The sequence below is a fragment of the Neopelma chrysocephalum genome, unplaced genomic scaffold (assembly GCF_003984885.1).
Source record: "Neopelma chrysocephalum unplaced genomic scaffold, ASM398488v2 Primary Assembly neopelma1_72, whole genome shotgun sequence".
Classification (NCBI taxonomy): domain Eukaryota; kingdom Metazoa; phylum Chordata; class Aves; order Passeriformes; family Pipridae; genus Neopelma; species Neopelma chrysocephalum.
In genome coordinates this window covers 6,687,377-6,831,555 of record NW_020897732.1, presented here as the reverse complement: position 1 = coordinate 6,831,555, position 144,179 = coordinate 6,687,377, and the positions used below count along the sequence as shown (strand labels likewise).

Sequence of the window (144,179 nt, the reverse complement as noted above, 5' to 3'; positions counted from 1 at the left end):
AAAGAATAGGCTTGTAGTTGATTAAAGCCGCTGGGGAAGCTCTGGTTACATGTCCCTCACTCACTGTGCCTGACTTGGGATCAGTCTGGTTCAAGAGCTGAGCAGCCACAGCTGCAGCTGGAGACGGGTGCCTTGAAGTGACAAGTGTTATAATCTGACATCTCACACTGAGTTCCCAAAATTCATAGACATTTGCTACCTTAGTCTCACCGTGCATTTGTAAGATGGTGATAAGTAAACCTACAAGGAGCTGGAAAGACCCATGAACCTTTGTGAAATTCTGGGGCTGCAGCGAGTAGTGCCATAGTAATGCCAGCGCAGAAGTTACAGTGTTGTCCTCAGAGCTGGGTGTGAAGGGCTCGCAGCACACTCAGTGTAGAGCTGTGAGGTGAACCACCAGTGGAAAAAAAAAGCACTGACTACTTGCTGTCTCATCAACAGTGAAGGGTTTGCATCATCCATAGAGCAGATATAGGGAACAGTTTGTGTGAAATAAGCAACTTCTCTTAATGTGATTAAAGGTATCATGTCATTCAACACATAATCAAAGGAGATTAAAGCTCTGCACATCTTCATTTTGATACCACTTGACTTTTGAGTGCCCGACTTTTCAGTTTTAATAATGTTCTTATACCATTTTATGAGTCACATGGAATCATAAAATCTTTAAGGTTGGAAAAGACCTCCAGGATGTTGAATCCAACAGTTAACCCAGCACCACCGTGTTCACCACTAAACCATATCCCCAAGTAACGTACACACACATCTTTTCAACGTTTCCAGGGATAGTGATTTCCTCACTTCCCTGGGCAGCCTGTTCCAATGCTTGACCACACTTTCAGTGAGAAAATGGTTCCTAATATCCAATCTAAACCTCTCCTGGCACAGCTTGAGGCCATTTCCTCTCATCCTGAAAACATACAAGGCAGGATCTGGTTTCACAAAGTGCAAAGTGCGGATTCTTGGATTTTCCAGCCCCTTGCTGGGGTGGTGAGAGGAAGTGTGGGACAGGAAACAGTGAAGAAGCCACCTGTATTCCTCTCCATTATTGTCTTCAGCATTTCTCTCTCACTTTGGCTGCTATTGCTGAAGATATAATGTGCTTTTGGGGTAAGCTCAGCTGCTCCCTATGTTCTATCTGGGAAACATTGTCCTGCCTACTGTAAAACTCAGAAACAAACCTGGTGATGACCTATAAGTTAGAATATTTGCTACAGTTGTTGTGTGACTATAAACTTGGAGTATCATTGAGAATATATTCATTCTAGTATGCTGGGAGGAAATCTAGAATTGAACAGTATGTTTTATAGCAACTCAGAATGGAGCAAGAGCACCTGAGCTCAGATCCTTTTCACTCCAGTTTTATAGCTTAATACTTATTGACATGGGTTATTTTGAGTAGCAAAATGATAAATAAAACACAAATTAAGTACATAATTTCTAGTATAAAAAATTAGAAAGTGTTGCTCAAGGCATTTTGATATCTTAGAGTACAAGACTCCTTGGACTATTGCCTATAATGTGTTTCTTTTAGAGGAAGGTCACTGACGGTATGGCTGTGATCAGAGAAAAAAAGAGGGAAAGTTCATGGTAATGACAGCTGGGGAGTGGAACATCCTTTGGACTACACTGAAATTACATTATGTGTCTCTGCAAGTACAAGATTATGTTGAGAACAGTCATGGGTTTTGGTGAAACTATTAAAAGTTGAATAATAGAGGAGAGAGGATGCTCTTTTCATGTTCTGAATCACTACTTTAAAAGCCTTCCCGTTGCTCTTTGTTGTAGTTCAGAGTGTTCCAACTGAGCCTCAAAGACCAAACAAAAACACCTACTTTACTTCTCAAGGGAATCTCCCTCCTAGGCTGAGCATTTCCCATGAACTTTTCTGCTCTGTATAACAGAGCTTCTACTGTACATGACTAAGTGGCTTGAGTCACACAGAATTATTATGCAGAAGTGTATAAAATGTGGACACTGCGCTCAGTAAAGCCAAGGAGTGGCTGCCAGCTTGGAAAGGGCAGGCCATGACTGAAAACTCTTCCTGTTTAAAAATTCATATCTCCTTATGCCATCTTAACCCACAGGCAGCCTCTCTAGTGTGAGACAGTTACGATGAGGTTGGAAGCCACTTACCCAGTAAATGATTTAAAAAAAAAAGGAAGAGGGGTAAAGCAAAGATCTGTGCTGGGGTCCCACGCAGTGAATGAAGGGATGAGGGGGCTGTGCAGCAGCAGCCACACAGAGGTGGCCTAGAGAGGACCAGGGAGGGCAGTCAGAGCTGGGGCTGTCAAGGAGAGCTCCTGCCCTCACAGGTCCTCTGTGCCCCTCCCTAGGAACTGCCTAGAGCCCGGGCATGGCCTGGGGCCCACTGTGCTTGAAAGAAATCCACTGGCAGGGGCAGAAACTCCACCTTGTGAAAAAGGAATTTCTCCAGATGATCATAAGACAGATGAACAAGGTTCTTGCTGTGAGGTGTGTGATGGGGTATTTAGTATTCTATCATTTAATCTCCTATACTGCAAATGAAAAAAAGGAATATCATGGTGAAAAAGTGGTAAAGACATAAAATTTTACTGGCAAGAATTATATTAAGCACAGCCAGAAAAAAATTACTAGGACAAAAATAACTGGCATTTTCTTTCATTAGCAGATGAATAAAATTAGAGATAAAAGAGCTGTCCTAAACTGGAACTGCAACAGGAAGGTTGAGAGCCAAAAGGACGAAGATGGTCTTCACAATAGGTTTGTGAAAAAAGAATTCTTTGCTTCCCCCTCTAAAAAATTAAAACTGTTTCCATATATTTTTTTTCCCCCAAAGTCAATGTATTTCCAGAGCCAAAAGCATCACACCTGTTCAGATGTGCTAATTGCACAGGAGAGTCTCTCAGATAGCACAGAGTGCTTTCTAATATTAGATCACGCTGAAACAGGCCTGCTTTTAGCCATTCAATCAATGCATCATGATCCACTGATAAATTAAAAACTGCAAGCCAGATTCCCTGATCTCTATGTGCTGCTCAGGTAATTTAAGGCCCTATGATCTCAACTGGGAAGATAAGAATCCCCCAGAGGCTGGCTGACCTGTGATGGATGTCTCCCGAGCCAAATACTGCTGTCGATTCCAGCGTAGATCCAATCACGGACTCGGGAAGCTGTAATCAGATCCCTTGATAAGTTCTCTCATTTTCTTGCACCAAACAGTTCTCAATTTCATTGCACATCCTTCTTTTTCACTCTTAGAATAACCTTAACTTTTTAAGTTCTGACAGCAGCAGACATCTGAAAAAGGGAAAAAAATCCTATAAACACTGGCAGTTGGTAAACCCACCTTTAACTTCTTTAATTTAAAAACCACATTCTTGGGACACAGAGTGCACCACACAGTGCACATCTCAGACATGTTTGCTACTGTCCTTGAGTTTGAATACAGGCTGTTGTGGTCACTGCTGCATTCCCCAGCAGCTCCTGCACACAAGGCAGACTCTGCTGAGCCCAGTGATCAGCTCAGGCACTTGAGAGAACCGTCCTGCAGGTGAAGAGAGCAGTCCATGAGAGGGGATCTGGGGACAGAAGATGAGAGAAAGGTAACCATTTTTGTCAGGAAGGATGCTGGTTCCTTTTAATAAAGGACTGCTTTTAAATAAAAGACGAGCCTTAGAACTTCCCTTTGTGCAGAACTGAGAAAATACTGAGTAAAAGCCTTTTCTTTATGCCATGTATTAGTAGTGTCCAGCCATAGAGAACACTGTAAGAAAGGAATCAGCATTTGCCACTGTGATCAGGAAAATGAGCTGACTCAGTCAAAGGAGCTTTTCCTTCAATGGAGCTGTGGGAGGACTTCACTCACACAGTCATTAAATAGCCCAGAGCAGGAACTAGAGTCACCTGGGGTTTGGTTTTGTTTGGTTATGTTTTTAAGTACTCTTCTAGACTGGCCTAATTGAATTCGTAGGCTCTTAGAGATGCTGTATTTTTCCTTCAGATGCTGTTCTGTGAAAATAAAGTTGCTAATACTTGCCTATTTTTAATAATCATTGCAAGATTTCAGAAAAGTCAGTGCATGAAGCATAAATTTCTTGCCATGAAGCTGGTGCTGTGGTACCATTTTGGGACATGGGTAAGTAAGGATGGCTACAGTAGGAAAAAAAAAGGAAAAAAAGCCAAATCAATATTCTTTATTCAGAGGAAAGTTGAGCTAACACAAACAGTTTATCTAAGGGTTTAATTATTGCCCCTAAAGGCAGGAAGCACATGTCATTACACATGGTAAACAACTCAAGAAGAGGCTGGGCTGGTTCTACCCTATATATCCTTTGATGTGGGCATATGGCCACACAGGATTCACGTACCTTCCAGCAAGAACTGCTAAGATGTACCTGCTTAAAATGTAAAGCAAAGCATCTGCTACTGCAGCATAATAAAAATGTATTAACCCAAGACAAGGATTTATTATAGGTGTAAGATGGGTAAGGAACTAACTGAATGGAAGAGGGAACTAGATTAGGCTGAAAAGGAATTACTAATGATGTTTTGGAACAGCACCTTATTTAATATTTTCATTAAAGACAGCACAAAACATAAGCAAAGAACAAGGTAATCCTCTGGTTAAAAACAATGACACGGGAGAAACAGGCCAGCAACAGTTTCTACTTCCTAGAGCCATGAGCAGTAAGGAAATGACGGTAACAGAATTCCTCCTGCCACACTGTTTTCAAAAAATGCTGACTGATAAAACAGAGAGTGGATTTCCACTGCTAAGGTTTCCTCAGTGCTAGTGCACATCATTTCTGCAGATTTTCCAGAACTGTGATGTGGAACTGGACAGACAAATGACTTGCTTTGATTAGAGAAGGCCAAGAACACATCTATGCTGAACACCCTAACCCAGTGAAAAAACCTTAGTGATTGCTGAGTAAACAAAAGCTAAAACTCCATCACTGTTTGACACCTGGGAACTGTGCATAGGGTCGCGCTCAGACAAGCAGCCACACAGCTACACAGAGTTCTTATCTGAAGCAGATTAGGCAAGACCTGTCCCTATCTGCAAAGGCTTAATGAACCTGAAGGACTGCTGTCCACCTATGGGAAGTTCTGCAGCTGTTCCTGAAGCTGCCCTTGGCCAGCTACTCGTCAAGATGCCACTACTGAGCCAAGCTCTTCTCTCCAGAATGGGCAGCTGCCACGACAGGTGCTCCTGGCACAGGCACTGCTGGACACTGTTGGTTGGTCCTGGTTCCCACAACACTGGAGTAGACCAGCCAATATGAGAAGGTTGCTGGTGTGTCTGGTGATTTCACATCACAGTCATTATCAGAAGCATTTTCAAAGTAAGGTGAAAGATTTTGGCAAAATTAGTCTCTCCGATTTCCTTCTGTAAGTCAGAAGACCTCAAAGCACTTGAGAGCAGCAGCACACGGGAGTTTAAATGCAAAGTGAGTTGCAGCTCTCATGGAGTAAACAGCAGGTGCAAGGTGTATATTTTTTCATTTCCTTGGCAAATCTGAAAGTTTGTGTGCTTGGATACATACCTGAAGACACTTACTTGCTAAGAAAGAAGCTTGAGAGTTTCTCCTGGTTTTTCCTTAGCTCACAAGTTGAAGCTGTGATAGATGGCAGATGCTGGGCTTTGTTTCCCAGCCAGACAACAGAGCAAATTAACATTGTCATCAAAAAGAAAATGGGCCCAAGTCCTTACAGATAATGTTGATTTCTGCAAATAATTTAAAGCTGTTCCTTTCTTCAGCATCATTTATACCGAATGTATATGCACAAAGGGGAGAGCTACAGATCCACCATTTATGGGTACAACTGTGACTAGAACATTTATTCTTCAGGTGGCTCCTTGTTACCAGTGAGTGCCAATGCCAGTTGCTCAAAGGAGTACCTTAGAATGGTGTTTTCTTGCCCATTTTTCAAGTAATTTTATTAATCTAAGTCAGGTTCAACTTCTTGAAAAAGCTGAAGAGATCTCAAGAGTCTGTTTTAAGATTATGGGCAGTTTTCAGACGTACAGTTAGGATTGTGTGGTTGAATGCCAAGGTTATCCCATAACAAAACCCAAAGAATAACACCTCTTCCCCAATAGCACTTCTGATTAACAAGATGAAACAAATCTGTTTTACAGGTTTACAAAAAATAACTTAGCTTAAGAAACATCCTATTTATTTATATCTTCCAAGCAGAAGGAAAATGTAAAGATTTAAAATTTTGCAAGATTAAACTCTGCAATGAGAACAGCAAGTAAAACCTTGAACTGCTGTGATATTCTTGTGAAATTTGCCACAAAGGCCTAACGAGAAAGCCCTGACAGACCTTGGCTCAAGGAATTCCAAGAATATAATTATCTGTGTTGCAGAAAGCCAATGTTTTTCCTTGTCAGAGCAGTTATAGTAGAGCTGGACTAGAAATTGAGCTGAAATCTGTACACCAGCTGCATGACTAAAAGAAAATTATTTCAACACTCTTGAGAACCACTTGAGTACCAGCCTCCAGGAGGACAAAGGCTCATCTTTAAATTTTCTTACCCTTCCTAGCAGTATCACCCCTGAGTTATTCAGAAGAAATCTGCATATTTCTGATGTTGATGGAATGACCTTTATTTCTTTCAGATGCAGGGATATTACATCTGTACATGAATTCCATGAAAACTGAAAAAGCAAAATTATACACTGAGGAAAAACAAGGCAGTAATTTTGGATTCTTTTCTCATCTAATAATATAAGCAAATACTGAGAGACTGAGAAGCAGAAAAAAAGGAACTTATTTACATATTCATTAAGTAATTTGTATAATCAGAAGATTTAAAAGGTCATTACCGGAACACCTGCCTGTTAACAGATGTAGAAGAATGAAGGCCAAAGAACACAGTTTTTATAAAGATGTTGATAGATAAACAGTTGGCAGAACTGCAGCTTCCTGCTGGGGCAGGAATAGTCCTTTTGGTCAGGCCACTGTTGGGGATGAGGTAAATCTGGAACCCGTGAATCCATGCATATACTGACTGTCCTGTTGCAAAGCTTGACTGTTGTTTATTAAGAATCTTATTGCTTTTAAATATCAACATTCCAGCTAAATCAGCTTTTATCCAATAAGGAATTCTTATGCACCAAGGGGAAGTAAGGCATCCTGACGTAAAGCAGGATGAAGGTAATTCATTGCACTTGATAGAGCAGATCCTTGAAAAAAATCTTACACTCTCTTACCAGAGGAAGAAAACCAGCTCAGCAGATGCCTGTTTAGACAGACGGGGGTACAGTTCTGTGCACTGATCTTAATCAAGAGTCAGGAACCTGTCTTAATTTGGCCAAACTGGTTAACTCCTGTTTCAGTGCCACTCAGTAATGTTGGAGACCTCAATATCCATTTGCACAGATCCACACTGAGAACCACTTCACTTCATTGTAGGTAACCAAGTGTTACATGCCCAGGTCTAAGCTGGTCACCAAATGCTATTTCAATCTGTGGCTGAATTGTTTTCTGGAGATTCCTATTAAATCTCCTTCTAAAACAGACAAAACTACGGCATGAGGAGCTGTGCTGGTTCTGGCTGAGATAAATTTCTTCATGGTAGCTGCTATGGGGCTGTGTTTTGGATTTGTGCTGGAAACAGTACTGATAATCCAGGGATGTGTTAGACATTGCTGAGCAGGGCTTATACAGCACCACGGCTTTCTCTGCTGCTTACACCGCCCCAAGGAGCCTGGGGGTGCACAAGGAGTTGGAAGGGGGCAGAACTGGGACAACTGACTCCAATTGACCCAAGGGATGTCCCACACCATGTGACATCATGGTCACTGAAGGAGAAATTGCAGGGGAGCTGCTGCTTAGGGACTGGTTGGGTGGTTTTATTTCCCTTTTTTCCTCTCTTTTCCTTAAAATTTAAAAAAAATACTGTTATTTTTTTTCTTAATAATTAAACTGTTTTTATCTCAACCCATGAGTTTCTTTCTGACTTTTATCCTGCCGCCATCCCAGGAGGGGTGGTGGCAGCAAGGGAGCAGCTGTGTGGTGCCTGGCTTCTGGCTGGGGTTGAACCACCCCATGAGCTCAGACAGGTTATTTACATGTATCTCTGTTAAGGCAAAATAATATTGTGCAATCGGCATTCGGTCTTAGGAGAGCATCTGGTTGCATGAAGGAAATTAAATAACTGGCTTAGATGTCTGCATTAGCTGCATCATTAATATTAATTTATAAAAATAGCTATAATTTATAAAAATAGTTAAATATAAAGCAATTTATATATTAGTCAAGTCTATGTTTAATAGCATAGTGGGCATTTCCCCTCCACTGTACCGGGCACTGAATCACACAAATATTCAAGTTAGGAGGAAGCTCAGGAGAGAATCTGGTCCAATCCCCAGCTAAAGCAGGGCTAATTTCAAAGCTATGACAGAGAATCATAGAATCACTTAAGTTAGAAAAGACCTCTCAGATCATTCAGTCCAACCCATGACCCAAAACCACCTTGTCAAATAGACCATGGTACTAAGTGCCACATCCTGTATTTTCTTAAACACCTCCAGGGACGGTGACTCCACCACCTCCCTGGGCAGCAAATTCCAATGCCCAATCACTCTTTCTGTAAAGAAATTCCTCCTAATGTCCAACCTAACTATCACCTGACACATTTTAAGACTGTGTCCTCTTGTCCTACTGCTGGTTGCCTTGGAGAAGAGACCAACACCCACCTGGCTACAACCTCCTTTCAGGTAGTTGTAGAGAGTGATGAGGTCTCCCCTGAGCCTCCTCTTCTCCAGGTTGAGCTCCCCCAGCTCCCTCAGCTGCTCCTCATAGGACTTGTGCTCGAGTCCCTTCACCAGCCTTGTTGCTCTTCCCTGGACCTGCTCCAGCACCTCAATGTCCTTCCTGAACTGAGGGGCCCAGAACTGGATGCAGCACTCGAGGTGTGGCCTCACCAGTGTTGAGTACAGGAAAATAATCACTTTCCTGGACCTGTTGGCCACACTGTTCCTGATCCAGGCCAGGATGCCATTGGCCTTCTTGGCCACCTGGGCACACTGCTGGCTCATGATCAGCTGCTGTCAGTCAGCACCCCAGTTCCTTTTCTGCCTGGCTGCTCTGCAGTCACTCTGTGCCCAACCTGTAGCGCTCCATGGGGTTGTGTGGCCACAATGCACAGCCAGAGCCCCCCTTGTCCTTCAAGTTCTGCACTTCTCCAAGGATGAATACCCCCATAGATGGGTATTCCATAGGCTTTCTGAGTAACCTGTTCCAGTTCCATTTCCTGTTTCAATTCACTCTCATAATGATTGTTTTTTACATCCAACAAGAAATTCTCTTGCTGCAAGTTGGTTCAGTTGCCTCATATTCTCTTCATGTGCACCTCTGGGAAAAGTCTTTTCTTAGTCTTCATCCAGGCAGGTGCAGACATGAGCTGCCCTTTCCCCTGTGCCTACACTGGTGTGCAGGATCAGCCCCTTGTGGGTAGAAGAGCACATGTCTTGGCTGAACGTCACGAGACTGGTCGATCCTTAGCCCAGCTCGTCAGGATCCCACTGAACGGAACAACTCAGCCCCTGGGAATCAGCCACTGCTCCCAAGCTGGTGTCATCTGCCAACAGCCCAAGGTTGCAGTTCATCCCATTGCCCAAGCTCTTCATGGAAGTGTTAAGTAGCAGTGGCACCAGTGTCTGCCTTGAGGAATGCCACAGCAACAGCCTTTCAAATCTCACTCCAGGCTGTGTTATCGTTCAAGTCCATTGGTCCAGCACGTTGTCCACCCATCTTCTATGTCTACACATCCATCCCATCTTTCTCCAATTTGGCTGTAAGGATACTATATAAGATTGCGTAAAAGTCTTTGCTAAAGACATGAAACATGACATTCTCTGCTCTCTCTTCTTCCACAAAAGGGAGGGAAATCTGGTTGGTTAGCCAGAATAGCTATTCCCAATCACCATTTTGTCCCACGCATGTCTTGAAATAAAATTAATCTCCAAAACCTCTAGGAGTATGCTCTGCAGTCTTCCCAGGGACTGAGGTGGTACCTCAGTCTCAGAATATCTATGATACAATTAATTTTGTTTTTCAAAAACAAAGATACAAAAACATTGATTTTATATTCCTCCCACAAAGACACTTTTATACAGAATAACTTCTTTGTAGCTTTTGAGCAATTTTTACTATTTCATAATATTTATACACATCTTTATACACATTCCTTGCTTTAAATGTACAGCATAGCAGAAAATAAACTTTACTTATTCATAATTTTACAAGTTAATATTTTTTAAAAAGCAATACGTCTTCCTTCCTTTAATTTGCATGACAAAAGCTTTGGTGTGGACAAGGATTTAAAAATTCATCCAAAATTTTCAGAGATGATTCACACAGGAATCTGAAATGGTATAAAAAAAATGCATAACAGGATTAGAAATGCTAAATGCCAAATCAATCCTCAACTATTTGATTCTCAGAGTACATCTACTGCATGATTTCTTTGACCAGTTAGTCCATATTAGTTTAAATATTAAAAATGCCTTTACAAATTACTTTTGAAATAGCTGGATTCTTTTTCTTTCAACTTTTCCATTTTTCTGCTGATCATCTCTGTCTATAGTGCAACACCAACAGCCCAGTTTAAATTACTATGTCAATTCAAGCACATTTTCTAATATTTCATCATCTATTTAAAGGATCCACTCATTTTCTTCACAGCATTGTTACTTTTTTTCAAACACAGTGAAATCCTTTACTGACCACTTCTCACTCTTTTACTTTCTTCCTTTCATTCTTGAGTCTTTGTCTTTTTTCTCCACACCTGGTCAACTTTTTTCCAAGCCTGAGCTTTCTCTTATCCTTATTAGCAACTGCTTCCCTCAGATGCCTCCACACCCCTCTTAGTCCCTTTCTGACTCTTTTGTCTCACATCATTTTCTAAACCATCCCCAAGGTCAGCTTTTTTCTGGCATTCCCTGACATGTCACTCACCCATCGCCACAGTTGCGTTCTCACGCAACATCTTCTAACACTGCTCTAAAATACCCTCAAAAGACAAAATTTGGCACTTTGGTCTTCTGTCAAAACGTTATTTCACTGTTAATAACCCTAAACATGATCCATCGTGGGTTTTTCTGTAAAAGATTCTGTCACTTGGATTTCTCAAGCATTTATTTCTCCATGTTTTCATCATATTCCTGGACTGATGTCCCAAATAAGCCAAGTTAGTCAGTCGTTAACCATGACAAGTCAGGGCATTCAGCACCAGACACAGACCTGACATGCAGGAGGCAGCTCTGCATTTCCACAGCAGACTATTGGCTGTCAGGGCTCCCCAAATTCCCAGAGCTGTTAAGTGCTCCTCTCTATTGTGCTACAGTGCTTAAGCCATGATGAAACTCCATGTGAAAGGAAACCAATTTACAATGTACTATAAAGATAGGATAATTAGTTAAGTTCTGTGGGTTTAGACATAATACTACTTTGTATAAATTTCATTTTGTTACAATTTAAGGCTAATAAAGCAATATATTGGTACTGTGGAACTATGTATCCCTGGCACATTGGACCACGAGCCATCCTTTGGGATAACTGTGCACCTCCCCAGACAGAAAAGTTTAAGGCACTTTTACCAGGTACCTTTCCAGGGAACTTTTAGGTGGGTGGCAGAGAAATCATACCCAGAGTTATATAGCAAAACAATTCAAGAGTCATTATTTACAGATGCAACGGGAGCACAATTAAGAATTTGGGAGCTAACTAAATTCTAATGCTAAAGAAATATCCTTCAGCACAGCCATTAGATAATTCTAATTCTAATACCCATATATCAAAATGCTAATTAATGTAAATACACAGTATTAAGTAAAAGTTATTATCCTAGCACGTTTGGTTTTATAGAGCATGGGACATTTTTCTCTTGCCTCCAAATGACTGCATTGACAGCTGTATCTGCATTTTTTTGCTAGGCATAAGTAGTTGCATTTTATAAACTAAACTAATGTGTGTGCCATTACTCTTGAGGAAACTCTCTCAATGTTCAATATGTCGTCCAGGATTTTTAAATGCACTGAACAGCATTTTTAAAATAATAGACCCACTGGGCCATCTGAAACCACTAACTCAGCTGAAGAGGGAAGACTAAATTACAATGAAAACTTTTGCTTCCAAATTAGTGCAACAATTCCTTGTATAAGGGCAGCACTTTAATTACTAAACCAGGCAGGTTTTTTTTACTTTTTTCTCTCATTGCTAATATGTAATAGATTACTTCTAAGTCTAAATTTAAGATGCTGGCACAGAATGCCAAGTCTCCTGGGAAATTAAAGAATGTCACCACTTCCTGGTATACCTGGGTATTAAATAAAATAATCCCTCAAGGAGTTATTATGAGATAATGCATTCAGAAGCAAAAAATAATAATAGTATTAAGTACGAGTTAAAACCCAGTAATGTATTTTAGCACACAGCAGTGCAGCACTGTGTGTTAGAAGACTGTCTTCAAATTAATGACCAGAGATCTAGCTTGCAGCATACCATAACTAAAATTCTGGTGTTTGTTAAGTGGAGTAGGATGATAAAATAGTTTACAAACAACAGGGCACATTTCAGACTCTGTATAATCACATTTTAGTTGTACATTAGCACATGAGTAGCAGAGCACTACAAATGGCATGTCAGAAGCCACCAGAGGCCCAGCCTGGTCTGACATTCCATGTAGCTGAGAAACTGCAAACACACTTTAATTCATCATGCAAAACCTAATCACTGCAAAACTTCCTCCAAACCTCTTTCCAGCATGAATTATTTTACCCTTCTGGAGAGACAAAATCCACAACAAGCCTGGACAAATAAGAATCCTCCCAAATTCTACAAAGCTGTGTGATAGCTTCTGAACTTTGTCATCATATTGAAATTCTGATTCTTGTTAAAAAGTCTTCCCATTATCATGCTCATGTTCCTAACCTCTGAATTTTGTCTGCAACTATCTCTGGGTTTATATTACACAAAGGTAGCCAGTCATATATCAGGAAATTAAAACACTGTGTAGCATCTTATGCTCTTCATCTGCCCCAACATCTATGTTGATTTGTCCCTGTTCACTGGGCAGAGATGATCACATAGCTTCATAAAGCAATTATCTGTGTTCTCACTTTAATTTATAGTCAGTAGTGCTCTCAAGTGGCAGCAATTATTCATTTTAATGTGCCTATTTATTTAATCATGTTAAGATTCACTTTAATTTCTCAGCATTTTCTACTGTCTTGATTACAAGAAGCCCAAACTGAATCATGATACCCTGCTGCTCAGCTTTCTTTTCCAGATAATTATTATTATTTTTAAAAATATTCAACTAGGGCACTTGGCAATCCAACATTAAATGATTTCATTGGGAAGAAAACTGAGTTCTGTTTATTTGTGTTTGGTTTTGTTTCTAAGCTAGCCCTAACCAAAGGACATTTGTTCACAGCCAAGCAACTCTTTCAGCTTTCTTGTAGGCCTCTTTGAGGCAGTGGAACAGACCCCAGAGCTCTATCCTCTAGATGGAGTCACAGCTCAGCCACCAAAGGCCTATGCCAAGTCACTAAAATGCCAGAGAACAAATGTGCCTCAGGCCAGGGACCCATCAGAAGAGAGCACTGGGGAAGTGTGCTCAGGTTGGGATGGCTGTGTAAGAAACTGCTGAGTAAATGAAGCTTTTTGGCTTGTTTGGGGTTTTTTTGGTTTTGTTTTTTTTATTATAAAGTCTATCTAGTCTATATCCATTGTTTGACAGAATATTAAGGATCATCAATTTGAAGAACGAAAGACTACAAGGACCTCTGCATGTTTAGGCCACTGTGGTGCAGTACAAACCTTCTCAGAAATTTTGGATGAATGCCCATAACCACAGTCTGTTTTCTTCACATTCTCTGTTTGTGCTTATAATGTCTCTTTTTGCATGCTTTTTAATTCCATGGGCAGCTCAATAGCTAGGCAGAAATCAAACGGCCACAAATTTCAAGACTTAAGCAAGTTTGGAACACTTAAGGCTAAAGCATTTGTCATGATTATCTGTCTTGGGCAGGTCTGAGTTAAATGATTGCAAATACAACATAGCCAATCACTTTCAAAAAACCTATCACAAGAGATACACCAGGGGTGACACTGAAATACCCCCCAAAAAAGAGCAAAATAAAATCACCTGTGGAAAGGTCTCAAAATCACTGTTATATTTAGTTCAGTTTTTACCATCTGCATAGCTTTGGATTCGCAAGCCTAATGCCAAAGTGTGGGAGAAAAATCCTCTAGAAATAAGAAATCGTAACCAGACTATTTGCTCTGTTCTGCACCTGCTGTAACAGACCTGAATTTCAGAACCGAACCCTGCAATATACAGGATCGAGTCATAACACATTCCAACTAAATGAACAAAACCCAAGCCAAACACGTAAAGGTTGCAATCACAGCGGATGCAAGGGCAGGATATTTCACACTGTGCTGGCCTCAATACCCCACCATTCTTCCCCCCACTGTTTGAAACCTCGCAATCAATCATTCAGAAGGTTCCAGCGGAGTTATGGAAGTACAGAACAGAGCCAATTATGGCAGGGAGGGGAGGGCAGAGGTTGGTGTTGGTCTCCCAGAGCACAGTTACCTCTCAGTGCTGCTGGATCCCTCGGTGGCCTCGTTGCACACCATCAGCTTCCCTCGAACGGCAGGGGCAACATCCTTTAGAAGGGCAGGTCTGTGCTTACCTATTTGAAATGAGATTATGTTGATTCCAAAAATAACAATTTATCAAAAAAACCCCCCAAAAAACCAACAGCCCCACCCCTGTATATTTTAATAGAATATTTTTAACATAAAAGATTGTTTAATGAAAGATTAGATATTAAATTAGATTCTCGCTGTCCTGTGCATTTCAGCAAATGAGGATAAAAAGATGAACCCGATGAGTCTGCAGACAGTTGTAAATATAATTTACAAGCGATACAATCTTAAATCCTGCGAGAACTCAGCTTTCAAAATGTAACATATAAAAAAGACAAAAATGCTTTGACTGACCTTTAATTGTCATCACAATGCTGACAGCAGCTGTTAGACTAAAAATCCCTTTAATTTCTTCAGAAAGAATGCATTCCATTAATTCATTTAAAAATGACCTAAGGAAAAAAAAGCACGAAAATATGTTATAATCCAAGTCTGTTTCAAAATAGAACTGAACAGAAAATGTTTGTAATTATGCTCCCCTGCCACCAGCACTTCAAAGATACCATGCGGGACAAAGCAGTGGTGGTGGGATAACTGAGAATATCAGAGTTAGCAGAATGGTGAATTACTTGAGAAGAAAATAAAAAAGTTTGTAAACAGAAAGTAGCTGTTAAGAGAAATGAAGAGCTCATGGTACATTTCAGGAAAGTCAAACCATGAAAAAACTACTAGTATGCTGAAATTTATCTCACATAATTGGTACTGAAATTTCTAATTTGATTTAAACCAAAGTTTAAAAAAATATGTTCTATGACTCCAATGGTTTGTTAGTAACTACTCATGCTGAATTAACACTTTGACTTAAAATGTATTAAAATAGATGGATTTCCAATTACAATCCAGTGCAGATCATTTATAACTAAATATAGCCCTGAAACACTTCCAAACAACATTTTAGTTATTGAAAGTATGGACAGAGTAACAGAACCATGACAACTGTTCATTTGAAAATCTGAAATAAATACGTATCTCAATATGTATCTTAAGAGACTCACTTTTAGCAAGACATGAAAGTATTACCAGCAAACTCTAGTGGTATTTTGGGACATACGTCAAGCTAAGAAAAATGAAACAAGGGAGTCACAGAAGGGGTCTAGCAGCCAAATTAATCTGCAATATGGAATGAGAATGCAAACCCTAATTCATCGTGTTTATGGTAAAAATAACAAATTTAACTCAAAAGCAATTCTCAAAACCAGAGAAAAATAGAAGAACAAGAGGGATAAAGCAGGAGATGGGCAAGATCTGTAATCCTCATACTCTTCAGAGCACGAAGTCAAATGCTCTGTGAAGAATTAAAGGGGAAACTGAGAGCAGTAATGTTGTGATAACTTTCCCTAATATATTTCAAAATAACTTCAGCAATATTATTATCTGTTACCAAAACGGAACACCTTAAATAGTCAGCTCTGACTTCAATTGTTCTTCAGGTTTATAGTGTGCTAAGATATCAAAATGAAGTATGCAGGTAAGAACCAATGCAGTAAATAAGCTTTGCAGAAGCTCAAATATTGCTTCTAAGAGCTGAAAAAGATGAGAATTCTTTAGGTTCAGAAATAACCATTATGAAGTTGCTCATGTATTGCATCAGTTTTATTATATCATTGTGGACCAATCTGACCAAACACTGAATCCATTTCATATTGCTTTTAAATTGCAACTGATAGTCCTTGGATCAGAGCTCTGACTCCTTTGTTATCTCTGTTTTGGTCACTAAGCACACTCTGCAGCTCCATGAAGGAACACTGTAATTTCATTAACCTGTAATAAGACTCACTGCAGCTGGCTTTCCCCACCTCCCTCTGAAAAAGGGTCACATGAGCCTGCAGGTAAAGATAAAATACAACAGAACAATAAGCTCTTTAAAAATACATATAAGCAACAGAGGTAAGTAATTGGTTCCTACACAGATAGTTCCCTGGAAAGGACACTCACACAATTGGCCAGATATTGCCAAGACTCTCGGTATTATCCCTGCTATGGGGACTGAAATTCAAGGATAGAGACTGACTGATTAGTACTGAAGATACAACAGATGCTGCAGAACCCAGAGCAGGTGTGCTCACAGAACACTGAAGCTCACAGAACACTGAAGCTCACATCAGATTTCGAAACGTCAAAGGCTTTCCCGCTGACATAAGGATTTCTGAGATATTGATTAATTTACTATTGGACTCTGATTATGGCCTATCAATACACATTTGTAAAAGAATACAGTCTTAAAAGTAGTCTCAATTCTGAGGCACCAGTAGAAACAGATGGAAATTATCTCCTAACTTAGATCCTCTTTGCATCAAAAAGATAAATACTAGTAGATGCATGTTTTCCAAAGTACTCATAGAAACAATTCGGTCCAAACTTGCAGTTTTCTACATCAAGGATGGACAAGAATCTCTTTGACCACTACAAGAAAAATTTCAGAAGAATTAACTGATTTTCTGCATCTCTTTTGAAAAGAGGTGTGTAAAATAATTTTTTCACTAAAAGAGAACACCTTGATGGGCAGCTGCTGCCTCACGGAAGAACAAGATTTGGATAACTAGCTGGACTGTTGCTGGACTCTCTGGAGTCTTTTGTTTTGCAAAATCAACTAGAACTAGAGAAGGACTGAGAAGGAAAAAAACACCTTATGACAGAAGAAAGGGATATTCACTGCCTCTCAGATTAGGAAGTTAAGACAAGGAATTAGTTGTGGTAAATCAGGGAGAAAGAAAGGACTTCTAAGCCCCTTTATCATTTAAAATAACTCTAGTGTATATAGTCATGTAAATAAAAACTGAATATGAACAAACTAAGCAAAATGAAATTCCCTTGTGACAGTTTTAGAACATATTCAGGGTCCCACTAAATATAGCAATTAAAAAACCCAATAGTTAAGTTTAGCCTTATTTTTGGAGGCTTTTAGGACTCAAGATACTTTATTTTGAATGTTGTGACTTTAATACATATCACCTCATTGCAGATGTTCAATTAAAGGATTAATTCTATTTCTGGCAAATATTTTATCTCATCTAAATACCTCTGTACTGTGGGGACTAATGTTTATAAGTATCTTATGAAAGAAGCAAAACACGATGTACAATGAAAGAACTCATTAGGATAAACAATCTCGTAAATAAGAAGTACTCTTGGTTAAAAAAACCCAGCAATCAATACCTACAGGCAATATGTCAAGAGAAAGGGATTATGAAGTAGTCCAGGTAACATTAATAAGCAACTAGTTCTTCAAAATTTATAAATTAAAACTTTATTGACAACCTATAAACTGCTCTACCTTAGCAACAATCTTGGACAAATTAATATAAAAACATTTACCTGACAACATTAACTGACTTCATAATTATGGCCATTAAACTGCTTGAAAGAGGGGGAAGTTCTGAAACAGTCTTTGGTATAATGACATCTTTTTCACTGGAAGCCTAAAAAGAAAAAAATCAGCAACTGTTGCAGATCAAGAAATATATGTATGCAGAAAACACTGAAGCAAGCCTGTATTTCAATAATTACATTAACCAAGACCTATTCTGAAATAATTAGAACATTCACAAATGTTCTTTGAATAGCTTTAGTCCAACTGTGTTGTGTCCAAATAAACAAAACTTATTTAAATTAAAAAGAGTAAAACTAAACAACATAAACAGTATTTGTACCAAGGCAAATATTCTCTACAGTTTTTCTGACTAGAAGTTGCATTTAACTACACAGGCACAGCCTATTAAACACAGCTGAGTACCTTCTGTGGCTCCAAGCTAAAGTGTGCATACCTGATTTCTAAAAATAACTTTGGTGACAGTGATTTCCTGAATCCCTGCTCTTTTTGGTATCAAGTTCTGAATAGCATGGTAAATATTTAGTTAGAACTGAATTTTGATTTTCTATTACAATAACCTGAGGGCAGGGAAAACCTCAGCCCAGATGAATGACTGGAATGAACACTCATAATTTATGAGTGTGAATCTCCAGTATCATTCAAGCCCCTAAATGTTTACTCTGCATCATCTGTAAAGAGCACTTGTCATCCCACAGCCCCCCAGCTGATACATCCATGTTTGCAGTTAACATTTAACATCTGCTATTGTCTCAGCTCCTCATGGAACACAGAACCTTGGAAGCAGCTCTGTTGTACTTGGTACTTTCCGGCAACTGTTTCTTGCTCTATTTGTGACACATCCAGCAACCACAGCAAAAGCACAGCCTCTGCTAAAGAGCCTCTGCTCTTCCTTCTTAGTTCTCAAAGCCTCCAATCTCACTAATTGTATTTGCTCATAACACTTCATGTATTAGGAAATGCATTGGGAATGTCCCCCTTCTCCTTCAAGGACAGTAACGGTTCCTTGGACTTTCAGAACATAAAACAACTTCTATCTGTATATTCTTTTCAGAATTAGAGATTCTTTCTTTACTTTCTAAAGAAACTCAGATACTTGGAAATCATCTAGACAAAATGAAAGGAATCAAAAAAAAGGATGCAGTATGAGAAGTGTCTCTATATTGGAGCACAGAATACAGAAGTGATCAGTGCCAAGCAGGACATCAGCCTGCTTTGGAACAGGATTACTGAACCTTAGGAGACTGTTCCAAGGAACTAGAATCTGTCAGAGACCAGTGGCTCACTTCCGAAGTCCCCTAATGCTGGGTGAGATGAAGTGAGGTACGTTTAGAACCACCTGTCCTCTTCCTCCTTTCCCTGAGCTCTTATTGCTGAGTACAGCATTGCATGGTGTGAAATAAGCCTTTGATCAGTTCAGGCCAACTGCCTCGGCTGTGTCCCCTCTCAGCCTCTTGCCCATCCTCAGCCCGCTTGCTTTTTTTTGTAAGGTGGGGGTGAAGGGAACAGAGAAACCTTGACACTTGTCAAACACTGTTCAGCAACAGCCCAGACTAACTGTGTGTTCTCAACAGTGTTTTAGCCACAAATGCAAACCACAACACCACAGGGATTGCTGGGAGGAAAGTTGACTCCTTCCCAGCCAGACTCAGCACAAAAACACATAGAAGGAATATCTCAAAACGCCTGTTGTTAATGTCCAACACTGCCCAGTTTCTAAAGTCTTCTGTCAGAGGCAAATAGTGAACAAGGTATCAGGACAACTCTGTTCTTATACAGCTGTAGTCATAAATGTGAGGGATGAACTGTAATATGAAATTATGGCAAATAAAATTTCCTGTTTGCTCCATGCCAACACACACAAATCATCATCTGCAGTACAAAGATCAACCTTCTAGATATAGCTCTGTTGTTCCAACATAATGTTCAAAAAGCAGTAAGTATAAAATAAGAAAATTAAAAATAGTCAGGATTAACTTTACCATCTGTAGCACACAATTTATGTCTGCTACTACTGCAGCCAGGAGAGTGGAGAGTACACCCTGGTGCACTGCTGGGAATGATGAATGCCAGCACTGCAGTGCGTGAATGAATTCTCCAAGAGGCATCTGAATAGAGTGAATCAACTAAAACCAAAAAGAAAAACAAATCTTTTTTCAGATTGCTTGAGTATAACTGAAATATTTCAGCAAGCTTCTCTGTAAAGGGGTACAGACCACACCTTGAAAGTTTCTGAGATCTTCTAGTCACTTGGGATCAGAGGTAGAATCAACAATGTTTGGGAAGTCTACTCATAATTTGAGTATGAGAGAGAAATGAACAAAACAATGGATGTAGCAAAAAGGAACTGAATGATTTTCAGAAGTCATGAAAAGCAGATCATCAAATTTTCCAGAGTGATCTATTTACTCTCTGTTGTAAAAAAAAAAAGGTAACTTTTCTGTGAAGATGTGAGATTTTGAAGCCTTTTAGGGCATCATACATATTTTGAACTTGATATCATTCAGGCTGAAAGAAAGAAATATAATAACTGCCAAGATCATAACATATACATAAACAAATTCTTTGTTCTGGATTGAGAAAGTTCATTTAATTGCAGATAAGACTAACAGCCTAGAAGGGTTAGCACAGTCCGGGATAATTTGCAACAGAACACACTGTTCTTCAGTCACGATAAAACCAAAATGGATTCAAAAACCCTAGTAAAAGGAAAACTTATAAAATTTAACTAAAAATTTAATCACATATCTACTCAAACAGTAGGTAACAGTGAGGCAACAGCCTCAAAGTGCCTAAGTATAACACATTTGTATAAAAAGTATGGATTCATCTACATATTAAGTAGCAATTTCAACTGTAATATGATACCTGAATCCCTTCTTCCTGCTGTTTCTTGAGTCTATGTGCCACACATTCCAACACTTTTTGCAAGACGTTTTGTACAGTGTGAAAAAGATTTGCCACTTCATCTGTCTCAGTATTCTGAGTTAAAGAAGCTTCAACAATTTCTTTTAGAGCACACAGTAATACTGGAGCACAAAAGCCACCTCTCTCTAGAGAAAGACATAAATACCACAATTGTAATGCAATATTCTTCAGGTACAAGCTTAAAATGAAACTCAGTTATATACAACAGTGATAGTTTACAAATGTAGACAATATATTTAATTTCTGAGCATCCTTAGCTGAAATTTTCATACAGTACAATTAATATTTTAAGTATGAATCCAGTGTTCCCTCCAATCATTGAAGGTTAGGGATTAAAACTGCTAATATAAGTCAGCTAAGTATAAATGAAGATGTTGATATTAGTACAAAATATGGTACCTGTCTGTATAATTGGAAGAGCCATATCTAGAACATGTGCTTGAAACGTGAGATTTCCAAGGCCAACCATTATGACATCTTTACATACCGTCAGGTAGGCCTAGAAGAGAGATGCAAAATCATATGAAACCCAAAATTTATATAAAGTAACCATTCAGTACAACCTAAAAATAATAAAAACACAAACTCTTAGCCAAGTTTCCTTGAAAGCTGGTTTATCTACCTGGAGTTACTCTGTTCCCACCTGTTGAAAAGCAGGAATTCCAGCCAGTTCTCCAAATGTTTCCATTGCCCTTTCCTCCAGTAATCAGTCTCTCAAAAGGCAGTAAATCCTCTATCTTTTTTACTCAGGCTCAGATCAGAGACATTGATACTTAACATTTACTGAGGCAGAATGTGACATCCCCACCTGTCCTGAATAGCAAAAGCCAGAACAGAAAAAGAGCTTTTCCCTATAGACACACAGATGTTACATTGTCAAGAGACTATGATACGAATGTACAGACAGAGTAGAGAACTTTTAACCAGTCTGTGTACGTGTGAGCTGAGCTGTTCAAGGACACTGACAGTGACTAAAGTTAGCCAAACTTTCATCAAAATCTGAAAGAACCCATAGCTCAATGCTAAAATCCACCTTGGATTAAGTGGTATGTGGGAGGAATGTAACAGAAAACAATTGAAAACTAGCTAAACCCCCCATATTATATCATCAAATGCTTTCTGTGAGGGGCAAATGAAGATCAGGGGTAAGGGACACTGGAAGTGATGACACTGGGGTTTGAGTCAGAGATTCCATCAGCCCCACAGTCAACACATCAGCAAATCAGTGGCCTAAAGAAAACAGCCCCTCAGTGAATCCCTGCCCAGAGCACTAAGTGCTAAACTGAGTAACAAACCAAGCAGATAAGGAGGGAGAAATGGGAAAGAATGGGATGCCCCACAGGGAAAGTCAGAGAGAAATGTAGGTGCAAAAAGAAGAGACACTCTGGTCCTCTCACATATACAACAGTATTAAAGAAGGAACTGTAATTATTGTATGCTACATGGATTTTTTGAGAAAAACTAAGTCTGCTTCTAATGCCAGCATTGCTACTAAGTATACACTCCAAACAATTAGAAAGCACAATCAATATCTCATTCTAATAAAAAACAGTACACAAGGTCAGAAGCAAATAGGAGCTGCTTAACAAGCACGTGGCTTATTACAGGAGATGCAAGAGGCCTGGATTCTCTTCTTGACTTCCAGACAAGTCACATCAGTCCTTATAACTCAGTTTCTCCTCTGCAAATAATAACAAACTAAAATCTACTAGTAAAGATGGTTTTGTTTCATTGTTGGCTAGCCAAGCAATATATCAGATGGGTCTACCAGTGACCATCAGCCTTTCTTTTTGCTTATCAATAAAGTTTTGGTTTTGTTTTTTATTCAAATCTAGGGAATTGATCATAAACATTCTGGTAATGCTGGTAAAGATTCCCTATTTTTTGTCTTGCCTTTCTATAAGGTTGAGTTCTGTGTCTCCAAACTTTTGAAAGCACTAGAATGAAGTATACTGAATTCCTCAGATTATAATTTTAATTATTTCATTTGGGAAAGCAGAAAGGAAAGAAAGGAAGGAGGAAAGCAAGGAAGTAAACATAGATTCATAGCACAGTTAAAGTTGGAAAAGATCTTTATGGGGTATGAGAGACTGAAGACAAGAATTACTTGTTAGAAACCTAAAATTTGGGATGTTCAGGTTAAAGCACATGATGTGCTAGAAATTTCTTGAGTGGGCATTTACAGAAGTGTAAAACATCAGACTTGTTCCATCCTCACTTCAACAGATATGATGAGAATATATACTATGCACTGGGAGATGAAAAAAAATCTAGGTAAGAACAAGGTATTGTTGATACCAGCTACTTGATTTAATTGCTAGGATATGCAAAATTATGTATTTATAAAATATAAAGGTTATAACTCAAAGTGATTTAAAGAAAAAAAGGTGTGTGATTTTAAGCACAAAGGAAATAGCAAAAGCAGAAAACTGTAACCTCAGAACAATTAGGATTGTGTTTCATTAGCTCTTTCACTTGCTGGGCTCCACAAATGCCAGTGCCCTGTGTGTCAGCACACCAATTGCTACACTTGTGGCTTTTCAGATTGGCAGCCGTTTGATTTATATTATAAGAATCCTCTAACCTGGATAATTAATTCAGAAACACTACTGTGTTTTGAAATACCATCCTCTTGATCACTTGATAGTATAAAAGGTACAACTTGACTTTCTATCCAAGCACCTGTCTCCTTCAAAAGTGAGAGGCAATCTCCTTCTCCAGAAAACTGGAAAGAAAAAGAAAAAAGGTTTACCAATTCTTTCCAGTTATTTTGGAATTTCCAGCTTATTCTGAAAGCTACAACCATACCTTGTGCTGAAGATGAATACTCAATCTGCAAAAGAGGCTGAAGGCTCTTAGACTAGTTGCTTGATTCCAGCTACCAGAATCTGCATTAGTTCCTTTAAGGATTGAGCCAAGAACCCTCTGAAATATAAAGGTTTGCATTTATATTTTTCAGAAAATTCTTTCAAATGTTTCTTTTCTCAACAGCTTTAAACAATAAAAAAAAAACCAAACAAGAAAATAATAAGAACAAGAAATCACCAACCCCAAAAAAGCAACAAGCATACTTTCAATTATTCCACTTGGCAATGCCATAACTGATTTTCAGACTATTTCTTATACGTCTATTCCAAAAGTCAGGTCCCTTAAAAACACTCATCACTAGATCACAAAAGTGTTGAGACACCTAAAACTGACAAGCTGGTTAAAATCTGCCATCTATACACAATCCTTAGCTATTATACTTCTAGTATTGCAGGAAAACCTTTTTACAGAGGGAGAGGGGATCATGAATGTTATTTATTTATTCTTGTATGTCTTTAATTTGACTCAGGCAATATATGACATTCAGCATTCTTTTATAAGTACTGCTTATAGTCAGGAGAATACTACCTTTGCAGCACTGAGGATTTTCAAAAGTTTCTTCAGTTTCTTTTTATGAACAGAAAGGAGGCAATCACGATTGGTAGGATGAGTCAATAAATAGTCAATGTAATCAATTGCCAGTTCTGGCTTTGATTCCTGGGGTACGTGGATCTGCACTCGGCGTCCAGATGTTTTAACGTTCTAAATAAGAAAGAAGCACAAAACCAGTGCAATACTGTTAGTATTTTTACAACAGATAGTTGTTAGTATTTTGTTTATATTTATTTATTTACTTATTAAAGTTAGTACTTTACAACAAATTTCAAAGCAGAGTAACATTTATAATGTCTCATTCTATTAAAAATAAATATGCATGACGCCTTTATGTAATCTTGCAATTCCTGAATTCTTTGACATATGCATATGCACACCTTTCTTGGGGTCAGTGTGTCAGACAACCAATCACAGGCTAATTCCATAATATGCCCCACTTGACCCCAGCGACACATGCAGTCAATCAGGGTAGAATATTTGCTTTGGTCAGCTCCACTGTTAATATTTCTGAGTCTGGAAATCACACCACGGCTTAAAAGAAAACAAACAAAAAGAGATGCGTTAGTTTTACATCCATAAGTGCAGAAAAATCCAAAGAAAATCAATTAGTGTAATACAAAAAAAAAAGATTCACCAATGGCTCAGACATACCTGCACATCACAAATTTTGCTAACTTATCGCACTTTTTTAGTGGATTAATTTATCCAAATGGGCACTTAATACATCAGGTTGTGAAACATTAGGAAACACAGTCAACAAGAAATTTCTTGTAATTCATATTTTGTATTTCAAAATAGTACCTGAATGTAGGAACAGCAGCAGTGGGCATAAAGGATGCCAGAATAACCAATGGAGTCATGCAACGCTCATCCTAGGATAAAAAAAAGTACACTGTATGATGTACATGTCCAGGTACACACATGCACACAAAACTAAACAGAGTACTGAAAAAGTATGATTACATTTTCTCAAATTAAGGATTTCCCTTTTTTCATTATAAATGGAATTGAAAGAAGCTCATAACAACATGTGGGTTGCAATCGAAAGGTGTGATTCCTATTCTCAGGTCAATTAACAATTATCTTATCATTCAGCTTTTTGAAAAACTGCCAGAATAACTACCATGAATAATTATGGCTCTGCCAGATTCATAACCATTGCAAAAGAACTACCAACTCTACCTTACTTTTTTTTTCCAGCAATGACTAATGTTTAGTTGCCCAACCATGACACCACCTAACTCCTCTCAAGGAACCAGTGCCTTAAAATGAATATTCATTCATATGGCAAATTTTTTAAAAAGACTCTTTCCTTTAGAGTCTCTATACAACAATGGTATTGTTAAATGCACTATTATTCATTACAACATGTCATAACTCATAGTCTAGGCCATGACATAATCTCACTCAGGTTATACAGAAACCAATCTATGTTAAAGACTCTTCAAAAATTGTGTATCTGTATGTCCCAGCTTCATGAAAACAGTCAAATGAAATTATTACCTACTTACACATTCCAAGTTCTAAAACCTTCTCAAAACTCATGTTTTCAGAAAAAACATTTAAAATGTAGCTTTTTCAGGAAAGAGACAGACTGCTTCAGTCTGTAGTTCTTTTAGAAACTAAGCCTCTGATGAGAGGTCCTTTTAGATCCAAGCTGCTTACTCACTCTAACAATATCAAAGAGGTTGCTTGCTACAGCTGGATATCTTGCTGTTCACTAGAGCCTCTCTCTCAGGAGGGATGTTACATCCTCTACCAAAAAAAGGTTTGGCATGTCTGTGACAACTTCCAAATGCTTTCAGGGTAGAGAGCATTTGGTATATCTGTGCTGCAGAATATGATGTAGCAATTAACTGCTTTTCACTCCCTGATTATCTAATGCAAAGTTGAAGTATAACAGCAAACATTACGCAGTATATTCAGCACAAAAGCCACCAACTAAAAACCAGACATCCAGCAGGTAATTCTTCCAAGGACATTCCAGGTGCAGCAGACACTATTGGCCACTCTCAAAAGACAGTATCCTCCTCAAGAAAACAGTTAAATAGAGCAAGGAGACTGAAAATTTGAAAATGACTGATTTTAAATATTTGCCTATATCAAACCCAAACAATAAATAAGTGCATCTAATAAGATTGTTAGAGAGTAGATTCAAATTAGCAGAAACCACAGAACCATAGAATGGTTTGGGTTGGAAGGGACCTTAAAGATCACCTAGTTCCAAACCCCCAGCCATGGGCAGGGACACCTTCCACTAGACCAGGCTGCTCAAAGCCCCATCCAGCCTGGCCTTGGACACCACCAGGGATGGGGCATCCACAACTTCTCTGGGCAATGTGTGCAAATGTCTCACCATCCTCACAGCAAAAAATTTCTTCCAATATTTAATCTAAACCTATTCTCCTTCAGTTTAAAGCCATTCTCCCCTGTCCTGTCACTACGTTCTGTTGTACATCTCCATCTTTCTTGCAGGCTCCCTTCAGGTACTGGAAGGCCACAATTAGATCACCCTAAAGCCTCTCCTCCAGGCTGAATAATCCCGATTCTCTCAGCCTTTTCTCCGAGGAGAGGTGTTCCATCCCTCTCATCATCTTGGTGGCCTCCTCTGGACTCGCTCCAACAGCTCACTATCATTCCTGTGCTGAGGCCCCCAGGGCTGGAGGCAGCACCAGGTGGGGTCTCACCAGAGCAGAGCAGAGGGACAGAATCCCCTCCCTTGACCTGCTGCCCACACTGCTTTGGATGCAGCCCAGGACACAATTGGCTTTCTGGGCTGTGAGTGCACATTGCTGGGTCATGTCCAGTGAAAAAGGAGCCTCAGCTGCTTCAGGTGTCTGTTCCAGCAGCTGGGACAACAAACAGTGGTGGAAGAGTTTGGGGGGCAGTGGGCAGAAAAACACGTGGACTCTCACATACACTATTTATACTGCAATGGTACATCTTCATTTACTGTTTTCCAAAAGTTCTAAAACCATTCAAAAGAATAGAATCCAAGGAAAATCTTAGAAGGAGAGCAATTTATTGCATAAGTATTTCTGAGCTGACTATTTAGATAATGGCTCAGCAGTCAGACATTGCAAATGGAGAATAGCTTGTACCCATTAGTAGAATTCCAAGAAACTTGCTATTGTTTATGGTTTATAGCAACAATGAAAAAGAATACTTCATCCTATAAAAGTAGATAAAAGATATAAAACATGAAAGCATCTGAAGAACATACTAAGAAAATGCAAGAAAACCTGGTCTTTCTTTACCTTAAATACTTTAAAATATTCAGGAAGTACAGAAGCAAATTTCCTGATAGCATAATCTTTGACCTCTTCATTGTGTTCTAGTGCTTTGTAGATACTTTTCCAGAGAACTACAATAATCTCCAACAAACTTGCCATGCTGGCCACATCATTTATGGACAGCACATTATCCAACACCTGAAATACAAATACTTAGATGATATTACCTATTATATTCTTAAATATAAATTGAAGTTAAAATAAGGTTTCAAAAAAGCCCTGAAAATCCTTCTATTCATTTTACAAAGGTATTGTGGTTGCTGTAGAACATGAACTCCACAATTCAGTCTTACTCTCTCTAACTTCACATATCTTGCAATGATGATTTTTTGAATAATTTAATTGCAAAATCAAACCAATTTATAATTAGTACTGGAATTAGGGTGCTTCATATTCCTTCTGTTTTATCCTATCTACTTCACCAAACTTCTGCTGTTGCAGGACATGAAAACATGATAATGGCAGTTCTCCCCTTCTAATTCCACAGACGCCTGAGGGCTATCCCTTAGATTTCTGTCATATCATTAACTGCCTATGTCTCAGCTGAAGCACCATAGAAAAAAAAGTTACTAGAACTTAGCATAAAGTGGACTTTCTTACACTTGTGTTCTCCTTTTCGCTTTCATCATCATCATCCTCACCACTATCACACAGACTCTCCTTTGCTTTCTGGATGCAGGCGTTCAAGCAGCGCCGAATAGTGAGGATCAATTTAGCTACATTTAAATAGAATAAGAATAAATTAGAAATGCACTATTTTTAACAACGTTGCTAATAAATGCTTCTAATTATAAAGCCGGAAAGCCAGTATGTAAAAGCAGGCAGCAGAACCAGAAATAACTAGGAAAAAAAGGAGAAAAATTCCTTGTAAAAGAAATGGGAAAATGTGAACATGTTTTACATCCTCAAGAAGAAATGGCAACATTATCATCAGGTTCTTTAATTTTACTGGTTAAAAAATATACTGAAAAAAAAAAAACAAACAAAACCAACCACCACCTTATCAAATTTGGATCAGAGGAAGCTCCCACAACTCCTACGTTCATCTGGAATAGCTGTTAATTTAATGACCTACATTCAAGAACACATCCCATCCTATGGCAATTCCCATTATTTGGAAAACATGTAGTAGCCCAATCATTGCCCTCCTGAACGAGGAGCTCAGCTCTAAATAAAGTGCAAGTTTCTCCCCGAGTGCCCACTCTGGTGAAAGTACAAGCAGCTGATTTCATAATCCTGTGATTTCTAACTCCCCTACCAAGGTGATCAGTCAGGAGGACACGGTTTGGGCATTGCACCCAATCACTCCACGCTGACTACTTGGTTTTTATCAGGACTCCTCTGAAACAGCATTTTCCTGATTTTACTTGGTTCAACAGCACTTTTCTGAAAAGGAGCAACATTCTGTGCAGTGCATGCCCTTGTCCCTGAAACTTTCTGAAGCTTTTAATCAAAAGGAGGGCTTTTCAGATTTTCTCCAAGCAACTTGAAAATACTAATCCACAAATCCCAGATAATCAGATTACCAGACATAAATATTTTTCAGCTTCTGTAGAATCTTTCACATGAAGATCTCAAATCATTTAGGGCACAGGGGTATTTTGTTACATTATTTCTACATGAGAAATAGATATCAACTGAGAGAGTTTTAAGCTACATGTGAGGAGAATGGGGAACACAGGGACCTGGTTGGAGTGTACAGTACTGCACCTAAGAGCAGAAATGAAAAGCTTTAAAAACTCATAAGGTTTTGTACTTTACCTATATTGGTGGGGGCAGTGTATTCATAAGCATATTGATAGAACTTTCTGGCTGCTGCTGGATTCATCTGGATCAGAGTGACACAGCGCTCACACCACACGTCCTCGGGTTGGTTAGTGGGGAAGAAGGAGTTGAACAGGAGGTTCACTATGCGCCGGGACACGGGCCGTGAATCCACCTCAAGGCGAGTCAGAATATCCTCCATAGGACAGATATTCCAGAACTTTTTGAAGGAGAAAAAGGTATTAAAGGAGTTAAAAAAGACAGAGGAAAAAACAATCACCTTCATTAAGTGTTTTCCTCGTCAATAGTCTCAACAAATATGAGTAGCATTTACCAGGAAAGCATGAGCAGTTTTTGTTTTTACCAATCACCAGCATGTTCTGGGGTCCCATTCTGCTGCAGCAATGCTACTTTGCAGTTCTGATGCACCTCCAAATCTCCTGGTATCTCTGACATACTGATAAAATTCTGGGTCAAGCAATTCCAGCTCAATACACCTGCAATGCTAATGCAATTCCATACATATAGGGAAGAATTATTCACTCTACAAAGACATCACCACAAGATACAATTATTTGTCATAATGTGACATGTTAAATATTCTCATTATAGGACCAAGCAGGACCAAACTACCTACCAGGATTGTATACACCCTAAAAACCTGAAGAGAGCAAAAGCCTTTGCAAATCCATCCCAAACCACAAGTGCATCCCATCCTTAGCAGAGCTCTAGTTTATTTGTACACAGAAATCAAAGGCTGTGAAATCACAAAGGAATACACAGCTTGTTATGCCATCAGTTACACTACTCACACCTGCAATTTTTTTAAAAGATCCTGAATTAATTATTCTGTGCATTTCAGATTAAAACAAAAAACAAAACAAAAAAAAAAAAGAAAAGTTTCTTGGCATTGAAAAAAAATATTTTATTCTTAGGAGAAATATTTGCAGCAGCTAATTACCCCATGAGTTCAAACTATGGGCATCCCTACTAGAACTGTCATAAGAAGAAGGCCCTTGTAATAAGTATTAAAGTGATCCCAGGACTTACCAGAGATACATATTACAGTTTTTAAATAAATAGGAATTTACTAAAAAGCATTTAACACTATGATTTTTTTTCTTTTATGTAAATCTGATCCTTCCTTCCTCAAAAAAATCCCTGAAGCTGAGGATTATCTTTTTTCCTCTGTCTTTAACAGTAGCAAATTCAGAATAAATCAAAGCCAAAAAGATAATTTGTTTGAACTTTCAGACTGAATGACAAATAACTTTAAAACAATAACTTTTTTTATACATTTAACAGCAGCATGAATACTTTGTTTTTTCAGAGACTGTACCCAAAGTAACAACATTAAATAATCAATATAAAGCATTGTTGATATTCAATACAAGTTAAAACAAGCTTGACTATATTTTACTATACAGATAACCGATACTAAGGGATCAAGTCATGAGTGCAGGTGCCAGTCCTTCAAACAAATCACACTGCTATATCATATCTTAGGAAGAGTTAAAACTCAGCACCAGAAGAAGTGCTGAGTACCTGTGAGGTTACAGAGTGATGTAGAAATGAACATTAAAAGAATCACAATAAGATTATAAGACATTAGGGGATTATGCCAGCTGAGTATTTTTAAAATAATAAATAATAACACAAGAATACAATAGAAATCATGATTAAGATTTCAGAGTCCAACACTTTCAGAATAGGTTCTGTGATCTTTTGTTTCTTCTGATTGAGTAAACCAAGCCATACATGTCCCAACACACAGGTCAGCAGAGCGCTCGGGATACCACGAGTATTAAGAGTATTACTATAGCAAAGCATGTATTTCTTTCCCTTTAGGAATACTGCAGTAGTCTCAAAATGTACTTCTTTTTTGTTTTAAATAAATGCCTTGATTTTATCTCCTTGCTACTTATCAAGCATCACATATCCCACCTTAGCAGCCTTGGTAGCCTTAATTTTCAGCAGCATGTCGACATAAGCCACTCGCACTTTCTCTGAGTTGTCACGAAGGCTGTGTTTGGTCGCTGGCAGGAGCTGTTCCAGTAATGGATGGCTTAGGTTGTTGTCCAAAATTATTGGTAGGCACTAAAAAAAAACCAAAACCAGAAAGAATAGGTTTGAAAAAATATCTAGGCAAAAATTGTTGAACTGGACCATGACACTTCTAACGTTAAATGAAGCAGGGACAGACACTGCACTTGCATATTTTTCTCACAATACTCTTTAGCAAAAATTGCTTTTTAAATTTCCAGTGAACTGTTCAGTGAACTCATTTCAGCTGAAGGAGCTTTAGATTTTCACTGGGGCCACGGTCTTGCCTTCTACCTGAGAGTACACTGTCAAGTGTTTTTTGTGGTAGCAATACCAGCTCCCTAAACTGTGCTGATTTCAAATTAAAAATACATATTATTTCTCCAATTTATTTTTAAATCAGCACTCTGCTTGTCCAGTATAGCCCCCCCCATGAGGCTGTAGAGGAGCAAGTGAGGATTAGCATTAAGATTGCTCCAGTTTAAGGCTGAACTGATACAGACACAAAACCTTCAAGTGAAAATACTGCTCAGGGAGTTCATTTTTCCGTCCAAGCTTTCAGTTATTTATCACATGTCAGAAAGATGTAGATGAACTAATTCTAACATACTGAGCAATGCATAGGAGGAGGCATTACCAGAGAAACAGTGTGGAATTATATCCATCCAAAGCTCGGAAACACAAAGTGGGATACAAAATCCTAACTGTGCACATCTTGGGACATGCTAAGACCAGTGACATGGAGACATCCTGGAACCTGCCTGCAGATGTTGTCAAGTCTAAGCATCATTTCTAATAGCTAAAATAACTGAATTATCAGGTCCAAACAACGTGTGTAAGACTGGAAATGCAAAGTAGCTGAGAGTCAGAAAGCCCATCAGTTACTATTTTAAAAGGCATTTGTGTATTCCAAATGCGTGGCTTTTATAAAGCATGTAATACTTCCAGGTTTTAAGAATTTTATTGCCTAAGTTATTTTGCAGGACAAGTTATTCCTTGCCTTAAATGATACTAGAAACCTGTGCTTCAAGTAAAACATAAAAATGATCAAAATTATTTTTAATTTAGAAAAGTCACTTACTTTAAATACAGAGCATCGAACATCAGCAGATGATACATCACACGCCAGCTCCCCAGTTATCTTTTTTAAAAGATCAGCAACAATTACTGAAGGAATCATCTCCCAGTATCTGGATGTTATCTGAGTAACTCCAAGTATCCCTGTAGAGCGGACAACTGGATGAGGATCTTCTAAGAGACTCTAAAACAAACAGAAGAATAATGTGAGTATATGCATTATTGTGACCATATTGCTGTTTGACATGAACCTATCATAAACAAAAAGCATTCCATTACCTTTTAATCATTATGCAAATTGTCAGACAATAAAAGAACTGTAATATTTAGTCCTTCAAGGCATTTTATTATGAAGTAAACTAAGCAACTTAAATCTAATGCAAAATTAATACACGTATTGGTCAACTTTTTAGATTGGACTTTAGAAATTTATTTTTTTTATAGATCATATTAAGTCTTACATTTGTGATATAATTAAGAATATTTAGACTTTTACTAATATGAGTTTACACTGATCACTGCTCCTATGCAGCAACATAAAAACTTTGAAATCCATTCAATTATCAGGCATTTACTCAGGACTCCTAAAATATTTTTTTAATTAAAATACTATGCCCATTCTCACCCATCTAGACTGGTAAGGCACTTTTTAGGTTCTTATCTCTATTATACTTAATTTCAGAAGCATTTAGAAATACAGTACTCAACTTTCATTGAACGTTTCCATATTAACTGTAAAGCTCTCTTTACCAATCCTTGGTCTAGTCTTTCAAAAGCATCTCTTATTCAAAGATTAATAACAAACCCAAATATTTCCTTTTCAGACTTGAAAATGGTGTGTGTCATCTGCTATGACCATACTATGGAAATTTAAAATATTAGTTAATTTTTGCATTTTCTGCAACAAAGACCTGCATTTCCCTCCAAATACTATCCAGAAGTTCCATAAGTTTTAATTGCATCAACAACTTATTTTTGAGTTAACTTTGATGAAAGTTTAATTTTTAACATTTTAGTTTCGTTAAAACTTACAAAAAGCTCTTCAAACTGTTTCTGAATTTCATTGTCCATCTCTTCAGCACCAAAACTGGGATCTCGAAGAGGAAAAGCATCAACAAACAAAAATGCTGCATTTGTTCGAACTTCTGATTTTCTGGCCTGTTACAATGGAGGAAAAAATATTTTTTCAATAAGGACAGACTGTTAATATCCAGAGGCATATCCTGTCAAATACTGCTCTCCCAACACTTTCAGCAAGTTAGTGTTTTTAACTAAGTAGATGGAAGAGAAGAATTTATAAATGCATGGGAGAACTTATGATCACATATGAGTTTTAATGTTTTACTTTACACTTCTACCCGTTCAGTAACACCTGAGTTATTGTTACAATCAGCTTTCAAAGAATATCGACTTCAATGACCCTGAAGAGTCACAGTCAGAGCCCTTCTGCTTTCTGTAATGCTGAATAAATTAAAAGCAATTGGGATTTCTCTTGGTTGCCTTAAAGCTCCTCTTCAGGGCAGAAGAATCTTGAATTCAAGCAGATTAAATTTCAGAATTAATTACCTTGCCTGTGAAGAGACAGGTGATTTAATTGAAAAGCTCAAGCCTATTTCTTCTACAAAACAGTATTTAGTAACCAAGCATCAGAAAACCTGGAGAGCAACTTATCCAGCATAAACATATTCATTTTTGCATCTGTGCACAGAAGGAATAGGATCATGTTCTGAGCTCCAGGCAGCTCATCAAAAACCAAAAATCTATGGCAAGCCTCACAACCCTCAGACATTATCCCATTTGTAACAGTTTTTAGTGTATTCCAACATACATTTCATTGGTTGCAGAGTCCCAAATGCAAAGAAAAATGAAAAAGGTGGATATTTAGACACTCATTCAGTGAAAGATAACTGACCTTGTGGACTCTTAAAGGACAGAAAAAGAGCAGGCAATGAAACAATGATGAAATTCAAGGCATCTCGGGGAGAAACCTGAAATCTAACCATAAAACTACACTTTATTTATCAGAGATAGCAGTGCAATGATTAAAAGCCTCTGCCAACTTCTCTTGGAAAGAAGAGGGAAGGAAGAAATTTGTTCAGATTTTGGGTCTAAATTAAAAAAAAAAGAAATATATGTATGAGACTATATATATAGTTAATAAAACAAGTAAAGTAAGCTTAATTCTAACAGCAAGACAAGAGACAGTTCAGGGAACCTCCTGACTATTCTAATAATCCAATTTTCTTCTTCCCTTGTCATAAGGAACGTTCAGATCAAAGGCAGGGAAAAGAAACATGATGATAACCCTGTAATATTTAGAGTTAAATAAATTAATGACAAACAAAAACAGAAAGACACAACAGAAATTAGTAAAAATTATTTAATTTACAGTCTATTTTGTATTTCTCTCCTGGACCAATCCTGATATGGTGGATCACATCTCTGGGTAGAGCCAGAACATTCCAAATTCTTCTAGTCAACAAAATTATTAGCAATTCTAAATTGAATCCTACAGAGGCAAAAAAGCCATATACATGCATTCTTTAGCTAGGGACTTTATTTATCATGGATAATGCAAACACTTTAAAGGTGGAAAGATCATAATTCTTAATTCTATCCTATAAAGCTGTAGAAAATCCTTTAACTTTGAGTTTGTCTATATTTAAGAATTAACATATAAGAAGCTAATATGTGAATTCAGGGTGAAATAGCTCTTCTGCACTAATATTGCATGCGAAAATTAATTCAAATGTGTTTTTGTGCAATAACCTAGACCTTGTCTACCATGGCCATTCCAGAAAGTTAATTTCCATAAACTTTCTAAGTGCATTACACTGAATTCCATTAAGCTCACTTTAATTCTGAACTGCATACCCACAGTTCAAATTCCTGCCTTTAATTAATTGGAATTTATCCCAAATGTATTTGCATATTCAAGCTTGTAGAAGAGTAAATGTCTTCACAGAGGTAGAACCTAAGACTTTAAATTCATATCCTGTTTTAAACCACAATGACTTTTCCATGCAACAGCCTGCAGTTATTTAAATGACTAAACTTCTTTATCTTTATGCTTGTACTATTCTGAGGAACTTTCAGAACCTTTTTGAACAATACTTTAATTTTTTCCTTCATTTAATTTTCAGAGCTTTCTTTTAAATTTCATCTGGTCTTACAGATCCTAAAATTCACTTCCAATTATTTAAAGTACTGTTTCCCCAGTATATATTAGTTTAAAAGCGTGGGATGTTAAAAAAAAAAAGACAACCAAACACACCACTTTAAAGGACTCACTTCCTTCAACAGCTTGAATTCCTGGAGGAGTGGTTCTTGACTTTTTGAGCTTGATAAGAAATAGCTTAATCACTACTTATCTCACACTAAATATCCATATTTTTATATCCATATAGCTTCTTATACTAATAACCAATTACTGCACAACTATCTCTGTTATGTTTGCATGACACCTACTTTTCATAATAAAGATGTGAAAAATATGAAGAAGTTACATATGGGATTATAAAAATTTCAAGTTGCATAAAGGCTTATAAAAATAAGTGTAGGTAGGAGCCCCAACAGAAGCTTGTGTGAACCAAGTATTTGCAAAACAAGCCATTTAGGAAGAAACAGAGAACTCTGCATTACAAATGTACATTCTCAGCTTAAAGATTCCAGAGATGAAATAAGTAGTTTCAACACAAACAGTTCTGGAATTTGTTATATTCTTACAACTGAAGTATTTTTGCTTTCTGCAAGAAGGAGGGGCAGCATGTCCTTTGTTTCATAACCAGTGTTCTAGAACAAGATTTGTTCTTCACTATATTAAATTAGGGACTTGGCTAAAATAGGAGCATCAAACTGGTTACCTAAAATTAAGCTGACATTTCAAGCTTTGCAGTAGAATCCATAAGGATTCAGTAAGGACACTTATAAGCTTCCCTTAAACTACTGGTGATTCTGAGTCACAGCAACAGTTACTGCAAAACACCAAACACTCCAGCAGTACTGTATGATTTGTTCTAGCAATGGAACCATCAGTGATGTGAAAATTAAGAATAGCAGCTGTCAAAAATTTCAACCACTTCTGGAATCAGTGAAATTCTCCCACTGTCTTGCTGCAAATCAATAATTAACCCTTTTTCCCCTCGAGACATACCTTTCTGTTACATTTGTCCAAATAAATCTATGCAGATTTAGTAAGGTTTGACAGAATGTTCCTCCAAAATACTGCAATCTTATATTTGAGTTCTGGGCTTTGGAAAGTGACCACTTACCTCCATTTCCAGGTGGCAACTCCCCTAAGAATGGAATACTGTTTTGCTAACTACTCTGAAATTGGTTCTGAGACATTAGTCAAGAATTTTGCCATCCTATCCAAGATCATTTAAACCCCCTATTCTTTTTAGGGACAAAAAAAAGTAGAAATTAAGGAAGCCATGCTTTGGAGGTATTATTCTCTTGCAGTAGGAACATACATGTTTCATCCAGAAGGTTCCTTGTTTATATTAATTCTAAAAGGATGGAATCCAACCCTTAATGTAATACCAACCAAGATACTGGGCTAGTGATGACTCTGTTCATCTTCCCACCTCTATCACGAGGTTCTTTACAAACCAAACAGCTCTCAACTCCTTCCCAGACCTCATAAAATCCATTTTAAACAACTTTTTAAGTTGCTATTAAATACTTTCAACTCTAAGAATTTCGAACACTTCTCCCATGGCTACAGAAGATGCTGTATGACCAACCAGCAAATGAAACTGTAAATGTTTAACAGCACTTGACTGGGCTGTAATAAATGGTATGTGTGTGCTCTCACAATCAGGGATTTCATAACCTCAGACAAAATAAAAGCTATTCACAAAGAAAGAAGCTTGGTTCATCTTAATCACAGAGTGGAACCGAGTGGGCAAACTGCAGTAGGTCCTTCTTAGTCTGTGCATGCAATAAAGACACACACATACTGTAGAAGTAGAATAAATTTCATTCTGAACACGTGATTAAAAGCATATCCATGGCATGAATGTCTGTACATACAATCAAAATGAAATAAAAGTTTTTCTAAAATAACACCCTAATAAATTCATTGAGTTGTACTCTAAGGCTGCTAAGTAACCAGAGGGTGAGAAGGAATCCCCCTCTGAACATTTTTGGCTTTGATCAATAGAGCACCAGTAATTCCCCAAAGAACTCAGAAAACAGAATACAATATCACACAAAATTTCCAAATTGAGAAGATGTAATCCTGGAAAGCACTCTAGGTACCTGTGAACAAAACTGAATCATAGAAGTATGAACAAATCAGAATATTGTTGTGCATACTCTGCTTAATTACAACTTGCAAAGGTACTCAGCTACATCTGAGACGTTAAACACTGATTTTTGGTTTCTGTAGCCATTTCATTTTAAAAGCAACTAATAAAAACAGAAGATGTGGGAGGGACCCAAAATTTAGCAGTTGGAGAAAAACAATACTATTTTCTGAAAAGGATAATTACCTTCAGTGCTCTCCAAAGGATAGGCTGATACAATCTATAGAGCATTTCTTCTACTCCTTGACGAACTCTACTTTGTTTATGAAAATAACTCAGCATCTAAAGAAAAACAAACAAACAAACCAGTCCCCAAACCCATTTTAACAGTATTTTCTACATTCAAGAAGTGATAAGGAGTTGTCTCATTTCAAAATTTATGTCAGACCAAAGAGTTTTCGTAATATGGAAAACGATAAAATTAGACATATTAATTGACCCTATATTTTAATAAAGTCTCAAAAATAATAAAACTAAATAGATCCAATAAATATCAAATTTTATAACTTTATAGATCTACAAATAAGAAAAAGTAGTGGCTAGAGAGTTTCACAGAAACAACTCATATTTTGTTACTGTAAAAAAGTGTTTTTAAAGTAACTGTCAGAAACACTTTGAAACCATGACATTATCAACTACAGATAAATAAGTCTTTTCTCTTTTAAGAACGAAGGAAGTGTTTGGTAAGTGGAGTTATTCAAATACAAATCTACAAATGTAATACATTTTTAGTGCATTGATGAAAACCAAGTATTAGCACTCCTTGGGACTCAAAATTGTTCCTAGTTGGCTAAAGATCCTTTTATTTTTGTATCTAAATCATGGAGAAAAGAAAAAGAAAGTGGAAGACAGAGCAGAATATGAGAAAGAACATCAAGTAACTCAATATGAAGTAATTCTTCCACCCAAAACACTGGTCAGTTTGAAAAGAAGTTGACCCTCTAGTGGCCAGTAACTCAAGTATTCACAGCTACAGCTGGATGGGGAAGCCTGGGAATAACATCCACAGAAAGGACACTCTAGGGAAAAAACAGCTTTTCTCTAGGTTTTGAATACACTGGAGTAAAGACATGCTAAATTTACAAGAGACTATGTAGCTCTTGTTTCTACATGATAATAAGGGATCTAACCCAGGACTAATGGCAAATCAATGCTGCTTTGTAATAGATTTCATCACAACAGGTGAGTATCAAATATTTGCAAGACAGACATTTGTGTTACAGCCAGAACTTTGAATTCAGAAGGGAGAGTTATCTATGCTGCACTCCCCTTCTTCACCTTTCCTCCAAGAAAACAGGTAGCCCAAGCTTTGCTCAAGTGAGTGACTGTGGTTGGTTACTCTCCCAGCTGTTACAGGAACTTCTGGATTCTAAAGGACCAATTTAAGTCAAATTCCTGCCTACAGAAAAAGAAAAGATCATTCAAATTTACTCTGAGGCCCACTCTCCTTGCAACCCAAAGACAGATTTGTTCACTGTCCTCTTTCAAGATCAGAAGCTTCTCAGCCTGAAGCACATGAAATGCCCCGTCAAAAGTACATTCCACCCATAGGAATCACAGGACAAGGAAATCCTATAGATATGAAAAAACAAAACAGAACAACCCCCCCAAAAACCAAACCAAACCAAACCAAAAAGCCAATATAGTACTGTATTGCACATACTATACACTCTAATATCTCTGTATTTTGAGAAAAGCACAGGAGGTGAAGGGGCATAGATCAAATACAAATGCCTTGTCTCAAAAAGCTTTGGGCACTTCTCATTCTGCTTCAAATGTTTTTGCTCATGAATAAAAGCCACAGACAGACAACTAGAACCTCTAACTGAATCAAAGCCTGTCCCTATAAACATATACAAAACCCCCCTTATATAATAAAAAGAAAAAAAGCAAGTTTCATTTCAGATCCATCTACTAAACTTGCCTCAAGAAGGTTATGACTTTCGTCCCTGTGATCTATGGAAAGGTCAGTTCTCCAGCTGAAGACAGCTCAGACAACAGACAGCAAAAATTATTTCTGGCACTCTGGAAAATCCCCTTATATTTCTACTTTTGAGCATCAAAGACAAATCTGGTGCAAAACTATAAGTAGGTTCCACCTCTAATTTGTTCTAACACTGTTTCTCAGAACATGCTATTTTTTGTGTATTTGTTGTGCATTGGCCAGTCACCAGCTAACCACCTACAGCCATTCACTCACTCCCTGCCCCGTGGGGTGGGAAGAGAATTGGGAGAGAAAAGCAAGAAGATCATGGGTCAAGACAAAGCAGTTTAATAAATGAAGGAAAGGGGACCAAAAAAATTCCCCAAAAATGATGCAAGTACTATCACTCACCACCTCCCACAAGCAGATCAATATTCAGCCAGTCTCCAAGCAAGTACTACCTCCCCAAAATCCACTTTTCCTGTTTTCATTGCTGAGCATGATGGTTATATGCCATGTAATATCCTTTTGGTCAATTTAGATCAGCTGTCTCAGCTGTGACCCTCCCAACTTCTTCCTCATCCCCAGCCTACTCCCTAGGGAAACAGGGGAGAAGAGAAAGCCTTGGCACCACGTGAGCACTGCTCTGCTTGACAGGAACTTACCTCTCTAACTTTAGAATGAACAGAAGAACTTCTGGGAAGATGAATTCCATGATGCATGAAATCCTGGATGCAGTTATGTTCCAGCACCTATAGTAAGAACACATACATGCTACTGTTAACACAATAAAACAATAACAAGTACTGTAGCTGTGCAGCAACTATATTATTCTCTAAAACAAGCAACTGACAATAGTCTTTGATGTTATTTCTTACTTGGCTTTCTGTTTGGCCCAAATTTTTCCATGCTGCAGGCCTGTCTTCTTAAACTGATTTTCAAAATTTCAGAATATACAACTAATCCAATTCTTAGAGCCTTACTTACCCCACATGGTAAGTAAGAAGTTTTTGGTATCTGAAATTTTGCTCTAGAATTGTTGTGATGCTGTAATTATGCTTTTGTTCATCTCCACGGAAATCCACAAAAACTAGATAAATACTTGAGCTATCAACTATACAGACTTGTACATACTGAATAAAAGCTTCCATAACTCAGATAACTAGTGTGTCTATGAAAAACACGGGGTATGTGCAGAGCTGTGTAAACAATACTTCAGCTGCAGAATTACAGGTGTTTAAATGCAGCCAAGCTGATCACAATGAGCAAATATTCAAAGCATGACAAGCTGTTGCCCCTTGACAATGCTGAAGATGCCTTTTCCTTGGGGAAATAATTCCTTAAGATTTGTTTAGGAACCTTCATGAGGTTGAAAAGTCATGGATGTTCCCCACCTTGAAATTCAAAATTGTCCAAATGAAATTTCAAGCACAGTGTTACCTCTATGAATTCTCCTGATACCTTCTTCCAGGACCTGAAGTAAACTTCTGCAATGTATTCCACCAAGGATCTGTATTAACACATGGGAAACACTTTCAAGCAAGCATCCCAACCATATCTATGTACCATTCATAAAGTTTTTTTATAAGTACTGAGAGTATTCTTAATTCTGTGCATCAACATTATTGAGATGAAATTACCTTTTCAAGTCTACACGGCTAATTACAAAGGAACTGTTAATTAATGAAGCCAAGCACTATTACATAACACAGGAAATATCTCTTATGAGGGGAGAGTCAAAACATTTGCACAGATATTTTATCATTTATCTCACAATGAAAGCCTCAAATTCTTTATACAGATGTACAGGTATATATTATTCTAACTGAAAGCATTAGAAAGCCTCTGATTTTAATATGAATAGTTAATTCTGTAATATTTCACAGAATAATAAAAGAAAAAATATCCATTTTTCAGTTAAGTTCTCGGGCTATGACTGATCTTGAAAGTCACCTCATATGAGAACATCTGTATCCAGAATCCTACAAAGTTAAATCAGAGGTTGCTCATAGGAAAAAACAGAAACCCCCTACAAAAGAAGAAATGGTCCTGGGATGCTCAGACAAGCACTGCAAGTAACTCAGTCCAATTTCTATCAGTCATTTGCTTTAGCTAATGTCAAATAAGCATTTTACAATACCTATAACCCTACACCTAGGCAGGTCAGAGAACTATTAAATGAAGTTGCTGAAACCCTATGGCAGTTATAGTCAGCAGATTTGAGGGTTTCTGGGTTCTGATATATTTATCAATACACTGTGTGTTTTTACAGTGAGACAAATAAGATTTTAGCTGAGCTCTTAACAATCATTAAGTACTGTAAATGTGATGCATACCTTGGAAAGAACTGTAATTGGTTTTTAACAGTTCCATGTATCATCCTAATGAAGTTTATATTCCAGCTGAACAAAAAACTCAGGAATCTTCTTCCCTGTGTGGAGAGAAAAAGAGGAAAAAGAGGAAAAAACAAAGAGAAGTCAAACCTAGGAGGAATTCCCACTTTAAGAGATACCTCAAAAATCAGTAAATGCAGAGCTTAAAGATCAAAAGAAATTACATCTTTAATTTTAGAAGTGTAGCTGAGATGGAAAAAATTAAAGTTTCTTAATTTTTACACAGAATTCAAGCATTACTTTTACTGTAGAGAAAACACAAAACAAATGGACACGTGGATGACACATCTGCCTGCACTTTCTCAATGTCCATTCTCCTTTGGTGTGACTTCCATTAGTATTCCATAATGATAAGGGACCGTGCAACTCAGGACCCTCATATGGGCCAGAACTCCAGAGCTCTGTCAGGTGCAGTATCATTCCAGGATGACACTGAAATGATGGTGAAGGCACAAATAAAACACCACAACAACTCTACCAGCACCGGATATGGAAACGTTTTGAACAAAGCCACAGGGAACAGCTAGGCCACTGAGGACAATAAATGTTCTGATTAGCAAGGACAGTTCCTTTGTTATTGCACAAAAGGTAATATTGCAAACCTCCTGGAGTTGCTTTCATTCATGAAAACAGAAACACTTTTTTTCTCAAATTAGTTTCGTTCACTTTAGCAAGTCAGAAACAATGACAACAATCTGACAAGCAAAGGCAGTGAAAGGCTATGGATGAAGGAAACAAGCCATTGCTTTTCCAGAACCAGCAAGATCTCCCCATGGAATTGGAGCCTTACAAAGTATCTGTACAGGCAGCCCCACTCCTGGTTCATCTTACAGATGAAGTGAAGGCATCCAGCTCCTGAGACTTTAAAATGCTTGATCACACATGAGGGTGAGTCAGCCAGCTGTAAGGGTCCTTTGTACCTGTCAGCTTTCTAGCCAAAAATAAACTAGGAAAATTAATAAGGAAGTGCAACAGTAAAGAGCAGATTGGCAGAAGTGCAAAAGGGTCACTGAACAAACAATTAACAGGAGTTCAGAGGCACTTCCAGTGAGAGCTGGACCAACAGTTGTATTCACACCTATGACAAAATTGAGAAGATAGAATGCCAGTCACACTTTGAGTTGGAATATCCCAGAGTAGGGGAGAGGGAAGGAAGCATATAGCTGGAAACTGCCCTTTAGTGGAATTGATAGTTTAAATGCCTTTGGATCAAGAAGTAATTCAGAAGATCATAAAAATCAAGACCTAAAGGCTAAATACAATATCAAGATCCTTGTCTACAGGTCTGATGGAATCCTTCCTGTTGTCGATGAGAGTTGCTTCTATTTAGGAAAAAAACACAACTTACTATTTCCTGGTGGTCTAATATATATAGAGTCCCAGTGGGAATGTCACACATCAACATCCCTGACAAACCAGTAGGTCAAGAGAGTCTTGGTCTACAGCTTCTGCCTCAATGAGGCAAACATGAGGACAACCTCAAACTCATCTCATCTTCTACAATCCCAGCAGCAAGAAAGATAATGAAAAGCCACCAAGTAGCTTTCAACCAACTCTTTTTTGCCTTAGATTTCAAAAGACTGAGCCTGATCCTGAAAATTATGGTAAGTGCCTCTAATTTAATGTGCTGCTTGTGATCAATGGATCTGAAATCATCACTGGGATCAACATTCACAGTATCACGAGAGGCAAACTGGTGATAGGTGAGCAAGACTGTGAACTTGTCACCTTTGGGGTTAAGACATGATCAGAGTGCTGGTGACTGGTGCTGCTGTGCTTGTGGACACTGTACATGTGCCTTAGTCTGTTGCACACACACATGGAAGGGGAGCAAGGAAGGAGAGAGTACAACAGACCCACCTCTCAAAGACAGTAACATGCTCTGCAGGGCTCCCAGCTGTTTGATAGGAAACCCCATGTGAACAAGAACATTTGCTTACATCACAGAGGATCACTCCACTAATGCAGACTGATAAGCCTCTGAGAAACATTACTCTGTGTTGAATAGCACAGCCTGGGAAGGCAGGAACACTGAACTCCTTGATCTTGCAACAAGGTATAACTGTGCAATTCTGTATCAGTTTAATCTGATTTAGAACCAAGGTGTTTGGAACATTCCTGACCCTTCCCTTCAGTCTTGCATATGATCAACCAGTCCAGACAGTTAATCTGTTTGAAAAATAATCTTACCATGAAAAAACAGTTACCTCCTTCAATCAACCCATGACATAGCTGCTTGAGCATTCATATCATGGAAAGGAAAATAGGAATGCTCAAAGCCACCAACTTTTTGGCAGGTATCTAAAACCTGCACTATCAAACATCTCATCTCATTCAATTGCTTCCCTCAATTTTAAAATGCCATATCCCCACACTGCCACAATCATGCAGCAATCTTGGAGTTTATTTTATGACAAAAGTTAGTATATTCCATGAAATGGAAGATATATATTTTATACATGCAAGGAGGAGTTAGAACTTCAGAGACAATGCCAGGTGGTCTGGTCACCTAACCAGAAAAAAGGCTTGGTGTGGCACAAGCACAATCTAAAAACTCCAAAACAGCAATTGCTCACTGAGACAAATGTATGCAGTCAAGTAAAATAATTCTCATTTTGCTGTAAAGTTCGGTTCTTTTTATGCTACTTTCAAAACAGACTCTGGCAATGCAATCTTCTAAATGGAATCATTTAGAAGGAAAATTATTTTGCTACAGTTATCTGTCTCCAATAAAAGAAAAAACTGCTATAAAAGAAGAGAATTATACCAGGGAATGATTTTAAATACTAAGGGACATGCACTGAAAGCAAAGCACTTGGTTCTTATTACCTCAAGATAGAAGAACCAGGCTGAGGATTTAGACATATATTTTCACACTTTAGTGTGGAATAGAAATAAAGGTTTTTCCAAATGAAACAGAATATCACCCATTTATAGCCTGGAGTCAGAGCTGATTTGCCTCATGTTGCTACCTACTGTACTGTAAAAAAAGACTTAATGCAAAACTATTAAAAGCCACCAAATCTCACTGGCATAAAATCACAGTAAGATAAAATTTTGCTTACCTCTTCTTTCTTAATGTGTTTTACACTCATAAAACACTGAAGCAACAAGTCCTTCACTTCATTACTCTCCTCTGAATCATAATCAAAACAAAGTAATGCCTGATGTAGATTCCACAGACGAACTATATCTGCACCCTGACAGGAAAGAAGCAACCCACATTATAGTGAAGAAGGTATTGATTTAATGCACAGACACATTTAAAGGGTTTTAAATAATAAATTTGAAATGCATTGTTGGGCAGAAGATTTTTAGATTGTAAAATTATGAGCATTAATTTCATCACATCACAAGGAAAAAAATATGTGTAACTGCAGAAATACTGACTTCCACCAGATGAAGACATGCTGAAGTACAGAAAGAAATCTGCCATTTCATACAAAATACATTAAAACTATATTATTCCACTTTTGAAACTTCACACAATAAACACAGTTAACAGGGCAAAAGAGAAGAAAATGTAGTTATTAGGAAAAAAGAGAAGAAATAAATAAGTAAAGGATACATATATTGGGTTAGTGCAAAAGATGTATATCACAATAGTCCAAGTAATTCTTGCATTAAAAAAAAAAAGAATTTTGGTCCAATAATAGAGAAGGAAAATTATTTGTAGAAAGATAAAGTGTAACATAAAATGAAGCTTCCCACAAAACTTGTTTTTATAAGTAGCTGAATACAGTACTTAAATCCTGGATTATCTAAGAGAGTTAATTGCTATCAAAACCTTGGTCATTGTACTGGACAAAAGAATAAAAAGATAAAAAAGAAGGCAAAAAACCACCCCAGTTCACTTGTGAAACTGATGCCAAAAATCTTTAAACCTTGTTCTAGAGAAGGCAATATATTATTGGAGGGATCATCTTTCCTGACTTATTAAAAAATAATCTGAAAGTCAATATAGCTTCAGCATACCACAGCAGCTTTATGCAGGCTTTTTCTTAGCAGAATGACAAATAGAGTCTTCCCCAGAACATCCTTCCCTTCCAGTCCCTTCTGCCACCACATTTCACATACACGTTGGATAGCATCCTTCAGGATTTTTTCAGATGCAGGTAATGCAGGAAGAATACCTATAACAGTAATAAAATAATTATTTACTGCAATGAGCCAAGTTATTCCTGTAAAACAGTAGCCTGTTAGTACACTAACTGTACCTCACAGTGTCAACCAGCTCTTGCCACATTTACACACCTTAATGGCTTATTCTCACTGCAGGTGTTTAGGCAGCTTTGTCAACTCTCAGGGTTTGGCCAAGTTTTTTCAACAGTAAAAATGGAATCTTAAGTTTTGCCTTAAAAATAATATAAGCCACAGGATAATCAAAGTTACCTATCATTGAGTGAACAGCTGGGAGAAAGAAAACTATTTAAAGTTCCAACTTCTAACTTGTGCAGCTGATTCTTAAGTAAACGCTCCCTTAACTTTGTCTCAGTAAGAGCTCACATCAGTACCAGCTTTCCTCAGTACCAACCAGTAAATCCACGACACCTGGGAATTCTGTTTCACAGGCCAGTTGGATTTCAGTCAGATCAAACACACAGCCCACTATACACATTTGTAAAATGCTGTATTCTGTACAGATAAGTACCCACCATTTAATATAAAAACACATTCTAGAAGAGCTTTGTAGTTCACATTTTCATCCACTGCAGGTATGGAAGCCGTCACGACAGCTGTCACTCCTTGGATCAGTGCTACAGTTTGTTTCTGAAAGAAAGCCATGTTAAGGAAACAATTCTGCAGTTTGTTTTGGACTCAGAAGATAATTTCAACAAGAAATAAACCCTAGCAACAGGCAGCAAAGTTCAATTGTCATTATGCTTCCATTTTGAAGAAGGAGGATACTGGCACCCAAAACCTATCAAATAGAAGGCAAAAGAATAGAGTTTTAAAGTACATCTGCTTCAAAAAGTTTGAAGAGGGCTTCCAGCTCCAGCTAGTAGATAATTGTGACTGTACATGTGTATCCATTCCTCCACTAAAAACCTCATCTGCAACAAACCCACTCAAACACATCCATTTCAGAGCTAAACAAACCTTAACTAGCAGGGTCTTGTGGAACTCAGGAATGTGCAGATCTGCCCCCTTTGGACCTAGGTCTGTGATTCTACAGGCCTCTGAATGCATGACTGATTTTCTACAAGCCTCCAGGTCTCCCTTATGGTTTCCCCACTACATTTCTTTTCTTCTTTCAAAATTAAATAACCCTTTTCCCCGATATTCTCAAGACTAGATAGACTACAGCAGAAGGAAGTATATGAGGGTCTGACTCAGAGAAATTCTATATAGGCTACATTTGTGGAAGGGACATTCAAATCTAGATTTCATGATCTTCATTCGAAGAAATGGCATAACAAATCAGGTAGTGAATTTCTTATAGCATATGCCAGATACTTAAGGAACATTTGCAGTATCAACATTCATTTACTGAAATAAGACATACAAAAAAGCCCAATTAACTCTACTGAGAAAACTACGTCACATCTTTCATAATTAAAATTACCAGCAGATCTAGTCTTTTATAGTACAGACCAATCATAAATTCAGCTTAACCCACAGATAAATTAAGCCAGTTAAAAATGGGCAGGGAGGTGATGTTTGGAACTGATTTTATTTGATAAGCCTTGCATGTTTCCAGATGCTATGGAAATATTCCATTTTATTTCCCCAAAAATATGAAATACTCATCCTATTTTCAGTTTACAAGGTTCTTACCATTTCTGGAGTTATCTCGACTTCCATGTGATCATCACTTTTATCATCTCCAGTCCTCTGCCACGTTTCCACAGGGTTCTCCATCAAGTTCTCTGTCAACAGCTGGGTCAGTCTCTCCCATAGTACTTCCTTCTTCTTCCTTGGCAATTCTTGAAGTAGTTCATTCAAGTCAAAACGATCTACTGTATTTTTCTGTGAATGGTCAGAAGATACAACACAATTCCACATCAGTGAAGTGGCTTTTATTTCATCATCATATTTCCTAAAATTAACAGGTTTTTTAATGTAAAGGATTAACTTGCAGTTATAGAGATAAAATATAACTTCTAGAAGTTATATTTTTTTTTAAATAGCATAAGAAATTCCTACTACTTGACTCTTTATCATGAAGCAAGAGTGCTGCTCTTGAGACAAAAGCCCTTGAGAGCAATGGAGACAATTCCATAGCCTTAGCTAAGAAGCTCACAACTGCACAGCATTAAAGTCCCTGATCCTATCTTTGCTATCTTAAATATAGATTGATGGTGGCTGTTGAAAGAAAATCCTTAGGCAAGGACTAGAAATGTAACAGCCAGTACAGCCATAGGAAACAGCACTTCTGATTCAGGAGTAGGATCTGCACATGTCAGTGCTCTGTACACTGCACTGTTTTAAAGCCCCCCATCACATCCCACTCCTGAGCACATCACCCCCACACCCTCGTCTTCAGCTCTGTTGGCATCACAGAAGGGTATTCAAGCTGCTAGGAGAGGGAATATGCAGAGAAAAGATGAGAAGGAAAAGTGGGCACAGCCAAGAGGAAGTACAGATGAGCTTTGAGATGTAATTTGCAACGCTGAAATGAAGGTTTAGTGGATCAAAAACGCTTCAGAGGAAAGAGGGAGAATGTTTATGATCTTGAAATAAAAATATTTTTCCTAAAAACAGGAATCAAAATGAAAAAGTCAAAGGTAAAAAGAAAATTAGAAAATAATGAAAGAAGCAGCACTAAGTATTAGAACATTTCCAGAAGGGCATGAGAAGAAAGATCCTGTTACATATTTATAAGAGAATTTCTACCCTATTGTACAGCTGGAAACAAATACAATAAACCAAAGGCCTCACAGGGAGTTCTGCAGCCCTCTCCTTCAAACAAACCCAAAAGACAGGATATTAAGATTGTACTGTTTTGAATAAAAAGAATGAATTCATAATAACACTAGAGCTTTCGAATCTTTCTTTGGGATGATATGAGATAGAATTATTCCAAAATTTATAAGGGAAAAGGATGACATTGAATGAGAGTCATATCTGTGACTCCTATTTTTCTGTCTAATAATCTATTTTTTTTAATTGGAACAGAATTTAGAGGAAAAAAAAAGCACCTGATAAAGACCTCAATGAACAGCACCAAATTATGATTACATTTTTAAAAGATTGCTAAGAAAGAGAAGTGAAAAGCCCACAACAAACCTCGAAGGAAAATTAGCAAACCCCAGGAATTTTAGAAGATGCAAATTAAACAAAACATTGAGAGGAAGGAAAAGAAAAAATTAAGGGGGGTGGTGTGTGTGTGTGTCTGTATTTAGAAATTGACTTTGAAAGAAGTAGTGGTGCTAAGAACAGAATTTAAAAAAAATCTTAAAAGACAAATTCTGAAGCTAACGCATCGAGTAAGTAAAAAAAGCAGGGCAAATAAAATACAAAAACTAAGGAAAGCAGTGAGGCTCTAACCACGCTTTCTGCTTCTTTCTACATTTATATATCCACTTCTAAAGGATAGAATACACAACCACAGCCTCCTCCAGAAAAGCAGTCAAGAATTTCTCAGGGGAGATCATAAAAGGAGGATCCTCATCCTAACACAAGATACACACACCCTCCATCTAAGGGTTTCAAAAGGAAATTAATAAAATAACTCAGGTCTCTTGGACACCAAAAAGTAATCTGGATATTCATGTTCCCTTATGCTACAAAGGTATGAAAACAGTTTTAATCAATATTCTCATTTTAGCTGGTGACAAAGTTTCCAAAGATATTGGCAACAGCTGAAAACTGTTGCAACAGAACTCTTGTGAATTGGTGATGAAAAATAAAAGGATGATTAAAAAAAAACATTTTCAATCCAAATAGGCCAAGATATGTTAAGATAAATTACTGAATGCAGATGGCAGAAACAACACAACCAAATCAATTGAAAAGGAAATACTGCAAGTACCATACGTTGTCCTAAACAAGTTTCTTGTTGAAGTGTTTAGATTTGGGGGAAAATGGGAAAGAGTCTTTAAGCAAAGGCACTCTGGTAATAAAGTTGTCATCTCTAATTACATGCATGCATGCAATTGGAAGAAATAACAAATTTCTTGGAGAGAGTCCATGATGTTTGGGAGACGAACTTTTCCAAGTTTATTATACAGAATGTGGTTGTGGGTTTAATACATTTGTTGCATTAATAAATCAGTTCATGCCTTTGTGGACATAGAGGTCAACTGATCCACTTACTGTACCCTGATACAGATAATATCAGGGAAATACTGATTAGAAAGCTTAAGAAACTAACTTCACAATACCATTTATAAAGGCAAGCAGAAGATGTTTAGAAGAAATCAGGTATATCTTAATACCAGACAGATTGAAGCTTAGTGGAAAACACCACAATGCGATTATCTGTCATTATTATGCCAATATCATATATACAATAAACTTTCAATAGTAGATTCCAGGGGACTTCTTTTGTTGTTCCTCCCACTTCTCTCCACAATGCATTTAGAGAGAGCAATCTATCCCTTCTTGGAAGCATTCAGTGATAAAAAGAACTATTAAAGTACAACTAAACATGGACCAAAGAAAAATGGACAGCCAAAACTATTACATGAATGAACACATACTAGTGAAACATACCTCTGCTATGTTTGTATATCAACTCATATTCATGACATACCAATAAACTCTTTCATAGGTTGAAATTTAAAAATACAACACTCCATCAACATCAAATCAGTTGGAGTTTTTTAGTACTACCACAGTACTAATAATTTCTTTTTTAAAAAACTAAACTGTACATGGAACAACCAAATGCCTGAAAAATTGATTGGTTTATAAATAGCAACATTTCAGCTTCTACAACTTTTTCAGCCTATGTTCCCTTAAGTGCCATTTGAACTTATTTTCTACAGCAATTATTCCACACATCTGCAAGTACCAGATAAGCACTTTCTGTCCCTATGTCACACAATTTCTGCATCAATAACAGCCTTATGATTTCCTAAGTGTATCACTCCAGATACAAGTGCACACTGGGTTACTCACAGGATTCTGAGTGTAATGCAGGAAGTCTTCAATTGACTCTTTAGACACAACTTGCAAAAATTCTTCACGTTTCATCGTGGAATTGTTTTTCCTTGCTCTATAAACAAAGCATTAGACAAGGTACTGTATCTCAAAATAAGATCATTTTGGTCTCAGTTATAGTTATATATATAGCATTTATATATGTATTATAGTAGTTATATATATACATATATATTACAAAGTTATAGAAGTTTTCCCTTCCAAAATACTGAATCAGCATCCAGATTCACAACATCACTAGGCTGCAGGGTTTGCAAGCTTTCTTTTTAATTGGTTTTTTACTAAATTAGTCTTAAAGAAGAGCTTTTTATGGATACTTTGATTTTTAAAAAAGCAGTGTATTATTCAGCACACACCCCCTATTTAAGCTCGCCATCGTTCCCGACAACAGCATTTACTTGTATCAAAAGTACTGAGGGGTAGTAAAAGTCTGTCACTTTCCCTCCTGTCAAGTGAAAACTGGGAAATGGGCTGGGCCACCTTTTGATACTAAGAGCTTAATTTGCGCACCTAAGCATTCCCTCCATCCCAGGTGACTCCTGACGTGCTTTCCCCATCCCTACGCGTTGGGCCACACGACAGAATGGGGCGGGGGCCACTTCTGGGGCCCGTCCCGAGTCACCCGGGGGCTGCCGCCAGAGAAACAAGCGGGAAGCCGGACGGGCCGCTTACCTCGGGCTCCCTCAGACCGCCGACACCCTCATGGACCCGCGGGACGGGCTTCCAGCGAGGAAGCGCGCGCAGGAGAGAGGAGCCCGCGCCGCTCGGCAGCACCGCCAGAGGAGACGCCAGCCCCGAGACCGCTGGGACGGGACACCCGTGGACACCCCGGGACACTGGGGGACACCGGTGGACACTCCGGGACACCCCCGCCCCCCTCGGTCCCTCCCTCACCCGCCGCCTTTCGAATTCTCCCGCGCCGGGCGCTGAGCGCGGGCCCAGAGCTCCCGCCTCGTCTCGCGAGAGTTCGACAGCCACCTCCCCCCCCTCCGCTTCCTTCCTGCGCGGGGCCCCGCTGGGGGCGGAGGCTGTGGGTCCGGCTTCCGGAATGGAACGGTGTTCAAAAATCACGGAATCACAGTCAGTTGGGTGGGAAAAGACCTCTGAGGTCTTCGAGTCCAACCTATGGCCGAACACCACCACGTCAACCAGGTCATAGCACTAAGTGCCACGTCCAGTCTTTCCTTAAACACCTCCAGGGACTGTGACTGAGCAGCCCAATCCAACGTCTAATCACCCTTTCTGTGAAGAAATTTCTCCTAAGGTCCAACCTAAACCTCCCTTGGCACAGCTTAAGAGTGTGCCCTCTCATCCTGGTTGCCTGGGAGGAGAGCCTGACCCGCACCTGGCTACAACCTCCTGTCAGGGAGGTGCAGAGAGGGATAAGGTCTCCGCTGAGACTCCTCCAGGATAAACACCCCCAGCTCCCTCAGCCGCTCCCCACAGCTCACTGTGCCCTTTCTGTACGGACCCTCAAACTGGGGTAAGACACGCTCATGTTAAATACATGTTCAGGCTTAAGAAACGGTATGGCCTCTACGGATCTCTGGTAATGTGGACGTACTGCTCTTACAAAAACATCATTACACTGGTGGCTTTTTTCACTAATAATGTTTTTGTTGCTAGTGCTGACAGCAAAGCCTTTCCTCACAGTCCTGGTGAACAGCATTCGCACTCTTCAGCCAAAGCAATCAAGAGTTAAACAGGCTACTCACCAGAATTTATCAGAGACTATGTAGTCCAGATTATATTTACACTTTGATAACACAGGATTTTTTTTCTTTTTTAATGTATCAGCAAATGCTTCTTTCTCTTTCTTCTCAAACTTAATTTGCAGCGTTTGGAAATAGTTGGACTCAGATCCTCAAATTCTCTAATACTCCCCATTCCATTTGTTTGAGCTCTTCTGCAAACCAAAACCAGTCAACGTGTCTTGTTAAGGGCTTAATTTGTATCTTTCCGTTTTGCATTTGCAGTAGCATAATATTTCTCAGTGTTGTCAGCTGTTCAGAAGAGAGAGGTGCATGACTGAGTCATTTACTTTCAGTCTGTGGAAGCATTACAGCATGTGCTGCCTCACTGTGCAGACAAACAGAAAACCAACTATAATTTCCGTACAAGTTCTCACAGCTGGTTGGACTTTTCAGGATTTTAATTTATAAAAATATGTATTTCAGATTTTGTTTAATAGCATATGTAAAAATTCACTCCTTTTCAAAGTAGTATTTATGTCTTCTGCTAATATTTTAATTTTTAACATAGAGTCTTCTTTAATCATCCTACCTTTCACAGTATTGGTTTATATTCAAAATTAAGTCTTGTCTCATTTTCTGCCGTCTATATTTGACTTACAGACTTTTCTTGATTTATGCTTTAAAATTCTCGAGTAAACTATTTTCTTGGGTTTTATACAGTTTGAAGACTACAGGAGGAAAAATAGTTTATTATGGGCTTATCCTATAGAAATAATACTATTCTGTATTGCTTTAAAAATGTACATAACAGGACTAAAGTTACTGAAAACAAAACTAAAAACTGTTTCAATTCCTGAATCATCAACTGAGTCCATGTGAAACTTCTGAAGTAACTGGGTTTTGAAACAATGTGCCACAAAGAAAGTACTGTTGGCACAGCAGGAGAATGGGTTCCATTCCTTCCAATTTGTGATTGAGATGGTCACATGCCCAAGGAGGGGACAATGTGGGAGAAGGACTTGGCAGCCAAAACCTCATCTTCTTGGGCAACATCCCTGTGCACCAGCAGCTCGGTGCCACTCCATGTCTCCACCTGAAGCCAAGCACACACACACACCTCCTCAGTCCACATTTCCATACAGGCAAAGGCCTGTCTCCTTTGTAGTGAGAGAAAGGGAATCCAGCAAGAGACTGATCCCTGGACAATCCCTTGAAATAGCACCTGTCCTCCAGCCCTAATCTCCACACTGTGACAGCTGGCAGGCACTGACTTCCAGAAGCAGACTTCCAAAAGAAGGTAGCACTTTGCTGCAGTAAAGAAGGATGAATAATCCAACTTGTTGCAGATCCTGTGGACCTGACCTTATTTCAGAAGTCAGGTATTCAGCTAAGTGCAAGGAGCCTGTGAAACAGTTTGCTTGAAATAAGTTGCATGAGCAATCAGCACACCTGTAGAATAGTAAAAGCAAATTAAAAAGTATAAAAAAAGACATTTATACATTCTGCTAATGTCTGCCTATATTAAAAAATTTCTGCATATATTAAAAATCTTTGCCATTTTAGATGGATTTATTTGTCATGACTCACATAGACTGAATATTTCATTAATACCTTGATTAGGCTTTTAATTAGAGCTACATTAGTCACCTGGTTACTATTTATTTAGTCAGGCACATATCCATTTAGCAAACGAACTAAAACATATTTTAGCTTTTAATTTCTGTTGCATGGCAACCACAGAATGATTTTTTTCGTAGTATTGAAACTAGAAGTTGACAGAGATAACAACAGGCTGAATAACACCAAATGATTCATTTTAAAGGACCACACAGAGAAACCAGAGAGGCAGAATAACGTTTTGCAGGTTTTTTCAAGAATTATGCATGAACTGCAAGCTGGTAATGAACCTACAACTCTATTTTCAGTTTCTCTAATGTTCTCCCTTTCAATAGTACTAAATTACATGCCTCTCTTTGACATATCTGTTCATCTGTTCAAAATAATCTATACCCTGTGATAATAATCTCATATTTATTATCATTTTCCTGTCAAGTCAAGTTAAGGCAAAAATGAAAAATGGGCCTTTCACACATGGTTGCTGAGCAACAGCAAATAAAGATTTGCTTTTGCGCTGCCGCTTCCTGAACCGGTCTTTATTCTTGTTGGTGGCCTGTATGAGAGATCTCAATTACAAATGGCTCACACCAGAATACTGTCGTTTGGGCTAGAGCAAGTATTCCATTTTAACCTACAGGAGTCAATATGATAAATAAAAAATAAAAAAGTAATTCCCCGAATGTCAGATTCTTTCTTGACACTTATTTTTTTTCTTATATTTACGATGTTATTTTCTAGATAATAGTTTCTGATGAGATTATTGTACACATTATCTACTACCATGTTAGAATTGTAACTCCTAGGTTTTTTTCTTTGAATATGTAATAAAATTTGTTATAGTTAATGAAGTATGAACAAAATCTGCTCATCCTCTGAGGCAGGCTGTTAATAATTTACATGCATGCATTTCCCTTGATTTTTTTTTTGATCTTCACATACTTTGATAAATAATCCGAACAGCATGGGAGAGGGATGAAGTTTCACACTATTCCACTTCTCCAGATCTCCCCTTGCCTGAAGGTAATCCTGCCAATCATGCCATCCTTTATTCAGAGGCAACTGTCACTTCTCGGTGCTGGTGTGATTAGACCGTGAAACGGCTTATTTCCCTTAAATTCTTAATATTAACACGAATCAATTTTAGAGTTTAAGAGATTAAGTAGAAAAAAAGATTCGCTACATAAGAAAAAAAATTTATCCTTGTTAACTCCCACAAAAATAAGGAAATGAAATGCGCAGAGGGAATGCAGAAGCTGTTCGGGAGAGCCACTCCCTGGAGTGGCTGCGGATGTTACCGAAGTCCTGAACTGCCGCCCCGTGGGAGCTGCCCGGTACTGCCGGGGGTCTGCAGGGATCCACAGGGGAATTTAAGCTGAGAAAACAGTGCAGCTCTTTTTTTTGTTGTTGTTTTTGTTGTTTTTCCGCTTTGTTATTATGCTTTATGATAAAATACTTACTTATTATATCACAAAGTCGATCTCAGGGCTGGAGCACCTCTGGCATGGCGACAGGCTGAGAGAGTTGGGGGTGTTCAGTGCCTAAAAGGGGCTACAGGAGAGCTGCAGAGAGACTTTTCACAAGGCCATGGAGTGACAGGGCAAGAGGGACGGGCTTTAAAACTGAAAGAAGGCAGGTTTAGATTAAATATTAGGAAGAAATTTTTTGTGGTGAGTGTGGTGAGGCACAGGCACAGATTGCCCAGAGAAGTTGTGGATGCCCCATCCCTGGAAGTGTTCAATGCCTGGTTGGATGGGGCTCTGAGCCACCTGCTCTAGTGGAAGGTGTCCTTGCGTATGGCAGGAGGGAAGGAACGAGATGATCTTTAGGGTCCCTTCCAACCCAAACGATTCTATGATACTATGATTATTATTTGCTGTGTTATTATGCTCTTACTGTTATCACTCATTCCTTATAGACAGTGTTATGAATCAGAGTAATTTTCTCTGCTCACTATTACTACCATGAAAATTGAAAGATTTCTGAAATGTTATAAAATGCCCACAAAAAGAAATTACAATAACATTATTTGCATAGATGAATCCGTCCCACTGTAAATAAAAGGAATATAATTTTTCACGATAACTACAGCAAACATTTTCTAAAGTCATGTCATCTTTTGGAATATTATGTATCACTGAGTAAATTTATAATACTAGTTTGTCAGTTAATTTGTTTCAGATATAAAACACTCCAGTTATAAATGCCATGTCTATATTACTTTAACCCTATTAAATGTTACATTCTGATAGAGATTTACAGCTCTTTTAAGTGTTCTGTCTCCTTGCAGCTTTCATTCGATTTTAGTCTTTAGGAGAAGAATTGTTTCTAAACTACAAAAATGCTGTTATTATTACTTTTACAAGTGGTCTTAGAGGTTTCATTGTGATAGATGCATCATCTAGATATGACACCAACTCTGTTCTATCTGTCTAGTATGAAACATGAAAATACTGTATAAGTATCAGAATGGACATGATTTGCTCATCCATATTAGTTTATACATATATATATGTTTATGTACATGTGTCCTAGGTTACACAAAGATTTTGGTATTCACCTTTTCTCCCCAAATATGCCTTATGTATCCACAAGTGTGAAAGACTGGAATGCTGATGACTCACCTTGCTTTTCTTCCAGGCTGCATGCCCTGCTTCCTTCATGCAAAATTAACAGTAGTGTGGTACTTGCTCAGTGCAGTATCAGGCTGGGGGCATATTTGAAGTCAGGCACTTGTGAGTGCTTACAGATTCATAGTTTACACATAACTGTCATTTATTCCTGTTCTGGGCATCAAACAGTTTTCCTATCACCAGATCTGTGTTTTGGCAAATATTTTCTGATCATGTCCTTAAACAAGGGAAAATTGATTTGTAAGTTACTTTTTCTAGTAGAATTTGATCTGTGTCCCCTTACCCCCAGGTTTATTGTTCTGTTCCATGATGGCTTTCATTGTTATATATCCTGAGTTCCTATCTGCATGCTTGAATCAACAGCAAATACTTACAGCATAGTGATGTTTCAAATGTGCTGTCAAGGCCCTTTTCTGTGTCTTGAACTGTAATTTCACTTCTGCCTGCCTCTCATTAATTTCAGCTTTTTGCACCTAATCTTATTAAAGTTCTGTCAGCAACTCGAGGGAGTTCTAAAATCAAATCTAATTTGATACCCAAGGCACGAAACAGCTGTGGCGAATTGCTGACAGTGCCATGCTAAATTTCTGGTGAACTTAGAACCTTAATCTTCCACAACTTTCATGTTTCCTCATATCATGGACCAGATTTTTAATCTCCCCGTGCCTCATGACTAAATACTTTTACAAAACAGTTTTGGCAAATTGAATCCCCCATTATGAAACTCAATTCTTTTGGCATCACCAGCCCCTCAGAGCAAAGGGGGAGAGCGGAGCACAGTGGGGACCATGCCTGTTGTTCACTGCTTTTAAACCAGGGTGACTTGAGGCTCCACTCCCAAAGATGCCTGGAGTCCAGACCACCTCTTTATTGTACAAGAAACAAGATGCACAGGCAGCAGAAAAGGATTTTGAGAATAGGGTCTGCACTACCATCTAGTGGAATATAACAGTGCCTTCGGAAATAAAAAATCGGGCAGTAATGACCATAAATCCCAAAACTTTAAAGTCTCATTGTGAAAGACAAGAAAAACAAAATTAATATTCTTTATAAAAAAATTAGAAATCAAGCCATTTTTACATCTCCAATAATCTGAACTTGAAAAAGCATATTAAATAAAAAAATATGACCTAGAACAAATTGCCTAAAACTTCAAGATTGACACCTCTTTTCAGAAAGCTCATCTTAGTGTTTTAAATTTTCAATTCCAACTTATTTTACATGCAAATTAATTAATGATTTACCAAATAAAACAAAGAACCAGCATTGCTACCAATACCATTCCCAAGTCATGAACCTCCATTTCCATTAACCCTTTTTTTACCTTTTATTTCATTGTCACCACCTGTATGAATGACAGATCTAGAGATGATCCAAATTCTTTGTTTGGATGCTGCTGTCAATTCATCAAATGTATCCAGGTGGACTCTGGGCTGGAAGTCCCAACAGAGCCCCCCTTCAGTGGTTATCACAGTTACTGTAGCTCAGAGAACATTGTATGATTCATGCAAACCCAGGTGAACGTTCCTATAAATTCTAGGTGGCAAACACTGCAACAGAGCAACTCCAACTAAACTCACAGCTAGCAATGACAAACATGCAAAATATGCCAGGGATTTCAGACTATCAGCTGAAGTATTCCTCCCATGCTGAAGTTTGCATGGAACTGTCTCGCAGAATATTCTTTGTTAAATTATTAATCATTGTGAAATGCTTGGTAAGCTCCAGTTGTCAGTCTCTGGGAGTTTGTAGAATAACACACTAGCTTGCAAATTCAACTGAAGAATAAAAAAACTTATTTGAAATTCCATGCTGGAAACAACGTCCATGAAATGCGTGCACCATTTTTTGCTTTAGGAATCTCATCCTAATTATCCAGTAAAATGAATGGCCTTTCATTCAGTACCTACAGACAATTATCACTTTGCTACCATTATCTACATTACAACTCAACTTCTATGCATAGATTATTGTATTTTTAATTCCTATTAAATGTTAGGATCCTGACTTAAAGCTTTCAGCTTCCAGCTGTGAGCCTCCTTTTTTCTGCCCAGCCAGAGTTGCCACATGCCCATCCCTGAGAGCTTGGGCTCAGGAAGCAAAATGCCCAGGAAGACCTACTGCACAGGCCCAGGAGTGCACAGAGCTCCAGTACATTTACTGAGCTTACCTTAACGTTTTAAAAAAAACACACTTGAGAGTCATAGAACAATTCAGGTTGGAAAGGACCTCAGCAGGTCACCTAGTGCCACCTCCTGCAGACAGGAGCTACTTTGCTTAGATAATTCATAAATAAAATTGATCAGCAATTAGATTCTTACCACACAGTGATGCGTGAAATCACAGCCAGGTGCTGGGACATCCCAGCTTTGTGCTGTACATCCTCTCCTGTGTGGAGGCTGAGGTGCTTTGTGCCCAGCTCAGTGTAGCTGGGTTACCAAGTTCTGGCAGGAATGGCCCACGCTGTCCCCAGGCCACACACCTGGAATCAGCCACAAATCAGCCCTATCACAGCCTGGGAGTGGAAGGTTGGAATCTTGCCTGGCTTTGTTTTTCCTTGGACCTGTTTCTATATGGATCGTAAAGGGAAGAATGATCACTATTAGGCCTTAGTTCTTTTGCTATGAAGTTTACAAATACTGAGGATTCAAAGATTAACAAAAGTGAAAGACAGGTTGTCCTCACTTTGGTGGTGTGTGAGGGAACAGAGATGCAGGAGCCTGCTCAAATTGGATCCCAGTGTAGATGACTGGCAAGCAATATTCCCTGCAGACAGTGAGAACAGAGAGCATCACCTCTATCACATGAATACAGATTAGAGAACTTGCCTCCCAGAGCTACCATCTACTCTGGCAGCAAAATTCACTGCATAACACTGAAAGAAATGCAAGTGGATTTTTGCATTTTTCATAAAATATATTTCAGAAGGTGGCTGAGAATATTGTTGAGAGCCTGACTGCCTTAGAAATCAGTAGGAGAGCATACAACAGTTAGACACTTTAAGATAGATAAAAACATCATTTGGCATTAAATAGCCTGACCCCTTCAGCAACCAGCTACAACCACAAATAGGTCTAGGACCATCTGAAGCCTTGGTTCTTTCTACCAAATGTCAAAGGCACCATCCAACATTCAGAGTTTTTTTGGGGGAAAATATAAGTAATTAAATTGATTAAAATCAATAATTCATAGGAAACTAATTTTGTATTCAGCTTTTAGCTGAGAAAATACCGAAAATGGCCATGTTGGTAACTGAATTGGCAAACACTGCTCCTAGAAGAAGCCTGGATAAACTAAAAACCCTAACGAGTCTAAAAGGTATAGCAAATATTAAGAAAAAACTAGGCTTGGGTGAGACCATCAAATTAATATCAAAGTCATCTGTAAGAGTGTCTTGCACAGTTATTTCTGCTCTCTAACAAGTTCTTGTGAATACACAGGCAGTGCTGACCCAGGTACCACCTGTCTTGCAGGACTGAATCGAAGGTTTGACTTTGACCCAAGTCAGGAAAATGCTGACACCGGATCAGTACTGGCACTACCAGGAATTGTGCCATCCAGAAACATCTGGCTTTGAGGGAGTTATGGAGATAGGCTTTTACTTGGCTTTAGCTGCCTTCCTATTGATTTCTAGAAACCCTTTATTCTGCTAAAAAAAGGGACTTATCTCCCCTAGGAAAAAAGCCCAAATACACCAAAACTGAACATAATTTTGTAATTGGTATCAATAAAGATTATTTAGTGGAGTCCCTCCTAAATGTGAGAGTGACTGGGTGATGAACTTCTGCAACCATAAATAAAAATTTATAGTTGATGCAAATTGACTGAGTATTAGGAATTTAGAAAAGTTGTAGCTGTTTAAGGGAAGATCTATCATAATTAATTATAGTATCATAATGAATTATAAATTAATGTTTAATGCAAACAGCATAATTTCTATGGCAGTGTTTCTGTAATAGAGGCTCCAATACCCCTTTTATTATTTATGCAGTACATCATTACATTTTCCATCAATATCTGCCTTACCAAGCAGGTGACAGACAGGAAAGAATGCCGCAGGTAGAAATCTGCTCACTCTAAATCTAAGGCAATTACATACAGTTCTAGAACATAATTAATGACAATTGATTAGTAAGTGCTAGAATCATGACAATTTATTCAATCAATCCATTTAGGAGAAAAAAAATAATTAGACACTGAAGTTGAACAAAGGGCCAACTAATTCTTATGTGTGAATCTGTTCCAGAACAAGAAGCACAGAATTCCCCATAAAGTATCCTGCACTTCTCACTCTGTTTTCTCTCATGTAAGACCCAAAAATCTGCCTACAGATCTTACAGTAAGGCTCTCCAGGTTAGAGGAGTCAGCATACATAACTATTTTAAAAATTCACCCCATCCTATTACCAGTTAGGACAGGGATATGCAAAAGAGAGGAAAAGGGAGTGTGTGTGTAGAGGGAAGCAACACACCGACTTCCATACGAACCATTTATTGAATAAATACATGCATCATAATGTAGAATTACATGAGCAAAAAAGGCAATCTGTACAAAATTGATTACCCTTTGTTCTCATTTCAACTCTCACCATTTGCTGCAGCTCTGATAAAGGATTCAAGACAGAAAATTAAAACTTGTTTAGTCCAACTCCAAGTGATATGCATGCTGATTTGAGTCCGGGTTACACCACTGCTAGAGTTCAGAAAGCTGGTTTTCCTGACAGTGAAGCAGAGTAATTCTAAAAACAGTTTCAATAGTAGAGAACATGTGTTGGTATATACAGATAACAAAGCTTATTTTTAACCATTTCTTAAACATCTTCATAAGTTCATATTTTAAGGCACAGGATAAACAAGAACTACATGAAAAGCTATCAGTTGATATTGAATAAATGACTTGATAATGAGGTGCAATTTTTGCCAAGAGGCAAAATTGTCCTTCCTACTTCCATATAAACGGAACAATTGGAATTTGGTAAGTTTAATACAGAAGTTCCATCTACTATCAAACGAATCAATCTCATCTAGGCAGTCATAGGCTGATCCAAATTCACTCAGGAGAAGGTTTCTAAAGAGTCTGGCATCCAGGACTGATTACAAACAACAGAAATTATTGGTGCTGAACTGCAATGACAATTCAATCTTTTTATTTCCAATTCCTGAATGGAAAGTTGGTTCTCTAAGAAACTATCCCTAGTTGTAGGTAGTGAGCTATTTTGGAAAGTCCTGTCAAACCTATTTTGAAAACTTTATTCAGTTACTCACTTTGTGCTATCATCTCACATTTACCCAAACATGGCATTATTTTCCACCTTGAAACTTTAAAAGACAGAATGTCCACTTTTTTATTGTGGAAGTGCAGAGTTTTCTGTCCCCATACTTCACTTAAGACTTGAAACACCAAATTAATTTAACGGCCTAGTTGTTGGCTACAGATCAAACTCTGTGGAGTCACTGGCCAGGATGTACAGCAAAAGTCCTTCCACCTTGGACTGAACCAAGGCAAAAGACAATTATGCTAAGCTGCTGCTCTTAGACCTTCTTTATTTAGATCAGCTTTCAGGTTCTGCATTTTCATGGCATTAACAACATTCTCTGTCTTTCCATTCTTAACAGTTTTTTAATGGAGAAGTAGCAAAGAAAATATGCATTTTATAATATATTATATTTTATATGAATAGGTGAGGGAATACATTGAGATACTCATACATTCCAATATAGAGTGAAGCCTTCAAATGGAAATGTTTTCTTACAAGGAATCTCTCCCTACTGCCCAGTCCAGTAACAGCACTAACAGTACAATTTACAGTGCAAGGTTTTTTGATAAAATTGTCTTGTATAAAGTGTGGCAATGAGAAGGCCATCACTGTATAGAGGTGTATGGGTGTGTGTCACACACATCCATGACAAATGTTCATGTTAAACTGAATTCAGACATACTGAAATTCTTAGACTTGAAAAAACTAAAAAGCTACATCTATGGTAGGCACTTTGGTACATCTAGTAATGTAGGCATATTCTACACCTAGAGTTAAGGTTCTGTCAGTAGTCTTACGATAAAGCTAATTTCAGGAGTTCATTATTCTGCTTTAAAATTCTTTCTTGGCTGAGAGATCATCCTAGAATCTTAGCTAAATAATATACTTTGTCTAATTGCATACTTATCCAAGGATGAGGGCCTTGGCTCTGAAAGAGCCAAATTGTTCTCTTGGATTCTTAATGCACATTTTTCTAACAGTCAAGAAAACTTGCCAAAAAAACCCAAAAATCAGTTCAGAATACAAAAAAAATTCCCCATAATGCATAAAATTAGAGTTATGAGCTCAGCTGTTTGGGCTGATACTCCCCCTTCAGCTCCCAGCTACCTGCTTCAATCAGTTTGTGCTCATGGTGTCACTGCTGCAGTGTGGCCCAGCCCATGGCAATGCTTCAGGAGAGCGCCCGTGTTTCTCAGGAAACCCGTGGGGACCACTGAAGTGCATTTTGTTCATGCACCAAACACACTGAGGAGCAATGAAGCAACTGCAAAAGTGAGTGTCATCTCAGTTTCCCATTTTCTTACCTCTTGGTGTTCATTTGAATATTACAGAAGGTATCGCATAACATACTATTTTAGCATGGTGTTGTATAAGAAAAGGAACATATGTCTTGTACATATGCCTACTGTATGAACTGACATTGCAAGCTGATTTGTCTACCTTATAAATCAGTGAAACATGGTGGTAAGGACAGCTCAAAGTGGTTAAAGATTTTCTTTATAATACAGAAAAATCCATGTCCTCAAACCTTCAAAAGGTCACATGTCTAGTACTCTAGAGTACAGGAATAAATAACAAAATCCAAGTGAACTTGTATAATAAAACCGTACTCTTTGTTATGTTTACTCCACTAAATGAAAACTCAGATTTAGAAACTGTGATTTGTGGACCTCATCCTCTATTTATACAGTATTTATAGAATTCTCATTTTTATTTATAATATTTTATAGCATGATTTTTCAATAATACATTTATATATAAATATTAAAATGTTTATGTTTTGTACATTTTAAGCCAGCCACACCGGGCCAGAAACACAATAAAGTAAAAATGTTTTTCTGCAGTTTGTTTTTGCAGAGTATCACAAAATGATTAAGACCATTGTGCTGCAAAGACAAAAGAGATTCATCTGAAGAAATTAACATGCATTTAGAAGAAAATAACTATATCCTTTATCTGATTTTCTTCTGAATTCAAACCAGCATGAAAGAATTATAAAAAAATAGTATATATTTACATGGTACAGTATACCTTGGTGAGATATAAAACAAGGCAGGAAAACAGCAGAACATTCTTTTCACTTTCTAATAGGTACAGCCATCATAAAGGTCAATTTAAACACAAAAGGTTACTTTACTGTACTATTGCACATTACAGTAACACACAGAACTGTTTAGCAAAATAAAATACAAAGTTTAACGATGAGAAAAGCTACATCTACATAAAATGACCAAGTGTTATAAAATTATTGGGGATGTGTCTAAGAACTAAATCAGTAAAGCTATAAAAATAATATTGGTACATCTGTGAAACCAATGCGTTAAAAATGTATAAAGGTTGGCAAAATTATGCTTTTGAGGAATTCCCAGTATCCATGGGCCTAACTTGCACCGTGTGGCCTTGTACCATCTTCTGTTAAATCATACCTGAAAATGAAAAAAAAAAAAGAAAAAGGATTTTTTTTTTTACATTTAGTGTGTATTATTAAAACTATTATTAACACAGCCGTTATTGGTATGTAGTATTTTTATTAATGAAGGAAATATTATACTTACCACTGGGTCCAGCCTTTAGCAAGTTCTTCAGATGCCAGAGGTATTAATAACTGTGGAAAGTTAAATTACCAATCAGTGCATTGTGTGTGCCTTTTAAAGATCAAATCTGACAATCCTGTCAACTCCAGCGTAAACAACAGCATTAGTAAACAATATATTTTACATCCTTGTCATCATAGCTCTCTGCTACCTGCCTGACTTGTGGTAAAGTTTCAAGTTGCTGGTTTTGACCTCAAAATCCACACCTTTCAGAGGCACAGTCCCAGAGCACCTCACAGCATTACAATGGCCAATAGCCCTCCTGGGAAACAGGAAAATTGAGGACACTCTTCACCATGAACTGACCATGATTCTGTATCTCATCCTCTTCAGAGGTCAAATATGGCAATTTTCAAGGGTGCAGGAATATACTATTCCACTTTCATGCTCCAAATCAGATGGGTAGGAAACGGGGTGATTTAATGTGTGCCTATAGACACTGAAGTCATAAACACTACAGCTGGTGTTGGTACTGGGAATGTCTCCAGCAGCAGTTCTTTCTCATGGATTTTACAAAATGGAATTTTAATTTCTTGTGTGTTTCTCTAAGTACTCTTGCTTGTCTTTCCAGTTTTGTTTGAACATTTTCTGAGATATCATCTGGTTTCTCCTGGTTATTTCCTTTCTCTGATGATATGATTATTAAGTCAGACAAGCACATTTCTTTTGTTACTGCGAACTTAACGCCCTCTAGAAGAGATTATTGCCTCATTTTTTGTCTGCTCTGCAGTCTGTTCCTTCCCTTACTAAAACTTGACATATGAGGCATCTATAATTTTTGAAAGCCTCATGCCTGACTCAGGTGCTTCAATCAACACTAACAAGCTCATATCTCAAGAGGATTTTAGTTTTATATAAAAACATGCTGTATTAACAGAATTTGCTTATTGTCAACTTACTTTGCCAAGCAGCCCTTTATCTTTGGACAAGAATCCACCACTGTTCTTCACTGCTACATCTAGTGTTCTTCTCTGTACTTCAGGCAGGGAAACACTGAAATCAAACCTGGCAGGCAAAGTGATGCTTTAGAGGGAATTCTGTACCCAAGGTGCAAGGTCAGCTCCTACAGCTAAATAGCAATTCAAATCAAAACCAAGCCATCCTCCTCCCCAAATAAAAAAATGAGGTCTGAGACAAATGAAGAAAAAAATCCCAATGTTTTGCCTAAAATGTTCCTTCAATACTACAATCAATATCAACATCAAATGTTTGAGACTTCTGTTACTTTTGATCTCTAGAAGGCATTGGTAAAACAAAACACACCAAACAAAGCAAGGGAAAAGTCAAGCACTGACTCCAGAGAGAAGAGAATGTGGAATCCTACTACTCTGACAGCTCAGTATCAGTATTCTCCAAAAGGGAAAGACTGGTCAGTCTTACTGATCCTTGGTACTTGATAACCAGAGATTCTTTTCTTCTCTGGCACACTAAGGAAACACATCCACTTTTAAGGAAGAATGCATTTTGTTTGCTAGAGTAGAAACTTTGAAAAAGTGAGGACAAGGTTATACTACAACCTACATCTATTTGTCACTACAGTTCCTAAACAGCTTTATTGCTTTGCAATACATTTTACTTGGAAAGGCACAGTAAAATAAATCTATTACCTGGAATGAACAGGAGATAGCATCCTGCACTACCAGGAAAACCTACCAGAGCCTCTAAGTAATGATTTACAGATCTCCCTCGGACAGAAGGGATTGAAGTGTTGCTTTTCCTGAGTTAATTTTCTTTCTATAGAGAAAGGTCTTAATTGAAAAGTGATAGGTGGGAGACTAAGGGGCAGATGTGTGAGGGAAACTACCATCAAAAAGTAGAGTTCAAGGATAAGTCTTTTTCTGCATTATAACATTGCACAAGCTTGTAAAACTTCCAACATATGGGCCAGGATATAATTTATGAGGAAATTTCCTGACTCCCTGGATGCTGAGAAGTGCTACCAAGCAGATTGACTGAGCAATTTGACTATGAAGAGACACTGGTTGGCCAGTCCCCTTGAGAAGGCAGCAACAGCCAGGCAACCAGCCAAACATGCTTCCTGGCAGGAAGGGACACCAACAGCACTGGCCAGCCAAAGGCACTCGTGTTCTGGTCACCTGCCAGCAGAGTGCACGCTGCTGCTTAGCTACCAGCACAGGGGGGATGTAACTGGTGCAGGATAAGGCAGGAAGGAGAGAAGTGGCTGGGAACAGCAAGAAGGGCTGTAGTGAAAACAGAGAATAGAAGGACGGAAGAGCTGTTATAGCAGAAGAGAAAGGTGTGATCAAATCTGATGGTGACAACTGGGAGCTCCAACAGTTCATCTGTTCAGGAAAGCTCAGAAACCTTGATTCGACAGCTTTGTAATTACATGACATAAAACTACGACACATAGTTTAGAACATACATTTGATCAAACACTGGGTTTAATGTCTTCTTTGATACATGTGTTTTTCTTCTTCCTGATCGTCTCTTATCGGGCAGTAAATACATTCGCACATACGGATCAGATCCTTCTTCTGAAAATGCGATTAGATTTCTGCGGCCATGAAAAACGAGGAAAAGCACTTAGAAAATCAACAGGACATTGCTGAATGTAAGTGTCTACACTACTATCACTTAATTTAGTACATGAAGCAGTTCTGGAGCATCCTGCACAAAGTAAGGTGTGCAGGATACAGCACACGGGTAACAGCAGTGGAAAACAAAAACTAAAACAAACGCCAAGCAGTGACTTGTTCAACACCAGAGAAATGGTAAGCAGACAGCAGAGGTGAGAATACAAGGTTTCCTAAATTCCAAACCAAAGTTCTGATATGGCTTCTCAAAAATCATGTGTTTTAGCCATTCTGTGCAAAATTCAGTCTCTTAGAGACAACTTCCAGACACTGCTGATAAAAATCTACAGGTCATTTTCATTTAAAATCTGACAGAGGCATAATAGACAAATACAAAATCATAGCAAAATCTTCGAATAAGTTTTTAGTGATTCTGATGTTTACAGATATGTTACCTTAAAAATAACAAAGATCGACAAGACAACCAATTTAAAAGTAAGGCAAGCTATGAAAAATTTACGAAGAAATATAAAATGAAATTGTGTATTTTGTGCTCACCTGCAGGAATGCACCACCACAATCAATTTGTTTCTTTGTGAACTGTGACGAATTGTTAGCTGAATCTGTCCTAGTGGAGACTGCCCCAGGGTTGTTCCACTGCAGAAAAAAGCAGAACATTACACTTAGTTTTTCAAATGTATATTAAAAGTAAGACCCAACTGAAAGATATGTCAGGTAGTTTTCCCAGAAATCATGTATTATCCATTTAATTTTTCTCTAAACCAATGTTTAAGAGAGCACACATAAGCATGTGAGCATATCCCCATCAGTTTCATGTTCCTTGTCCAACAACTCTGCTCTCCAAAATAAGCCAGGTATTCTTGTCAGTTTAGAGGTCAGCTGCTCCTCAGTACTTTGAAAACCATTATCAGTAAAGAACTTGCTTACCCTAAAATAAACATTAAAGCAACGTTTAGGAAATTGGAGAGAACAGTGGTGCAAACTGCAGTGAAAACCTCAGTGATGGGCTACTGTGGGGAATCCTGAGTGGACTAAGACCCCTGAGATGTGGAACAAAGGCTGGCTGAGAACGGAGGCCTTTGGTCCTGACAGACATGCACCCTGGAGAAGAAGAGAAACATCAAGAGAGAACTGTCCGTGAGAACAGAGACTTGTTGTGAGCAGAGTGACTGGGAAAAATATAAACATTAGAGGAAAACAGGAGCAGGTGTGCAGAAATGTTTTGGGAAAATAGAATTGAGACAGTCTACCAATTATCTGTAAGAAATGTAGTTTGTGTGTGTAAGTTGACCTATCTGTGTGTGGAACGTGTGTCTAAGAACTGTATGAAAGGAGCTGGGAGAATACAGCTCGGGACTTCTCTTTCTTCTAATAAAACTTTCTTGCTGAACATACCATGTTATGACCGTCCTAACAACGACAGGCCCAGAGCCAATTAGAACAATACAGATATTCTTGGGATTAAGATAGTGATACTTAAACCCACTTATTGTCTTACAGCTCAAATCACAGTATAAACACAACCATATCACAATGAAAATAAGATTAGAATCAATTTACACTTACAAATACATGTCATGCCTAAATAAAAAGCAAACACCATGTTTAAGAATTTTGAAGAACGGCCAATAATTGCAGAGTTCCCTCATCTCCATGAAATGCTCATTTTAGTTTGTGTAAACTTACTATGAGTATTTTCCATATATTCCATATTTTTCCATATTGCACAGGACAGTATATGGCACATTTGGCATTTTTCAGTCACTTGAAGTCACTTCAAAGGAGAGCTGTGCCTCTTGTGAATACCTACTACAGAGTGACTGCTCCATTAAAATTGCCAAGTAATTCACTTCAAAAATTAGAATTAAGCACTTCATACAATGAAGTATTTTCTTAGTTCAAAAAGATAAAAAATAACCTGAGCACCTAAAAACTTGTGGCCTGCAATAAATGACCTCTTTACCTGGAGCTTTACCACTCTTATCAAATGAGGAATTATGACATTTGTGTATAAAATAAGGAGTAGTATTTCAATATTTATCATAATTAACAAAGTCTAACCCAGTTTTGGGCCAGAGGAGAAACTGGCAAAATGAAGACAAGTCAGGAGAGGACCATAAAGATAAATGGGGGTCTGGAGCTCATAAGCAGGTGGTGGATTTGTACAAATTGAAGAGACAGCCAACAGCAGACTCAGCTGCAGCCTTTCAGAACTTACAACAGACATTTTAGAGAAGATCGAGTCTGACTCCTCATGGCTGTACACAGTAAACTAACAAGAGGTCACAGACAACTTGCAGCAAGATAAATTTCAATAGAAATGAGAAATGTTTTCACAGTGGAGTGGTTAAGCACAAGAGTTGCTGAGGAGGTTTACAGAATCTCCATCCTTGGAGATATTCAAAACTTGTTTGGACAAGGCCCAAGAAATCTAACTTTGAAGAGAGGGCTGACTGACCTCCAGAGGTTCCATCCAACCTATATTATTGTATTGATTTTGTGAACTCTGATAGAGAAAAAAATGAATCAGTTCAATCCCTTACAAATAAAAAAATAAAATATTTCTAATTAGATTCACAGAGAAGCTACATGAGTAGGGAAGGAATGGTTTCCACTCTCCCATTCAGAGCAGAACTGCTGCTCAGCTGCCTGTACTTGGTATGTACAGCTGCCCATTGAGGCAAGTAAAAAAAAAAAAAATCAAGAATTTAAGGAAGGATGGCTGCAGCAATCCTGACTGACTGAACAGTAACTGACTATTCATTTAACATTCTTTGTAGTCAACTATCCCTATGAGTAATTAAAAAATACCAGCTATATTCAACCTTAATTGGTTTAATTAATGTTAATAAGATTCAGTGGTGAAAACAGGGAACTACTGCATGAAACTACAGAGTGCAACTATGAGAACTAGGTGGACTTTATCTTTCAGATGACAATGGCCATGGTAACTTCTAATTGCAGAATCTGTCTGAACTGAGGTACCGAGAACAAGCAGAAAATCACAGTGACAGAACAGTGGAAAATATGACTGCAGTGAGAACTAAGCACTCCTCCTTTGGCTGCACTGGTGACATTTTTTGTAAATCAACTTAGATGTGCTGCAAACCCAAGTGATTCAGGCCCTACTTCTCCAGCTGCCGGAGCCTCTGGCGCAGCTCCTGCGTGGCGATGGGCAGGGATATGTCGGAGGCGATGCTGGGGGTGGGCTCCTTGACCGACAGGTGGCTGGGAGAATAGGAGAAGTTGGAGGCGTGGAGACTGGAGGAACTGCGGCTCAGATCCGTCGGCCACTGCGGGCTGGCATTGGCAGCCTGACTTTTGTCAGCTGCATCAGTTTTTTTATCACTGTCAGTCACTGGGGAAGCTGGAACAGGCTTGTTTGAATCGGGTGTCGGCGAGACAGGAACCTGAGGCTTAAAAGATGATTTTCTTGCATCTTTGGAAACAGATGGCCTTTTTACTTGGGCTGAGTGTTGATGATCTGGAGATCTTGCTTGCTTTTCCAGAGAAAGGACCTAGATACAGGAGAAATACAGATAAGATTACTATTTTGCAGTATAAAAAACAGGAATAAATTTATTTCTACAAGAGTACTGGCTGGTGACAAGTTGTAAAGTTCAGACACTAAAGCAGAATCAAAAATATTCATTTATTCACTCTATAACAGGAAATGTTTTGCATGGCAAAACACAGCTCCACCTTCTTTGCAGCAACTACAGTAACTTTGAAACAGTGTGAAATTCTCCATTAATTTAGAATTATTCTCATTATTCCCTTTCCATATTCTATGTGCTTCTGGTGCAAGTGCTATTTAATTTGTAGCTTAGCTATCTGGAAAGCTATTCTATTTCTTTCTTCTAGTTTTTTGAAATTTAATCTTACATCACAATTTCTTCTCACTTGTTGTCCTTACTTTCACTTTTATAGGTTATTTTAATTTATTAATGACGTGTAAACAACAAAGGGTTTTAGATAAGAAAAAATAGTTTGACAGTGTTTGCAAAGAGATATACTACCTTATTAAATCAAATAATTTAGCTGGGGAAAAAGAAAACCAACTTTCAAATATGCAAGTTTTGTCTTCAAAACTCCAGTGTGCTTGAAAGATGGTTTGAATTTTTCCAGTACTATGAACGTACTTCCTTTCCCCATAAACTTTATTCCTTTTAAATCATCAAGACCTCAGTTCCATTGCTAGATAAAGGTTATTTCTGATCTGTACCCTACTGAGTCACAAGAGATTTGAAGGAATCCAGATTCCAAATGTGATTTCCAAACCTAAAACCACAGGGAACCTCAGTTTTACTTAATGCAACTGACACTGTTTCATTTGAAGCATTGTCTGGTTTTGAAATAGAATGTTTTTAAATTAAAGGTTATCTTTGTGTACTGATAGCACTGCAACAACTAAGGACACTTGGCATGTGACATCAAAGGAAATGTACTATTATCTTCTTCAAAAAGCCAGCAGACCAGGAGCCACAACAGCCTGAAATATTCAGATATTTACAGTGTGAAAAGTTTTAGAGTACCCTGAGTGCAATCTTCATGTTTATAGTGCTGTTTGGACCAGAGTTGCTCAAGTGGAACCGCTGATGCATAGTTAAGTCTTCACTCTCTAGCAACTGGCTTAGAGGCAGCTTGAAGTTCCCCAAAGAACACTGGTGCTGTTCATCCCTCACCTGAAGTAACACAAAAGCCAAGTCATTTTGCATCATCTGCTTTTGTAAGAATTAAGAGAAAGAAAAGGAAATTACATTTTTATTTAAAAAAATAAAATCCAAACAATACTGTAGTTCGTTCTTAAACCAAATTTCCTTGATTTTAAGATTACTTTACATTGATGAAGGTAAAAGCAATGCTTAGTTTCTTCAACCCTACCTTCTACAGCAAAAGCAAAACAGAGAGCTAACCATCACATCTACATCTCCCTGATCCACAATCAAAATAATTACATGGTTTCCAAACTCTGTGTGAAAATGAATTCCCACAACTGTTAGAGGAAGAGTAACTAAGACAGCCCTCATTTACACTTCAGTTGCTTTGAACTATGTAAAATGACATTGTCAGCAGTGTAAAAGGATATCTTCTTCATTTTTTGGATAAAGCAAATACTTCCTTGGTATGAGAGAGGAATAAAATCAGCCACATGTAACAGCAATTTCTGTTAGTAATTAAGACTGCTGGTTCAAAACAGGTATCCATAATTTACTTGCTTTTTGGGTTTGGGGTTTTTGGTTTTTTTTTTGGTTTGGTTTGGTTTTTTTTTAGGGAAGACAACCATTAACTATGTTTTTCTAGTGAGAGTCTGGTTATAGTCTTTCTTTCTTTTAGTAGTAAATGGAAATAAACATTTCATAGCCTGGTCTTAAAAAACACTTAAAGTATAAGTGTTTAAGTCTCATTTAATGCGACTTTAATGAGACCATTAAGTCTCATTTCATAACAGCTTTTAATGTCTCAATGTTACTACTGCAATGTCTTAGGAAAGAAAGTGTGAGAGCGAGACAACATACCTCAACTTCAAGATCTTGTCTTTTGGGATTGTGTACAAAGAAAGTAAAGTTTTCCTCCCATACTGGTTCATTGGTCTTGTATCGAATCTGAAGTCAGAGAACAGGAAGCACACAAATTATGAAACAGTTTAAAGTCAGTGTCAAGAGTTGAGTACATTTTTCATTTTGGTGCTGCAAAATTTATGTCTGAAACTTGACATATTTAAACAAAGGCCAATGGGATCTGCCCACCCAAAGCATACACAGTATCACATATTAAATTACAGAGGACATGTAGTAGAATATGCTTTGTGTGAACTTCACACTAGGCTATGAACGAACACAAGGTCTTCAGACTAGCATGTTCTCTCTTCACATACTCCTTGGTAAGTGCTTAAATAACTCAGTGAAACTCCTATAAAATAGTATTTTTCCTTCTTATCTCCAATTAGCCATGTGGAAAATTTCACTGCCAAATCTCACTATTTTCAGCAAACCAATAATGCAGGGGGAGGCAGAGCGGCAGAGAGAAAGAGGTGCTTGTTGAAAAAGTCACCTACAGGAGCAAAGGACTTGGGTTTTTATCTCCACTCTCCAGTACAGATCAAAACTAAGACTGTACGTGAGGTCTTCTTTAGGCTTTGTGACATGAAGAAGCCAAATTAGATGTCCTCTCCCTTTGGCTCACTGACACTTCTACTTAAAAAAAAAAAATTGCTTTGCTCTTGCTATTTTATTTTCATGAGCTGTTTGAATGCACAGAGGTTAGTCAGGGACAAGACGCCAGGTGTACTGAACACCTTCAGTCAGAACAGAGGGATCACCATCAAGATCAATCTCATGACTGGCATCTGTTACAGGCCACTCAATTAGGAATGAGACATGGATGATGCCACCTTCTGACAACTCAAAGCTGTCTCAGGTCTGAAGAAGAAGGTTCTCACTGAAAGCTTCAACTACTCTCATGTCTTCTAGGAAAGCACCACTGTGGAAGGACTTCTACAAATGACTAAAAATCCCATGTCTACTCGCAGACAGTTTAAATTGAGTCAGCACCCCTTCAATCTTTGGCTGCTTGTTGGCAGTTTCAGCTCTGGTGGTAACTCAGGGCAGTGTAGGTGCTCCATGTCTTGACAGCCAAACACCAAGCCCACAGAGCCACCGAATATTTGAAGACAGAGCCAAGTATAAAGAGTAGGAACTTACCTTACTTTCCTGTGCCTTGTGCCCAACTGACAGCAAAACAAGTGGGTTGGGATTGCTGTTTATTTTCTTTCCTGACTGGTAAAGAAAAAGCAAAAACTTTGCCTTCAGAATAAAGCAAAACCTCTCTCCTCTGAAACTTACTGACTGCATCTTAAAAATACAAATCATACGCATTCTACTGTATGTTTATCTATGATTCTCAGTATTTTATTCAACTGGCTTGAATGGCAGACTGGCTGTAACTAGCGAACACATCCACGTAAAGGCATCCAACTACCCTGAATATGCTGAAGCAAAACCCTACAAATAAGTAGGAGCTTTAGACTCCTTTTCATTTTCTTTGAATGAAACTGGTAAGGTGCAAATTCTTATCTTTTAATGAGCATTGCAAACCCCAAAGCTAATGAAGCATAGTTAAAACTGCAAAATGAATATTTCATGCAGATGGGAGATATGAAGAAAGCACAAACTCAGGAACTTTATATACATTGCTGTAGTACTATTAAATTAGATGTGATACCAGAACACTGATATTCCCTCCTTTTCAGTTTGGGGAGAAAGAAGATGCACTATAATGTACCTGAGGGATATTTCTACAGTTTACAAAATACTCTTTATTAGAGAATCAACCATCTGCCATATCTGAGCCTTGCTCACCAGTTGTATAGCATTAGATCAAACTGTGAAAATAAACATCAGTTTAGAAACAAATTATGTATGCAAAGGAACATTCCCAAGTACATTTCTATCACAAATTTCAGTTTAACCTAACAAAAATTTAAGTCAGAAAGAAAATTTAGACATGAAAGTTAATCATCTCAGGCAGGTGTTAATGCAGTTTAAAAGGTCTAGAAAATGTAGGATACATGGTTAATAATATACTTTGAGTTCTACCCTGTAGGAAATGTATAGATCAGGTATGTCAATAGAAAGTCAGTTAAAATCGACTTAATGCATGTAAGGTCACAATTACAACCAAGTGATTCAAATATTTATACATTTGAATCAAGAAAGTGCACAGTTTAGATATTTTTGGGATCTGAACTTACATTTTGAACATCATACTTTCACTAATATTACTCGACTTTAATGTAACATACTGCTTATAACCATCCTTTCCTTTAGAAATAAAGCTGTTAAGAAAGCACTCCTTTCTTGGATGAATGCTGCATTTATCTTTTTTATGATTTCTAATAAAAAATATTTACCTCTCAAGGAAAACAGAACACAAAGGTTTACAGAACAGAAAGAAAGTCAGATTACATTGTAACTGATGATGTTTTAAAATAGTAGGTGACACGTGTTTCATTTCTTTCTTTGTCCATAAAACAGTGCCTGAAACTTTCTTCTCTTCATAAAATGATGAAACTACAGGAGTTGACAAAAAGACCCTGTTGCTGATATGTAAATATAAATAATTTTAATTCATGCTAAATAGGTGGCAATATGTACACACACATATAATGCACCTCTAACACCTGCTACTGACAGACTCATTGTTGACAGTCTATTTAAAGACTGCCCCTTGTCCAGGTTTCTCCAGCTGAGAATTCAGCTCATGCCTTCCAAGGTTGCCTATCAAAAAGCTGGGCTAAATTTTTTAGCATTTATATAAAAGATGTAAACCTTCTAAAAACATCTAACAGGAACAAGGTTATTTCAAAACAGTCATTCAGAGCGGACTGATGAATATCACTCAGTATGTAAAAGATGTCTTAGCTTTCATGTCAGCTTTATTCTTTAGTTACAGCTACAAATTAGCTCTCAGGATGATTTTTCCCCCAGTCTTCTAAAGCAGTCTGTACTCCACTAAACTGATCTAAAGTCCAAATTACCACAGACCACAGTATTTTATCAATGTCTTGACAGCGTCCTGAAATCAAACTGAAGTAAAATGGAATTGCACTAAATACATATCTGGCAACAGAAATTCTATCCAGTGTTTGAAGAGAAGTGTTGCAGGCATTTGTGTACTTCCAATTACTTTTGTGACCTTAAATGGACAACTATATTAGTTTTACCTTTAGGGCTTTCTGAACAGCAGCCTTCTTCAAGCCATCAGGATTAAATTCTAATGGATTATTCTTTTAAGTCAGGAGAGAATGGAATAGGAAGGGTTAATAAGTCATGCAATGAAGCAATTTCACTAGGTTAATTAATTATGACATGACAACATAGGACAAAGCAGGGGAAAAAAAACAACCTAAAACAAACCCAACATCTTTCAAACAAAACAATGAAGCACCACAACAGCAACAATAATGCCTGACAAAACTTTTTTTTCCTCTTCTCCTCTGAATGTTTGTATTTTGCTTTAAAACTAATATACCCACTTTCAATCTGCCTATATTTTCCTTATCATGTTTTTTTTACCATAATAAAGGTAATTCACAAAAAAAGTTTTATTTAATGCCTGATGCCCTATGAACTGCCTTCTGAATGAACCTTTTTAAAAATTTGGCTAAGCATATTCCCACAACATAGAAGCTTCTCTGATGATAAGTCAAGTAATTATGTGAAAGAGTCCCTCTATGGGACAAATTACAACCCCATTGAAAGGGACTTGGATCATTACAAAAGTCAAAGTTGTTTAAGCCTCTTCAGATAAATAATGCAAACACTGCAAGCTAACTAGAATGAAGATGTACTACTTTACTCAATTGTCAATCAAGACATGCAAATACACCAACAATAGGAATTCAAACTGACTTAGCAGGACAAAACTTCTGACTACTTTGAATTAATTAAGCAAATTTTTAATTTTTTTTTTTTAAATTAATATATTGCTTTTTAAGTGAAATATGTAAAGTACAATAATGTCACAGAAAATTTGCATTCAATTCATAAGAAATTATTTCAGGAAGTAAGATTTTGAAAGAAAACAGACTTCAAGTTAGTATACTTATGGCTGGCTTTTCCTTTAAGTACACATTTTTGTTGCAAGAGAATTCTGCTTTAGAAGCTGTAGTGTGTAGCAATAAAAACACCTGCAAAATTGCCTTTTAAAACATGCTGGTTTATGAATAGGAACTGATATTATTAATGCTCTGCCAAAAGAAATGCCTTTCTGAAATGAAAATCCAAAATTTGAGAAGAGATTTAACCTTTATGCAGAAGTACTGGGTTACATTTTCTTTTCGGATGTCATATGCTCAAGTTGGCCAATATATTCCACAAGATTCCTGCAATCCTGCTTGAAAATTTCTATTTCAGAATGAACATGCAATATGATTAAGCTGGAGAGAGCCAGAAATAAGGTTTGGCTAGTTTTGTGGGATATTTTTCTTAAACATTATTTTTTCTTAAAGTAAAATTAAGGAATTGTCCACAGTTAATTCTCTGACACATTCAGAACTTAATATTGACTTCAAAGATGGAGACTGCACACTATCCCTGGACACATCAAACCTAATGCTTAACTATTTTTCATTAGAAAATTTTTAAATGTCCAGCAGGTACATTCTTTGCTGGAGTTTAAGCACTGTTCCCTACTTTCAGGGAACTTTGTTTGCAGCAGTCTTGCATCATTTCCATCCACTCCTTTAGTAGTTGTGGCTGCCCCATCCCTGGAAATGTTCAAGGCCAGGCTGGATGGGGCTTTGAGCAACCTGGTCTAGTGGAAGGTGTCCCTGCCCATGGCAGGGGGGTTGGAACTAGATGGTCTTTAAGGTCCCTTCCAACCCAAACCATTCTATGGTTCTATGATTCACTTCCTAAGGCTAAACTCGCTTCCTCTGCTGGTCACATTTACTGCCTTTCTCATTATCACCAGTGCTGTCCTCCAGATCTTTAATTGCTATGGCCAAAACCAGGGCCTTAGGAATGGCTAAGTGGAACAGGAGGATTAGTTCATACATCTTACAGGCTACATTCCTCTTTTCTACACACACTGCAGTGTTGTTTTTTATAACAATATGATATGGCATGCCTACAAATCTATTTCTGTAGGGCTTTCCTTCAGACAACTATTTCCATCCCACATTTATAAGGATGCAATGACTCTATTTTCTCAGATGGCATCTGCAACTCATCAAATAGTTTTGAATCTTAAACTGCCCCTCAACTTACTGGACATTTTTCCTTCACATTTGTACCTTTATGTTCAACGCAGATCCCTTTTCCCCTACATTGTTATTTCAAAGAGTTTTAAAAGTTCAAAACCAAACCTATGTGATCAATTATAAAGGCAGGCAACCAATGATTCCTGGATATCAAATATGTCTCAATTCCTCTGGAATCATAGCAAGGATGGGCCAAGAGGGACATCAGCTGTGGCAAATGTGTTTAAGCCAGACTTCAGGTTTTAAGGGAAGGAGCTGCAGGTCCATGAGGATGGTGGCTGAAAAGCTGGGAGGGAGGAGACTGGGAGTATTCAAGATAAAAAGCCAAGGAAACATCTTGCCTTGGGTGACAAAATAGTCTTGCTATGCTTCTGAGCAAGAACTGCAGTGACAACTGACACACTGGAATTCTCTAACAGATGGTGACATTTGCAGTAAATCCTAATAACAAACCTATAAATTATACAACAAACTAGTTTGTTATTAAGCCAGCTCCTAATTCAATGCCCTTTAGAGTACAACTCATTACTTCTATTGACTCACTAAGTGTTGCTTGGAATTAAAATGGAGCTTTAGAAGCTTCTAAAGCCGTGAGTGCATCCCCAGCTGACGACCAGAAGACAGGTACTGATCTGTAAGAGCTAATTTTAAATATAAATAATTTATATGTTATATAGACACGAAAATTGTTATGAACTGACTATCATAAAACTAGTGTTACTTTCAGAAATTATACTAAGAATACTATTCATACTTCTTAACTTCAGATAAATCAGATTTAGATGGGTATATGTCTGAATTTGGTGTCTCAAATGTACATTTAAAGCTGACAAACTATCTAAAAAGGAACAGGGAGCACTTGGGATTTTCCTCTCCCTATATAAAGTGAGCTCCTTTTTTAAATTTTTAACACTTCCCCTGCTAGCTCACATTACATGTTAATTAGATATTGAACTTCTAGGTGTGAATGTTTGTATAATACCTTGTGTTTAAAGATGCCCAGGGCTACACCCTTAATTTTAATAACAATTATTTTTAAGATGTATCTACTATTTGTAAAACTAAAAGAAACAGCAACTACTTATCAGTTTTAACACCAAAGTGACTGAACCATAGCTTATGACCTGCATTTCTTAGTCTACATTTTAACAAGATTTGATATTGGATGTAACTTTTTGGATACTTTAAAATTAACTTCACAAAACTAAGGGAAAGGCTCACAGAAAAGGGTTTTGCTGCAATTTGGGGGTGTGGGGTGGGGGAGGTAGAGCAGAGAGAAAGGTGTTTTTAAATCAAGGATTATGTAGCCAGCCAGTAACAAATATGTCTGCACAATCTACAAAGGCATACCCACCTCTCTCTGGGAAAAGAGTTCTTACTCTGAACAGATTCTCAGTTTTTTTGAAGATACCAGGGTTGTGTTTACAGATTTAAGTGTAAGGCATTCAGAGGGTCATCAGTTTGTAATAATTTCATAACATTAAATTCAAGCAAAAAATATTACTTGGTGGTTCACCCTAGCCTGGATTTTCCTGACTAGAGACTAATTTGAAAAAAAGAAAAGGAGCTTGGGAATTTGCAAAACAAGGAGCATCATGGAGTGAAATAGAATTTACAAGGGAATTAATAGTTTGGGGAGCAGGAAAAACTGTACCCATTTTTAAAGCAATACTTGAACCAGTGTGGAGAGGTTGCAAGTTCTTACAAACATTGAGTGCATCACCTTTTAAAGAAACTACAGGGATGTTGGCTGCAATATTTATTAGTTTAATTCCTTTGCAATAGAAGCCAACAATTCACCAGCACACAGTGTGCTAGAAGAGTATGCATTTTATTTCTCAATGAATCAGCAACTTAAGTAAAATGTAAGAGCTTTTACAACAAACTTATCTTGGGTTTTTATCATAAAAGGTTAATTACTTACCCAATGATATGCTGATCAATGAAATTTAAGTAGCCTTTAAAATGCAATAAAAATAGCACAAAAACAAGGCACACTTGTTGAAACCATGCAGGAAAACAAATTGCATGCTCTCATTCCACTAGAGTGAGTGGCTTTAGTAGCACTAATCCACACTCTGGCAGAGAAAAGGTACAATACAAACAATACCAGAGAACTCACAAATAGTGCTCTATAGAGTGAGGTAGTGTTTTCACAAAAGACTAGTCCCGATGCTCTCCTCTCTTTTAAGTATCCACACCCAAAGTTTCCCTCGTAGATACTCTTAGGAAGATGGAAATGGAAGGAGAAAGCAGAGTGATGGGATTGTGGCAGAATGAATGCATAAGCAGCTTTACTACACAAAAAAGTTAAGGAAAACAGTCAAAGGATTCCAGAGAAAACAGCAGATAACAAGAAGTAAATATTTGTCATTACAAATAGTTTCATCTGTTACATGACTTTCTGTAGCACAGCAACGTGAAATGCTTTTTGAATTTTATTTTTTATTAATTATTCAAATATATTAACCCACTTTCCAAGTTCACTCCTGGTAGTTCAGATTTACATGGCAGATCCAACTAGGTAAATTTAAGAGACCAGCCTTCTACACCATTTCTATTTCCTTTTCAGATAAACCATCCCAGTGTCTCAAACTCACAACTGTGATGCACCCATGCAAAAGAAATGCCTGTGTTGGGGTAACTCAGCACTGTAACTCAAACAAAAAAAGGCTGAAGACATGATCTAAAGAGTACTGCTGATGAGCATTAACTTAAAGCAATTTTCAAGGTAATTAAAAGTACTTATTCATCTAGAAAACATTTCAGCTATAACATTAAATTTGTGCACAAAAGTCTTCCAAACTATTAATAAGGGTCAGTTCTTTCTGACCCTTCTTCATTCTCTTTGAATTTTCTCTTCCCCATAAATACAAGCAATCTAGGAAAGTGATTTTTTGTTATTATTCTATATAACCCTTATCACTGAATATGAACAAAGCATGAGAAACTAGTAGACTTCCATGTTTAAGTTGTTCCATATTAAAATCCTGTGGACATAAAAAAAGCTGTATTTACTATAATTCACTGCAGTTTATGTAGCAGCTCCATGATACCGTCTTTATAGAATGTACAGGAATCTTTTCAGTTCTCCTGCATGAAGAAGCCTTCCCATGGTATTTCCCCCCACCTAACTGTGAAGCCTTTTTGTACCTGGTTTTGGAAAACTTTAATTTAACACAATATCATATTATTTTATTGTTGTAAACTTGTACACCAAACTTGAACACTTTCAAGTGTTTTATGTTACTTTCTATTATATTCTTTATAATACTGGAAAGAAAATGACTTGAAGTTAAATATGGAGTCATTTGTAGCAAGTGCTTTTCTGGGCTGGTAGAGCAAGTGAAAAATAAGAGGATTAAAGAGGTCCCACATTATGACCAACATTCTCAACCCATCCAGGCAGTCTTATTCTCTAGACAGAACGTCAGATGCAGCAATAAGAAATTTGGGATCCTGTTTCCAAATTTCCTAACTGGTCAGCTTTGTGAAATGAACTTCCCCTTTCTGTGCCCTAGAGTTTAGATTGTCTACTTTAGAGACAATGTTAGAGAATTCTTATTTAAAACAGGAAGGTAAAAAATTATGTCAAAGCCTCTGAGTATTTGCTGGGGAAGCTAATCTAATATAGAGAAGCAGAATTGTATGGAAAAGATTGGAAATTGTGGATGAGAGAACTCTGAATCATTTAAGTAAGAGGCTTTAGTGTATTTTAAGAAATATATTCAATTTGTTTATTCAGAAGAAGAACACGAAAATACAGATATCTGATCAATTGAATCTAGTGCACAAAAGAGATGGCAGGCAGACTTTCTGGGTGTTGCACTATTCTATTCTATTGTATGCATAATTCTATTCTATTACTGCTTCTTCTCTACTGGAGTAATTATTTTCTTCTTCTGCTAAGTTAGAGTTTGCCTGAATTCAGTACAGTGAGCTTAAAAAGATAATGTGGGGATCTATTCCAAATAAGTCTTTTTAGCTTTTAAGATAGCTTAGAAATACTACTTCCAAACTGTGCTTTATACACCCTGGAAGAACCATGTAATCACTAGTCAGTGATGTAAATTGTTTGGGCTACTAAGGTTTGATTTGTTACCATCCTGATGCAGCATTTTAACTTAAAATTGAGCAGATAAATTTTCAAAATGCATGCAAAAAAATCCAAGGCTTGAAAACTGTATTCCCTGGTTAGTATTTCAGTCATCATTTCCAGAACTTCTCCTCTAATAGCAATGCTGAAAAACAGCAATACTCAATGGTAAGCTTCACATATCTCTTTATAGCAGGGTTTACTTTAATACTGCTATCAGTTACAACCAGGAACAGTACTTTACTAACCTGAAATAAATTCCAAAACAAGCTATTTTACAGTCCCATAGGATAATCCATAGAGTGACAGAATCATTATTTTTTTAATGTTTTGCACAAACAAATAAACAATTCTCCAAACAACAATCTGATAGCAATCTCCTCCAAGTGTTTTGCCACTGTAACATCAACTGCACAGTATTCATTTCATGATGAGGACTTCAGTACCTTCAAATCTCCAGCAATACCCTAAGCCAAAGCAAACAAGTTTACCTGAACTCAAGGAAGTGGGTCTTTTCCCAGTTAGTTCCTTAAAATTCCTCATGCTAATCCCATACTATTTATAGAAAACACTGTGTAATAAAAACATGCAGCCTTTCAAGTCCAGGAAAGGAGCATTCTTTAAAGAAAAATCACACTGATTAAAGAGTAATGTTTTAATAAATAGATAGCTATAATACTATCCTACTAAAAAAGCGGACCTTACATTACACGTTTTGAAAGGAGAGAAAGTAAAGAATCCATGGCATAATGTGTGTTAGTAAAGCAGTGTGTCATACTACCAAGCAGGACATGCTGGAAGTACTCAAGAGATATCCATGACAAAAGGGTGTCCAGCAGAATGTAACTTACGGGCAGATTTCTTGCCGAGTCCAAGTAGAGGATAAGCAACGCAGATGAAAGCCCATCATTGGCTTGGTCTTTGTCAGCTCTAATGCTTGTTAGCACCTAAACCAAAACCACACTGTAAGCCTTTCTGAAAATCAAGTACTATTATTCCTGTCTCATTTCTGAAATATATTTTAAAGACATCTCCTGAAACACAAACGTTCGCATATTCACCCTGTGAAGCACAAAAAGTAAGTTTTCAAGTCTCATATAGATTTTTATTGCATTTTTATTAGATTTTTATTTCCATTTTTATGGAAATTTCCACCACATTTCCTAATTAATTTTTTTAGATTGGACAGATTATAGTATCACATCCAGCTTTATATCCTGGGCTAATGAAATGTTAGTTGCTATTCTCAAACAACAGCATTAAGAGAAAAGAATAGAATGACAAAAGCATTTTAAAATCCCATGTCACATTATAGTCCCAATAGTACATTGACAGTTATAAATGGTTTGAGATTTCTGTAGACAGATACCTTGGAATAAAGTTAAAGGTTTATCTGATTGCACAACAGCTAGAGAATTAAATTACTTGCATAATTAACAAACAAAAAATCACAACAAAATCACCCCACAATGATTAAGATTAGAATGAAAGAAATGTGTTCCTTTAATACCTTGTCTAGATTGTCAGCAGTTGGCATCAATGTGAGCCATTCCAGTTTTAAATGTAACTTTCCTTTGGACACTTCATCCAAAGTAAACCACTGAAAATCAAGCAAAGTAATGTGAAATACTTTGACACCAAACAAATACATGACTGCAATTGGTTCTTCAGGACATTTAGGAAACACTAAGCTCTGCTAGACATCTCTGAGAGCTGAAGTCTGCATAAACTGAAAAAATCTGATTCATTGTTCAAAATTCACATAAAATATTACAACACAAATAACAAGAAATAACATAACAAAAATGGCCAGACAAATCTAACTATGTAACTCTGTCATACAGTAAAAGCATCTTTAAAATACCAAGAGAATTCTTTAAGTTCTATAAAGGTGTTCTGGGAATACAAACCCTGCATAATGTTACTATAAAAACTTCTCTTACATATAGGACAAAAATTAGCCTGCTAAGTCTAATAATAGTTAAACTGGGTAATTAACTACTCTCTTGCAAGAAAAAACTCTTATCAAATATAAGTTACTATTTTTTGCATTTACATAGTAGCAACCTTAAAACCCCAAGACAGTCGAAAAATGGCATTATTTTCCAGATGTCACCAGTTCAGATATTTCTTAAACCACTGTACTGATCATCAGGGGATCTCCTTCTATACCATTAAGGTTATTTTTGCTCACACAGGAACAATACTCAGGAAAAAATAATGCAAGAACAACTACATATACAACATATGGATCTTTTTAAACCAAAACTTACTGAACTTACCTCATCTAGAAGACGCTCCTTTTCAACTTCAATTAAATCTATCATCAAACTAGAAAAAAGGGAAAAAAAAGAGTAGTATTTTAGCCAAGAAACAAAAGATCTAATACAGAAGTCAGCTTCCCCTGTGCTTGCTGAGTATCCAGGCTTCCACTGAAATCAAAAGAGCAGAATATTATTCTTTTAGCCCCTAAAAGAAAGAGAAGTAGGGAATGAAATGGCTGAACGAAGATGAGTGCAGGGTAACAGAAAATACACCTATGCCAGAGCCCAGTTTGTAGCTACAAGAGCAATGACACAATATGGACTCACATACATATGACCAAAATCTCAAAACAGAGACCATGTCCAAACCACCCTCTGCAAACAGCACCTGGACATATTCTGTGACCAAACTCATGCTCTGGCAGTGTCTGGGAGAGTGCTGGTTCACACGAGCTAAAAACGTACCAGGGAATGAATCTGCTAAAAATTAAACAGGGCAGACAAGTGCATGCCAGTGCATGAGCATTTGTCTGGCTTTTTATTTTATTAGTACTGATGTATACATTATGCCACTTCCCCCACCACCACCTCAGTGTAAGATTAGGGAAGTGCAAAGAAAAGAATCCTTTGTACTACCTACTTCTTTATTTTAATGAGAAAAGAAGTAGGTACTGTTGCTCCTGTTAAGAGAGAAGGAGCTGGAAAGATAAGGGAGTTCTACTCTGTATGGAAAGCAACAATGAGAAGCCCCAAAACTCTGCAAGAAATAAAGGTGACAAATTACTGGAGAAAGAAGGTGACTGAAACCCTGAGATGTTTATGGGTAAACACTATGGCCTGTGGAATCTAAGAGTGACTCATGTTTGGAAAAGCATTACAGAAAAATTTTTTCTTTAATCAAATAGTTAAGATCAGCTCTTAGAGAAAAATAAACTTGAGACAGACATATAAAAGCTATGATGATGAACAATATACACAGTTATAAAACTGAATGAACTTTGCCTGAAGAAATAATTAAGACTTAGCGCTAGCTGACAAGCATTAAACAGCCAGGGCACTATTCTGGGAACCCACAATACTTAACTTATTTTTTAAAAAAAAACATAAACATATAGATATGTATATATACACACAAGCACATTTTAATATAAATATATTTATATACATGAAGTAATTAGGGAACTACTTACTACTATAGTTTTGAGAAGATAATTGATTTATAAATAGTTATACAGCAAAACCACAATTGCAATAAAATAAAAATAATAAAAAGACTACATCACAATATTTCATCTCTTTTCAATATCTACTAACATATTCTCCATAACATTTACCTTCCCAGGAAGTCATCTTTATCTGGGTCTTCATCAAAGAGCTCAATCTCTAGTTCCTGTCCTGGATGTTCATAGACTAAGGCCTGGAAGTACAGTGAGATGGCATTGTCAGTGGTTAAACTAAACTAAAAAGTTGGTCAAATGACATAGTAACAGTAAAATAGTAAACTGCAGTGCCTTTGTGTAGTAACATAGATCAATAAGTAAATGCTTTAAAAAAATGCAATTTAAGGAGTACAGCAAGTATAAGAGCTTTTCAGATGAGATTTGCTAATGTTGGCTCCAAGAGCCTAAATTGCTTTTCAGAATTACTGGTACTAGACAAAAAAAAAAAAGGTTTATACATCAATGGGAAATTTCCGTTTTTTGTTACAGAACTCTTTTTTAGCTCCTTGAGGACATTCCCATTGTATCTTCTTTAACAAAAGAAACTTTAGAGGACAACTTTACAGAACGTACAGTATGGTGTTTTTATTGGTTATACCTCATAAACTTCATTCCATTTTGGATTGAGATTTTCTTTGATGACCTTGCTTTGGAAAATCTGGTTGCCCACACGGATGATTCCATAAGGATCTGACTTTCCTTTGACAATCCCTTTTAGGTAAGTATCTTTCCCCTCCAGGTCCTGAGCTTCAATAAAGTGTATCCTTAGAACACCCTTGAAAAAGGAAAAGATGAGCCTATGTAGTAATGTGAGAGCTTCCATGTCATCACAATTTATGTAATGGATGTTTTATAATTTCCATTGTGATTTCCTTAACATGAAACTTAGTTTGGACACACTGTAAATACAGGGATATCAATGATGATCCCAACACACAATAGACCTAGCACTCAAGAGATTCCTGGAAAGAAAAACTGTCATCAACCATCAGAAACATGGCAGTTATATCAAGAAATACCATGCTATTGGAAGTGAGTAGCAACAAATAGTAACAACTTTTAAGTGAAGCACACTAACAGTAATTTACAGTGATAAGATAAACCATATGCTACTTAATTTTTAGTCTACACAGTTTAAGATTCTAGCAAAACAGAAAAAAAAAAAATCTTTCTTGTTGTTCCTATGAAATATTAACTCCACAGAAATTGCTTATAAATTAAATCACTTCTTTTCAGTGACTGGATTCACAATAACTTGTACTACTGCAGTAACCATATCTAGAAATTCACACATGTGTCCTTAACAGTTACTACTGCAGAAAAAACTAAATGCCAAATTATTAGTATTAACAGAAACATGTTTACCTTTGGTATAGGAAACCGCAGTTGAGCAATCTGCACTTCACTGACAAGGGGGACTGTGATTCTATTTGGAAGGACCAAGTAGTTGGATATTATATCCAATATTATTGTATCTGATAAGCCACTGTTGGAGAAAAGAATCCTCAGTTATAACATCTTTAATTCTGATGAAGTGTCACACCAATATAATCCTTTTGCTACTTAAAAACCGAAATGGAGAAAATATTTGCCTTTCCGGGGGGGGTAGAAAACACATCTGGTTTTTAAACACCTTTTTTTTAAATAAAGGATTCTTGCCCAAATGGCCACCAGGTGGAAGCAGCTGACACTAAATAGCAGAAGTCACAGGGATGAATAAAAAGTTCCCATTTCCACGTCACAGCCCAATTCCCCCCTCACCACCGGCTTTTAAAACCAGTCAGGGTAAAAGGCTATTGCATAAGTTTTCCTGCTTACATTGCATATTACCAAGCAGATGGAAACTGTTTATTTACTTTTGAATTTCCATAATGATTTAACTGTCCCTGAAAGTTTGGCTACCCATTCCTGTATTGTTATGAAACCAATTGTCCTTTTGAGCTGGGAGGACCGTCATTTAAACCAGAGACACACTGAAAAAAAACTCATGGCTGAGTAAAATGTAGCCTAGGGAAGCAAAACAGGTTTTGTTCTGTGAAAAGGGAGTGGCAGTGTAATCACACTGGTAATGAATCATGTAAAAACGCAACCCCACACCCTTCCACAAACACAGAAAAGAGAACAATTTCCTAAGCTACAAGTTCACCCAGATTGGGTCTGAACTGACAACAAATCAGTTCACTGTCAGACCAACAGCACTGGTTCCACACGCTGCCTACATGGACAATAGGCAGAACTGGAGTGCTACAATGCACCACGGAATACAAGTATCCTGGAAGATTTCAGGAGTCTGTACAAAAGTTCAGAGAGAAAATGATAAAAACACTTGAGATACTCAGAACTGCAGGTGCAGTGTCGCTAAAGCTGGTGGAGCTGCTTCAGGGATGAACGATTACTCCTCCTAAATACACTTCATGATTCCCTTTTTAGTCTTTGTGAAATCAAGATGCAGATAATGTTTGATAACTTAGAACATTTTTTGGATGAAGCACTTGTGTGTAAGCACCTTGTGAAGTTTTCCTAAGACTGAATCTGCAGCTGGGAGTAGCTCTGACTCAGGAGGTACCCCATAAAACCGAAAGTGCTGCAGTGTGAAATGTATACATCCTGCATTTTCATTTCAGAGGGAAGATTTGTGGTGAGCAATAACCACTATGCTAGAGAAGGGTAACAGAAGGAACCCATTTAATACAATCCCGCCCATTAGAAAAGCACATTGATCTTTCATGCCAGAGATTTGAAACCTGCACAGCCTGCATCCTCTTGGCTACCCACTTCCATTGTAAATCCAGATGAACTATCATACTTGACAGAACATGGATGACTTTTTAATGGTATCCTGTACAACAGGAACAGAAGGAGCTCAAGGCTGTATCAAGATCAATAGACAGGTCTGTGCAGACCTGTGGCTAGAACGAAGCAACAGTGGATTAGGTGAAGATACTGCTCCGAGGAGATGTTTCCTCCCCCCTTCTGAGAGTTAATTCACATCTGCCCTAAAGAAGAGTCTTCATTCCCTTCCCTTCATGCAGAGCTTATTCAATCATATTTACAAAGATTTTCTTTCTACACGAACCCTAGAAATTCATGGTTTCAGTAATTCTTAAGACAACTACTACCAGAAGATAATTGTGTTATCCGAAAAGTAGCTTACTCTAGCCATCATTTTAACATGCTGCTTTTCAAACTTTTTCAGTTCCATTTTGCTAAACTTCTAGTTTTCAATTTATGTGTGCTAAACTTTCTCTGAAATGAGCCAAGAAAATACAAGTAATTATTTTGTTAGAGTTGACATAAACACTGAAGATATAAACATTGAAGATAAACATCTCAACCGGTCTTAACATTAAAAGGGAAAAAAAGGCTGAACTGATGGTAACTTCCCAAGCAATAAGCATACTTTTCAAAATACAAGTCTGATGGCAAAACTTCAGTGGAAAGATCAGATAAATTTGTTTTGTTCCTGCTTTTGTTAGTATCTCTACCTGGCAAGAAGAGAAAGCTCTGCCTTTATGCTCAGTGCCTTAAGGAGAAAACTAACTGACCTAGGTCAGAGAAAGCAAAGGAGCAACTTGAAAGAAAGGTTATCATGCTCTTCTCTAGTATTTAGTTAAGATCACAGACATTATGAAATTAGCTACAGGCATAAATAAACAGACTCTAGACCAGCAAAAGGTTCAGAGATTGACTAATGTTCAAATAGAGCTACAGCAAGTCTCCTCAATGAAGAGAAAGAAACAGCCAGAAGCACAACACAGCCCAGTCACTGGGAGGATTCACAATCCCCTATGCTAGGACCAAACCCCAACTCTGTGATTCCAAAGTCAATCTCATAATTTTATCCCAACATAAATGCTTGAATTTCACTAAAACACCTGAGAAAAAGAGCCAGCATTAATGAACTTTCACTAAGTGTTACATAGAGAAACTGGACTCCTAGGAGGTCATAGATATCCTGTCTTCAAAAACATGGAGCTGAAAAAGAACACTGAAGATCATAACTAACTAATGAATTAAATGAATTCTAAAACAACACGATGGTTTCAAGCTGTTTAAAACTTATCTAGTATTAGCCAATTGGAATGCTTCCAGATACAAGCATTCTTCATGAATACAAGGCAAAAAATGATAATCTTTTTCATTGTTTTGTTACTTAAAATAAGAGGTCTGATCTATGGATAACAGAGACAAAACACTGACCAAGCAACAGAGAAAGATGTATCAGTTTCAACCCTTATGTTGATGCATCACTGATAAACAGCTTCCTAAGATCATAAGACTCTAGTTATTGGTTTTAAGTACAATTATTTTTTCAGTTCATAAAAGTGAGAGAAGTCTGAAATGTTTCATATAGTTTATTAGACTGTGCCTTCAAAAGCTCAATTTCTTTGCAGAAAAATAATTGGCAGTTACATCCCTTTTGTATTGCTCTATATTTAGCTCTACCTAATTTTTAATCATAGAATAGGCAGCTATGTATTTTTCCTGTGCTGCCTCTATTTGTACTGCAGACACAGCACATCTCTCACTGCACAGAGTGTTTTTACTGTATCTCAAACAACCATAACATCCTCCCATCACCCACATCCCCTCCTGACAGCACTTGAGTATTCTCACAGCCTGGCTCCTCCTCACAGGGAAATTTTAATTCCACTTCTAAGCTATACTAATGATGGAATATGAATCACTTTTGTATCTTTCTCCTTGGGGAAGTCATATAGGAAGAGCAATGGAAGTTGTTAACAGCTGACAGGGAAGCTTCCAGCAGCAAATGCAGAAATTCAATTAGTAGAAGACATATACAAACAGATTATGAATTAGTAATTCAGTATGGAGCCAACAGCTGGAGCACTAAAAAGGTACCTGTGGCAGCAGCAATCTCTTGTTCATCATTGTTTATAACAACTACAATATGTCAAGTTGTCATACCAAAATATTCAACTTATCTATACAGATAAGAAAAACAAATACAGCACTAAAAAACCTCTTGGCAAGGTAGAGAGTAGAGAAAGCATGAGTCACCTCAGTTACAGTTACTATAGAAACTATACCACATCTAGATGGCACCAGTTTGTGCATGTGTGGCCAAGTTTGGTTGCTCTGGAAACCATAAACTTGAGTTATTTAGCGAGACTTTGTTTACATCTGAGGCTTTGTGTTTGCAGTCAGGCAAATATGCACCAGGATATGAATCTCAGGAGCCTAGTAAGCTTAAGTACTAAATGTAAATTTAGTCCTGTTATGCCAAAAAAGCAAATTATTACTCAGGAGCTGTATTTTGGAAGCCATTTTCTCTCACTCATGAAGAAAATCTCTTTCCTCAGAGGCAGCCTTAAGCAGGTTTGAAACATGAGCAATTCTTGCAGCCATTAACCTACTTTATGCAAGTTCTAATTTGAAACTGTTCAACTGGGATTCCATGCAATGGCTTCACGTGTCTAAGTAAAGCAAAACCTGCTTCACTCACAAAATTAAGCTTTAAAGGATTAATTTAATACCTAAATTCAAACCCTGTTTTTAAACAATAAAAAATAATTCTGCAGTCAACTTTTGAGAGTATGGGATCTAATAAAAGGGGTAGTCACAAAATACAGGCATGTATCAGATCCATCATTATCTCCTTAGCCATTGTCTCCATATTAAAAAGCCCCTGGGTATCTATTACAACTTCATAATTATGAATATATTCATGGATTTAACTTTATCAGGATTGCATGATTCAAAGCAGCTTGGTTTTCACCTCTATTGATGCTTTCTTCCTCGGGGTTTTATCATGTGGTATTAGGAAAAGCTCCAAATAAGCTAAGCATTTTTTTACAGCTATATATGGTCAATATTTCTGCTACTCCATTTGATCTTCACATAATAAACTGAAAGCTTTAAAAGTAGGCACTTAAAGAGATTAGAAAGTTTATTTAGTTTGAGTACAGTCTTAAGGTATTTCTAACTACCTTTACACAAGCAAATAGAGATGGATTGGCATACAAAGCCAGGAGCCAAGATATTGTGAACCCACTGGTGTGAAAAAAAGGGCTCTTGGTCTTTCTGCTGTCCTAGGCCATGGCAGATAGGAAATTCACACAATTCTGGAAGTCTGGAAAGGCTGAGAACACTTAAAAATGCAGATTAAAAATTATATTTTCAAAGTATTGTTAACAAGGCCTACTAGATACACTTTTGATGTACTTTGACTTGTAGTGAAATCATTACCTCCTGCAAATTGAGTAATTTCATATAATTCTACATTATGAGATAACTGCTCAGTCATCTAACCTAAATATGATTTAATTGATGGTCTTCAGATTTTCTGGGGTTTACTGGGGTGCAGATATAACAAACACTGCTCTAGGTATACTCACTTCAGGCCAGGAACATCCAGAAGATTGGTCAGTCCAGTCCAGTTAATTTCCAAAAGCTGTGAATTACAGAGAAAAGTGGGAGGGAAAAAAAAAAAAAGAAAAAAAGAAAAGCAACTTAGAATTCATAAAAGTCAGGGAATAAAGCCAATTGCTATAGATTCTGATCTGTGGAGAGTTAATAACCAGTTTCCAGGATTTTCTTAAACAAACGAAACAAGTCTCTTCCATTCTAAGGAATATTTAGACACATTTTTTAAAACAGTTACAAAAACTCACCATCCTCTTATCCACTCTTACACATACACATAAATACACACACCCACCCCCCAACACACACATGTACACAGGATCTACTCCATACAACCAATATAGAATAACGAAATGTGGTCCTATTTTCTGGAGAAACATTTTTGCATACACCATAGACCTGTTGTAGATGAACAGTCACCAACAAAAATTTGCAAAAGAATAATAAATTGAAGAAGAATCCCATGTGAGACCAGGAAAATAAGAGATCTAGAAGACATGACCTACAGAAAGAATGAAGGATTGGAATTAAGAAGGTGGAAGGAGGACAAGACAACAGCTTGCAAACATAGAGAAGGCTGCTTTCAGTGACAAAGAGACAAATTCATTCTAGCACTGATGCAGTAAAGAAGAAAGGTATCAACAGGATTAAGTACCAAAGTGAGAAAAATCCTCAGAAATAATTAACAGGGTAACTCATTGCTAGATTAGATACACCTTCTTCACTGAAAATCTTTACAGAGTATTATGCTGTATAAAGGTACCTATTCTGTTTCAGGACTGCTGGCATCAACAACTAATGTAAAATGTCCTTTTCAGTCCTATAACATTCTAATTCTAGATAAGAAAACCAACAGAGCCGAGTTTCCTTATTTCCCTTCCCACTGAATGCTTTTTATTAACTGCATAGAACTTAACTGAATATACAAGCAACAAACAAATCCAAACTCACCCAATTACCACCAAGTTTCCAAATCTAAATAACCCAATCTAAGCATAACTGCATGAAAAAAGGATTTTGAGATTCCTCAGTTAAGAGACTAACTGTGGTGTTCAGCTAAAAGCTGAAACAAAACAACAGATCTCTACAAGAATATATGTTGCATATTTCCACAGACAGGAATCATCACCCTACATTCACTTTCTTTTTTAAAAAAATAGCACATACCTTTCTTTTACAAAAGGTCTATTAATAGTTTAATTAGTGATTTCCTTTGTGAATACTTCCACTAAAGATAACACAATACATTTACTCATATAAGGAGCACTGTTACTTAATATACTTTTTTGTAATGGTGGCAAAATATTTCAACAATGTTACCTATAAACAACATTATCTGGCCTACCTGTAGCAAACAATTAAGCTGAAAAAAATCATTATCCTTATAACGAAAAAGGTAGTAAGATGTAATAACCAGATATTTCAAAACAAAAGGCAGGACATATCATAGGGATGTACTGCAAGAATCTACATGAGCCAGCAACATGTCCTTGCCACAAACAAGGATAATGCTGTCCTGGGCTGCAAAAATTACTGTCAGCAAACTGAGGGAGGTGACTCTTCCCCTCTGCTCAGCACTGAGGCCACACCTGGAGTACTGTGTCCATGCTGGGCTCCTCAGGACATGGACATACTGGAGAGAATCCAACGAGGAGCCATGAAAATGATTAAGGGACTGGAGCATCATGTCACAAGAGATGTCCAGCACCTTCATTATCCTTGTGGCCCTTCACTGGACTTGCATGTCCATATCTCTGTTGTACTGGGGAGCCCCACACTGGATTCAGCACCCCAGATGTGCCTCACAACCTCCCTCAGTCAGCTGGCAATGCTTTTCCTAATGCAGCCCAGGGTGCTGTTGGCCTTCTTTGCCACAAGTGCACATTTCTGACTTCTGTTTCCCTTTCTGTCCAGCTGAACACCCCATCTCTTTTTCTGCAAAGCTGCTTTCCAGCCAGGTAGCCTGTCCTGGTGCACAGAGTTATTCCTTTCTAGGCACAGGACTTTGCATTTCCATTTGTTGAACTTCATCAGATTCCTGTTGGCACATTTCTCCAGCTTGTCAAGATCCCCCTAAATAGCAGTACAACTATCAGATGTATCAAGCACTCCTTCCAGTTTTAAGCAAGCAAACTCACTCAGAGCACACTCTGTCCTGTCATCCCAGAACCCATTAGAGACAATTTGTTATAAAATGGGTTCTTTTACATTGGTATGTAAGCTTTAGTTGTACAGTTCTACAATAACAAACTATGAGCTAGAACAGAGAACATTTATATTTAGGAAAACTAAGATTATTTCAATACATTCTTCTTTGAAAATTAATTGTGCAAATTATTAGTATATGTTCTCAAATCTCTTCCTCATCCTAAATTAAAAAGAAAAAAAAAAGTTAAGAAATAGATAACTGCACCAGGACGAAAAGTCCAACTCAGTGTGAATAACTTCAGTTTTGCACTACTACTTCACTCCTGCAAAGCCACAGATGTTTAAGCAATAGAGCAAACAAGCACCTTGGTAGTAGTTGATAAGACTAACCACAACTTGAGTTTTCAGACTAATTCTCTTGTTCTAATCACAAGCTTTAACTGTACATTATGTGACACTTTAAAAGTCTACGTAGTATACCAAGGATCTGGAAGAAATAATTTTATACTGTTTTAAGACAAAGAACCCAGTTTATTATAAGATTAATTATTTTTTCATTATTCCTAGACAAAATATAAGGCAAATGTTCACCGTAAACACCTCCAAAAAGTGGTCCCTACCCAAAGGTGTTTATACCTGCATGCCGTAGTTAACAGTTTTACATAATGATATTTTCAGACAGCATAGCAAATGAGATAATATCTGCATTTCCTTTTCTTTTCCTGTTTTGTTTAGTGTATTGCATATGACAATTAACACAGCAAAGTCCTGTGCTGTCTCCTAAATAGACTTAACCCAATAAATGCATTGAGCAACACAATGTTTGCTGAAATTCAGCATTGAGAAACATCTCCTACGCTCAACTGAAACTCGGGTCATAGTGGTTTCTGTATTAACTGCCACAATCCAAAACAAAATGAAGAACAATCTAAGAGGTGCCACTGAGAACTGAAATATTTTCCACTGATGTGACTAAAAAGCATTTCAAAAGGTTGCAACAGCATCCGAAACACATACAGTGCCTATGGTACAACTTCACTGTCAATACTTTGATTATTAGACACATCTTCTCAAAAACAAGGCTACCTATTCATTCAGTCACCAGTCCTCAGAGCATGAGGAATATAAAAAGTAATTACACAAAAATCACGAAAAAACAATGCTACTAAGAGTGGCCATTTAGACGAGAAATGCAATTAGTACCTATAATATCAGAAATTCTCTTCGTCTACAAGAATAAATACAAAGACAAAGGCCAATTTCAGAAATGTTAAAGACAAATCTTTACCAGTCAAAGTTGAAGCTCAGAAATTAAAAAAAACATTACTAAGGCTAAGCACTTTACAGGATTATTAGAAAAGCTTTGCAAATAAATCTTAAGCCATTAAACATTTTGGAAGGAACATGAGCCTTCCTGGCATAAATCAAGCTTTCACTATGTGGGCTTTGAAGGCAAGTTCTCCTTGCAGACAAGATTTGTTACATTTGCCCACCACAGAGCTTCCTTTCCAGTTCTACCAGAAGCACCCAGCAGGAACATACAGTTTAATCTTAAGTCTACAGGTATAAGTGACAAATGCTTTTCTCTGCTTTTGTGTGTTTGTTTTTCAATTTTAGTGTTCTATCTCTCCCTGCCATCACCCCAACATTCCTTTCAATAAGGTTGTTTAAATTCTGCACTTGGCTTTCAAACATAATCAGACCAGCATAAGATACACCTTTTGTGATGTAAGAAAATAAGAGTTTTCCACATGTCAACAATAACTCAGACAAAAAAATATACCTGCAGTAGTATAGAAATAGCAGTGGCAGCAGATGAACCCATGGTAGACTGAGAAGAAAGAGAGGCAAATCTACAGAATTGCTTGATGTGCAGGAGGGAGCCCTTCTAGCCACAGTCCAACCAAATAACAAGGATTTTCATTCTACATCTTGGGCATTCACATGCCATGACTTGCTGGAGAAGATGACCTCCTAACCTGTGGTCCTGAGGGCATGTTAAAGCAACATCACCACCCTAACTAACTGAAGAGCCCTACAGAGAAAAAGGGAGTAAGCAAAAGACTGATGAATCTTTTATGAAGCACTGAATATAAAAAACTTGCATATTTAAAAAATAGCTAAACGATATCATTTCCTTCTCTGTCACCACTTTGAGCAATGCATGATTCTCTTAGTTTAGCTAAATTCAGGGAATGCCAGCTGGTTCTCTGCAGCAGAAAAAAACAGGGCACTGGAAAGACTGTGTTCAGGATTTGTCACCAAGTGAAATTCTGCCAGAAGCCAGAAATGATGTAGTGTCTTTCCACAACACATTGCAACTGAGAGAGGTGCTAAGCCTTGCAGAGAATCTTCCCAGCCACCTCACTGGCCTGGAGCGGGATTTCAGACACCAGTTACACTTTCCGACAAAGTAGAATGTGTGTCTTGTTACTCAAAGCTCTTTCAATTCTTCCCCTGCTCAGAGAAGTAAAAACAAATTATGTTTCCTCCCTGAAAACCAAGAAATTCATGTCTTACCAAGGCTCTGTACTGAGAACTAATGCAACACATAAATGCAGTAGAGTTTAAAAAAAATAAAAAAACAAACCCCTGCAGCACATAAGAAAAGGCTAAAAACTGATGAGCTTTGAACATATTGGGTGTTCTCAATACCCTAGAAACATTTAGAAAAGGAAAAATATGTATTGGAATGTACAATACACAGGGCCATAAAGTTCACAGCCACAGAAAAGGCAGTTTCTAACACTTCCAACCTTGTGGCTTGATTTGGCTGCCACAGGCACTACTAACTCTCAGAAGAGAAGCCATGGAGTATTTTAAAATGCTGATTAACAACTTCCTGCTAATCAAGTTATGGAAGCATAAGACTTCTGCAGGAAAAAATTAAGCTCTACTACAGGGCACAATGATATAATTCCATGGGATAAGTTGTGATTCTTCTCAGAAATTTATTACAAGGAGGGGACTAACATGTCCTTTTCTGTTACTTGTGAATGGTCATGCAGAGACACGGTACAATTTGCCTGTTAACAGAGCACAGCCCATTACCATTACAGTGCTCACTGCTAACATTATTGCAATAATTTAATAAGTAACATTATCCAGTATATCTCCCCATATATATCTCCCCAAATATATGACAAACTCAGCCTCTCAAATAAGGTTTGACTACACAATACTACAGAAAGTCTTTCATCACTGCTATAGAAAACACAGCGTTATCTCTGCACAGGAACTGTGTTTAACATTAATAAGCTTTTCAGTTGTAACTGTGAAGATTTAAGTGAGATAAGAGAGGTAAGATGCATAGCAGAGGGGTAAGAGACAGAGCAGACAAGTTTCGAGTTGAAGTGACCAGAAGGATCCCAGCTGACTTTACACAAGCCCAGTGCACCAGTTCTCCAGTGTCAGCTCCTCACAGCTTCATTTCAAGCCAATTCTCTCCACTTTCTACCTTTCTACCAGTCTGCATTTCGGTTCACACCCTCACACCAGTCTTGACAATCTCCTGATTCTGTAGTGAGGCAGCTCAGGATGCTAAAATACATCTGAAGGACAGGAAACTGGACAATTCTTGTTGTGTTTAATATCCTGCCAGCTTATGTCCCTTACCCAGCTTCCTTCAGGAGCAAAGTTTCAACACTAGTTTAGGAGAGACAATAACATTGAATAGGAGGGCACAGGGAGAAAAGAATATGGTACTGTGGAAGCACCAACTGTGCTGGCCCTTACAACATCCCATAAGCTATGAAAATTTACAATCACTGAAAAAAATGTAAGGTATAGCAAAGGATAAGTATGCTGAGTAACAGTGCAAATCACTCTCACTTTATAAGCAACAAGACTAATTCTTATCAGATCTTATTATAAGAGTACCTGCACATCAGCATTTATCCAGATGTTTCACAAACTCCTTTAAAAGAGGTTATAGAGTTTTGAACATAGTCTCATACGTTGTAAAGACATTTTTGATCAACTAAAAGCAAACCAAAACAAAATTCTTCTGCATTCTAAATAACAACTTAGTAGTTTTTCCAGCCATTTCACTAGGACTCATTCTTGCTGCAAGCACTCCTTTTGAATCTAACATTCATCAATACTTACAATTTTGAAAGTCACATCCAGCCAATTTTCCAAAGGCAGCCAATATTAAATGAAACTAAACCAATATTAAAATAAATCAAAACTACAGGACAGAACCAATCTGTAAAGTGAGTAGAGGGAGAGTAGTGCTTAAGTCAGCAAGTGGGAAGGCAAAACTGTGATTCTAAAATAGAGAGCTTTGGAAAAGCTGCCCACTTTTCCTGGAAGACATCCTGTTTTTCAGCCATTGTTCTTTTTAGAACAATAGTATTAGTATTTTCATGTGTTTATTTTGTTGGGAGGGCAGGGTGGGTTTTTTTAAGAGAAAAAGGTTGGGTTAGGACACACCTTCAATACTGAACATGTCCCTGAACAAGCTTTTGAAAAGTACCACTTTGCAGTACAACTATAAACCATATACACTTCTCTAACTGAACCAAAAATCAAAGTAACTATGTACTGGTTTGGCCTAAAAGTAAAAGATAACAGAAACTTCGAGAAGCCAAATATCTGGTCAATATACATGATGTTAACCTAAGGAGAAGGCTGTAAACAACCTTACAAATCCTGACTACTTCCACAGTGCTACCCTCTCTCTAGCATTGACACTCAGATTTAAAAGACTACTTCAAACATTAGAATGCACATATTTCTTTCCCTTGAAATCTCCTACATATTTGGACATATGAAGCTGATGAAACTTGTAGTACCCTTTTCACAATAACAACAAAATACAGTATATAAAAAGTTTCATACAGTGTAAGAACTCTTGAAGCATCAAAACCCACGCATTACTCAGAAAAATGAGAGTGGTAAACTCATTAAACAAGTATGCTCAGAACTATTAATTTAGGCCATGTTGCCTTATATAGTCATTAAGGCCAGCAAACAGATGATACAGAGCAAGAGGAATTGTTGCCAGTTACTTTAGACTGGAAAATATGAGAACAAAATCTAGTGCTAGCTGCCAACTCATTCCTCTTCTCTTCTAACAAAAATATTTAAGAAAAGCTTTCCTTGGCTGTAGCCACTTGCTCTGTAGTAAGAGGGCAGAATTTGGGTATTGCTATAATAAGCATTATTTTGCATTTTTCTACCGAAGTTAGAAAAATAAACACCAAGAAAACACGTTGCAGTGGGGAGAGAAGTCTGCTTGGAAAAAGCTGAACAGCCATGCATAACTGTCAAAATTATGGAATAACTTAATTATCTTTTGAATCATTCACCCTAATGTTTGCTTGGACCTTGACCTCTAGCTTAGTTTTTAAACGAAAGGAGGGTGAAAAATACATTTAATATTTTTGTAACTGAATACTTTTGGGGAGGGCTTGACTTTTTAATAGCCCAAACTGATTCTCCAGTCTACTTCCCATTCTTTTTTGTCCCACTAGGTCAACCAAACCCCTAATAAAGTGTCATGGGAGTAGCAATAAAGACAAAATTACCATGGACAAAGTATTTCCCAAAGTTCAGAAACTGACCACAGATGAGATGTGTTTCATCTGATATATTTTCAGTTTATTAACTCAGGTGCTAGTTGTCCTAATTAAGCACTCTGCAGATGCACAGCACTTAGCATCAGGGAGAGAAAGGACTGGGCACAGTGCTGAGCTAAAACCTGCTGGAGAGGTCTCTGGGAGTACCAGAAGTGTAAGGTTTGGATACATGCTGCCAGAGCACAATGCTGACGGGCAGAGAAGTGTCAGGAGCTGCTTACAAACATGCCTGCTGCTGATCCATCCCTCCCTATCCACTGCCAGCTTTCCTAATTCTCCCCCAGAAAGCACCAAAGCAGGAGTAGCTGCAGGAGGTACCCCAAGGAAGTGGTCCAGACATGGCTCCAGCACTGAGTGTCAGAATGGCTTCTGCAGAAGGACCGTGCACTGTATTCACCTTCCCAGTGAATACAAAACAGAACTGACAGAGACAACACAAACCACATCTAGAATATGAAAAAAAGGTTGTTCCCATAGGGAAAAAGAAAAAAAGCAAGCCTCTGTCCACAAAGCTAAACTCTTCCCCCCGCTCCTCTAAAACAGAATGTTTGCATTTAAATTGTTTATTGGATTGTCCCTGCAATGAGCTGGGCACTGTACTGTGTCTGGAAATTGTTTAGGAGAGCACTAAATAGCAAAATAACATCAGAGAGAACATTAACAATCATCTAGTGCAAACCAGCATAAGGTAGCATTCAATCCTTGTCAGGGCCATGCTTAGTTTGTAGTATAAACATGAACAGTAACAGATGCCCTACACTCACACTGCTCAGCCAGAGGGTAAAAATGAGACATCTCCTAATGTTTAGACTCACTTAAAAGAAATGTGTGGAAATCCAAATTCAGTTCATCCCAATGTACTTCCCCAATTATTTCCAAATAAGAGCATGGACGTTTTATCAGCTTTGCATGAACTGATTCACTTCTACAAAAAATCTCACTAAATTAGCCACAAAATATTTCCAAATTCTTGCATACTTTACTTATATTTAAGTCTACATTCCCTCTACCCAAGCACACATGGTTTCTCTAGACTGATGAAACAAGCCACATAAATGACATAAGTGATACCACTAGTTTTTCCTAGGCTGTACATAAACACCCATACAAACCTACCTTTCCAACAGGTTACCAAAACATTTATCATAGAACATTTGTTCAAAAGAACTGTGTTTCAAGAATGTGATTTCCTTCAAGAAATTAACAACATACCTTCTAAAGCTGTTGAAGTAAAAAATTCACTCCCACCCCCCCAAACCTTGAAAAGTAAATGAACTTTTCAGAGTTGCAGACTACCGAGGAACCAAGATGATCAATTTGAGATGCTTTAAAGTGTCTAAACCCATATACTTGTAATGTATGACCTACAAGTCTGAAACTGTTAAATCTTGACATCATACATCTCAATGTTTAATTAGGACATACCCAAGAAACAAAAGCATCCAATGGAAAATATACTTCCAAGAGATGGAAACAATTAATTTCTTTAGCATAAGAATTTCCACGATGTTCACATTTTCTATTCAGCTCTCTTATCAATACTTATTACAAGCAGTATCAAACTTGAAATTGCTGAAACTGCCATAGACACAGCTACAACATCAAAGAATTTTCCACCAGCAAGTGTGCAATTTGTATTATTTTCTCCTTTGTATTTTTATAAAACAAGATTTGTTGAAGTGCTCTGCCTAAAACTGAAAGCATTTGTGGGTTGTCCCCTTGTTTACATCTTCCAATCTGGTTGTATCATTTCCACACCAGCAAGACCTTGTTGGCTCACTTTTGTTTCATTATTATTGCTGCCCAAATGTGCCCTTTGCCCTAGCACATATTTCAGCTGAATTATGTGACATTTTCTCTCCTTTCAACTTCTGAATCCTTTCAACTTCTGAACTTTTAAATTCCAATTCCATCCCACTAAGTGCTTTATCCATCCTCATACTTGGATCATTGGTAAATGTAATGGAAGTTGCCCCCCTGCTATCTAGGACAAAAACTTTAAAGTAGGTGGGTAATTTCAAAAAACCCATTCTAAATGTAATCTGTGCTAACACCAGCATGGTTTTCAAAACAATTTTGCACAGATTTTGTGAGTCTTAACTTAGACCATGCCTACCTGCAGACTGTCATAAGAAGAGTAACAAAAGCTTTTTTAATAACAAATCTAGATGTTGTATTGATATCGATCTTTCCTTATCCAAAAGACTTGTAAGAAAAGTTTGACAGCTTTGACGAAACACACCTCCAAATTCCAAGGTAATTATAACCCATCTTGTTTTTTTCTAGTATTAATAAAATTTTCCAGTATTTATCAAGGAAAGTTTAACCAAATGGTAGCAATTTCCCAAGTTCTTTCTTTTTGCTGCTCAATTCTTGCTCTGTCATCTTCTGACTACTGTCATCAGCACTCTAAAGAGAGTGGAAAGAGAGGTAAAAGTACTTACAGGTTTCCTAAGGAAAAAAAGGGATAGTGCTCCAATTAGGGGCATGTCTCCAATTAGTGGTTCCAGGATAACCCTCATGGTGCCATGGATCTGTGGAAGAGGAAAAAAAGACAATGGAACTGACTTTAGTTCAAGTTTCAAGTAAAATTTACTTGCTGAAAATGCTCACACTTTTAATTAAATTCTTGCTTATGGATGAATTATATATGTGTACAGCTTTACATGTCATCCAAACCAAAAATCTTCACACAAGCACTTAACAGTTGGGCTTACAAATTCATTACATCCATCTCTGTGGTGCTGTGTCATGTTAGTGGTAATTTCACTAAAACTGTGAAGTAGATTATTCATAAAGCTTGATGTAGACAAACATGCCAAAAGAAACAGGAAATAGCATCCACAGGTAATAGAACAAAAGCAGGTAAATGGTCATAGGTATGTCAAGACACACACATGTAAAAGAGCAAACTAATTTTCCTCATTAGAGAGAGATCTGTTACTAGAAAGCTAAGAAAATTTCAGAAACAATGTCAGAAGGCAAGGCTACTAATAGTAATAGTACCTAAATTAATAATTTCATCTAATACTGAAATATTAAATAAAATAAAAAATTTTAAGCTCCATGGTCCCTTTATGAACTGACACATCACATGAATATTGGCTTGATGTGAAATTATCTCCAGTTTTTCCTCTATAAAAGGTCACATATTTAAAATCATTCTACATCTTAGAAAAATGTATCCTTTCCCCAAGTTGTGTTACTGAAATTAGTATGCAATATCAATATTATTCAATTGAGAAAAAAGCAGTAAGCAACAAAACTACACAATTACTCATTCTTTCTTAGAAATTATTTAATCAGAAAGTAATGATTCAGTGATATCAAAATCAAAATTAAAAAAATTGAAGTTTACCTGTATACTTTTCACACCAGCTCTGCAGAAGTATCTCTTGATCTCCAAATCAATTTCACAGTTTCCAACAAAACTAAACCAAAAAAGAAAGCATACCTTTCACTTTTATGGACTAAAATAACTGTTAGTTCTGTTTTGCACTGTCATGACAACATATTTTTTATCTTGGTCTATGCACAAAAAATGCATGTTGAAACATTAGAACATAGAACAAAGTCAAGTTTGTAAAAAAACCCCTTCAAAGTGTCATCACTGTCATCAAAACCACTCCAATGAATACCGAGGTAAGTTATCATCTCCAGAAGAATGCATAAGAGAAAACACACAAGTGGCCTTAGTCTTGGGAAATAATGGACACAGAATTCCTGCTCCATTTCAGGAAAACTCTCCATAGATATCATTGATAGTGCATGTACCCAAATCTACTCTCATCCAATATAATCATGAGAAGCACTAGACAGAGATGGTGGTTATGCTGAAAATGAAAGTTGTCTGAAATATTCATAGACTTGCAAATCCAGGCATATTTAGAATTTCAGTAAGCTGGGAATGCTGAGCTGAATGATCCTTTAAGCAAGTTTTAAGCAAAAGAAAATTGAGTCCTTTCTGAAGGGAGAGAAGGCAGGAAGCAAATTAGAGAATAATACATTAAAAACAATGCAAGGTTTTCCTTGAACAGTTCTTGCATCCCATTTTTGGGCATGAAAGGTCAAGTGACTGACATTTTGCAGATGCTGCCCTGTATCTCAGATTTGTAGAAGATGGTAAAAAGGAAGTCCCATCTTTGATCATGCTATAAGGCTACAAGATTATTTGCACACAGCTCAGGCTTGGATTTTTAGCTGCTTTTCCTGAAGCTCCATACAGGTCAAGCATATAGAAGCAGAACTGAGCAATTTTTTTCCAAGAACCGCTGATGCTGTGAGACACATTGGTTCTGAAAACAAACAAATTCTGAGACTCAACAAGGAATTCAGGAAGAAAGCTTGAGACTGATTTAGCAAGGGAACTGGTCAATGATTCTACAGGATGAGAACTAAACCAAAACCCAACAGATTGAATACCATGCTACAGTTAGGGAGAGATAAGCTGGATGACCAGACTAGCTAAGCAGATACAGGTCATAACAGAAGGACAAATAAAATCTGAAAAGCTTTCTGAACAGACTGCCCAGTTAAACAAAATGGAAGAAGGAACCAAGTGGGATGGAGATAAGGCAGCTGAAACTAAGGCAGACACTGCTGGAAGGAGGGGGAAGTTGTTTCTTCTACAGGGCATCCTGTTCCAGATTCTGCAGCAGAGCCCAGGTTTCTGCACATGAGGTTCCTCAGGCCCAGCCTATAAAGTGATACACTATTCAGTCGTGTTTAGGAGGATGATGGAACCTTATTACAAAAATGTCTGGGGGATTGTGAACAAAATGGAGTTTCTCTTCCCATGGGCCATTTTAGGATCAAGTCAAGACAACATCAACTACTCTCACAGTAAAAGCAGTACAGCAGGACTCCCACTCCCTCCCGCTCACAACTGATGGCCAGGAGGAACTATCAGAAGAAAACAAAGGTGAGAGTTGCTGCATTTTGAATATCCATTATTCAAATCACCTGTAGCCTCCTCTGCTTTGTGTGTGGTTGTGCTGTCTTGTGGGATTTCAACAAATACAGATCTTATCAATCCCTTAAACAAAAATAAGTAATAGCACCAAGATTTTCTTCTAAAAACTTATTTTTGACTATTCAGAAGATAACACTATGCAAAATCTTTTTTGTTCAATGACCAGTTTGGGGAACTGGAAGACAACAACATGATGGGGTCTATGTCAAAGGAAGCTGACAGTTGCTTTCCTTGGAAAGAATGTAATGTGACTGTACAGTTTAAAAATAGGTATATAATTTTTAATACACCATTTAAAGCGATGTAATTTCTATTTTTAACCCATCTAACTATATATAGAGATAGTAAAGATATATATAAATACACTCCCACATAAATATGTATAATTGCATAACAACATGACATGGAGAAGCAAGGTCAACTAAAACCTGCAACTGAAACCTCAATCTCTACACTCTGTAGCATCAGAACTATTTGTGTTATGAAGACTGGGAAGCTCGTTTGAAAATCCATAACAACATGATGACAAATTGAAGTAAAAATAGTAACAAACTGCATTTGAGAGTAATAAGTCAACAACTTTTAACCTTATAATAAAACTAAACATGGTTTTATCCCCTAAGATACTTGGCCGGGTTCATGAACTGTCGATTCCACTTTAATATAACATACAACTTGAAGGTTCCTTTAGTAAGCAAATTCTGTACATTCAGATCCTAATATTCCAGAAATATTTATGACCCCTATTAAGGTACAGATCATTGAGACAGATTACAGTTTAATGAGGACACTCTCATAGAAATATAACAGCAGCTGTACTGAATCAAACCAGAAGCACAGTACAGTGCATCTGGTCATTGTAGCCCATGGAAGATACACAGAAGAGAAAAAAAAAAGAAAAAAAAAGTTAAAAAAACACCAAAAAGCAATGAATAGGACAAAATTATTTCCTATATTACAATGATGTGATTCTGTACAGTGGACTATCTTAAATAACTATTTTTAGAAGGTCTTTAGATAGACCCTATTTTTACATCTGTCTTCTGTCAGTACAATGGTAGTGAGTTTCTCTATTCAAGTATGCCACAGGAAAAAAAATATTTCCATGTGTTTAAATCCACAGCATAAAACTGTTTTAGTGCCTTGATTTTTTTGTGTCATGAGAAGGTGAAGAAGCTCAGTAATAAGCTATTAACAACCATTTCTTCAATCTCTCAATCTTTTTTCACTTTCTTTACTACAGTTACATTTAATTTTACAGAGTGTATGGGTCAACAGAAAACAAGATAACCTTTAACCTTCCCCAAGTATTTACTACATTCATGCACTTTAGCAAATCGACATTTTATTTAGACTTGATCTTCATTTGCTCAAGTAGTTAAAATTATTTGCCTTGCTCATTTTTGTCACCAAGAATTAGACTTTTCAATTGTAACATGAGTTTTGACAATTATTCCTCCCCTGTACTTGGTGCTGTGAGGCCACACCTTGAGTCCAGTTCTGGGCCCCTCAGTTCAGGAAGGTGCCGGAGCGGGTCCAGAGAAGGGCAGAGAAGCTGGTGAAGGGTCTGGAGTACAAGTCCTTTGAGGAGCAGCTGAAGGAGCTGGGGCTGAGGGGAGATCTTATTGATCTCTCAACTGCCTGACAGGAGGGTGTAGCCAAGTGGGGGTTGGTCTCTTCTTCCAGGCAACCAGTGATGGGATATGAGGACACAGTCTCAAGCTGGTTCAAGGGAGGTTTAGGTTGGACATCAGGAGGAATTTTGTCACAGAAAGGATGATTAGACATTGGAATGGGCTGCCCAGGGAGATGGTGGAGTCACCATCCCTGGAGGTGTTTAAGGAAAGACTGGATGTGGCACTCAGTGCCGTGGTCTAGTTGACATGGTGGTGTTGGGTCATAGGTTGGACCTGATGATCTCAGAGGTCTTTTCCAACCTGATTGACTCTGTGATTCTGTGATTTTTTTAACACAAACTCCACAGTAAGAGAAAGCCAAAGTGTTCCCTTAGCAAACACTGTCCTGAAATTGAACCTTTAAATATATTTTCCAATGAGTGCTTTGTGGATTAGTTATTTGAGCTGCTTAGAAGAGTGAAGTTCTTAATTGGATCCTGAGTGATGAACAGGATCTGTTTCAAAAGGTTCTGAAAAATACTCTGAAGCAATGATCATAATGCACTCAATATCCTTGCAGAAACAATAAAAATTAAACCAAAACACGCTCCTTTTGCAATTAAAATTAAAAGCAGAATGAAAACAAACAAACAAACAAAAAGCCCTCAAGGATGATGCAAAAAAAACCACAGGTGTTTTGGAGACACTTTCAAACTACTTAAACGTACTGTATGGAAGGTCAAAAGCAAATGCACATATCCCACCACAAAAACTGACAGTAGAAAGAGCTAAAAGAAGCCACAATAGTGAAACTGCAGGATAAAGGGAATTATTAAAAGAATTAATGTACTTAAAACCAAAATTCAAATATAAATAAAATAAAATCTTTCCTTCCTTCCCCTGCCACACTCCCCACAGAGTTTGGCTTCCTAAAGCTATTCTAATGAATGCTTAGAGATTGTTTTCCTTCTCAACTCTATTTTGGGAATGAAGGGTTTATAGAAAGCTCCTAACTTTAAACTAATAAATAAATTAAAATTATAACAAAATTATTTAACTGGAGATCACAATCTACAGGGATAAATACTCCAAAGGATGGACTTTTCTCCAGCAGTGAGACTGTTCTTTATAATCTTGCAAAACTGCAATGAAGTTGATTCCCTAAGACACAGTTCAGTGTTGGTATCTGTACATAACTCTGTGCCAAGAACACTTGTTACAGAGACACTTATTCTTCCTGTTACTACTGAAACAATCCAAGTAATGGACCATCAGAGGATACATAAAATATTAAAAAACCCCAAACATCAAAGAGTAACAACTGATACTGTGGTGCTCTCTGTCTTAAACTTGCATAGTAAATCCTTTGAAAAAGAGCCCTTTCCAAACGAGGCGTCAAGGAGAAGGTTTAAATATGAAACAGGACTTCCTTTGATGATGGTTTTGTCTAAGCCTTAATTCCTGGAAGCTACAACAGTCACTCTATAGCTCGTTTCCATTTTCTTCCTGGAAGCCTATGCAGCCAGCAGCAGGGACAGGTTGTTGGGCTAAATGGGCTCAGCACTATTATTGTTATTTAAACCACTTCAAGGAACTTGTTTCAGTCTTTTAGATTGGATTCTACTGCAGCTGTTTACCACTTCTTTAAGTAGGCTGCAATGTAATGTAATGAGACAGGTCTAGGTAAAAGGACATTATTCCTGAAATTTTTGTACAAACCTACTGGCCCTCTACTTCATGACGATGAGCAGGAGTTAAAAAAAAATAAAAAAAGGAACACTAGATTTACCCCGTCCTCCTGTGGGAATTATTCTGCTCTAAAGGGCAGAAATGGTCTTGGAAGACTTGGCCACCCAAATGTCTCAAAAACAGCTTCTCAAAAACAATTTCTTTGCACTGTGTCCACAGCAGTCAGACAAGGTTGTTTTCCTGAGGGCTTATATCTGAAGAGGTGAGGCTGTTCTCACAGCTGCTGTCAGAAGTGGCAAAGAGAAAACTGAAGAAAATTTCTCCATTAGGGTTAGGACATCCCTATAGGCACATCCATCCAGTGAAATAAGCTCTTAAGAGTCAAGCCCACTGTATTTTGTCCAGCAACACCAATCCCTGATTTGGATAGCTGTCTTTTTCCTAAAAAAATAAAGTGATTCATCCTGATCTACTCAGGAACCTATATAAAAGGGGTCATGATGAAGTGGCAAGGAAACCTGAAGCAATGGAGAACAGTTATTCTGGCATTTTATATTACACAGATTTATTTGGTTGGTGATGTGAGCAAAACTACTCCTGTAGCTCTCATATTTTCTAATACTGCGTTTATAAAAAAAATCTAAGTAACTGAGAAAAGTAAAAAAAAGCAAAAAATCTTGTATCCTGAATTTTAGACTAAATTTAATGGCAAAGTTTTAATACATTAGAAAAAAAAAATCAAAGATAGTGCTTTATCTTTGAAAAGTATTTTTTATTAACCAACGTGACTTTAATGATGCAGTCACACTGAGTTGATATTCCATTTCCCTCAGATAAATACTATTTACAGCATGCAGTTCCTTCCTCCAATCATACACAATTAGAACTAACTACATTTGTGTAATGAAGCAATTCTTCTCTTTTCAGGCCAACATAACTGACAAATCAAACAAAGTACATATTATAAAACTTGGACACCATTGTAATATGGTAATAAAGTTTACCTGATTTGAAGGTCCAAAATGATCTGCCTTTTGTCCACATTTTCAGTGTAGACTTTTACACCATTTATCCGCAGAGGCTGAAACAATGAAGCAAGTAAAAGTTGGATTCTTCTACTGAATTATAGCATATTAAGTTTTTAACTTTGAAATAAAGGTGAATATAGAAACATTCATGCCTGAAGTTAAGCATTGTTAAAAGGTGTGAAGCAAAGCTATCAATTTAGTTCAAACAGTTATTTCAAGGGTAAAAATTATCTTGCTGGGATTCACTTAACCACAACTGTTCTGTCAATTACCCTGGGTCCAGACTACTAGATCTCAAGATTTACAAAATGTTTAATATCAAGCTTTCCCTATTCCCTCAATAAACATCTAATTTCTCTGTACAAGTGTATGTCTAATACTCCCAAAGAGTTCTTTTCTGGGCAACTAAAACAAGCAGCTAAATTTAATTCACAAAAATGTAGTTGCCATAAGTGGAATTTAGTGAGAATGGATAGAAAAGAATCTGTAATTCCCACAAGAAGTTGAGTCAACCACTTTGTGCTCTCTCTCTAAATCATTTGTTCACACTCTCCCTTCCTCATATAGAACCAACACATATAAATCAAACATTTCCAAGCCTTGAACATTCATCAAACTCTAGGCAGGAGAGAATGACCAGTGACCCCACTTTTAAGTTTTTCCTTTTTGGAAAAATCATCATATTTCTATTTACACCTTTTTAGTAATTTAAGTAAAATCAAACTCTCACTACTGTCAGATTCCCACTGTGTTGGGGCTGTGCAGCTCACAGGATGCAACTCAATGAAGGCTGCAATATAAAGTAAGAATAGCTGTTTGTCATGTCCAAGATAACTCTGTCCAGCTGCAGAAGGATACAGAGGTGTGGGAGCTAATTTAAACCCTAGTATGACTTAAAAGGAATGCTACAGTCTGTGATACAAGTCATATCTAGGGCAGGACAGAGGCACTGTGAAAAAGAATTTACAATTAAAAAAAAAAAATTAAAAAACCCCAACACACAAAAGGTGCAGTAAAGTATAATGAACTGTAATATATGTGAAATAGAGTCATGAAGAGAGAAAAACAATTCCCCTCTATCACACCTGAAACTTAACTTCAGGTTTCCTAACATTTAGGAGTGGGTGGGAAATATTTCTGTGCAGATTTGAACAGGCTACATGAAAATGGTATGTACAACAGGGTCTCTCAGAAAAACTTCACCAGACACTGACCTGATGACCAATATCAATCTTGGTGAAGCTGAAGGTACTGAGGTGGTTGTTTGCTCCTCTCACCGCTGGTTCTATGGTCTCTCGGAAGAGTTTCTCGATGAATTGGCAAATAAAAGGCCACATCTGTTTTACAGTCTAAGGAGAAAAAAAAACACCTACATGGAACACAACTTCGCTCATAAGGAAAAAGTACTCTTTAAAGCACATGTAAGAAATTTTGTATAAATTTTAAACATAGGAGGTTTTGATAGATTTCATTACAGACATAAAAAACTGGTTCCTTTTTACACGCAGGAAACCTTTAGGAATTCTCAATTTGCAAATTTTATACATTTGCACAAATCTGAAGCACTGGAAGAGGAGGAAAACAATATTATGAATTTTCTTCTTTTATCCCACAAACTCATATGCATTCAGCACTGATGCTGAATGTTAAGCAGAAGGATAAAGAGGGTTCAAGTTTATTTGCATGTAAAGAGGAACAGGAAAAATGTGATAAGCACAGCTCTTAACTACATGCGCAAGGTCTATAAATTTAAAAACCCTGACATATCTGAAAAGTCTGTATTGCTTATTTTTCCTTACTATATTTTAAATGACAGACAATTTAAAAAAACCCAAGCTACATAGATCTTTATCTCAGATTATCACACACACAAAACAGAACTGCAAATTTCATTTATTTTTAGATTGTAGGTTAGGAACCTACAGTAACTGGAAAGTATCCCAGACAAGTAGAAAATTAGAATGTGTTTACAGCTGCTATGAATTCTGCACAATTATAGCTGTCATTACTGTAATGCTACTTAAAATAATTTACAAAACTCACAATTTCAAGAGCACGAAAATGGATTTAATCTTTCTTGTGACTAACGGGATCAACAACCAGAAAATTCAAGTGTATAAAGAGCACATCAAGTTAAAACTATTCTGTTCTCTGATTATTGCCTCGCCTTTTATTTTAATCTCAGATTTCCCTCCTGCCTCTTCCCATTTGGAAGCAATGCTAATGTCTAACCCCTTACCTTGTTGAGCCATTCTGCCCTCTCTGTGTCTGGAAAATGGACCTAAAAAACCAAACACAAACACAAAACAAAATTAATACAAATACAAACCACTTTTTAGTTAACTATGTCCAGACATTTAGAAAACAGGAAAGCTCAGGCATCTCCCTAAGTAATGTAAACAGTAAACAACATATTAAGTAGTTAACATTCTTGAATATTAGAATTCAAGCACATTAAAATATGAACTCATTTCTGAACTACATAAATATGTACTTGGACTTGTATCTAACAGTAGCATCTGGAATAAAGTATTGCTGCAACACCATAAAAAAACTTTAAAAAAAAGGCCAAAAAAAAAAGGCAAGTAAAGTTGATACAGCTTGTGTCAACCAAATTTAACACGTACTTTTCAGGGGCTTTTAACATGACACACAACTGACAGAATCTTCTACTTCCTTTCATTCATGCCACATCTTCTGCAATATCAATAAATCATGGCTAGAAATATTTCATCAGTGAAGCTGAAGCTCAGGAATATGGATTTAAGTTCCAAAGACCTTCAGAAGATATTTTTAGTGATTTTTTTTTCTTAAACAACTGTAGAAACCAGTAAGAAACAGCAGTGTGATAGTATATACACAGGACAGAAAGTACCCATCACAACAGGAAAACATCAATGAAATGATGGAAGAACTGACGCAGTTTTCCAGACACAGGAGAGCACAGTAGTAGTTTTACATTTCACACATACAGAAAAAACCCCAAAACCTGAAGTTCAGTAAAAGCCAAGTTAAAAAACATTTCTTTAGAAACAGCTTCTAGGATGAGATGCAGATCACACTCCTCAAGCACAAAGAGCCTTTGAACACACTAAAAACCAATGACCTACATATAGTGACTTTCGTGAAGCCATGTCTCTACTTAACTGAATTGCCAAGTCTTAATCTCTTCGTAGCACAACAGATTGTACCACTGGCTTTACCAGCAGTTATTTTTATTATGCATATCCCAAATGTGAACAGTCAGTGAAATACCTATTTTTTAAACTGCATTTTCAACAAGACGAATTTGAAAGCAAGCCCCACTAATGACTTCTTTTTTCAGGTTTTATTCAATTCTTGCATTAACAGTCAGCACTAACATATTCTTCATATACTCAATTTACCATCAGAGCAGTACTTAATTTCATCTAAGCCTCCACGTTTTAGCTATGCTGGAGGATTGGCCCCTGCAGCATTATCAATATTGTCAGTTATTCCTCTACACTGTTTTTTTTTCCAGTATTCCCAAGTCCACAACAAAGTCCTACGTTTTTACAGATTCTTAAAGAATTACAAATTATTTTGTCTTCCACCATCAAGAGAAGCTCTTGGCATCTTTTCAAATTACATTTTTCAAGTATATCACATATCCATCAAAACCATTAAAAGTGCTGCAAAAACATCCAATAATCTGCTTCACTGTAACAAAAACCAATATGATTTATCTTACTACATAAGTTCAAAGAATAGAATTATTATTAACAGATGGAGCAGTTTGGGAACAATGTTATTATATTTTATTTATTTAGAATTAATTTCCTAGAAAATTGCGGTGGGTAGAATGTCAGAACTCTGTACTTAGAGGGTCTTGTGGACTTTTTTTTTTTGCTTTTTTAAAAAACAAAACACAATTTTTTTGCATTTGCAACACAAGCAGGTACTGTATGTACATGAACTTATAGCTGAACAGAGCTTACACTCAGTTTTTGTCTTGCAGGGTTCTCAAGTTGCTTCCAGTGGTCAAAAAGTTAAGGGAACAAAAAGAACCAACACCATTAACTCCAATGCTAATAGGTAACATTTTGATCTTTCTTCTAAAATGTTTACCTTCTGAATCTGCAGACAGAAGATGTGCCAATTCTCAATAATGACTTATCACTTACGCATGATGTTGGACCAACATGAATATTTCATTCTGATTTGCTTAGGAGAGTGAGCAATGATGTTCACAGGGTGGGAACTGAAGAGCTGTTCCACCAGAGGAGAATCAAGAACTATGTAATGCAAGAAGAAATGTCAGCAACCTGTTACACACTTAGACACACACAAGTCTCTGTGGCTGGATGGGATTCACCCAAGGGTACTGAGGGAGCTGGTGGAAGTGCTCACAGAGCCATCTTCCATCATTTACCAGCTGTCCTGGGTGACTGGGGAGGTCCCAGTTGACTGGAAGACAGCAAATGTAACCCCCATCTATAATAAGGGCCAGAATGAGGATCCAGGAAATTACAGGCCTGTCAGTCTGACCTTGGTGCCAGGGGAGGTCATGGAGCTGATCTTCTCTTGTGACAGTGTGACACATTTAGTGGATGAGGGAAAGGCTGTGAATGTGCCTACCCAGACTTTAGTAAAGCCTTTGACACCATTTCCCACAGCATTCTCCTGGAGAAACTCGCTGCTCATGGCTTGGTCAGATGCACCCTTTGCTGGGTAAAAAACTGGCTGGATGGTCAGGCCCAGAGAGTGGCAGTGAATGGAATTACATCCAGCTGGTGACCGGTCACAAGTGTGTTCCCCAGGGCTCAGTCCTGTTTAATGTCTTTATCAGTGATGTAGATGAGGAGAACGAGGGCACTGTCAGTCAGTTTGCAGATGACACCAAGTTGGGTGGGAGTGTTAATCTGCTGGAGGGTGGGAAGGCTCTACAGAGGGATCTGGACAGGCTGGATAGATGGCCTGAGGCCAGTGGTCTGAGGTTCAACAAGGCAAAGTGCTCTGTCCTGCACTTAGGTCACAACATCCCCCTGCAGTGCTACAGGCTGGGGGAAGGGCAGCTGGAAAACGGCCCTGTGGAAAAGGACCTGGGGATGCTGGTCAACAGCAGCTGAACATGAGCCAGGGTGTGCTCAAGGTGGCCAAGAAGGCCAATGGCATCCTGGCCTGTATCAGGAATAGTATGGCCAGCAGGACCAGGGCAGGGATTGTCCCCCTGTACTTGGCACTGGTGAGGCTGCACCTCAAATCCTGTGTTCAGTTTTGAGTCCCTCACTACAAGAAAGACATTGAGGTGCTGGAACACATCCAGAGAAGGGCAGCAAAGCTGGGGAAGGATCTGGAGCACAAGTATTAGGAGAAGCAGCCAAGGGAGCTGGGATTGTTTAGCCTGGAAAAAAGGAGACTCAGCAGAGACCTCATTGCTCTCTACAACTACCTGAAAGGAGGTTGTAGCCAGGTTGGCCTCTCCTCACAAGTAAAAAGCGACAGGATGAGAGAAAATGGCCTCAAGTTGCACCAGGAGAGGTTTAGATTGGATACTAGGAAATGTTTTTCCATGGAAAGGGTTATCAAGCATTGAAATAGTCTGCCCAGGGATGTGATAGAGTCACCATCCCTGGAGGTACTAAAAAAGAGAACATGCAGCTGTGGGACTTAGGGACATGGTTTAGTGATGGAGCTGGCAGCACTAGATTAATGATTAGACTCGATGTTCTTAGAGGTCTTTTCCAACCTAAATGATTCTACGATTCTACAGCCATTGTAATGAACAGCAACAAAACAAAATAAAAAGAAACAACAAATTAAACACACAGATGAGCAAAGGGAAAGAAAATCCATGAAAATACCAAAAGCAAACCTGCCTGCTGTGAGTAATGCAAGATATAACAGTTGTCATGTTCACAATTCATTTTTAGTCTTCTGTACAAGTATCCAGTTGACATTCAAGAGAAGAGACACACTAGACTGAGAGAGGCTTCCCATTCTAAATATAACCTCAGCCCAGATGAAATTCACTTTCCTCCACAGGGTGATCCAACTTCCCATATTCAGATTATAAACTCCCCAAGGCACAGGCCACATTCCCTGCACCGTGCACACAGCTGACATCCAGTACATCCGTCTGGAATAAGAAAAAGAGGTAGCATCTCTCTCTTGCACCTATCAAGCACCCTTCAGTCCAGAATTATGCAGAAACACTCGAAATAGGTTGGGAAATAAGCAAGAGGTGACAGATACTAATATCTAGCCAGATATGCTAATTTATTAATTTTTGATTTTATCTACTGTACAGTCTTAATAAAGACCTTGCTTAACAGGACATGGTTCTTAATTTTTCCACAGATTTAATAATTACTTGTCCTTTATTGTGCCACACCTATCATGCTCCTACTGTTATGTGAGTTGGTACTAAGCCAACTCCTTAATTATATAAGTCTAGTTTGCTTCTGCAGTTGGATGTGACAATAGGCAACAAATAATACAGTGAATTATATCTTCCATTCCTGTTTTTCATTCCTTTCTCATCCTTGGTTTTCTGCTCACTCAACTTTTACCATAATTCAGTTTTATTCGGTGGCTTCTCTGACACTCAAAACAGAGAGCAGAGAATAAAACTTTCCATCTTCAAGACTTTGAAATTTTCAGTCCAGCCAACCTTGAATCAAAAGTTGAGCTTTATTTAATCTGTAGATGCTCTAAAGCCAATTTATCTGAAAACAAAGAATAAATATTTATTAATCTACCGATTCCATGTATTTCTAGGCTGCTATGTGAGATTGAAATATTAGTGGCAAAATTATATTTCGCTTTAAGGGTTTCTGATATCAAACACAATTTTATTCATAGACAACAGGAGAAAGCCTGAGGGATGGAAGTTGGTCCTCTGGATCAGTCAGGAGTGACATAAGAGCATCAAGGCAACTACGCAAACATTTTATTGCCAGAAGCAATAATCAGACTAACTGATGTGCAAAATCTGTTAATTCTTGTATAAAATCTATTGACAAGCCTGACAGAAAGAGACAGAAGTCTAGATTTCAGCAAGGGCAGTTAAAGACTGAAAACATTTTCCACTTGGCTTCTGTTATGAAATTGCTCATGCAGATTTGGCAAGTACTGTCCCATTTCAACCACCTGGTATAGTAATTTATTATTCAAAGCAAAATATAACAAGAGAGAACCGTTGCAAGAAATACCTTAATGACCATGTTCAACACCAAAGACATGTTCCAGGAATGTTCTACTATTAAACATTATCTCGCTAAATACTTGGAGGTGCTCAAAAGATGTGATTCTGCACATTAAAAATACACGTTTGGGCTTTCTCACACAACTGCTTGTGCTCAGCTCTAAACAACTCTCATGATTACTTCCTATTTCTGATGTGCTCATATCCTGCGCTGTCAAAAACTCAATTCAGAACACATAATTTTTGGTAATGATCAATAAAATACCAGAAAAAGCCCAAGGAATGTAGTTCCTTGTTCTGTCCTGGAAGACAATAAAACAAAACAGACACAAAAGAAACCCACTAACAATAACTGTAATAACAGCAGAAAAGTTTCTTACCCACAATTATTTTATTTTTCAGACTCTCTACCTACTCTTCATATTGGCTAAATTGACTCAGTTTTCTGCCCAGACTATCATCTGCTACTTTCTAAGGAAACAAGGCCAGACACAGAATACTACTGGTAGTGACGAGCATTCCATAAAATGAAAACTTATTTTGCTACAAACCAACCACTTTCTCATCAATTGTGTATTACAGCTATGTAAGAAAAGGAAGCAATAAAAACAGATTACATTTAAAGAAACCAACAAATAAAAAAAAAACAAACAAAACTCCCACACCACTGTATATTGGGGTTTTTGCCTTCTATTCCCCCCCACACACTGAAGGATTAAAGGTAAGAATTACAACACTCTCGGGCACATGGTGTAATTCTTGGGGTGTCCTGGGTAGGGCCAGGAGTTGGACTCTATGATCCCAGTGGGTCCCTTCCAGCTCAGCATATTCTACATTAAAAATAATGTATATTATGTGTTATAATAGCCATGTTTAACAGATACTTATCTGGGTCAGCATTATGTCTCGTTCCTTCCATTTGCATTTATTATTTGTAGTTCCAGATGCAAATCTTAAAGAAACTATACCAATAACTTTTTGACTAATTATAAGGTCACACAATATAACCAAGTTCCTTGACACAGCTACAATGTAGCTAAGTACTCTTGAATTGTTTTCCAGCTATTTCACAAATATCTCTTATATTAGATATCAATCCCTTCTGCTTATTTTGGAAAGCTAAATTACATACAAAAATCCTCTCCTCTATGAAAAGCATATTTGTCTAGATTAAGTGTAAAAATATAAAAGGGTATCACAATAAGTTTTCATAGTCTTTTCATGCATCATCAGTGGATGGGGAAAGCATCCCACAGAAGAAAATTCAGGACAGAAGCCTAACTCAGGTTCTCTAAACCCCCTTCTGAATGCACAGCATAACCTGTTATTTAACTATTAAGCCTAAAGCGAGGTGGTGTGGCAAAGTAACAACAGACACTAAAATTAAACTATTCTTTGAATTATAGTTGACAGTTTAATTTGCCTAAATTCACTGCACATGTAACTCAAAAAGGCCAGAGAAATTTAGTAAAAGAATTAGGAAGAATCCCAGCATGGGTAGAATAAATAGCATCATATAGTGATATTCAAGCTCAATTTAACAGCTATTCACTCCAGTGTTTTCCAGTTGGTAAAGCAGGCTGGCCTAAGGACATTTTAGGTAAAACAGAGCTGAGCAGGGCTAATGGCTTAATCCCATGAATTCCAGCCAGCAATCCCCTCTCTCTCTCTCTCTCTCTCTGAAAAAACCAGGAGCAGCAGTAGGTGAACTATTTGTTCCTTTCCACAGAGGAATCAATGCCAAGTCTTCTGCTATTTGACACAACCTGAAGAGGCTTATCCTGAAACCCACACTGGGGGATGACTGCTCCTTTTTGATGGGAGGTAAAGAAGGGGGGGCTGGAAGGGAAAGCAGAGCAGCCAGGCTGTCTCCTGTCACTTCAATAATTCACTTCCAGGGTTATGCTAGCAATTTTCCTAACTTCTACCAATGCCAGAAATACTCTAGCTCTCACCTTCTGAATTACAAGGAAAATTCCACAAAATATTTACTGTTGTAGAACTGCAGGATTCAGTACTCCTGAAAGAGAAGGGTAAATGCTAATAATGAGGGTTCCTCAAAAATCCTGCAGTTAACCACAGGCCCTTGCTACTAAATTAACAAACAACTGCTATTTTCATGACTTCTGGTAACCTGACTCTGTTTCTGTTTAGCATGCCTTGGGATGCATTTTTTGTGTTTGCAGTTTTAAATATATTAAAATGACTAGTCTTTGCACAGCAAATTGATGATCAGCTTTACAAAAGCTGTATGTTTTCAGTATGGGGATTAAGCAACAACTCTTGAAGCAGTGTCCCTGAGAACCATTACAGGTGACCTGCACACACACACAGTGATGAAGGAGGTGGGGAAGGGCCCCAGAGTTTTTGCCATGGCTCTCTGATCACTATAAACCCTCAAAATAAATCGGAAAAAGTGGAAACAAATGGAAGAAACAGCTGTAAGACCAAGCAAGGTTAAGGACTGTATTTATTTATAAACTGGAACATAAGCCATTTAAGTGCTTGGACAACACATTGGAAAGCAAAATAATCCTTTACAAAAAAAAAGTAATTACGTGCCCTTCAAGTCAGATTTGCACCTATAAGACAAGAGTGGCATTAGAAACACATACTTGGTATCACACCAAACGTTCCCAAAACACTGTACCAGCACAAACACTGCCATGCCACGTGAGCTGCCTCTATCAGTTCAGCAAGTCCCGTGAGGTGCCACAACAGATTACAGATGGCTTTGAGAACAAGTTTTCCAGTGTGATCACTCCCATATTCCCCACTGCCTCCCGAGCTATCTGCTTCAGAGTCACTGTGAGCACCAGGGTGAAAAGTAATTTCTTCAAAAGCCCAGCAATTAAACACAAAACAAGCTGGTTCTTGTAGAAACTCTGAACCAAACGGCTTTTCAACACCTCCGGGGTTCAATGCTAACACAGGAAAGCTACTACAATTAATACACCTCAAGTAATTAAACTGAAATTCTTTATATGGTATTGAAAGTCTTATTTCCTTGCAGCCTTCTGTTACCTCTGTTTCTCTCCCTTGCTTCTTACAGATCCAAAAGAAAGGCCTAATATACTGAGCAGTTCAAACCTGGAAGACACAGGAGTTCATATTCACAGGACGCTTCAGCATCCTGGTATATCCTGAAGGACGTATTTCCTAACACACATTCGTAGATACTATATCTGGGAGACAAGGAAAATTACTAGCAGCACACAGGCTGTCTCTTTTAAAGTCACGCTAAACTAGCACAAAACAGGCCTTTCTAAAGTGCTGCCAATGGCAGCAGCACTATAAGAAGAGCCACCACTACCCACACACACCATTTGAACCTCAGTAAAGCCCAAACTACACTGACAGATCCCACATCCACTCTTTCTGCTGTGCTAGAATTAAAGCATAAAATGAATTCAAAATATTTAATGCTTTTTTACATTTTGCCAATGACTATAAACATACCTATATTTCTCATTTAAATAATGCAAAGATGCTACTTTGCTTAGGTTGTTTTAAAAAATATATTATATACTAAATACATACATAAGACTGTAATTGAGAAAGTTGTCCCTCTGTTTTCCTTCTCATTACCGAATTCACTGGGGCAGCATTTAGAAAATTAATAATCCTCCAATTTTTGCTATCAGCCCCCCAAAAATGGTCAGTTTAAGGTTTTTGCCGCTGAGGATTCAGAATCCATCCCTCTGCAGCCCGGCAACACCACTAATATATTCTCCCCCGGACATTCTCCCCAATTTCTTTGGAAAATAATGTCTTCGGCAACGCAAAATAATGCTGTATTTGCAAAAGAAAAACTCTATCTAAAAGAGGTTCCAGAGCTCTGATATGAAACAGCAGCCCAGAAGCAAGTCCTGCAATTAAGAACTGAAGGATGCAGAGCCATTTCAAGCACAGCAGTTTCATTTTTCCACACGTCTTTCACTTCAACGTCTATTAAATATGCTTCACTCACAGTGGCAGTGAGGCTTGTAAGAACGGCATTACTTTTCAAGAATTTGATTCACCAGCACAAAAAGCTAGATAAAATTTGCCTAAGTGCTGCTATTTTTGCAGAGATGGAACAGGCATGCTACAATACAAAGTCACCCAGAAACCTCCTACTTAGCAGCAGCTTGCCATAACAAAATCCTCCGGGATAGGCATTATAAGCAGCTGCTCTGGAAGAGTGACAGAACAGTAGTCTGCTAGTGAGGGAACTGGGAAATCCTGCTTCGAGCCTGACACTCAGCCTCTGCAGCCCCAACTTGAGGAAAAGGGTTCAGCCTAGAAATTAAAAACTGATCATCATTAACTTCCAGAAGCATCCTGGCTTAACTACTCGAAGAATATGAAACAAAAATCTCTTGCTTTACCACTAGAGGTTACACAATTTCCTTCCAAACACCTGGAATTACACTGGCATAGGTTTCTGTTGTATCTGGATGCAGAATCTACCCTAAACACAGCACAATATGTGTGCCAGAGGGAGGGACCATGTAGGTTTTCTTTGCTCAGCTGTTACCTCCTTCTAAGCAGAAAACTTGAAGCCTTCAGTCCACTACTAGAGGTTCATGTAGAGCAGCCTAACTTCAGAATTATCTTCAAATACTAGTATAATAGTACTATATATCATAACACAGGCTTCAATATAGAGATGAAGTCAGCTCTGTAACCAAACTACTTTATTTTCACTGCAGTTTAGTATCTTGTAATTTTTCCTGGATCGCTGTGTTCACATGTATTTTCTACTTTCCAGCTCAAAAAGGACTTTAAGTTTTCAGGGCTCAGTTTGGACTGCAACAGGACAGTAAAAATAATAATAATAAAAAAGTGGAAGGTATAAGGGGGTATTAGAGTTGCAGGAACATTTTAATGGCTTCTACTTCTGTGGGATCAACATCCAAAACCTCTGAGAGAAGACTGATATCCTGACACATATTTTTCACACTTTCGCAAAGAGTGAGGCAACTATAAGAACTTAGGTATAACATTCTGATTGCTTACTACCCACATTTACAACAGTGTTTTTATCTACTCTACTTCCTCGTTCACAGGACTAGAATTCATTATGAACTCTTAGGACAGGAGGAGGCCCTTTTCCAGTATCACCTTCAACAGGCATTCACAACAATAACAATTATATTTTAAATACTGATGTTCAACTAAAGGCCAGGACAAGCAGACTGAAAAAAAATTTTTTTTCAAAAAAATGAATAGCAAAACACTCTACACAAGTAAAACATCAAGAACTACATTTATACTGATAAAAGTCTTGCTCTCACATCAGGTTAAAGACAACTAATGCAAGGTTTACAAAATAAAACATTTAATGACAGCTCCACATTAGCACATCTCCAAATTCCCACAAGCACTGCAATCATTACTGAAAGCAGAGATCCAGATTTTAAACATTTAAACTGCTGAAAAGTGTAGGATGACCCATAGCTCTAAGGACTCACCAAATTTTACAACTTGAAAAATCTTGCACAGTACTCCTTTTTGACATTGACTTTACCCTTTTATTCTCAGGAGTAATTTCATTTCTTCTTCTTCTCCAAATAAAGTCTTAATACCTTGAAATTCCAGCTTATGAGTTTTAAAATAAAATTATAAAGGTATTAGCATCTTATTTTCAATTTGTCACATTTCAAAAACATGCCCTCTTTATACGTTCAAGTCTCTATAACAAATTCCTTTTCAGTTCCCTTGAGAATCCAGGCATGTTCCCACCCCACTGCATGCCAGAGTGTCTTATTCTCTTCACAGTCAATAGAAGAAAAATTTCTCTCTCTGGACTGCTAAACACTGGCTTTCGAAACAGCTTATACAACCAGTGTCACAGCACAACTCACTCTCCCTTGAACTGTCTACAGCTCTGAAAAGAAGTGCTGGGCTCTGCACCAAATTGCCAGCCACCCTTGTTGCTATCTAGACTAAAACACTGAAGGTTTCTTCGCCTTTTACTCCACTGACCCACTACCCGCTTTCCTCACCCTGCAGTCAGGAGCTCTGATTCACTGGGACTGAGGTTCCTTCAGCAGGGAGAGTTTACTCCTGTTAACACTCGCAGGATCACACAGCTCATCTCCCAAAGGGAACCACATAGGCTTTCTGTGAGGCCTAAGATGGGCATCAACTTTCAGGAAAGGTAAGCGTGCAAGATAATGACCACCTTCTGCAAGACTATCCTTTCTCAGGCAGATTAAATCTTCTTCACTGTCTTTAGCATGAAAAATCTCCATGTACTGAAGCCTGACCTTTATACGCTAACCTTTTATTTTTTTAATGTAACCCACAACTCTCAACACATTTGAAATAAATCTGTGTGAACTATGACAAGATAAGTATCATTCACTTTTTATTGTTTTGGGAATGAGCAAACTGCAAATTTTTATTTGAAAATACAAAAGAGCAAAATGGAGAACTTTTTCGTGATATCCATGCTGAAATGTAGTATCAGCGCATGCAAATTCAAGCTGGGTTAACCTGCATCCTAAGAAGTCAAACAAGTCTGTAGAATATACTCATTAGTTAGCACTCATATGCTTATTATATAGTACTTACACTAAAAAAAAAAAAGTGCACACTCTTGTTTTGACTGAATCTGACTTCCAACACCAGTGAGGTGTGTAACTTCCACATACTGCACTGCAACCAGTACTATCCACCCACAGCTCATTCTTAGTATTAAAAGTTTTTTTAAACATAATCAGAAATCATGCAAGATATAATAGGCATTTTAAAATCTCCCTGTATCATTTCCAGCTGAAACACTAGAAACTCAGCATATAAAATCCAGAGAGTAGAAAGAGTACAGACCAACAGTCTGGCAGTTTTGTTGAACCTGTAAATACCCAGTGATTAACCATCTCTGAAACTATAAAACTCCACTGAGAAAGTAATAGAAAGCAGAACATTCTAATAAAGTGAAACCATAAAGAGCAGCAATGTTTAAGTTGGGTCTCAGTTAACATAGTGACAACAAATGGTGGGGAGGAAAGCCCTCGTTAACCTGATAGCATCAGGTATTGGATGACAAGCTTACATGTGTAACTCTTTCTGGTTCTTCCCTTCAAGCATTTAACCAAATTCTTATACCAGGTTCTTATAGCTCAGTATTTCTAATAATCAGTACAGACTAAAATTTCTAAAGTTCATGAGATCTGTTCTCTATCCTTTCTAAAACAATTCTGTCCCCCTTAATGGACTGTATTTCAGCACAGAATACAGAACGGTGTTATTTGTTAGAAAAATATATGCAAAATATATCACACATTTCACTGGCAACACATAACACAGAAACTTCTGCACTGGGAGAGATCAAAGGTCCAGCTAACACAGCAATCAGAAGTCATGTCTAAGGAAAAATCAAAACCAAAATAGTACTATGGACTTATCTTTCCCTGAATACCCTCTCAGCTTCTGCAAAGGATGGCTGTAACCCTTGGCAGCTACTGTCATATTCTTTCACCCCTTCTACTTCAAAAAACGCTCAGCCTCTCAAAAACAAACAAACCAAACATTAAATCCCAAACAACTTCATTTTATAAATTCCCTTGTACCAGGTAAGTTTGCTTAATGCAAAACTGATGCTCTAGAGTTTTAGGACAGCCCTTATCCTCATGTAGGATCATGCCAAAAACACAAGACCAATGAAATACGTAACTGGAAAATACTCTGACCACTGAATTCCAACTCCCTACAATTGCAGACCTATTATCCTATTTCTGTTTATAAACTCCACCTTAAAACCATGGAGTTTGCTACCATTCTTCAGTACAGAGCAGGAAGGGCAGCTCTAGTGTGTTTTGCTAGGCTGGGTTGCTAAGGAAAGACACCGAAGAACTCCCTGCTAAATCAGATTTCTAAACTTAGGAATGCTATATCATATGTTTGAGTTATAAGGTGGAACCAAAAGCCAGGCTGCCTCCCAACTAAATTAACTATTATTCTCATCCTTAAATATCAATCTGACTCTATATGCTAACAAAAGATGCTTTAGAGGAAAAAAGTCCTCAGCAAATGACAGAACATAATGTTCAACATAAATAAAAATACTCCCCAAATCCCCACCCAGTAATATCACTTGGTTTTGAAGCAGAAAAGGTAATTTCATTATGTACTGACAACATTTTATAAGCACGTTTTCAATCTGCTCCCACAGCCTGTGATTCTTGTATTCACACAAACCACGGGTCTGTTTCGACAGCCTATCTTCCAGCTGGAATATGTGTCCCATGACTGAGCTTAGCACCTCTTATCCAAGAAGCTATTTTAGAAAAAGCAGAGTAAGTGTACTTAAATCAAATCCTACAGAAGGAAAGGACACTACTGGAACCGCATCCTCTGAGGAAAACATGTGTCTGTGTGCTGCTGGGCTGGCACACACGGCATCTGTACAGAGTAACAGCCAGCAAGCTGCACATCTCCCACACTTGCAGTGTCTCCCAACAACTGCACCATCATTTTCATCAGAAAGTGAATTCAATACCAAAATACACCACTCACAGCACTACGAGATTTATGATCATCCACAAACAGCCGAACAGTGCCTGCCAGACACATCACAGTTTCCAACATAATAAAGTCCGCACGAAGCAAAAAGGAAGATGAAGCCCCTCAAGTGGAATTGAAGCAAAAGAGTAAATGAGCACCCAAGGGCAGGCAGTACCTTTTCTTCAACACACTACTACATGTTGTAATATTTTAGCTAAAATACACCTAGATATTTGACAGTCCTGTTGATCCTTTGACTTGTGTACACAGCAACATTTGTTCTGTCACTTGTCCTTCCATGCATGTCTTTACAAATCAACAAAGCCAGAGGAAAAGAAATAATGCAAACATGTAGTAAATCTGGAGTTTAAAATCAACATTTTACCCTTTTAAAAAAATAAATAAATTAACAACCAGGTTTCAAGAAGATGACATCTTTTAAGAAATCGGTAGTAAATACAAAAATACTAAATACTAAATAAAAATTAAAAGACCAGTCAGCTTGCAATACTCCTCTTCACCCTACCAAAATTCCTTCAGGCCCTGGTTCCAGGAAACATCCCCCAAGATTCCAGCTTCCTGCAGACACAGACACTTTCTCTCATGTTGTGACTGCAAACCACCGATACTGTCTTTTGAAATAGTTGCCTTGCAATGCTCTGCATCAAAACATTCTTGAGACTCTGTTAAAGAGCTCTTCCTTTGTAAAAACCAGGGAAAGTAAGTGATCATAAATTCTAAAAAATGCAAAACCCCTTTCTAAACTAAGCTATTTTTTAAAAGAATATTGGAAACTAAAGCTGCCTTTCCCTGTGTTTTGGCCGTATCTGTTTTAAATGATATTCCATTTTAATTCCTCTGCTTCTAATGTCATTGCACTTATTTTATTTGCATAAGTTTAGAGAGGAGTTCCTATATTTTTTGAAAGAATATACTCTAGTTTTCACAGAAGCAGTTGCAAAGCCAGCCCTTCAGTGGAAGCACAGATTGTGGACAAACTACTATCCTGAGTATATACCAAAGATTTTCAGTAACACCATCAACTCACTTCCAGACACCATGTCCAATCAAGTGTGCAGCTGCTGATCTAAAGAACAAAACAAATGTTCCAGCATTAGACTACTGGAATTGTTGGGTGTTTGATAGACAGGATAGAGAGGTAGCAAGAGTGAAGAAAGAAGAGTTGGATACATTATTCCTCTCATAAACGCAGCACAGAACTGTCACTTCTTCTCTCATATTGCTGATTGTCATTAATGTTGAAGATAACTCAAGCATTTGGGGATCTCTCGAACATTGTTTGCCCCTAGCTCAGCCATTACAAACATGCTGTATTCCTTCATTTCTCCATTTAGCATCCAAACCATCCATCATAAATCAATACCACCTTCATGAATGACAGCAATAGTCAGTCACTTTATAAGCATACTGCCTACAATTGAATCATAACATTAAGAACATTATAGACTGTTTCTAACTGGTACTTAAGCTCACAATTTCTGCATTTTAATCTGCACTTACTGTCCTACTTTGGATACTTGCACAGTCCATAGTTGGAACTGTGATAATCAGATCATACTCACTAGATCTGGCTGCAGTTTAAGACAATGGGAAGATTATTTTTACATCTCAGCAACCCTTTTTACCTACTTATGGCTTAACATATGTATGTATGTATTGCATAATAGCAATTTCAAAGGTTTCCAGTTTTTAGGATTCAAATATTATTAATCAGTAGGCAATTGCAACTGCTGCATTACTCTTCTCGAATTTTCAAAATTCTGTCTTTAACATGTCCAAGAATAAATGAGTCACTCTACACCTGCTTTATCATCAATAAAGAGAAATAAGGATCTCTGGACAGATATATCTGACATCTTGAAAATTCTCTTATGATCAGATACCTCTGGAGATGCCTATACTGATCAAAAAGACAAACTCCAATGAATTTGGATCTACATGTTTAAATTTAGGTTCAGCAAATTCTAGCTCTAAGTGGAAACCAAACACCTAGTGCCTAAACCCAAACGAAATATTAATTCTATGAGAGAAAAGAAACTTCTGTCAATTATAAGACAACCACGTGAACTGCCAGCAACCACATAGTCAGTCAGCTGCCTACAATCTAGCTTCAAGAAATCTTGCCCGTGGCAATGCCACTTTATTTGACTGCTCCTAAGCAGAGCCTCCCTTAGCCTGCATTTCTCTTGAAGGAGAAGTTAATGCCTGTGCTCTGCAGGGAGTAATATGTGCAGCCAAGTCACTGTCAGCTCCCAAACCCTCAGCAGATTTTACAACAGATGCTAATCATTTTTTTAGAAGTTCTACAACAGAATATTTACTACACACATTAATTAAAATCTAACAGCTGTGGCCCAAATTATTCCTTGCTAAATCGAAGCATGCAAAAAGTAGCAGTGAAGTTACGACCTCATTACTGTAGGTTCTTACCATACAGAGAAAAGGGACTTTCTGCAGAGTCCCACTCACCCCTTCCCATTCACTGAAGGCAGGTGGCTGAGAGAGACCTGCATCTCTGAAATGAGGTGCCCAAGTTCAGTATCTAAATTTCAGGGTGCTACAACAAACTTCATTGTGTGCTAATTGGCAGTAGATTCTTTTACAGCTTTTACTGTTGACTGTGTTGTTTTAGGCCTGAATCCCAGCCCTGTACAGCTAACAGATATTTTCAGCAGTCTAAGATCTGTATGCAGCTCTTAATCACATGTAATAGCTTTCTTGCAAAAGACATCACTTGAGTTTAGAAGAATGCAGTGATGACAGTTAAAATGAAATCAACCCCTTGAGTAAAATGCCACAGTTATTTTCAGAGATCTGCATAAATAGCAGCTAATCTGCAACTATAGTTTTCCAGCTGAAAAAGTATTTTCAAGAATTTGATAAAGGCTTTTCCACATACAACTAGCCTTCAAGGAGAAAAAAACCCCAAAATCTTATTCCTTTTCAACATCGAAGGGATGTTGAAGTCAAATCCACCATTCCTGTTGCCATATATGATTTACTGCATCTGATACAGCCCTGACTGCTCAAAGTGTTTGAGAAATCATTAGGACATGAAATAGTCAAGCTTAGCATTAAATTTTTTAACTAAATCATAGAATCAGCTGAGTTGGAAGAGACCTCTGAGATCATCAAGTCCAACCCTTGATCCACCAAATAAATGGAAGACTTTTGCTTTAACTAAACAGTTGAAGATTGTTTTGGGTTTGCATGGCAAGGTTTTGGTGGCAGGGGGGCTACAGGGATGGTTTTTGTGAGAAGTTGCCAGAAGCTTCCCCTGTGTCCGACAGAGCCAATGCCAGGCAGCTCCAAGAGGGACCCACTGCTGGCCAAGGCTGAGCCCATCGCTGACAGTGACAGTGCCTCTGGGATAACATTCTGAAGAAGTGACAAAAAAAAGAGTGCACAGAGGTTACTGTGGCCAAAGAAGAGGAGAGTAAGAATATATGAGAGAAACAACTCTGCAGTTGTTTCTTCTGACCAAGGTCAGCAAAGAAGGAGGGGAAAGAGGTACTCCAGCTGCCAGAGCTGAGATTCCCCTGCAGCCCATGGAGGACCCCACCCTAGAGCAGGGACCCCACCCTCCAAAGGAGGCTGTGACCCCATGGGAAATTTGCACTGCAGCAGGGTCCTGGCAGGACCTGTGGCCCTGCGGAGAGAGGAGCCCATACTGGAGCAGGTTTAATGGTAGGACTTGTGACGCTGTGGAAGGGACCCATGCTGGAGCAGCTTGTGAAGAATTGTAGCCCATGGGAAGGACTCATGTTGGAGAACTGTCCAGCTGACAGAGAGGCTTTGGTGGGCACCTGGCATCCAGTCAGAGTCAAACCAACACAATTGAAATTAACTTGTAAATTATGTTGGGAAAAAAAAAAAAAGTTCTTTAAGATATGTATTTCAATGTCTCATCCCCCAGTGTTCTCTTTAATTGTCTTGAGCTCATATAGTTACTTTCTTTTAAAACAGTGAAATCTCAAATCCATTGTCGTTGACTAATCTGAACTGTGCCAAACCAGAGTTTTTTCCATTTTACTTAGTCAGTAGGAGATCTTAATGGAACAACTTTACTTATACACTGCTTTCTCCACTGGAATATGACAGACAGGAATGCTATTTCCATGTGGCTGGCAATGCAAACAACCACAGCAGCAGAAAGCAGAGCTGGAGTTCATCACTTTGCTGGAAAAAGAAACTAGAACAAATTAAAACCCACAAGACGACTGGGGTTGACAAAAAGAAAAACCATTTCCCCAAGCACTGCAAATCTGCAGCAAGAAAGCGAATGACCTTGGAAGTTTTTACAGGTTACGACTAAACTAGAAGCTTGCATGTTACATGGGAATCAAGAATCAGAACTTTACAGCAAAGGAAATTCCAAAGTGATTTGTCAGAGCTTAAAACGCATTAATTTAGGAACACTGATGAACTAATCTCTCTCTGGCAAATGGATACATTTCCACTGCTTTACATTAAATTGAAGCTTAAATGATACTCTACAGTTTATCAGCTTGCTCCCTGAGGACACAGATGCAAATCAATGTTATTTCACTCAAGGACAAACACTTTAAAGCAACCATAAGTAAAATCTACAATCACTTCTATCCCTTTAGTGGAGTTCACTTCAGTGACACACCTTTAGCACAAATACCTCCACTTCTCACCCTAAAAAAGTTTTACAAAATATCTGCCAGACATTCTACACCACAAATACCAAACTCACTCGAGGTGAAGATTAAAGTTTAGATGTTTCTCACCTGAGCCAATATGGACTGTCTCCCAGTATCCCTTCAAGTTTTCCTATTCCTGTTTCCTAAGGAAATGTTTGAACACCTTCAAAAATTGTCCATGAGGCCTCAACAGTTAGGCCTCAAACAAGAACTGCTAACTACAATTGTCTACCACTCCTGCATCATATTCAGAACAACACTGTGCAGACCCTCTCCCCAAACCCAAGAGGTTTAAGCACTAGCAAAACAAAAAACCAAACCAAAACAAATAAATAAAAACCAAAACCAACAACAACAAAAAACCAAACAAACAAATTTTAAAAGAGGAAAAATACCTGATTTCAGGTATGTACACTTGTACTTCCATTGAAAGCTTTGTCAGATTTATTGTTATGGTGTTACTAGTACAACAGACTTCCTTACTAGCTGTGCTGGAAAACGAGAAAGTTCAGTAAAAAGGAAGAAGGTAAACCAATGTGTGTGTTAGAAGCAAATCAGTAAACCCTGAAGTATTGTTTAAAAGAACACTTCTGTAGTTCCTTATCTCTCAAATAGAAAAAGAAAGTCTATATTTCTATATAAGAAATTCATTTGTAAAGTAAGTGACTCCCAAACTAGGACTATTTTCAGGCTGTTACCATGTCTCTGTGTGTAATGGATCCCTTTAAAGAGCTTAGAAGACCAAACTTCATTAGGACTTTTTTCGTGAATCAAAGTAACAAGTGAACAGATAGGTAACATTTTGGTTATTCACTCGAACTGATGAAAGATAGGGCCCATATGGGAAAGAAACTTCAACCACAATTACAAACTTTCAAAACACAAAGGAACTGAGAAACAACTGTTGGCAAATGTTTTCTGTTATCAGACATCTGTGTCAAGATCTGGAAAAAAAATAAGCATATATTATATGCAACTTTTTAAAAAGCTTTATACGTAGACAAATTTAGTAGAAAATTAATTCCCATTACAAAGACTTATATGAACATGACAGAAGTAAGAAAAGTGATTTTATCAAGTCAACATGGACACTTTAGGCACATTCATATCAACACACTACTTATAGGTAACACACCCTAAAGAGAAAAATGAAACATAAACATTTTCAAAAGCCCAAATATTTTCTCTAAAATATAAACCAATATACAGATTATCATGAACGAATAGAGAACAAGAAATTACTACAATTTACGCTAACTTATCAATCATCATTGAATATTCTCATAACACATACAAGTCAGATGACTGAGCACTGGTATTTTATTCCCTCCATGAAACACTCTCTTATCATTTCCTGGCTGCCATTTGATATTTAACTGGCAGAGGGTGGGTGGGTGGAAAAGTGTTCTTTTTCTAGTTCAAGTATTTTAGGAGAAAGTCATTGGGTAAGGAACACCGCATTTTAAAATATAAATTTAGTCTGCAGCAGAAAATTTATTACTAGACTAAGACAACTTCCTAGCCACACATACAAGAGAATTTAGCATTCTAGTTCAACAATTAACAAGATGAATCAACAGCCTGGGGGAGGAAGGAAGTCTTGCATCAAAACAAATTACAAGTTCTCAAAATTCTGGACCAGCAAGCTCACTGCACTATGAAAAATTAACAAATTAAGAAAAGACATTTCCTCATTTGAAGTATCACACATTCATTACATTAACAGTCTGCTTGAAACATGCAGACAGCTCAAACATGCTAACTACCAACAAGTCCTGAGAGTTTGCCCTATAAGCCTGCACAAAAACTCACAGATCAGAGCATGTCTTCCAATACTCCGCAGCAAAATGCCACAAGAGTTCTTGTCAAGTCTTTGGATATAAAGCTGTAAACTTATTCACTAGTTTACAGAATATGCAGAATATGTTATGTGAAGAAGAGCATCTGAGAAAGCACAGATACAGAGTTTTTGTCCTATCAAGCTATGCAGATCTGCAGTAAGGCACAAAGAACCACGTAGTACAAAGAAGCAGTAATAATGCTTAACTACAAAGTCAATTGGGAGCTTCCTGAGCTGTGAAGTTTCCTTTCAGTTCTCCTCGCAACGTTTTCCTCCCTCACAATCCATTTTTTTTAGTAATCTATTTCAAAAAAGATCCCTTACAAACTTTAAGAGCAGAAGTGTGGGTCATAACACTGCATAATTAATTCAAATCGGAACAATCAAGGTTTTATAGCCACCTTCGTGCTTCAACGTATCCTGTGTTTACTGTTAAAAATGAAACAGGAAGACACTGTACCCTTAGACATTCACTCGCTTTCTTCCCACCTTCCTGCTAAGGTTGGCAGTGACAGAATAGAAGGCAATGGATAGTCACTACATTTAATTTTACATTTAGTGGTGCATCTTTCAAAATTTTCCCAAAGGAGACTATTTCAGTCGGTTTGGATAATTCACGTGAGCCAGTATCTAACTAAAGGAATGCAAACAAAGGTCATGAAAACAATAATGCAAGAGTCTGTACCAGACTCTCTCAATTAAAGTTTTCAGGCAGACAGATGTAAAAAGTTATGCAATTTCCACTGCAAATATTCATCTCTCAGGTGAAAGTGCTGCAACTGAACTAATGTAAACTCGCCCCATGCTGCTATACGATAAGGACAGCCAAATGACAATGCAAGGCTTGTCTGTCATATGACAGTTATTTTCAGCCAAGTAAAACTAGTTTAGTATTTCTAGTATAGTAACAACTTCTTGGTACATCATCCCAGCCTGCTCCAGCTGAAAACCGCTAGTCCTGTCTCAGATTTTCGGCTCCCAAGGAGAATTCTGTAGTCGTATCAGGGTGTAGCAGACAAAACTTTGTGCAATGAGGCATTATAAAGGAATGCTTGTCTTTCAAAGGTTAATTATATAACACAAGCCTAATTTCAAAAATTGTGTGTTTTAGCAATTTTCCGCACAGAATTTTAACACTAGCTACTTAGTTGAGAGGCATCTGAATGACTTAAGAAGTCTCACTATCTCCCATAAAACACCTCTCTAAAGACAGCCTTTTTTTTTTATTTTTTTTTTTTGTTAGTACATTTAAGATTTAAGCAAATAATGGTATTCAATGCAGAAAAGATATCATTTATAAACTACAACTGGAGACTGAAACTTAATTTAAATGACAGCTTAAGACAAAAAGAAAAATGACAGAATAATGCAGGTTGGAAGGAACTCATCCAATCCAACAACACACTAAAAACAGGGCCAACTTTTAAGCTGAATCAAAACATTGAGAATTTATATGCTTGATGATTAGATATGTTAACCAGTCTGTTGGAACACTATAAAAGAAGTTAGATAAGTAATTTTACATTATAAACAGCTCAAGTTCAAACTTTGGTTCCCCACAAAGACACCTCAGCACCATTATTTGCCACCTCTTTCTAAGAAGGGCCTCTTTGTGCAGCCCATTGGTCCATCTCAGTTTAAACCTGACCACAGCTTCCACCACCTCCCTTTTGCAGGCACTGGCACTTGTGTGGTCACACAATAAACTCATGAGATTGATCCAGTTGAACCCCAAACTTGGCAGAAAACTTACAATTACTTGCCCAAGTAAATTCTAATGCTGGCACAAGGGGGCATTGGGAAAGTGCAATTGGATGCAGAACATCCTTTTTGCCGGGAGTGCACATTTACTTCATTTTGAAACTGCAGAATCAGTCCCTTCACTAACCCCCTGAATCTCTCTGCAACAAGAATACATGAATGCAGAGGAAAGCCTACAAACAAAATTTAAATTCTCATGAATAAAGAACCATGAGTAGGAAAAGCTTTAAAATTCTCACAGCTCCTCTAATTTTTAACCGTATCACAGGAAGGACATAGTGGGAACAAAACCAAACCAAACAAAAAAGAAAAAAAGGGCCGCACCTTTTAAGCTGCAAAGAAAAGAAGAACTCCACCAGTCTAACAAAGATTGGTACATAAAGCTGGTAAAAGCTATTGGAAATAAAAAACTAGAAGTAAGTTGGGGATTGGGATATTGGGATCAAATGACTGTGCAAGAAGGCTGAGAAGCACCTCTTCTCCTCCCTCTCCCAGGCACAATATCAATGGGATTCAAGAGGAAATGGGACACAGCTTCTCACCTGAGCCCTGACATTAAGATGGGGATTGTACAGGACCATATCAAGGAACAAAGGATCAAATAGTATCTTGAAAAGCTGAGGTAAGTGGAACAGACTTAGCAAGGCTAGCCAGCTGGCTTAAAACATACCCCTAAAGCCAGGAAAGGATGCAGGATTCTTGAACCTCACTTTTGTAATGGGAATTCCTTATAAAGGAAGTTAAATATGGACTAATTCTAGTCAAGGTAGAAGAAACCTACTATCAGTTACTTCACTAGCTGATGGGGCAAGTTTGTACAATCTCACTTTCCAGGCATGACAATCCATTATTGGCAGCTAAGAAAAGTCACAAAACATACAGTAAAAACATAATAAAAGGAACTTCTGAGAAATCAAAACAAAGAGAAAGTTGCACATGCCAGAAAAAAAAATTAAGTTGATTATTTTAAAAAAAATACACATACATCTTTAATTATGCTATCATCTTTTCCTACTCGCCCCAACAGAACTTTAGTCTCATTCAGTGAGAAGTCAAGGCCTCCTCAAAAAAGCTGTTAAGACTGTCTAAGAAATGCAAGTGTAGTCCAATTCTTTCTTGTTTTTTGTTACAAAATGAGAAAAGCATTTAGTGCACAGCAGATGGGACCAAAGAGGGGCCCTGGGTCAGTTCATGCCATCTTGGACAAATTACAAACTCTGTCAAACACATAAATCTGGCATCTGGCTTCTACCATTTCACACACGGTCACTTTCAGCAAATTCTTGATTTAATTTCTCCCTCTTATTGCTCATCCAACAGTTTCTTTCCAAACTTCACAGAACTCTCTCCTCATTCAACTGAAACAAAACTTACCCAGAAATATCAAAGTGCCGTGTGAATCAAAAGTTAAACAAATGACAAAATGCCAGACCTCTCTAAATAGTTCGGTTTCATAATGTACTGAATTCAAACAGTTGTTTAAAATAAAAATGCTCTCCCTTCTTATCAAAATCCTTGTTCACATTTAATTCTATGTTGAATACTCCAGCTCTGTATATCCTTTATTTTCATTAAGTGTTCACAAACACAAGCCAAAGATAAGAATTTAACTTTCTTCTTTGAAGTGGTGCAGTATTTACCCTGAATATGTAGAAGCAGCTCTACTTATACTACATTTGAAATTCTGCTGACCTTTCAACCCTGGTACATAAACCTTGGAAGCTGGCCCCTGCTAGACCACAGAAAAGCTCCAAAGCTGCTGGTGGGGTGTCCATTCTAAACTTCCTTAGGAAAGGGTAGTATTGGACTTTTATTGTCCAAGAATAAGGAAAGCAAAGAGAAAGATAAGACATCACAGCTCAAAGAAACTCTGTATTGAAACTAGTAATGTCTCATACCAAATCTATTATTTCTGTAATCCGCCCAGAAGAATCATATTCTTTCATTGATTTCCTTTTAACTACATATTGAAACATAGTAAAGCAATGGCACAGGTTAATTCATAATCATTAACTGCTACTTTCAGAATCTGATGTACTACTGTAAGGCTCTGATGAACTGGTTTCAGACACTACAGAGGATATTTAAAAATTAACGTTCTTTTAGAACTTGGTATTGTTTTAAAAACAGTTCCCACGAACCCACACCCCAGATTCAGTACAGGCATATGGTCAGCATAAAATTGTTGCTAAACTCAAAAGAAGTTATGCTGAAGGCAATTTTAGCAACTCGAGAACTAGTGAATGATTTGACAAATGAGAGATAAATAATTTAGTTTATATTGAAGTTTAAGTCAAAGAATTTTATCTTACCAGAAACAAAATGCTGCCTCTTTTTTCATTTCAAAGAACAAGAACAGGACACCAAAGAATTGTTTTGTATACTTCAAATTTATAGAACAGGTTTTCATTACATTAAACTACAATGAAAACGTTTTCACAATAACCCTGATTCAACTTAATTTCCCAGTAGGCTCTCATGTAAAAAAACAAAAATTTAAAAAAATCTTAGAATGCATATCCAACTACACTGTGGTGTGCCAACAATCTCAAAACATAGTAGTAATTTAAAGTGAGGAAAATCTTGTAAAAGATGCAGAAAAGGTTGACTCTGACCCTAGATTTTTTTTTCCCCTTCCATAAAAATTCAGTCTTTACAGCCTAGATCTTTATGACTTCCACATTGTCAAATACGGTAAAAGTGGGGCCAGGCCTTATATGCAAAACTCAGGCATGGAAAAAACACTAACAAACTAAAATGCAAAATTAAAAAGTACCAAAAAAACCCAAAACAACAACAGAAACCTAAAAATACTTGTACCCATCTTCCTCAGTTATTCAAAAAATCTGCGCATTTAAAGAACGCGTTTGCAGTAGTCCCAAAACTTAGTAATAATTTTTATGTAACAATAGTTTGTTATATGAAAAAAGAATGTATGATACATACATATTTAGAAGGCCCATGGCACCTACAAACAGTTCAAGAGGCATAATAATACTTTCAGTGTCATATTTTTCTTTAGTAGTTTGATATCATGTTCATAAACATCAACTCAACATGTGGCTTTCGACCAGAAATATTCTGGAAATGGATCTTTATATGTGAGTCACATAGTGGCTCTTAATTACCACAGTACTATGTGAGAGAAGGTGTTATGGGACAGGCATCATCTCAGCACAGTTTTAACACACTCATTTTGAAAACTTTGAGAAACGGGGAGATATGATCCATTGTCCAACGTGGCTTTTTTCCCCTCTGGTTCTCCATTGCCAGAGCCATCACTCACGTGCTTCCTAACTATGGGGTACTCTTAGGAAGTCACCCAGTTTACCTTAACTACAGTAAGCAACACTGAACCAAATTAAACTTCTTCCTTTAAAAGCAAAACCTAACCACAAACACACACACAACCCACAGTACACACATGTATGTATTCATACACTATGAATCACCGAGGACAGAAGGCAGTGTAAAATGAAAAATAATCAGGCAGAAGGAGGACATGGACTTCAGTTGTTAAGTACTCACAAGTTAGTTATTATGCTGTTCTTACTGTTCATACTTCCCAGATGCAGGCTGGCAGCCCAGAGCACACGGATTCTAAATCATGCAGAAATCTTCATATCAAATACACATAAGAGCATAATCACCTCAACCCTCTCTGCAAATGTCACTCAGTACAGGTGTGATCCTGCAGTTAGAGCTAACTAACCATTTTTCTTCCACAAACACTGACTCTCCCTTCCCAATGCCCATAAAAAACAGTTTTTGTTGCTCTAACCATAAAACTGGAGCATCTGTCAGGAAGCTCATGGAACGGTTTGGTGAGGGGGAGAAAAGTATGTATCCATATTTTATTCTAACACGAGTCTAAATACAAATAATTTTACAGTTATAAATCCCAATTTCCTTTTTCACACATGCTTTCTGAAGTCTGCTTTCAGTCAGAATAGTTTCCCATCCCTTAAACATTTACAGTTTGTTCAACATTCAACACAACACTCAACTAAGAAACATCCAACTACCGCTGAAGTCATACTTTACTTGGCATCACCAACACAAAAACACTCAACAAACCATGGTGTGATAATTATTGTATTGATGATATAGTTATATATCAGCATCAAGTAAAAAGGGTACATGCTGACATTGCCTTCTCCCTCGAGGGGCAGCGGTGGGACAGCAGTTCAGTGGTAACCCACAATACTCACAGTCTGCAAGAATTTCATACAACTTCCCAAAAGAAGGAAGTCTCACCAAATTTCTTAACAATAGGATTCTATATCAGTTAAGTTAAAAAGATGAGCAAACACCTATTTAGGTTTAGGCAGGCTTTTTCCTTTTTCTTAGGTGGATGACGAAACAAAACAAGTGGGGAAGAAAAAATAAAACCACTCCAGTCTAGAGCAGAAACTTAAGCAAATCCGTAGGATCCAAAATGCCACAGCAGACTTGTAATGAATGTTTTAATATGGCAGTACTTTTACTACAATCATGTACACTATTTCAGTTCCTGTATAATACATGCTTAGGGATATGAAGAAAATTGTCTAAATCTGTTTTCAGAATCATTTTTTAAAAAATACTAAGATTTGTTCCTATTTTGGTCGCCCGCTGATTGCTGACAGACTGCACACAGATACAGCTCCTGGTACCAGGCCAAATTTACATTTAATCTGCAGAAAACAAATTCAGCACAGCTTTTTATCTGCATGTTAAAGAAAACAGGAGTCAAAGTTTCACTAACCCAAAAACATGTCAAACATGATATGTTGGCATGTGATAAAAGTCACATTAAGCAACCAAAACCCCTCAAATGGCAAAATTAGCTTAACTTTTTTGGTTGTTCTGAGAAAGAACAAAGTAAATTTGCTATATCACTTAGATTATGAAATTTCGTTACTGTCTTAAAAAGCAACATGATACCTGGCCTTTAAAAATTTAGAGCCTGGTTTCCTACCTTCAATTGTGTAAGGAACAATACTTAAACTGCCACTTTTCTTATATGTTTGCATCTAAATTACATACATTTCAGTATAAAATACATCTAGTGCATTAAAATGTTGCTAAGAAAAGGGGAAATGTCTTCGTGTAAAGATTTTTTCATGTCTTAAATTCAAAGACCACTTTGATCTCCAATTTTTTCTTGTTTTAAGTTCAGCTGCGTAGTTTTAAATTATTTAGAAAAGCAACCACCTCTGCTCCCTCCCACCCCATATAATCCATGACATCTTCCAAACACGCAGCAGAGTTTTAACTATGTTAGCAAGTCTATGAGTTCAGATCTTATTTTTTAAGACAGTAATTACAATATCTTTTTGCACGTACATTTTTTTTAGATAATTCAGTGTTGACATTTTAAAATACATAACTTGTAGTCATGTTGAATTAATTCATTTTACATGCACAGTACAGAATACTCCTGCTGTATAACCACCTGGCTATGGAAAAAATAGATCTAATTTAGGAAACTAACATTACAACTAACATTACTAGTGTGATAGCAAAACAGTATCACTTTCAAATTGCAACTGAGCATATTGCCAGCAGAAAAAAAATTCTCCTGAAATAATCACTCTCTTAAAAATAAATAACTCAATGCAGTATTACTGAGTACTTAACATGAACCACTAAAGCAGCAGCCAATCCCAAGGTAGCTGCAGTGGGGAGGAAATCACACATGAAGCTAAAGCTCTTTTCCAATCAAGGACTCAGAAAGATACTACATGTCAAATAAATGTTTGAGATGTCACATACTTTTATTGAAAAATGGTTTATTACATCTCAGTTTCTGTCTCAGAAGAGTAAAATAGGTTTCCGATATTTAAAACACAGCACTGTCCTACTCAAGTAATTTAAAGTTTATTTCCCTGACCAGAAACCAAGGGAACATACTTCAATGTGGAGTTTGCATTAAGATGGATAAAGTAGATACCTATTAAACAGATGTAATGCTCCATTTACCATCCATTAGCTCTTACTGGAAATATGAAATCCATGAATCTCCAAGACAACACACTATTGCAGAAGGAAGAAAAACAGCAGTTTTTCAAGACATATTACAGAAGCAGCAAAAAGACTCATAAAAACCTTAATGACTCTGACAGCAGACATTGAAGACTACTTTTGATTTAAGTGGGCCTTCAGTTTTCAGAACTCTTTCTTTTCCAGATTGCATTGTATCTGGAAGCTGCATTTATTTGGAAGCATGATGCTTCCAGAATATAGCATATGTGTCAGCAGAAAGAAAAGAAACACGACCTTTAAAATTTAAAAAGATGAATAAAGAGGAAGAAAAAAATAACAAAAAACACCCTATACCCAAAACCAACAAACAATGATTTACAATATCTCTGCCAGCTGGTGTGTGAGAAGTTCACACTTTTGGGGAAACCCTGCATATTGATCAGCTGCTTCCTCACAATGCCACAGTATATGCAGGTGCTTGCAGCCAGCACTCATTCCTCTCTATCAATTTTTTTGCCTCTGACTTCAGTCAAGAGGCCCCTTTCTCAATGTTTAGTTATTTGGACAACTCAACACAGGAATTAATTGCCATTTTATCAAAGGTAACAAATTGTGCCTTAAAATAAAACTTATGCACATTCAATAAAACTTGAATGTCTACGGCTTAGTTACCAGCAGATAGTTACTATATACAGCCCTCTACAACAAATCTAGCTGCAGCTAATTCATTTTAAATGCATCAAGTCAGAACACTTCCACTATATTTGCTGTGTGATTACAGGGAAGGAAACCAAACACAACACAGAGCTAATACAAGAGCTTTTAACTAGATTGTTTGAGACTCACATCTCCAAGTGGTAAAACCGTTTAATCTTTCTTGCACATTATCATCATTTTTATCGTGTTCTACTAAAACTTTGGTGAAAGATATGACAAGCAGGAGTAAAAGACTCCCTTCTGACACCTACTCACTGTATTCTATTCCATAACTTCCTCAGTAGAGCTAGGATGGGTCACATCAGGTATTGCAATACGATAGCATGAAAACAGCTACCTGGATTCTTATCATCTCAGCAGTGCCCGATGCATAGTCACTGCGAAGAACAGTCCCTGGCACAGAGGTGGATGGCTACAGCTGAGGAGCAGAAAGTACTCAACAAAGCACAGAAAGAATTGACAGAAACCCTCATGGCTTCACTAAGGAAGCTATGAGAGCAGCAAGCTCCACACAGCACATCCCAGGGCCAGTGCAGGGCACACGGAGGCCTGGATGCGCACTGGCACTGGCGGGTGGCTGTCAGCCCTATCCAAAACACTGTTAATCCTCCAAAAGAAGAATTACAAAGAAAAGGAGTTCAACTTCGAAGCCCGATTTCAACTAAAAAAAAAAAACAACTGTAGTTCTGAAGACTTATTATAAATCCTGAAACTTTCAGAGGAAGATTCAGAGAAAGCCTTTTAAAAACCCCACTACATCAATGCACAAATAAAGCCATCACAGCCCCTGCACCTCAGTCCTCATGTCACAGCCCCGAAACCCTTCAGAAACACCACCTCATTTCTATGTCACTCCCCATTAGGTAACGCTATACTGAAAGCCCTGACAGCGTTAAGAACCCAGTTCTGCCTGTCTCTCATCTCAACTTTGCAAGAAACGGCCCGAGCCGCGACATCCGAGTGCTGTACAGAGACCTTGCCACAGCCAAGCCGTGCGCGTCACTTGGCACCTGAGGGGAGAGAAACGCAAACCCTGCGGTAAAGTTTATTTCTGCGAGGGAAACCCCGGCCATGGCAGGCTCGGGCTGTCACCGCCCGGCAGCGCCGCGGGGGTGACGGAGCGGGCACAGGGACAGGGACAGGCCACCCCGGCAGAGGGAAGGAGGGAGGGAAGGGACACTGCCCGCCCGCTCCCGCCGCTGGACGCTGAATCTCGGGAGAGGCTGGCGAACCGGGGCGAGCAGCCGTGGGGCGCGGGAGATGCCATGTCCTCACCCCCTCGCTCCCTCCCTCCCCGCCAGGCCGGCTCTGGGGCTCCGGCCTCCGGCGCAGCCCGGGGAGGGGGCACCGCCGCGGGGAAGGAGCAGGGCCCAGCCCGGCGGGTGCTCCCGGCAGCGCTGAGGGGTGTTGGCCACTCACCCACGCAGGCAGATCCGCGGAGGAGACGCTGAGCCGCACCGCCTCCTCCTCGTCCTCCAGGAAGGCGAGTGCCCGGCCCAAGCGGGAGCTCTTGCCGCCGCGGTGCCTGCGGATCCAGAAGAGCCCGCACAGGGCGATGAGAACCCAGCTGAAGCTCAGCCCCAGGTAGCCCAGCATATACACGGGGAAGATCAGCACGAAGCTCCTCGCGAACTGCGACACCAAGCCCGTCACGTCCACGCTCAGCAGCGGCGGCGGCTCCTGCACAGGGTCCGCAGCAGCCGCTTTCTCCGCGGGGGGATCCGCGGCGGACCCCGCGCCGGGGGGCTGCTTAGCGGCGGCCCCGCTCATGCTCCCGCAGCGGCGGCTCCTACTGCTGCTGCCGCTCCTCCCGCCGCTCCTCCTCCTCCTGCCGGGGCGCTGGCTGCGAGCGGGCAGGGGGCAGGGCGGCGGCGGCGCCTTCTCGCATCCCGCGCCCGGCCCCGCTCACCGCGCTCCGGCACCGCCCGCCGCCGCTTCCGGGCTCTGCCGGCCCGGCCCCGACCGCCGCCGTCGTCGGGAGGAGGCAGCCCGGCCCCGGCCGCCGCTATTGGCGCCGCCGCCGCACGAACGCCTCTGCCCCGCCGCCTCCCCCGCCCCGGGCGGCTGCGGCTCCCTCCCGGCCCGCTCATCCCTCCCTCCAGGCCTGCCCTGGGAAGCGCGGGTTCGCGGGACACCGGTCAGGCTCAGACCCCTCCGCCCAGGGGCTGCACGGCCTCCGGGAATGCGAAGAGGGGAGCGCGAGGAAATGGGCTCCTGCTGGGTGGCGGGAGCAGGAGCAGCGAGCCAAGGGGTGTGTGTGTGTGTGTGTATGTGTGCGTGTATGCGCTCCCTCACGGGCAAACCACACCGTTCTCTTCAGTCACGTATGCGGCTGGATGCTTTCTACCTGTCACACCCTTCGGTAAACCCTTCGTGTTTCTCTCTGTTCCCTGTTGAAGGGTATTACTAAAGGACCGACTGATCAATAACTCAGAGGAGCCAGGGGCAGGTCACCCCGCGCCTTAGTCACAACAGGTGTTTCCTGAAGCTCTGCTCACACATTCTCGGGTAAAGTTGCCTCCTCTGTCATCTTGTTAACACCGAGGGTGGCACCGTCAATCTTGGGATTTGTAAGCCCTTACATGTTAAACTGAAAGAGGTGATTTTACAACAGGCTTGTGTCCTGTATCCCTTTTACATAATAGCACCTGGTTCCCACATCATTCCTCCTATCATTTCTTTATGTTTTTGATAACTTTATTCTAGCCACCACTTTTGTAAGGGGCAGCTGTTGCTTGTCCTTAGCTGTGTCCTAAACAGTTTGCTAGTATGCACTCGCTGATTAAACTCAACATTTACCAGGAGTGTGTTGGGGTTCTTTTGTTTTGGCTTTAAATAGCTCACCTTTTGCTTAGTGAGAATGAGGGTCCTTTCTCCTCTCTTCATCTGCCAATTTTCACAAAATTTGTAGGACTTTGAGACTCGATATTTGCAGACAGGGAAGAGGGGAGAATGAATTTAGCCAATAGGCTGAAAAGTTATGAAAACACATACAAATGGACAAATAGGAAAGCTGCCTAAGCTGCATTTCCTTAAGAAGCAAAAGCAGCCTCATCTCAATTATCCAGAGAAATGGAAAATCGAAAGGCAACAGCACAAATAGAAAAGTTGCTTGCTTGATGCTGCACAGCAGAATTGGAAAAAGAGACTGTATCTTGACAACTGAATGTGTTGCTCTGTTTTCTCATCCTTCCAAATTCCCTCCGTGCCTGCAACGAGACACAATGGACCACTCTAAGCAAAAACAATTTCTAGCTAGAGACTCATGTTGCTCTTTACTTCCTCTTTACTATTGACAGTGTATATTCTCCACCTGTGTAATTAGGTTACTCAAGATGAAAATTCAGAACAACCAAATGATATGAAAAGAAGTAACAAAATCAATGATTTACAGCTACATGGAAATCCAAACTTTGAAATTACAACTTACTTACTTATGGCCTTCTAGTGAACTCAAAACACCTACAGGCTATTACAGTAAGAGGAGTGAAAAGCATCATAAGACTCTATAAAAGCTCGTTATCTTAAACTGGGTGTATTAAGTATGATGCTGTGACCCCTTTGGACACCAATAATATCAAACTACTGTAAATCTAGGTGATTTTTTGCATTTATTGAATTCCTCTTCTAGTTACTTATTTTGTTTACATAAACTTTAATGCGAACTCCTCAGTCCTGAGCTTCAGTAACACCTGGTACAAATGGACATAATATATGTTGGTTCCCTCCATTCCAACCAATACTACTACTATTTTATCATTTTTTCAAGCTCTTTGTTCTCTTTGGACTCCGTTGCTCCAGTTTACTTCCCTATCTGGCTTCACAGTACCTCAAGCAGAATACAAACTGTACCACAAACCAAAATGAAAATTCAAAGTGAGAAAAAAAAATGATTGAATTAATGTGACATTTGCCAACTAACACTTTACTATATGCTGCATCTTATTCTGCTCCCCTGTATGTCCAGTGTGTAGTCTGCAAATGAAGTCGATGTAGAGTTTAGAGGAGTACCCCATACAATCAGATTTAATACACTGGAGAAACACTCCAGGAAAAATATTAATCTTGTAGTAGCATTAGGATAACAAACATATAATTGTAGGTCTGACAGCCTACCAAT

At 38.0% G+C, this 144,179-nt stretch overlaps 2 protein-coding genes across 6 annotated transcripts; both read right to left on the bottom strand.

Annotated features, from left to right (window-relative positions):
- Positions 1-8,970: 8,970 nt before the first annotated feature.
- NCAPG2 (non-SMC condensin II complex subunit G2) lies at positions 8,971-52,257 on the bottom strand. Of its 3 annotated transcripts, none has more exons than XM_027686981.1 (28): positions 52,203-52,257; positions 51,267-51,363; positions 47,979-48,170; positions 46,856-46,970; positions 46,176-46,333; positions 45,266-45,400; positions 42,144-42,238; positions 41,248-41,317; positions 40,473-40,559; positions 38,070-38,165; positions 33,607-33,732; positions 32,579-32,758; positions 31,399-31,551; positions 29,452-29,674; positions 28,291-28,406; positions 27,655-27,828; positions 25,199-25,269; positions 24,775-24,928; positions 24,371-24,544; positions 23,783-23,899; positions 23,559-23,699; positions 21,374-21,473; positions 20,915-21,099; positions 20,029-20,172; positions 18,034-18,137; positions 15,013-15,110; positions 14,603-14,702; positions 8,971-10,363 (listed from the first exon to the last, which is right to left on the bottom strand). In XM_027686981.1, the coding sequence occupies exons 2-28, from the start codon at positions 51,339-51,341 to the stop codon at positions 10,282-10,284; spliced, it is 3,465 nt and encodes a 1,154-aa protein (XP_027542782.1). In that variant the 5' UTR covers positions 51,342-51,363; positions 52,203-52,257; the 3' UTR covers positions 8,971-10,281. The 3 variants fall into 3 exon arrangements, with proteins under 3 accessions (XP_027542782.1, XP_027542781.1, XP_027542783.1); XM_027686980.1 differs by lacking the exon at positions 52,203-52,257 and adding an exon at positions 51,981-52,169; XM_027686982.1 differs by lacking the exons at positions 20,029-20,172; positions 52,203-52,257 and adding an exon at positions 51,981-52,169.
- Positions 52,258-61,724: 9,467 nt separating this feature from the next.
- ESYT2 (extended synaptotagmin 2) lies at positions 61,725-141,918 on the bottom strand. Of its 3 annotated transcripts, XM_027686860.1 has the most exons (24): positions 141,479-141,918; positions 111,665-111,706; positions 110,640-110,774; positions 109,402-109,478; positions 103,479-103,551; positions 102,565-102,654; positions 92,363-92,418; positions 87,369-87,489; positions 86,602-86,778; positions 86,118-86,200; positions 84,802-84,850; positions 84,030-84,119; positions 83,371-83,466; positions 80,546-80,647; positions 76,384-76,446; positions 74,363-74,437; positions 73,178-73,264; positions 72,194-72,343; positions 70,788-71,176; positions 68,196-68,294; positions 67,487-67,618; positions 66,000-66,105; positions 65,062-65,111; positions 61,725-64,932 (listed from the first exon to the last, which is right to left on the bottom strand). In XM_027686860.1, exons 1-24 carry the CDS (start codon positions 141,827-141,829, stop codon positions 64,887-64,889), a joined length of 2,739 nt encoding a protein of 912 aa, XP_027542661.1. In that variant the 5' UTR covers positions 141,830-141,918; the 3' UTR covers positions 61,725-64,886. The 3 variants fall into 3 exon arrangements, with proteins under 3 accessions (XP_027542661.1, XP_027542662.1, XP_027542663.1); XM_027686861.1 differs by lacking the exon at positions 80,546-80,647; XM_027686862.1 differs by lacking the exons at positions 76,384-76,446; positions 80,546-80,647 and having other exon boundaries at positions 141,479-141,917.
- Positions 141,919-144,179: the final 2,261 nt, after the last annotated feature.

Excerpts from the sequence above, each read along its gene's own strand:
- NCAPG2 (XM_027686981.1), bottom strand. The coding sequence starts at position 51,341 with ATGAAACGTGAAGAATTTTTGCAAGTTGTGTCTAAAGAGTCAATTGAA. Across the intron at positions 31,552-32,578 it reads TTCGATGCTCTGTATTTAAA|TGCCTACCAATAATTTTGGA; the intron begins GTAAGTGACTTT and ends GTTTTTTTTTAG. Across the intron at positions 15,111-18,033 it reads AAGTCAGTTAATGTTGTCAG|GTCATTTTTAAATGAATTAA; the intron begins GTAAATGTTTTT and ends TTTTTTCCTTAG.
- ESYT2 (XM_027686860.1), bottom strand. The coding sequence starts at position 141,829 with ATGAGCGGGGCCGCCGCTAAGCAGCCCCCCGGCGCGGGGTCCGCCGCG. Across the intron at positions 83,467-84,029 it reads CTGCTGACAATCTAGACAAG|GTGCTAACAAGCATTAGAGC; the intron begins GTATTAAAGGAA and ends GTTTTGGTTTAG. Across the intron at positions 72,344-73,177 it reads GACAAGATCTTGAAGTTGAG|GTGAGGGATGAACAGCACCA; the intron begins GTATGTTGTCTC and ends GTGTTACTTCAG.